Source organism: Letharia columbiana (assembly GCF_014066305.1).
Source record: "Letharia columbiana isolate WasteWater2 chromosome Unknown Sc0000012_s1, whole genome shotgun sequence".
NCBI lineage: Eukaryota > Fungi > Ascomycota > Lecanoromycetes > Lecanorales > Parmeliaceae > Letharia > Letharia columbiana.
The window spans coordinates 1-136,151 of NW_023501051.1; the positions used below are offsets into that span (position 1 = coordinate 1).

Sequence of the window (136,151 nt, forward strand, 5' to 3'; positions counted from 1 at the left end):
ATAACTTAATATTTAATTTCTCGTAATTATAAGAGAGTTATATTATAAGTATATAGTTTATCTTAATTTATAATTAATATCTATATATATATATTTAAAATTTACTAGATCTCTATTAATCTACTTTTAAATAGATTTTTAAACTTCTTTTTTAATACTTTAAAACGCTATATAAGACGGGAATTACGATATATCTTATATAATAGTTCTAATATCTAATATTATAATATTATAAAGCTTTAATTTTAAAGAGATTTAATAAAGAAATAAAGAAATAGTAATTATAAATATATTTTACTATAAAGTAATTATTTAATATTATATTTTTAAGCGAAGAAGAAATCGTAGAATAATATATTCTAATTAATTTAAATACTCTTAAATCGAATTAAGTCGTAATCTTTAATTCTTAAATTAATATTAAATAAGTTTCTTTTTAAGATATTATATTTATAAAATCGCTATAGAGTATTAGATAATAATAGTAAGATCGAATAATAACGCGATATATCTTCGAAAGATCTTTATAAATAAAGTAATAAGAATAGCGTACTCGATAGATCTTATATAAAATAATCGTTAAATAATAAGAGTTTAAGTAATCGATTTTTAAATATAAAAAAATAAGACTTTAAAGAACTTTCTAAAGACTTTAAATAAATTTAAATTATTAAAAATATAATATTCGATATTCGAGGTTTTATTAATCGTCTATTAATATTATAAATAGAGTATCTTCTATTATTTAAAATAAATATATATAAGTCTTCTATAAGCCTTTTAATAAGTCTTTCTTTTTAATAGATCTTTCTATAAGCCTTTCTATAAACCTTTTTATAAATCTTTCTATGTTTTTATTTTCTATAAGTCTTTTTATAAGTCTTTATAATCTATAATAGATATATATATATAAGTCTCGCTATATTAATTAATTATCAAGTAATTAATTTAGAAGGCTAAGAAAAGAACTTATTAATTTATAGTCTTACTATAGTAAAAAGTTATATTTCTCTTTCTTTCTCTTTATTAATAACTTTATTAATAACTTTATTAAAAACTTTAAAATCTTTTAAAGAGATATCTAAAAAGAAATATCTAAAGATTATATTTAATAAATATAATTAAATTTATTTTTAATTTATAAGAATAGCTTAAATTCTTAATAAAAGAAGTTTATTATTAAATTAATTATATTATATTATAAAGTTACTTCTTCTACTCTTAATTAACGTATTATTAATACTCGTTCTTATTAAAAAGTAGTTAAAGATTAATAATAATTAAATTTTATAAAAAAGAAAGCTCTAAAAATATAGATTTTATAAGTAATAGAGTAAAGCTAATTTTTTAGAGTTAATCTTATTTATTATATAACTAGTAAAATACTAGTAATAAAGAGAGATAAAGAAGAATTAAATATAAATTAAATAGTTAATTTTATAAATTATTATTTAGATCTATAGAGTCGATTTAATTAGTTTTTAAATAAAGAATATATTATAACTTATAATATAAGAAAGCTACTACGATAGTTTTAGTTTATTAAATTAGTGATTTAGAAGTATAATATTTAAGTGAAAGATATATATAATATAAATAAGAAAGAGTCTACTCTTAATATTATTAATAAAGTATAAGTTATATATTTTAAGTATAATATATAAAAGTATAATATATATATATATATGACTTAGAATAAAAGTAGAGAGTAAGTTACTTTTATCGAATATATATTCGCGAATAAAAGACTTCTTTCTTTATTTATTATTTTTAAAAATAAGATTTAGATAAAGACTTAATTTAATATCTTAGAGAAAAAGAAATTAGTTATTATATTAAGTGAAAATAATTAGATAAATAACGTATTAAACTTAAAGTAATTTATTAGATATACTCTATTTAATTCTTTTCATGTAATTAGCTTTTAACTTATTTTTTATAGATATTTTAAACTATAAATTCGAAAAATATTTAAAAAAAAATATCGTCTTCTTATTTATAACGAGTATATATTTTATATTAGTATTAAAGTTATATAATTTTATATTAATAACGATATTATTCTATTATATCTATCTATTTATATTATATATATTCTTTAGCCATTAGATATCGAGTTTTTTCAGCCTTTAACGACTACGTATTATAGATATTTAATAAAGAATATTATATTTAAGAATAGCTACTTAATAAATAAATTAAACTTTATTCGATTTATTTAAATAGTAAGAATAAATATTATAAAGAAAATAATTATTAGATATATATAATAAGAGAGTAAGCTATTTTTAATTTAACTATAAATTATTCTCGATAAATTAAAATTTAAGATATTAGACTTAAGATCTATTACGTCTTTATCTTTAGAGATAATAATTATAATATTTAATAATAACTCTCTATCTATACTCTTTATTCTATCGAATATAAATTAAGTTAATTAGCTAGTTTAATAAATTAAGACTAGAAATATTAATTTAATATTATTAGAAAAGCTGAAAAAAGTATATAATTTAGCGCTAGTAAATAATATATTACTTTAAATTATTAATAATAATCTTATTAAGATAGAATAATAAAAAAAGAATAAAATTAAATATAAATATACGTATTAAGATAAAGAATAAATTATAAATCTTAAATTTATTTAGAAATAATTAGATAATTTAATTAATAAGAAATTTAAAAAGTAATTTTAAAGTATATATTATCTCGAATTAGCTATTTTTAAAAATACGAAAAGAAATAGAAGTTTTATTAAGAAAAAGGCTACTATATCTTTTATAATTATATCTTCTATATTAGACTTATTAATATTATTAAATCTCGCTCTATTATAATAATAATAGTAAGATAAATAAAAAACTACTTCGCTATAATAATCGCTGTACCCTTGAACTCCTTTGGAAAGGATATAGCGGGGCTACCACTCCCGGTACCTTGACTCGCAGGTGCTGTTCCTGACGGGCTCGCGGGAGCTGTGCCATTGTTTACAGAGAACGGGACGCTGCTGCCTTGCTGCCCGCTCTGCTGTCCACTCTGCCCACTCTGTTGTTCATTCTGCCCGTTCTGTTGCCCGCTCTGCTGTCCCTTCTGCTCTGCACTCTGTTGTCCGTTCTGCTGCCCGTTCTGTTGCCCGTTCTGCTGTCCGCTCTGCTGTCCGCTCTGCTGTCCACTCTGCTGTCCGTTCTGTTGCCCGTTCTGCTGTCCGTTCTGCTGCCCGCTCTGTTGTCCATGCTGGTTAGTTTTCCCCGGTTGAGCAGAGTGACTTGGATTTTCTGGGGCGGGAATGAGCTCCATAGTCACGACAGGAATGTGCGCCCCGGCAACACCGCTTGCGAGAGCTTGAGCAACAGCCTTTGACGCTGATCCGGCCGCCTCTGCTTCGGATGGGCTACCTTGTGCGTTCGACTGCTCGGACGATGACGGCTGCGGTACTCCTGCCTTGTTCCCGGATCCTGGAGACGATGCGCCGCTCTCACTGTTGGAATTACCTTGAGACGCAGCATTCGATATGCCAGGAGATCCCGCGCTTGGAGACGATGTGCCACTTTCCCCGTTAGAATTGCTTTGAGATCCGGCCTTCGGTGCACCAGTGGATCCCCCGCTTGAAGAGCCAATGCTGCCTTCGTTCGAGCTTTTGGATTCGCCTGAAGAAGAACTTGAACCTGCGTGTGGTGAGTTGTTGGATTCATCGGCTCCGGAACTAGAAGGTGTGTTTTCCGCTCCCGGAGAACCAGGGGTTCCGAAGTATGAGGTACTAACAAGGAAGTTAGCCGCTGCGCTGTCGGATCCTTTAGGAGGAACGCGCCCGGGAGGAGGGCTAGCTCCGGTGGGGACGGAATAGCCAATGGTCTTCTGTGTAAGTGTGCATGGGCAGTCAGCAATGGTGAGAGTCTCATTCTAAACATCGTCAGTAGATATCTAAGGAGGGGGAGCTATAAAAGACATACGACAGTAGCAGTGTAGACCCTGCCACTCGACGAGAGAGAGAAGGTGGTCGCCTCGGAACAAGTGGTTGTAAGAGTGCTCACAATCTTTGTGATTGTGTAGGTTGTTGGGCTTGGCAGAGATCCACTACTTTGGTCTGCGGGTACGACGCTAGGACTAGACTGTGGTACGCCGCTAGGCGAAAGCGATGCCGAACTTGACGGGACTGGAACTGGTACAGTTATGCCAACTTCGCCTGGGGAACCAGGTGTGCTGGAAGAGAAATCAGGTACCGAGGCAGACTTTGTCTCCTCAGAGCAGCGAGGGCAAGTAGTAATCGTGCTCGTGATCAAGCTGGTCTCCACAATGATGGAAGTCGTGCCGCTCTGGACCTCAGTGATGGTCACTGGGCAGCTTGTTACAGTGGTGTAAGTGGTCAAGCTGGTGTACTCTGTGGACTCTGGCACTGGGGGTATAGTAGTCCCAGGTAAAATCGGAGTCGGCGTTGACAACGTGACAACCGATGTAGATGCAAAGGATCCGGTCTTAAAAGTAGTGTTTTGATAGAGACCGCTGCTTGGAGAACCACTGGACGGGAGTCCGCTACTGTTCACTTCGGTCATCGACACAACGGCTTCACCTGATGAAGTTGTAATGGAGCTTCCACTTGATACGGCTGGCAGTGAGATGCCACTAGTCGAAATTCGTGCCGAGGTCTCCCCAGGGGAAATTGAGATAGAACTGTTGACGGCCGAAGAGCTTGAGCGAGGGACGCTGACGGATGACGCAACGTGAGTAGGCGAAATAACTGCCGAAGAGGTTGCAACGTGCACTGAAGCTGTGGTGGGGGTAGTAGATACAGCATGGGTTGTTGATACGACGTGAGTGGAAGATATAGCACGAGAAGAGTGCACGGTCGCCGAAGAAGTCACAGGTGCCGAGACCGTACATCCGGTGTTCTCCAGGTAGCCCTTGAGCACATCCTAAATCCGGAGTCAGCATTGTTACTCCGAGTCAAACCATGAGCGACAAGCTAATTCTGAGGAGCGTCGGGGCAAGCTGTCAGAAGGAGTGGCATTTGCTGCGATCCAGAGCCCCATGCCATCTAACAACTAAAAGCGGCAATGACTAAACGAAGCACATTATAGAAATTTCGTAGAGCTCTTAGTCCCCCAGAATTTGTCAAGTTGAGATCGAATGCCTTGGTCGTGCATAGTGTCACAAACACCAGGCAGTAGAGTTGCTACTTCTTCGACTACTTGCCTGGCTTTGGAGCCCCAGACTTGACTTGTTGCTCTAGCAGCTGGTCTCAAAATTCAAAACAAAACGGTCTATTGAAATGGAAGGAATTACATCGGAGAACTTACCGCATAAGATTGACCGTGGATCTGATTATTCTGGGAGAAAGTTGCCTCGTAGATCATGACACCACCAAACTCATGCTCGTACTCGCACTGCAACGCCTTGATGATTTCATTGGCTTCTTCAGGCTGGAGGTACATTTTCGGGTCATAGACGACGCTGGTATTTGGCGCCGCCGGAAGACCAAGGTAGACCTTGGTGTTCGGATTGAATGAGTGACCCTGCACGAAACCTACCCAGCTACTGAATGAAATGTTTGTGTTTGTGCCTCCATAGGAATGGTCGAAGTATGCTCGAGCCGAGCATTGCGGTGTGTTGTAGAATTGGACAAAGAGAAAGTCAAACGGTGAGGTTTTTATCGCATCAGCCAGGTGGGCGTCCGGAACTATGCACTCTGGATACAGAATTCGAATTTAGCGCTGCTTGTTCGAGAGGGACTTTCGACTCTTGAAATAGGTCTTGAGGGTAAAAACTCTCAGGGCATTTTTCCAGACTCAACGTTCATTCGGAAGAAGGGAATCGGAATATAAAATTACGTACGAGGGGCTGCGGAAACATAATATGTCTTTGACTTGTCGGTGTCGTAGAGAGTCCGTAGGGTATCAACCATCGTGCCATAACCCCGATCCAGATCCCCTGCATCCTCTCCGGAGACAAGAACGCTTTCTATGTCAAAGTCGAAGCCGTCAACAACAGCATTGCCGAAAGGTCGCGGAGTTGTCTTGGAACTGTTCTCTGGCCCAAATGCCTCCCACAAGAAAGTAGCAAATCCGGCCGCAGTTACATCACTGTCGAGATGTTGGTTGTTCGGAATGGCACCACCTAGGGACAAAAGAACCTTTTTGCCTATACTTTGACAGTAGGTAATATTGGAGCCTACGCCAGGGCAATGGCTGAGAAGGAGCGAAGAAGAGCCGTTGATATTGTCGTACGTCTCGGATCCACACTGATTGCCAAAATTGGTCCCAGGATATCCACCGCTCTGATCAGGAAAGACATTTACGAAACCGATCTGGATTATGTCGATTTTGTCGTCGTCACAAAAGACTTCGAGTGGTTCCTGATTTGGCCCTTGACCCTTTTGAGATGGTTGTCAGCAACCATCATGCCGTTCTGCAGGTCCTGGACCCACCCAGTAGACTGCCATGTTCGTGTTCGCAGACGCGTCAAATGTAGCAAGCGCAGATGGAAGAAGAGCAGCGGCCGCGGCCATGACGGCTAGAGGGTTGATACTTAACATTGTGATTGTAATTACTGGTATGAGAAGAATGTATTAAAATATATTAACGAAGATACCAACTGTCTAAAGAGTGTGTATTATGGCAAATGTCAAAGACAGGACGCAAACAAAGGTTTGCTGGTAAAAGAATGACAGACGTTGTCGAAGGAAAACGGTGAGGCGATGAAGAGAAGGAGGGAGAGCGCAGGTGGGACGCATAATAATGATTAATCAAAACGTGACAGTCCCGGAGTCCGTAAGCCAAAGCGGTTTCGGTGGTAGGGGTTTCCATGGTCGATGTTGATTGGCCTCCTGTTTCTAAGCTACCAAAAGAGATGGTGCCAAGGGATTTAAAGAGATTGACAGCCAAGTCAAATCCCTGGACTTCCCCAGACCATGCGACGAAAAAGTGTACCATTATTGCGGCGGGTACTTGGACCGTGAAGATCACAAGGTTTATGGGTACCTGTAGCCTGCAGCTTCTGAATCGTTCCGGGGAATGATGCTCAGCGGATATGGATGTAAGATGATTCTTCTTCTTCTTCCTCTTCCTCTTCCTTTTCTTGATGAGAGAAATATCTTCTGTTACGATGTGTGCGTGTGTCTGTGTGGACCCTTGAATCTGAGAAGGATCAAAATTTCCCCTGAGAGCTCGGCCGTCAAACTTCATGCAATTTGCCACTTCTGGATGAATACGAGGAAATATCAATACGAACAGTTTTATTGGATTAAGGGGCAGATTTAGCTTAGAGTATGACCCAGAGAAGTAAGGCGGAGATCTTGGTCATTAGCGTCGATGTTAATCTTGCATCCTCGCGGCCACGCCTGTTTCCTTTTTGAGAAGTAAGGTATCGGCCCAGTAGCTACTTTCGCGCATAACAAACGCCTTCATCTGTTCTCATCACTTTTTCACTCACACACAACATGGTAGAGCTAGAATGCTGTCTGAATGACGCCGAAACGATGGTCATGAAACGGCAGAATCCGGCGTTCAGCTCCTGCCATTCTACGGCGGCACCGATACGAACACTGACGCCTAGGCATGTTTCTCCTCAATCTGGCCCCCCTTTCACATTCTCCGACTTCATACTCGCCTCTCTCATTTGCTTGAACAGACTCAAGTCCAATGGCAATCTGTCCCCCAACCACGTCGCTCGTTGGGTATGATCTCTCTACAATACTCCCGTCAACAATAGCCCAATAGTAGTGGTCCAGAAGTCCGTGAAGACGAGGCACCAACCTCATCGTCGTCGGTGTTTGGATGCACAAGCGCACTCAAAGGTCCTCGGTTGATCACCAGCCAAGATACAAACGCACCGAATTGAGCCGGTGTCACGACGTCGACCTCGAACATGCCGACCGGATGAGGACCAAGTGGTCGGTCCCAGACGCGGTAGATGCGGAGTTCTGGGAATTCATGGCGGATGCGGGTCCACAGCTCGTGGGCGAAGGTGGTTTGGGCTTTGTTTTCCTGTGGCCATTAAGATTGGGGAGAAATAGGACAAGTGGGGCTGAGTAGTCTTCGAGTGGACAGCGAGCGTAGTTGTGGCATGGAAAAGGGATGGAAACGTTTCTGTACCTGGAAGAAGTAGATATGTACATCAAAGCCTGCCGGCAACAATCAATATTCTCCTCTGGGAACCAGTATTTCTCGTCAAACAAACCACGCCCGATAGGGTTGACAAACTCCTCATAGGCTTTACTCAGGTCGTTCGTCTTTGGATTGACAAAGCTTTTATTGTCATCATTCTTCTCGCTTGTGATTGGTCAGCCTTGTCGATCCTTCGGAAAGCGACTTACTCAGATAGTGGAGGCAGATGCTCATAGCCTTTGAGCGGCGACGGGTAGACGTACTCGGAAGAGGCTGTCATAATTAAGTCTGTGACTCGTTTCGTGCTCACTTATTTTAACTAGTCTTTTGAGAAATCAATAGCTTTGATCGGCGTCTTTTGTCTATGTAGGCGGGGAGAAAGATCGCGCCATCGGAAAGCTCGCCTCATTCACTTCCGAGTCTTTGTCATTATGTTGACTAATAATGCTCCTCCGCATAGCAGCAGAGCGGCGGCTATTTGTCGCCATGGAAATGGTCACGTGACAAGATACTGCGTGCGATGCATTCTTTCGTAGGCTACCATTGCTTGGCTCGTACCTAGCCATCCCTGGTCGTTTTCGATAGAGACGTACCAAAGAGGCCACGGAAGCACAAGATTCAAGGTGTTTGAATTACTGCAGACTGTAAATCAAGACCTGATCTCATCTTCCATCTCGGCTGCAGGCAAATTGTCAACAAAAGTCGCACTTTCGAGTGTTGGCCTCTTCTGAGTTGTAAACTTTAATGGGTATCAGGCCAATATAATTTTGCCACCAATAGCTGAGGAGGGTCCAAACGAAGCCTTTTCTGGACCATGACTCTCGTCCTTAGTGCTGAGGTCGACAAATTCACCGGATTCCTACCGCTGCAAGGGCCACTTTTCCTGACATTCTACGATCCCTCTCACCTTTGCTACAACCGTGGCCTACGCCAGCCTGTCAACCGTGTCAGTCTTGATATTTTCCACCGTAGCGATTGCCCACGCCATCTTTACCTGTCTCCGATTAAGCTTTCGATGATATTGACCTTTCTTTCTGGTCATGACACCAATGGTTCATGTCATCAGGCCTACAAGCCGCCCACAGCTTTGCAAGGTTTTTGATATAGTCCTTACGAGATTGCGCGCTCCTCCTCGGAGATCCATTACTGGTACACGTACATCCCTTGGGTAAAATCCGATACAGATCTGAACTTGAAATCCCGAGGAAAAGCTGCCCGTCGGGTCCGAAATGGTTAGCAACGTATGACGCAAGCTCTCATGGGAGGCGTCCAAACGGTTGCTGGAGGTCCCGTTTCAGCTTGGCTGATGGATGATTGAGAGATTCCCTTGAGTTTGGGCTGGGAGTCACTTCGTTCTCATTAGGCGGAAAGTGGCTTGGTGTTGATGAAGGTAAAGAAATTAAGAACCAATGAAACTGAAGCAGCAGACATGAAGATGAATTTTGGGGAAATATGAGTTGGCATGAGCAAAAGCTTAGCAACGAGAGAGAATGCCACCCTCCTTTTCCTGGCTTGGCAGGTGGTAGTCTAGAGTATGAGGTGATTATAGGCGAAGTGCAGCATGCAAAGTCGACGTCATTTGATAAGGAAACAATCTTTCCGGGCTGTCCGGATCTAGGACAATTAATTACTGAACACCGATCTATATGCTGTCAATCCGTAGGCTTTCTACCTTTCACTGGAGGGTCACGTCCATCCAGTCCGACGAATTATTGGTAGTCTATACAAACCGCTTCCGACCAATTGATGCCACAAGACAATGCATGCCCAGACGCCATCGCTTATACAACAGCAACCTGCGAAACGCCGTTTAGCCAGCAATGAGAACCCATAGTAGAAAAAAGATCTATTATAGCGGTTAGCACTGTCACTCGTAATGGAAGCATTGAAAGCATGGAAGTCTACCATAAGAATGCCGAACATCTTGGCCACAAGCCACCTGTTACCAGAAACCCTCGACCAATATTTCATGAGCTCGCGTTGCGCGCCCTGGACGTTATCGACCACATCTTCTGTGTTGGCGTCTATCCGCTGTATCTGTTCGCTGTAAAAACATCAGCATCCTCCTCAAACTTGTATAGAAGATACACCAACCCTTGCTCAGATACCATAGCCGCAAGTTGCCCGAAAACACCCCCTAATTCATTGATAGTGCGCTCAATCATGTCTATTGCTTCACCTCGCATATTTATGTACGTATTTTGCGGTTGTGCTTCTTCCATCATCAAGAGTTGTTGGTCCGATTGCGCACCTGTTTGCATCAGCGCTGAGGACGAGCCAGGATCAAGATTCAGTATGTCGTGATTCGAATTTTGGTAGCCCGGCTGTGGCGTCCTGGATTTTGTAGGAGTATTGTATAGGGGAGATGCAGATTGCTCCGGATTGAGCGGTGGTTGAGAATGTGCTGAAACGGAAGAGACAAAGTTTTCTGTGCGCGATCGAGAGGCCTGGAGGTTCTTCGTGCGGACTTCTAGGACCTCCTTGAAGTTGACTCCTACGCCGGCAAGCTTGCCTTGCAGCAGTACAACGACCTAGTTCGAAGTAAACACCCTGGTCACTCTATATGCATGGGAGTACAGACGTTCTTGTTATGCTCTCCCTCTTGTTCTGCGCCATTTCTTGAAGTTTGAGTTTGTTGTGACTTCGACAGTGATTGTAAGGAGGATATTTGCGAATTGAGTGACGAGAGATCTTGCTTAATGACATAGGTGAGCTCGTTGATTTCAACAGGCCTGTCGTCGAACAGCGTTTTCCGTTTCGCCACTGCATCTCAAGAGTCAGTACAGATTCATATGTATGGTAGATTGATCAAAGCGCCCTGAACTGAGTCGCTCAAGGTCCTTGATTCGGGGAGTAATATGAATATGTCACGTACATTCAGCCAGCCTGCCCAGCTTCTCCATTGTTCCCGTGATACCACGCCCTATCTCCGCAGCTCTTCTGGCAAATTCTGACCGCGCGCCTCTTCTTGCCCCTTTGATATCGCCATTGGGAGACCCATTGGCTGCTCTCCTTTGTGACTCAGTAAGTAGCGATTGTCTCTGAGCGCCAATCTTTGTCGAAGACTGGCGCTTTTGCGCCTGGGCTAGAACAGCTCTGAATTCGGCTGTTCGGTCTTGTATAGAAGTTGTGGTCATCTTTGAGTGAGACACTCACGCCGCAGCTGAGTTTGTGTTCTAAACTATCTCAAATCTGGCTGATTGATATCCAGGTAGACTTGGACAAAAGACGCAGTACCTGAAAGCTATTGAGGGAGGCGGGGCGGAGGGGAGGGGTGTGCTGATGAGGAACAGATCTAACGCCAGTAAAGAATGCTGGACAGGAAGAGAGTTGGGGGTGTTCTCGTTGCTTCGGTGTTTGTCAGGGCCTAGTGGTCTTGTATAAGTAGACATAAGCTCCATATTCAGCCTTTGTACAGATTGAACGTTGTCAAGTAAGGAGCCACTCTCGGTGGATTGTCGGCCCGTAGCGCCATTGAGGGACCCTAGAAACCTGGCTGCTGTCAAAAGTTCGCTGCGCCCCATAATGCCATGCGTTCCTCGTGTGAAAAAATTATTAGATCCAGATCTTGAGAAAATATAAGCGGCCATTGCACTGTTTACGAGAGAGGGGAGTGATTCTCTCCTTGCTTTCACCTCCGTTAGCTATCAGCAAATGATCACGGAAGCGGCAGTCGCCAAACCACGCCCAGAAACAGATGCGACAATTGAGACCGTGAATTAGCTCACTGCGGTCATCTTCTCCATGAATACAGCGGTCTAATTTCAGAGCAGGAGTCGAGGCTTTCATGTAAGCCCAGCGCTGGTATGCGGTGTTCTCAAATACAAGACTTTTCATTGGTCCAACCCAGCCATTGCTGTAAGTGGCCACCCGCAACCTTTTCATATGCAAAGCACACCCCTAACGATGACTTTTCGCGGTCTAGGAGATCGGCAACAATGTCACAACAAGTTCCAGTCGATGGGCACCCCAAAAGCTTCAATACTAACGTCAATCGTGCCAAGACGAAGAAATGGATGGAGGCCAAATCATATTCCTATGACGGTGACGATTGGGGTGATGTCGATGACTACGACGAATATGGAGGCTACGATGAGCCAGAGCCAGAGCCGGTGCCAGAAGCAAAACCTACAGGGCTCCGACAGCGAGGCCAGTCAGCGAGTCAGATGCCCCAAGACCCCTACTCAGCCCGTCAAGATCCCTACCAAGCACCAGTCGACACCAGAATATATGGGAATAAGGGTGGACCGCCAAGCCGGCAACAGCAGCAGCAGTATGGCAGCCGCAGTGTCACAAATCCCCAACCTCAAGCTCCCGCGATGCGGAGGATGAATTCTTTCGACCCCGAAGACGAAAGGCGGGCCTTTTCAGCTGGCGGACCGCCGCAAAGCATGGGAAACGCTAGCTCGGGAACTCCGCCCTCCTCTCAGCATAATCAAGGCCAGAACATAGCAGCGCATGACTTCCAATCGGGTCAAAACTACCCCAATCAACGTCTCCAAGGGCAGCCTAGCCCCGCTCGGCCTTCTGTGCATACGCCGAGTCGTCCAAGCATAGATGAGCCGGCAAAATATGGAGGCCAGCCCCAACAGCAAGCTGGAAGTTATCAAGGCATACATCCTGATCAGCAACGACAATCGAATACGGGCGGTAGAACGCAGTCCATGGCGAGCACCAACTCAGCACTAGATTTTCATAACAGACGTGATTTCTCTCCCTCAGCCATGCCACCACCCCTGCAAACTCGTGGGTCGCCTTCGCCACATTCAAGATCTTCTCCTAGTCATCCACCGCGCAAGAGTAGTCTGAGCCAGGAGGCTGCGCCTTCTTTACCCTTTGGTGCACCAGCTCCACCAACGACTGGAACAGAAGATACAGAGGACGGTTTACCACATGCAGATGAACGTGCTGCCAGTGGTGCTGCAAAGGCATTGCCTTTTGTTCGGCCTGCAGATATATACAGGCGCATGCAAGAGGAGAAGGAGAAGGAACGTCAACCGCAAGACTCAGCAAGACCTAGCATGGTTGCTATCATGGGCAAAACAAACGAGCGTCCAGGCCTTGGGAATTCACAGGACAGCGAGGTCAGCCAGCGATTAAAGCCAACTTTGGATCCGGTTACAGAGCGGCGAAGCGAGTACAGCTTAGAGGGAGTGAACATAAACGAGCAATTGAAGCCTGAAGAGCGACGTCCTACGACATCGAAGAAGTTCGAGTTGCCAAATCGCAAATCAAATCCTGGTTCCCAAGGTGCCGGTAGTTCACTTCAGCCTATGCTTCCTGATGTCAGTCGGGTCTCCGGATTTGGCGAATCTTTCTTCGGTTCAACAAGTGGCTCTCATGAGCCGTCGCAAGAGCTCTTCGTGAACTCTGCAGGAGCCACCACTTCCGCGCCGGCCCAGCAAGAACAGACTAAAGCAACACCAGAGAAGGATTTGAGAAACCAGCCATCTCTGGGATTTACTTCTGCTGTACATGAAGCTTTTGATAGAGCCGAAGATCAGGTACCGCCTACTCCGAGTTCTGCGGCAGGCTCTACAGTTGGACGTAGTACTAGCGGGGGTACCAGTGCCGTGAGCCCAATCATAAGCAGAGGCCCAAGTACGGCTGCGGAGAATTGGAACCCCAGGCTTCCAGGGATTGACGACGTGACCACTCCAACAACAGTCGATACACCCGAAGGAAGCAGTTCAAGGCCAATGTCTTCGGGTTCGCTAGGCACCCCGAAACAGATTACAAGGAAACCGTCGCCGTCACCAGCAACGATGCCGCAGTCGACGGACTTACCCTCACTGTCATTCGTTCCAGGTCATCGAAGAGATCTAAGCACTCCGAGTCCAGACAACAGCCCTGCGAGAACACCAGCGCTTGAAGTCAATCGGCAATTACGACAACCGCAAGAAGTCGAGCTTGCTGCGGCGACTCCGACTGACCCAAGCTTCAGTACCAATAATAGCTCAAACGTGTCTGAGGTTGCTGAACAGGACTCAATTCCAACACGCCCAACCGAAATAGCGTCAAGAGGCAGATCCGACATTTATGTGGACACTCAACCTATGGCCAAGAACTTTTCCGGAAAACTTGATCAACCTATTCCGTATCCTCAGAACTACCTCCGGACTCGTACAGACTCGGGAAGCAGCAGTAGAGTTCGTGATCTGGCAGACAAATTTGAAAGCGGCAGTCGACCTGGATCCGCACACTCAGCTACACCGCGTAGCAGTGTGTTTGGAAACACCATACCGAAAGACGATCTTGTTCCTTCTCGTCCACTAGCTGATCGTATGGAGAGCTTCCGACCTCATCTACCTGGTGGATGGGAGTCGTCCGCTTCAATTGCCCCAGCAGCGGCGCTCAGACGGCCGGAACCTACCATAAACCGTACCCGGCCTAATTCAGTTGCACCCACTGGTGAACCCAGAGAGGATGTCGTCTCGTCTGCGGAGCAAGCTCCTTCGTCCATGTCACAGATCAAGGACGCATCTGAGGAAGCCTTCACAGCTGTGACAGCAGCCGGAACTGCACTGGTCGGTGCCTTTGCCGCAGCTGTCGGAATGGATCAACATAACGGGCCTGTAGCTTCGACTGCCGAAACTTTGTCAGACGAGCAATCAGACGAAAGAACGTCCAAAGATTCTGGAGCAGCCCCTCACAGACATGACGTTCCTTTGAACACGGTGGTCAACCCAGAGGCTACAAAATCATACTTGTCAGATCCTATGAACGACGAAGCGTCGACTGCGGCACCCACTCCCCTCCTTAAGGATACCCCTCTTCATCACACCAAAGATTCCGAGACCTCAAGTTACTTCTCACCTCCCGAAAATCGAGAGCACCCCGGTTGGGCAAGTCGGAGCGAAGGAATCGCGCCAGCAAACCGCCCATCGATGTTGCCATCACTCAGCACTGGTACAGGGGGTCCTCAGTACGAGTCTGACAGGTTACGCAGAGAGATCGTTAGAGAATTGAGCCCCATGATTGCTAGCGAGCCGACGACTGCGCAGTCGGATTACTCAAATTACGAAGATGCTTCAAGATTATCCACACATCAAAGCTTGCCACGTCCTGGTCATGAGAGCGGAGTCCTTCCAAGAGAATATGAAAGCTATTGGAATGACGCTAACAGCGACGATGATACAAGTCACTTTAGCGGCGAGCCGGACCGACTGGAAGATGCCACGACTGCGCGCCGCGAGCAGGGCGCCGCAGTCGTTGGTGAGCCTTTGCGTCCACGTCACGTCGAACCAGACACTTTCGCTGGTGAACCCCTGCATCCCAATCGACTACAACAGGATACACCCCCTGGTCCTATCAACATGGACGAAGGCTCTCGAGACAGTCCTCAGGTGCTGCAACATCGGTTCTCATGGGAGCAACCACTGCTATCTCCACAGCCCATTCCTGCAGATCCAGATACGATCCACGAAGCTCCAAATGCCCCTGTGTCTGACTTCCCAAGATCTGCAGATTCGGATACAGTCATTCAAGCTCCAGATGCTCCAGTGTCTGATTTCTTAAGGTCTACGGTATATCCTGAGGGTCAATCTTTCCAACCCCGAGATCGTCCTGGAACTTCCCAGTTGTCCACAATGCCCAACCTCGCAGATGCGCTTGAAAATGACAATTCGAGACTACTTGACCGAGAAGCATCATTTCCCGAGAGTCGAAATGATTCAGGTCAACATGATGAGACAGCAGGGTCTGAGAAAGAGTTGCCGGACTATAACCCTAGCTTAGAGGTGGCGCCGTCATCGTTAGAGAAGGAAGACGCAGGGCAAAAGGACTCTGGCTACGATGATGGCACGAACTACATGGGCCAACAAAGCCCAATGTTGCAAAGTGAACAGAGGCAAGACTTAGAGCCGCCTTTACTCGAGCCTTCGTTACCCGAGCCTCCTGCACACGAGTTTTCTCGGACCTTTGGTGCACAAGACGATGAGCTCCCACCTTTGCCACCTCCCAATGCCCAACCAAAGATGGCAGCTTTCCGGGAAATACTTGCTTTGAAGTCCGCTTCTGATCGCATCCGAGCGTACGATGAAACTCGAGAACAGTTCGCCAACCTGAATACTGGCCTTGCGCAATGGCTTGCTATCACAGCAAATGATCTTCCCGAGCATGCAGATTTACTGACAAATTCTGCACGTCGTCCTGCTTTCCAGGGTCACAAGCCCTCTCCCTCAAGGTCAAAGCTCGGCGGGCTACTGCAAAGTGGAGGTCATTCTAATCAGATATATGCAAACAGTTCACAGCCAGCGCCAGAAGGTGCTGCAACCGGCGGTGCTCTAGGCAATGCTTCTCCATATGGACATTCGCCCTCCGCGGGGTCGAGTGGTAAAATATCTAGTCAGCAAGTTCAGGCCAAAGGCAAAGATTTATTGCACACAGCAGGCGTTTTCGGAGGAAAGGCAAATGTTGCTGCGAAAGGGTTGTTCTCCAAGGGCAAGAGCAAGCTCAGGGGCAACAGTGGTGCGGAAAAGGTATAACCTTTCCCTTTTCATGTGGTCCATACTTTGATTCTTGCCCATTCAATGTTTTTACACCCAGTGCCTTAGCAAGGGGGAGGGTCAACATTTAGCACATGTATTTGTATCAGCAACAATGGATGTCAGAATCTCGGTCGAGTACCGATCGATCGCCGTTCACTAAGATTTCTCCTTCTTCTATGTGACTGACGTCTGCTCCCCCAAATGCAGTGATTGATACTTGTGTTGTGTCAGGCTACTCTCGCTCCACCCCAACCCTATAGCCCTGAGCCCCGAGGAATGCAGCAACAGCAAAGGATTATCGAAGCAAGGCCTACCGTTCAAAGTGCTAGCAGAGCCGCAACCCCGTCCAACGTTCAACCCCTACAGGACCTGCGTGCCGGTTTTGAGGTAATTACACCCCATCCCACCGTTCTACCACAGCAAGACAACCCCGCCATTGCCAGCGAAAACCCCAAATCAGCCGCTGAGGAACCCCCATACCAGCACGTCAATCCGAATGAAGCAGTTATTCAAACACTATCTCTAGAATCTCAGCTATTGCATCCATCTTCTGGGCAGAAATCGCCTCGAGATATGCCTTCTCTTGAAAGTTTTACACAGAGTCAGGAGGGCGATGATGAACGTAGCGAAGAGTCCGCTCCTACAGACCAGGAACACCCTCCAAGAGCTTCTAGTCTATACCTTAAAGGAATTACCAGTCAGAGGCAAAGTCGACCTCCGCAAATCCCAGCGACAATCGGAGATAATGCTCCAAGTCTTCACAAAGAAACGCCAGTGGTAAATTCACACATTGGGTCTCCTAAAGATGTCCAGACCCCTCGGTCCGCTACCAGCAGCAATAAGACACCCACCCAAGCGACGTTCACCGATGCTGGTCAACCTGCTATACCGGCTGGGTTTCCAGTCACATTTGACGGAACCAGCATCCAGCATCATAGAGACGCGGGATCATCTCCTAGATCCTCTTCCCATCCACAGTCCGGCTTCTCTGCCCAGACTTCGAGCAACGATCGTTGGGGCCAAGAGATTGAAGCCGCTCCAAGATTCTCACAGGATTCCGAAGGCACGTTTTATACAGCAGATAGCGGAGATGGCCTTCCAGAGACTCCATTGCCGACACTGCCGAATCCTCAAAACCAATCGGCTGGCCTCGATGCATACTCGCCGGTTCCTGAAGGGGAAAAAATGCCACACCAGTCAGAAACATCCCAGAGGCAGCTTTTACATTCACCCACGGACGTCCAAAATGGCAGACCGGTATCTCTGACACGTGATTCCGTGAATCCTCAAGTGCCAATACAAGACTACTCGTGGAGAGGCCCGAGTATCGACAGTGATATGGGTCGCATAAACTTTGACCATCCACCATCACCTTTGACGCCAAGGCAGCCGGACAACCATGGTGCTCTAGAGCAGAGAGGTCGGACTGGTCCAGTTCACTACGGCACTGATCATGATTTTGACCGACCAAGCGATACGGAACGATCCCGGAGCCGCTCACCATCGTTCCCCAGACAGCTACAAGACATACGACGATCACAAGATTCCCGTCCATCCCTAGATCCTAATATCCTAGAGCACCCCGCCTTCCGGGCAGTTGCCGAGGGTAATGGTATGCCTGCGCAATATTACCGTGCGCAGCTCACGCGTGATGACAACTTTACTCCACGTCAACAGACAGCAGAACACATGGTTGTGGGTGGTGGACCAACTGTAGGGAGACGTTCGGAAAGTAAATCACGGTCTAGGCGCGGCTCAAGAAGTTCTGCGTTCTTCAAAGCCTTCACCACCCCATCGAAATCAGATCACCCCCCTTTGCCAAACGCGGCGGATAGTCAAGCTAGCTCGTCGCCCAGAAATTCTCCTGCCATGGGAGACAGGAGGAGCAAAAGACTCAGCATCTTCCGCTCTCGTAGCGGGGATATAGGAGGTGGAAGTGGAGATAGCCGTAGCAAGGAAAAGATGGCACCTCGGGATGCTTCACCTCGAGATTCTTTTACACAAGTGGCACAACAAGTCGGTCCAACGACACCAAGGCCCACTGAAGAAGACACTTCTTCAAAGGGTGTGTCGAGCAGACGGGCCAAGAAGCTACAAAGGGCGTCGACATCGGCAAAGCCAGAACCAGACAGTGGGAAGAAGAGGAGGTTCTCGGTGATTGGGGCAAGTACTCTGAGTTCCATTGTGCAAGCAAGTTACTAACGAGTATCAGACGCTTTTTGGAGGTCGAAAACGACGGAGCTCCACTCTGCAGTCTCGGGGTCCCCCTCACCAACCTTTCCAGCAGTCTCCTCCAAATCAGACGCAACAGCGCGACCCATACAACGTAGTCCAGCCACAAAGGCTCGAACAATATGACTACGGACCGCCTCGGGATGAGTACATTCAGCCAACTCATGAAGGTTACTATGCCCCCAGTCGCCAGGATGGAGGATCGCCTCAAGCCGCTGGTGCATATCGTTCGCCTAATTCTGGGTCGCCACAAACCCGGCAATCATACTCCAGAGCTTCAGACGCCCCAGCTTATGTACAAGACTCAGCATTAAGAGTCCGCCAGTTAATGTCACCAGTCGAACAGCCCCAAAATGCAGCAGTGCCACGAACCTCTGCAACTTTCCCTCAACGCAGCACTCAGAATTCATCTTCTAGTGTGCCCAGGTCATCAACTTCTAACCAAACAATTACCGGCGAAGCTTTTCCTCGACGTCCTGAGCACCAAACCAAGACGTCAGGCAGTTCTTGGACACGCCTCTCAACTCACGCCCGATCCAAGAGCCGCCAAGAGCAAGCACGGCCGCCATCAAATGGGGCGCTGTCGTCTCCGCCTCCTAAAGCTTATGCACCTGCCCCCCCATCCAACAGCCCTGCGACCGGTCGACGGTCATTCCAGGGACCTGTGCGCTCCGAGTCTCCACCTCCGCCGCCTCCGCCACCTAAAGACGATTGGCATCACCCTCGTCCTCGCGTATCCTCGGGACGAACCAATCAATACACCCACCACTCGCCATCTCCTTCTCAGTCCTCCCTTCGTCTCGTCTCAACCCAACAACGCCAATCACTCCCCCCTCTACAAACGAATGTCCGCAATAATAACTCTCGCAATAGCGCGATCGGGTCTGGCAGAACGCTAACGCCCGAGGAAAAGCGCAAGTCACGGCAGCTGGAGATTGAGCGGAGCAGTATTCCGCCGCAGAGTCCTGCCAGGAATGTACCCCGCCACGTGCAGCAGGTGGAGTTTGAGGATGAAGAACCGGTGATGTCGGCGACGAGTTTTCCGGGACAGATGTGGCAGCCGAGTTATGCGCATTGGGATGAATGATGGGATTGGTTCTTTTGCGCGATACTTGACTTCGTGGGGACATGTAATGTGGATATCAAGAATGTGTGGGTGCAATGCCGGTCTTGCTTTTCTTGTATTCATGTAGGTACCAGCGCGCGGAGATACCATTGTGAAGCTTGGGCAAATTGCTTGGTTGGTCTAGATCATCATCTTAATACACTTGATAGATCTACTAGTACTACGGTTCATCGACAGCTCTCTCATGCTGGCTGACTTCTCCATCCACGGTCCCTACATCCCCCGCAACCCCCGTCCGTGGTCTCTTTGCGATCAAAGGAATTCCGACGAATAGATACGGAAGATAGCGAGAGCGTATCTCGAGCAGTTGATACATTGAGGCCACCCTTTGTAGAGTATACAGCAAGCTGAGGGGTATCATAATTATCAAATCAACCATCCTAAACTGAAGCGCAACACAGTAATCCTCCTTGTGGGTTCGTGCTAGATACCCTCCTTGCTTACTTGCGCTTCCACGTCCTGCTCACTCGTTCTCAGGAAATCTTTCCAATCCTCTTCCTCGCCACATCCATCTTCCCCTGCACCCTCGTCACATCCTCATCCAACAGCCCCAACATCTCATTCTGCACCGCCAATTCCTCCTGTATCTGCACCCCCAACTCCTTCTGCCGCGCCACCGCCCGGGCCAACACCGTCACATCGTCATCCTGATCCTGCATCATCTGTTTCTGCAGCTGCAGCACACCCTGATTATCGAGCGCGCGCGTCTTATCACTCTCCTTACCCAGCACGCGGCCGGAGGCCGGTTTCGAAGGACCGAGCAGGGCCGTGCTGTCGGACTTATCCGCGACGGTCTTGTCGACGGCGGACTTGGCCACCATGGCCGAGAGCAGGTTCTCGAGGCCTTCCTTTTCGCGCTTGGCGCTCGAGAGGAGGTCGCGGCGCCGGCGGAGCTCGCCTTCGCCGAGTCTGGCGGCGCCCCACGAGGAGGCGGAGGAGAGGTTTGCGAGACCGGTGTCGAGGGTTTGGATCATGGTGCCCGCTCTGACGAGGAATTTCTTGGCTTGGGCGGAGGCTTCGTGCTGGGCTTGCGCGGTGGAGGCTTGGTCCCGCCGCGTGAGATGGAGCCGGGCGTCGTGTAGTTGGGCTTTCAGGTCCCGGTGGTGATCGAGCCATACGACAGGGTCTGTTATGGGTTGGCTGCCGCCGGGTCCGTTTAGGGCGCTGTGGAGCGTCGATGTGCTTGAGCGCGAGGAAGTATTGCTGGGCAGGTTCAGGAATATCCGCCATGCACTGGTGTTCCGCCACCTTTCATCATCCGACTCGTTTATAGTCGTAAGGTATATTTCGAGCCCTTTGCGGCGCTCTTCTGTGAGTTCTGGGGAGGAGGTCGTGCGGGTGAACCATGATTTTGAGGGCAGCGGAGCTGGTGGGGCGGCACCTCCTTGGGATGTCAGACCGCTGTGGAGGGTGGTGAAGTCTGAGTAGCGTTTTTGGAGAGTGAAGGAGCGGAGGGGAAGGCGGAGAGTGATGTTGTAGAGGGTGTAGGGTTTGGGGGTGGAGGAGGTTTGAGTGGTGGGGATGGAGATTTCGACCTGCTTGGTCATGATTTATCGCTATCGTAAATGCATTGGGAGAAACTTCGTCTTTCTACTGAACAACTATACAAGTTTTTGAAAGGTATGAGCATTGTATTGAGAAATGCGCATCGCTTGACGGCTGGAAATACGGGGCCAACGGTAGCCCAGAACTCCGGAAGCGAAGCCTGAGAAAGTCGGCTCTAAGCTGCCTTTGAGCTGCCACTATTGCTCGTCGATTCTTCACTATACCCTTGACAAGGCTAGTCGTCGACCCTAGGCCATTATTCCGTTGAGTGGCATTTGTCCCGAACCTTTTCTGCACACGAAGTTCTGGTCTCTCCTCTAGAACGTCTCCTGATCATCCACCACTCCGCCCTCTGCCTCTGCGGGTATCTCAAATCCTTCCTGTAGCAGAACATGTAAGTTAGCGCTGCTTGGTCTAAGAGAAGAAAGCACGAATGCCCAAAGCGTACTTCTGTTGAATACAAAATTGCCTGAATATGCTTGACCAATCCATCCTCAGCCTTCTCAATCTCAGGATCCTGGTCGACAGCCTGCTGTAACAGCAACTCGATATCCCTTAGTTTACTAAAATAGAAGTCCCGTTCCCTCTCCAGCCCCTCGACCGTCTGCTTGAGCTGAGTGTTTTCCGCTGATACAGCCGCGGATACACCTCCCGTTGGCTGTCTTGCTCCTCGCGCCGCTGAGGTTGTTGATGTTGTTGGGGTGGTACCACGTCGAGCAGCGCTGGTGGCGCTGACGCCAGCACCAGAAGTGCGAGAAGAGACGGGTGTTGGGGCAGCAGCTGCGGGAGCGCCTCCAGCTCCTTTCCGTCGGGCAAGAGCATCGTAGTCGCCACCTGGATAGTACTGATCCCAGTAGCGCTTTGACCATTGAAGGAACTCAAGGTTATCTTGCATCTTGCATTTGACCAGGGACTCGACAGGAACGGGGCGCTCGATTTGGTGCTTCGTAAAGGCATCTTGTGACAAGAGTGTAAGCTGAGCTGAGCTGGCGTAAGATATCGTTGGTGGTACGTACTTTGGAGGATTTTGAAATTTTGTAGATAGGCATATTCAGTGTTGACATTGAATTTGACTCTGCTCATGGGTAGATCCTCTGAAGACCTCATTGTGAGCGCGGAAGTAAGCTGCGCTGGGAAGATAGGGCATGCGTACGGAAGATACTGTCATAAATCTGACAGAGAGCTGCGCTGTGATGTAAAAGTCGAGTCAGTGGCTGCCTTTCTCCGCCCAGTCCGTCCACATGTTTGGGTGCCGTACCCTGTCCCGCATTGCTCGACTTTGGTGACATTTAGCTGCAGGAGGTTGTTCAGCCATGCCAGTAGCTCTTGTCTGCAAGGAACCCTCCGTCAGTGACGTCTTGTAACCCGGGAAAGCCTTGCACTCATAGATCGCACCTTGATTCCCCCATCTTGGGCGGTCCGTTGTTGAACGAACCACACGATGTGCGATTGATGGATAGTTAAGGATGGAGGACGATCTCAGGGAGAGAGAATGGGATTGCACTGAAAAGGGGACTCGTGGTGTTCAAGGCGGTTAATTTCGAGGTGTGTTTACTTGAGCAGCGTCACCAAATAGTCGATCACGGAGCACGAACCAATCAACGCGCTAGTTTGGCGAAATCTTGGCAGCCTTGATTGGTTAAGACTTGAGCATATTCCGCAAATCTCCAGTTGACAAATGGCTCGAATCATTGCAATGTATAAGGTACTACCTGATCACGTTGATGACTCTATATACACGAAGTCTCGCCTGAAATTCTGGCAACCTCGCGAGCGAAATCCCACTCATTAGCAGATGCCACCCACACCATCTCTTGCTCAATGGATATGAGGAAATATGTACAATAACCATGGCAGTCAAGACGCACAATCACAAATCAGTCGTTGTTAAATCGCCAGTTTTCCATGAAATTAAGGTGGCATTAGGCCTCCAACGATTCGATGCCAGGAAGCCGATATCCAAAATCCATTATCACAGCCCGGCTATCTTGACTGGTAGCAATAATGCGCCTGTAGTCTGCTTTGGCGCTCAGTATCCAACTCGATGTCCATTTGGTAAAGTTGACGATCATTTCACCACTCCGCATGTCATAGGCTTTCACGCTGGTATCGTAGCTGCCACTGACGACCCTACCACTGGCGCTGTCGAGATGCAAAGACCGAACCAAGCCCTCGTGACCCTTCATTTCGCGAACCAGCTCGCCAGTGCTTGTGTCGAATTGGTAAATGACCTGATCGTTTCCACCAGCTAGGATGGTTCGAGAATCGGGACTGAACTCCACGCAAGCCATACCTCTGTCTTTGCTGGGAAACTCCTTGATACAGAGACCGGACGTTAGGTTCCACAGCTTTGCGATGCCATCACCGCTTGCAGATACTACAAGGTTGCCTCTCAATTGCACTGCGTTCACTGGCCCCCGATGCCCACTCAATTTCTTCATAAGTTCACCAGTGCTGCGATCCCACAAACAGACAGTCGCATCTTTCGAGCATGATACGATGTGCTTTTCGTCAAAGCAAACATCGAGAACGCCGGCTGTATGCTCTCTGAGCCGTCGCATGGGCCGATAACCGGCTTTGATGTCCCAAATGATCAAGGTGCAGTCGGATGATCCGGTGATCATGATTTTATCATCGTATTGCAAGCACAGGATTGATCCGTTGTGGTACATGAAGAGCCAAGGAGCGGTGCGCTCAGGTTCAACAATGGATTGAGACGAGAAGACCTTCGCGAACGGTCTTTGGCCTCGATCTGCCACATCTGCTGGGAGTGGAGGTACTGCGGATCCAGCACCTCTGCTAGGCACTCCTAGTACCTTGATGCACTCATAGGTACGAGCATCCCAGATCCGAATTGTCCTGTCCCTGGAACCTGTAAGAATCTTATCCTCGTCGAATTGGACGCAGTAGACACTGTCAGTATGGCCTTCGAGATAGATAGCAGCCGCGTATCCGTCGTTCCAGCGCTGCTGTAGTGCCTTTCGAGCTCGCCACATGCTTTTCCACTCTTGGCAAGAAAACACTTTGCCAAGGCCTGGGCCTCGGCCATTACCTGCCATAGTCGTATTCCTTTGGGATATGTCCTGGAATTCTGAATGAAAAACATCCTTCCAAACATGGCGAGAGCTAGCTGACTGGTGCCAATCGTGCGAGACCAGCTCTGCATTTAGTAACGAGCTAGCATCCAAATAAGAAAGTATATGTCCAACGAGTTCCTGTGGAAGAGCAGATAGAGGATCTGCCCAGATGTTAGCGAAGTAGGGTTGTGATGGCCTCGGGTCTCCATACCTTGACGAACGACCGGAATATCAAAGTCGAATTCGGCCATTGTCTCTCCGCCATCCCGAACCTCGATTCCCACTCCACTCTCTGAGTCTCTTGTAAGGTGCGGTTCTGCCAGTGTGATGTTTCGCATGGAGTCCAGGATCTCATTCTGCGCGGCTGCTGCTGCTCGTGCCGCTGCTCCGCTGGCGAGGTTTAACGACGGTTTCGATGGTTCCAGTTCGATAGCACAGCCTGGCATTGCTGGCAAAGCAGTGAAGTCACCGTCCTCGAAAACCAACGATCCATCATATGGAGGCGGTGATGTCATTGACGAAGATGGTGTAGAAGGGCGATGCTTCAGGCTCGTACTCATGCAGCGTCGAAGCCAGCCTGACGTTTTGGACTGAGCAAGCGCTTCTTTCTCCACGATATAATTGGGGCCTGGTCTCGAGAAATTGTGTATGTTATGGCTTGGCTCTCCATACGCCGTTTTGCCGAAAGAGAGGAAGCTCTTCGTGCGCTGCGATGGAGTCCTCTTGGGCTGTGATCGTAATTCGTCGTTGGCATCGCCAACCCCGGAAAAGCTTTTGCGCGGTTTCCCATGCGACGCCGTTGAGGACCTCAATGTATCTTCTGACAGCTCTAGTCTGTGTCCGCTGTGTTCTCCGTATGTCAAAGGTGTAGAAGGTGTTGGTAGAAGCGCTGAAGGCGTGCCGGGGGGCGGTTTTGATGGTGCGAGGAATCCCTCGTATTCCAAGAAGAGCTCGTGGGCGCCCGCTGTAGGCTTCTCTTTTCTTGGTTTCTTGTCTGAAGAAGTCGCTCCTCTTCTTCTGGAGAACATTTTCCTGGCCTTGACTGATCTGTTCTGCTGCTAACCGAACCCTTTGTTTACGCCCCCGTAATCATGTTTCAATAACTGCGACGATGGTCAGACAATCTTCGCAATTGCATTGCTGGCTCTGGTAGCCGATGTATGCGTCCGGACTTACTCTGTATCAATACGGATGTTGCTCTGAGTCTGACTTTGGGCGCTATGTGTAAGACTGTAGCGAACGACTCCGGAAGTCCAGGGCAATTAAAATAGCCAATGTTCCAGCGAAAAGATAGAGTATCGCTCGGCGATTGAGAATTTATATACCGAACTGCGACTTTGTTGAGAGGGTAACATGGTCGTTAATCATTATGCAAGATCGAGAGGGACGCTCAAGCGCAGGGCTGCGGCGCATTGTATTATTGTCTAGGTACTATCTATTGGTGTAGACCGTAGAGTACGGGAAATTTTGATCGACGGCTAGATCCGTGGCCAAGATTTCATGCATGACCGAGGACCTGCGCCTCCACATCATCATCATCTTCTGCAGAGTGCAGACTGCAAATGCGCAAGTTAGATTACCTTTTATTATTGTTACAGTGACACCGAGGAAGACCAATGTCCACTGTTGACTATATCTTCCAAGATACACTATGACCGCCCCTAGACCCCAAGTAGCCAGAGTCTACAAATGACTCTTACCCTTTTACAGTGTATTACCTTACGCGACTAGCTTTATACATGCCGCTTCACCTTTCAAAGGTGATTATGATGGTGAGTGTAGTGACTCAGGGTGAGCACAGCTCACCCTTAAGCGCTGGAGTGCATTTAAAAAAATCACTCATGGTAGGACATATGTTCATCTTTAAAGCTCCTCAACTGAGATTTCTACGACTTACGAACCTCAACTGACTAATAAATTGTACAAGCCATCATCCCAAGCTCTCCGAGAATGTCAAGCTCGTTCAAAAAGAAAGAGTATCCGACTAATTACAAGGAGTCATCTGATTCTGACACGGATTCTGGGGATGATTTGGTCTTCCAGTCCAAAGGGCCGGCCATAAATTATCAACCCAAACAGGAGCGGGTCTTGAAAATATGGAAAGAGTAAATAATACCCGAATCTACCCAAATTTGTCCGCTGCTTCAACAACCGTATTGATAATGAATAGCTTCATGGGCATACGGGGGGTATCTGAAGAGGAAAGCCTTCGACGTTACCGGCACCTTCCCACAAAGCGAGCATTGGGCGAGTCCATAGACTTATGGTCGAACGGAAGCGAAAGAGTACGATTACACAATCGGTACATACTATCAAAGGTTACTACAGATCGCTCGTTCCGGCATACGAGAAAATTACACGTACACACTTCGATAAAGAACGAAGACAAAATCCACTCAAGGTATGTGCATTAAGCCGTGTGTGGCAGGGCCAGGCCGTCGACTAACAATACCGAATTCCGTATAGCACATCGTCCAAGAACTCCCTCGAAAGTTTGGATCGTCAACAGGCAAGAAGAGAAAATACGACCTGACAGTCACCGACCTAGACATTCCGACTCGAACTCTCTGGCGTAATAATGAGTACCATGTGAAGCATGACCGGATGCGAGCTCAACTCACATGGTTTCTCTTGCTGCACGCGTACACCGGTGCTCGGGCTAGCACTTTCATCGAAGGATACTTCCACAAGGGCACTGGGAAGTCTTTAACAAACAAGGTCAGTGATACGGGATAGCTTACTGATCTACGGCTGACAGTGCGAATAGGACGTCCGATTGCACGTCTATTGGCGAGCGAACGGAACTCCTGGATGGATGCTTGAGCTCACTGAGCGGTATACCAAAGCGAAACCCGATCCTATGGAGAACAGGTTAGTGAAAGCTGCGTTATTTGAGCTTCGCTGTTACCAATGCACGTAGTATGCGTGTAATTATGAAGGACAAAGAGGGCTTCCTTCGTGATCCGGTCTTCTTTTTCCTAGCTCTCGCTTTCGTAGACGAGGCTCTTCTGGGTATCGACTCTGTGGACCAATTCTGGATGATTCGACCTTCAGGCAACAGAAAGCAATTCGATTTCCAATGGAATCCCACGGTCCTGGATACCCCTGTCTTTCAATTGACAGATTCTACAGGGGGAATTTCACAAGCGTGGAATGACACCTCAATGTATTATTTACTTAGGGGGTTGATCCGGATCGCCAGATATGAAGCGAAATCTATTACCGTTCATAGCATCCGTCGTGGCTTTGCCAGCTGCATAGACAGCAGGGTGTGATCCTTTGCAAATCTGATCTTCTTCTCTTTACTTTACTGATAAATCAATAAAAGAACATATCACTATTGCGGAGCATACGCAAGCGCTCAGTTACTTGGCAGATGATAGGTTCGGGCAAGATTACATCTCAACAATATCCGCTATCGACGGTCAGGCTATGTTCTTGGGGGATATTCCTGACGTAGAGCAGATCAATTGTCCGAGTAGTGCTCGTCGTTACCGAAATGTCAATCTGCCTCAAAACCTACCGGCCAAAGAGGCCGCTGCTTATGAGCAAAGTCAAAAAATGAGGAGCGTTCGTAACAGGCTAGAAAGCCGCTTGCCAGGAGACCAGAAAGAATATCAGAAGACTATAAAAGAGCGAAAGATTCTGAGGAGGCAAGCTCTCAAAAATTACCAGAATCAGTGGCTTCGAGATGAGTATCAGTGAACAGTATCAACCGGAGGATTGGACTGTGCAAAACAGATCAGCGCCCAGAAGAATTTCGATTTCCTACAGCGCTTTATGCCCGAACGCGTTCGCTTAGCTGGAATGATAGGAATATTGATTCCGTCCTTTGATGAGAGAAGAAAACATGCTCTCCAGGACCTAATCGCTATCTGCAGTCAACCCGATTAGCAGGTCTTATATCGTCCGAACGAAACAACAGTGGAAGGACAGTGTCCAGTCTTGGATTGCAGAAAGCAAATCTTAACGTATGTTCTCGCGTCATATCCTTTGTAAGAGGCTATATCTAAAGCTGATTCTACTAAAAGTATGCCCCCCATCGGACGAAGCTCTCACATCCACTCATGCAGGACGCGGGAGGTGTCAGGATTGGCCCAGTTCTGTTACCGATGCTCGGAGTGGTTCCAGAGTTCCGATGATTGGCAGCAACACTGTGCATGGCGTCTCTCCAACCTTGATATAAGATGTGAGACATAAAAATATCGCTACATGCTTGTGCTACCAGGCTTTTGTCCGTTTTGCATCGGATTCAGCCAACTCTCACCCGCGGCAAGACTTCATCAGTTTGTGTGGCCTACGAAATTATAGAAGCATGTTAGCAAACATCTACAAACGACTTTATGGCCAATACCTTGTCCATATTCGCTTTGCAGACTCGAGATCGGAGACAAGGAGAGCTTCGATCACCACATGGTTGACACGCATGACAAGTACTCTTTACCGCCGTAACAGTTGAAGCGGAAGCACGAAGAAGGAGATACAGATGACAAGAAGAAGAAGATCAAGCCAGATGTTGGCGAAAAGAAACCCTATCGCCCAAGGCGAACAGTCGGTCCCCGCGACGTTCCCTGCCCTTCAAATGTTTTCCGGATCTATGACATTGGTATGAATTTAGATGCTGCTTTCGCCAACGCCATGAATGCCTTCAATGTTGAGTCAGAAGCATCTCCACTCCCAGCAATAGCTTTGGAGTCAACTATCGAAGGGATCTTAGAGACCGAAACACAGGGACCCTCAGCACCATCATCGAACTTGACCGGACAATCGCAAACGACGACCATCTCTGAATGGGGTGTGGACCTTCCCATGTCTGAACATTCACAGGACAATACGTTTGAAGGCACAGGGGGAGTCGATGATTATGACGTCTTTGATGATTTTCTTTGCGCCGGGGAGACCGAGGACCATGATTTTTTTGATGGATTTCTTTGCACAGGAGAGCCTGAAGGTCCCAACATGTTTGACCAGCCTCTGTTCTATAGAGGGCAGCTCGAGCTGGCTCGTGGTACGGATTCATGGTTTGGCAATCTCAACAAATTTCCGGGTGGAGTCTGCGGTGAAGGGTTGACAATCCAAGTAGAGACTTGCAAAGTGAAGGTGTGAAATTGCTGAAAATAGATCGACATTTTCTATGCGCCCGGTGATAATGGGGTAGAGTGGGTGAAGGGGTGAAAACCCAAATATGGACTAGTGCGAGGAGTGAAGGGGTGAAATACTGACAATAGATCGACATTTTCTATGTGCCAGTGCAGGGGCCAAGGTCTGCCTTCTATAAGATCACTGATCTATGAGATGAAAGTGCTCCGTTCAATCCGTCACGCGTTAAGTATAGAGAAGTCATCTTGCGAAGGACAAATCAGCGTACACATAAATTTCGACTAAAGCCAAGGTGAGTAGGTCATTTTCTGTCATCTGTGGCTGCGACTAAACCTTTTCACTGAGTAATCGAAGATGTGCCTCGTTTTCATCACAGTGCGGCCAAAGCATTTATCCACCAAGGCGTTCCGAAGGGAAATGCGAGCCTGACTGCGTCAGCGACTCAGCTTCTGCGTCGCATCCGCAAATCAAGCTTCCTACGGGTCTCGAGCATCGACAGAGTATCAGCAACCTCGACTTAACAGCCCGGATGTCGAGTCAGATGAACCCAGAAGCGATAGAGAGATAGTATCTTGCGATCATGGGTTTGAAATTACGGGTAGTTCAAGCGCTTCTACTTGGTCTCAAATTGAGGCTTTGATTACGAGACAGAGTGCATCTGATAGCTCTCAAGACAACATGGGCCCACCACCACTTGTGTCAGTGTATGAGAGTTGGCTGTCCTCGAAGCAGGCACGCTTGTCTGAGCGCTCTGACTCAAAGCTGCTTGCAAGGGACAAACTCTCAGATAAGTCAAACATGTATTATACAACTGTTGAGCAGCCGATACTTCGAAAGCCCCCATTACAGTGAGCAAAGCATAAATAAAACAATAACAGACGTCAGACGAATTAATGATCCATTGGTATGGCAGTCTAGTGCGTTACGATTTCTCATGTGCCTTTCTCCTGCCCCCTTAATAAATGTATCTGTCTTATCACCTTTTTGGGTTGGGTGCCCAAAAGAGAAGTACGGGCATGTAGAAAGCATCAAGGCATTTGGAGCGCGTCGGATTATAACACAGGAGTAGGCTCCGGAGTAGACCTCAGGGCATTTGAGCGCGTGCGATCATAACAGGAGTAGGCTCACAACAAGGAGTAGGCTCAAAGCAGGAGTAGGCTCATGAAGCACGTAAGGTCAGAAGAAGAGTAGGGGCATGTTATGAGTAGGCTCATAGAGTGCGTGGGATGATGAGAAGAAGTGGGGGTATGTTAAGAGTAGGCTCCTAGAAAGCATCAGACACATCAGGAGTGTGAGAGTATACTAGGAGTAGACTTGTAGAATGATTGAAGCCTAGAAAAGGAGCTTTGGTGACCTTCACCTCCGCCACCACTCCGCTCTTTGAGCTCGGCAATGGTTGAATAATGAAGGTTAACGCGCGCACGTACACCTTAAAAGCTGTCTCTTTGCCATGACATATTAAAATCCTATTCTGATGGGATTTACTATCAGTTTCCCTCCACCATGTCTAGGTACAGGTCCCTTTTGACCGTTGGCGCTCCTTCTCCAACACTTCTACCTCCGGGCTGAAGCTTGGTTGCGGCCAAGATCGGTGACTTATAACGAAATTGCAGGAGGTCTTGCTGTCGTCGTTACTCGTAGGGACCGCCTCTGTGCCAAGGAGACAGCTTTCCTGAGGTAGATACTTTTAATTTGACCATATGCCTTGAAACCGTAGACGAGGTGTATATAATAGGCTGTTCAAGACTAAAAACGAACCAAAGATTCTTTTATATACTATCATCTACCACAAGAAGGTTGAGAAAATTGGATAAAAAGAAGCAATAACTTTAGAGAACTTCTGCCATCCCACTCCAGGTTGACTAAGCAAGTCTCACATTTTGGTCAACACACCTGTGGGTTACACAATAAATCACACTTCGTCGTTCAGTGTAATTTAGCAAAATCCCAAGTCAGCATTGAAAGAACAGAAAGAGCAAAAACATGCGCCCACTAGGAATCGAACCTAGAATCTCTAAGAATGGATTAGTCATTAGAATTTTTCTCTTGATTTGCAATTGACTTACCGTGATTACTAGTCACGCGCCTTACCATTTGGCCATGAGCGCATGTAAATTTTTGACTTATTTTACTATCTATAATAATTTTTAGCACGGAATTAGCGAATTTCTACAAGCCCTAAATGTGCTAGTACTACTTCTATTCTCTTCCTTAACCTTATAATCAAGCGAGAATGGGTTTCGAAGCCGCCAGCTTGCCTTTTCTTCGCATTGGTGGTATTTTGCCTATTTGTTCAATGAAAATTGTATGAAACGTCATTTCATACACCCTCTCTTAGTCCACTACTCACTATAGGCATGGTAGTTCGCTATGGGTCATTGTTATTGGGGCCAGCGACGTTAATAGGCTTTGGCATTGCGCAAGAGCTCAGCTTCTCGCGGTTATAACATCATATTGTACGGCTGCAATCCTTCAAGGCTGTTAAAGTGCCAAGCACAGCTTGAGAAGGCGTTTCCCTGTCGAAAAGGATCAAAACTTCACCCGGCGTAAACTTCACCGCGGACGTGACCTAGGTATCTAATGCAGTAATTACCAAGTTCGCTGAAAGCTTTGAGGAATAAGAGCTTCTCCGAACACTGAAAATTTGTAAATATCGCCAAGGCCGATAACTACTTAATTGACTTAAGACCCTTATCTTGCTAAGTGTCTAAAGCGCTACCCAGCTGAATGGTCATCTTCACTCACCGACTCTCCCCAGAATGTCCCTGCAATCAAGTTCCCAGTGCTCCCGAAGTTCGTATCCACAGCCCCTATAAACAATTTCAATGAATTTGAAAATCTCAATAGCCATACACCAATTCGATAATTGACGACTTTTCCGACGAGCTTTCTAACAATCGACTTGACATGTAAGCGCTATCACGGCAGTTGATTTTGGTGGCGACTGTCCAGAGGATGATTTCTGTTCTGGCAATAAGGAAGCTTCATACTCGCTGGTTACTTGAGACAACTTGATCTCGGGCTTCAAAGGAGCAGTAGCTCGTGCTGTTGTCAACGCCATGACGAGTATCTTGACAGGATAATATGGCGTTGGTCGTAGTCAAACGATCCGTATAGCCATCTCAGTCCTCTCGATTTCCTATCATAAGTCAGGTGTACATGTCTATAGGGCTCCCTCGGCCGGGGGCTGCGCCTAGAAACCTATTCGATCTCTTCTCTATCTCTTCAAGCCGGTAGCCATCAAGTTGATCTACGAGCGTGTTCATGCGCTTGACTTCCTGTCCTCCCTTGTAATCTAGCCAAAAGGACTCTACACCTTTCGACGTCAGGGCTGTCATATTGACTCCTAGCCGTGCCCCAGCGGAGTCATTCGAGGCCGCAGCTGCATATTTTTCAGGGTGCGGACCTTTTGGTTCTAGAAAGCCTTGGAGAACGACCTTGTTGTCGAGGATCCGGGCGTAGATTACTGCTGGGACTCGGGAGACAAATTGCATGCAGAAGACACGTCCACCTGACCTCTTCGTAGAGTGATCTTTAAGCTTGCATTGATAGCCTTGAAGAAACTTTTGCCGACAGTTGTCTGTCCGGCTTCTATTAGCCAGGATCTGAAATTGCCCGAGAACAAGACGGTGATGCTCCCGATGTTTGGCGGCTGATGAAACACGCAGAGCATTAAACCTTGATAAGGTACCAAGGTTGGTGTAGAAAGTCCTGGATCTGTCAAGACGCTTAGGCAAATCGGATACCGCCCCACCCGAAGATTCGGATAAGTTGCCGGGACAATGCGCTTAGATTGACAGTGGGACTGGGTCACAATCACATCTGAGCATAGCTCGGGGCTCAGCTTGAGGCTATCGAGCCTAATAGAGCCCTTAAAAACCATTTCCCAGGGTTACCCTTATGGCTTTCAACTATAGGGCTGTCTTCCGAGAATAGGGTTAGGGCTTCTGATAGCGTGTCTTGGCATGTTCAGGCCCTTTAGCAAACGCGCCATTTAGCACTGATTGTTAGCCGTCTTGGATAATTCATACTCCTAAAACTACCACCAAAGGACAAACAACGCCTACATAGCCAATCCTGATATCGTAAATATTCCGTGGCTCACATTTTCAACAACCACTTGCCTCGATGTCGGCATCGACGCATGGTGTAATGCGAAGTGTCTACAAGTACTTTTTCCTCTACATCGAACCCCTCTCCACCATCCTCGGCGCCTACTACTCTTCCTTGCAACAGCAAACCTATCTTGACCTCACTCATGCGACTTCAAGCCCCCAAAACGGCATACCCGTCTCAACCCAAATTGTTCTCATGCAATTGTCGAACCTGTATCTCTGTTTTGCCATTAATGAAGCTCTCGTCCTACGCGCATCATCCGATTTGAAGGTCTGGCGGACTCTACTTTTCTGCTTGCTTGTCGCAGACTTCGGTCATCTCTACAGCGTCCATGCTGTGGGATGGCACATCTACTGGAACGTGCTCCGGTGGAACGCCATTGACTGGGGCAACGTCGCTTTCGTGTATGTTGGAGCTACGATGCGCATCTGTTTTCTGTCCGGCTTGGGGGTGGGTCCTTCGGGTAGGCAGGCGGTCAGACGCAGCACTCGGAGAAAAAGACCATCGTCCAGAATTACAGGCTAGGCTTTGATGGCTCAGCACTATTTATCTCTTGACGAAGGGATTGACCGCGGAATAGACTGATATTGGCTTGATAGCCCAAACGCCAAGTCTACCTGGGTCTCAAGGCTGGAAATTGAGTCAAGACAGTTCGAAGAAGTTTGCCTCACACTAGTGGGCCTTGAGCCGTCGGAATTGTATCTCTGAACTGTTTTCCCTGGGATTCTTTCACTTCCTCAAGCATGTCTTCGTCTACCATCAAATTCTCACTCTTGTCAGCCTCGAAGGGCCAGCATTGCTCTCATATTGCTCGCTCTACATCAACCCTGTTTGACCGAAACCCTCAATTCCGCCCAATTGTTGTATCTGTCACCGCTTTTCCCTGAAATTTGAAGGAAACATGTCTGAGCTGGTGACGACTCCCAAGGACAGAGAACTTACAGGCTCACTGCACCCTGAAGAGCAACAGCGAAGATGAAATCAAAAGACGCTGATAAGGACATCCAGCAGGTCAAAAGCAGCTTGAGCCTATGATCACACGATCTAGAGCTGCCCACCCCAGTGAGGCTCCAATTCACGGGATACGGATTACTGCTCGCTTGCCATGTTCGCGGGCTTGGAGACAACGCGGATGGCATCAGAACTCAAGTGATCAGCACGAAATGTGTACCCTACCAGGTCTGAGAGATGGTATTTTCTGTAGTACATTAAAAATTGGTCCCGGTGCATGTACTGTGACCAGGCTTGGGAAGCACGAATTTCGGAAGATGTCGTAGGGTTTGACCTTATGGCTCTGGGGCAATTCGAAACCGAGCAATAGACAATATGGTGGTACTCTGGACGTGCGTCTTCGCCTGCTTGATACTCCATGCTCAAGCAGCTGCAAATTGAACGTTTTGTAATCAGCGCAGATCAGTTGACGGATAGATCTCTGGACCCAGGTAGCGACATCAAAACACACCTTTACACCCATCTAATCCGCTCACCAAGAAGCATGCGCGAACTTCAAGAAATTCCAATCAACTCCATCACCTCAAATCCCAAACCCCATCCTCCCCCACCAAAATCTCCACCCCCCTCTCCTCATCCAGACTCCTCCTTCCCGCTTCCAAAATTGCAGTCGTAGCAATCGTGTTCTTCAGCGTCGGTAGCCCCCTCCTATCTAGCTCATCAAGCGTCACTCTCCCCTCCTTGAACGCGGTCACCGCATCAACGAATTTCTCAAAGCTTATATAGCCATATCCCGTCTGCCCATTGAAATACCCTTCTTCGTCAGGTGCATACTTCATGTAGAAGGGGTTATACCACATTAACTGGCCCTGGGAGTCGTCAGCGACGTCGTAGCCGCGTTTGGCTTGGTCGACGCGGATTTCGCCGTTGGATGCTAGGTCTGCGAAGGTGAGCAACCACGAAGATGGCAGAGGGATTTCCTGGCTTACAATGGAAATACTGATTTGAATGGACTCCGGCCTTCTGCGGAGCAGTCCAACTCGCCGTATATACCCCCGTCGCTCTCCTTCCCGGCTCATCGCGCTTCACCCATTCTACAAGCAGCGAAATCGTGTCCTCTGTCCCAGGCACGCAGCCCAGGTTTTCAGCCGTACCCTTTGAACCGCTAGCTGTCACCTTGACTGGCTTGTAATCCGGCACCATCGACTCGCATACATCCACATGATGCGAGTTCAGGTAGTAAGAAATATCACTTTCCTTACCAGCCCACGCTTTAAAAGTGTCTAGCTGGAATTTGGGTTGGCTCATGTAGCTGTAAAAGTAGTTGAAATTGCCCAAGGTCTTTGCTCGTGCTCTGGCGTCTGCGTAGGCCGGGTCGAAACGCTTGTGGTGTTCGACGAAGACGAAAACGTTGTGCTTTCGGGCTTCGCGGAGGAGCTGTTGGTGCTCGGATAGAAGCTTGACGGCTGGTTTGGTGATCAAGACGTGGATGCCCCGCTCTATTGCATACAGAGCGATCGGGTAGTGGGTAGTGTCGGGGGTGAAGATGGTGATGGCATCCCCCGGGGAGAGAGCGTCGATGGCCGTTTTGTAGGAGTCTGTGTCACGAGCTGTAGTGTCTGAGGGGAAGGAATCGAAGGAGACGTCTAGGTTGTTGTAGACAGCGGCGATGTTCTTTTGGAGATGTTCGCGAATCGCAGGATACTTTTTCCCCGACGTTCCTACCATACTCAACTTGCCCACCTTACCTCTCCTCCGCAGATCGAACAGAGTGAGTCCCACAACACCGACCTTCTTGTCAGAGCCTGACATGCCGCCGCCCACGAAACCCGTCGTGTATTCGCCGGTACCAACCTGATTCTAGCTTCAGTATTCGAAGGTGAGGTATGAGAGAATCAAGCTTACCATGAGAACGTTAAGGGGAGCCATGATGACAAAATATGAGAGGAAAACGATATTGCAATTAGTAGCACTGCTTTTCAACCAGAGCAAAGAGTTTTGATGGTTTCATAAAAGCTTCCCAATTTACTTTACAGAGGACGATAAAACACAGAAACTCAGGGAACCACACACTCATCTGTAGAAAGATACGTCATATACTTATTACACCCATTACTTTCTATTATAAATACTCGGCAAACTATCAATTCTTCCTCGCTCAGGGATATTCTCCCGGCACGCTTGGAACTTAGCCGGGGCGGACTCACTTCCGCTTAAACATCCCCACACTTAGCACCAAGTCCCTAACATCATGTCTGTGCGTTTCGGACAACCGCAGATCCCTTGGTCTGCCATGATTATCGTCACGACATCCTTGAGACGGGCAACGGACGTTGAGATGCCGGAGATAAGACGTCCCCGCGAATGTTGGATGTGCAGCTTAGCCTGAGGTCAATGGCGACAAGCGGGATGATGCCATCGGCGGGGACCCCACATACGTGTGGAATGGACTGATATAAGTCTTATATGCCCCAGCTGTTCCCCTCTCAACAGTGTGTCATTGACAGCCCGCTCCAATCTCGATCTCATCGACCCACGAAATGGCCACAAAGTCGCGCACGCCCCTCCGTCCGGGTATATACTGTCCCACCCTCACCTTCTTCGACCCTACAACTGAAGATCTCGACCTCCCAACCATAGCCAAGCACTCCGTTCGGCTCGCCCGCGCTGGTCTCGTTGGCCTCGTAACCCTCGGCTCGAATGGAGAAGCAGTCCACCTTTCTCGATCCGAAAAGGCCGCCGTGACTCGCACGACGAGGCAAGCACTCGACGAAGCTGGCTACAGAGACGTCCCCGTGATTTGCGGAGCGGCGGAGCAATCCGTTCGCGGTACTTTAGAATTGTGCAGAGAGGGCGCAGAGGCAGGGGCGGATTACGTACTGCTTGTGCCCCCCAGCTACTATCGGGCTGCAATGAATGAAGGGCAACTGGAAGAATATTATAACGCGGTTGCAGACGAGAGTCCGGTGCCGGTCCTACTTTACAACTATCCTGGTGCAGTGGCAGGGATTGATATGGACTCCGATTTCATTATTCGCGTCGCACAGCATTCGAACATCGTTGGGACGAAGTTTACGTGCGGGAACACGGGCAAATTGACGAGAGTCGCAAGTGCGACGGATGCGTGTACGCCCAAGAAGAAGGGGAGTGGCTTCATGGCTTTCGGAGGTATGGCTGATTTCACCGTGCAAACGTGGGTCAGTGGCGGCAGTGGCATTGTTAGTGGAGCAGCGAACGTGATGCCCAAGATAGTGGTTGAGGCATGGAATCTTTGGACGGAGGGTAAGACGGAGGACGCGATGAAGTTGCAAGAAGTTGTCAGTAGAGGAGATTGGTTATTAGGGAAGCCAGGGGTACCGGGGACGAAGGCAGCGCTGCAGAGGTTCTTTGGGTATGGGGGTTATGCGAGGAAGCCTTTGCGGAGGGTCGGTGATGCAGAGGTGGACAGTCTGGCGGAGAAGATGAAGGAGGTGATGGATATTGAAAATACGCTTTGAATGCAGCAGAAGATAGTATTGTATGTTGTGATTGAATGTCATACTGGCGGAATTTCCCATGAGAGCATGTACAACGATGGGGCGTACACTAAGGAGCAGCCATTTACCCCGTCCCGGTACGGGTATTTTCGGTGAGCAGCCGCCGCAACATGGTAGTACCTCCACTGCTTAGCAACGCAGTCCTATGAAAAGCAAACAACCGAGTCCGACCAAAGATTTTTGAGCGACGAGTTTTGAGAGACGAATTTTGAGAGACGAGAGACGAGAGACGACGCAGAAGATGTTGGAGCACCGGAATCGGTTATTGCCGGATTCTGGAGAAACCTAAAGGCACAGCCACAGGCCTGTGGCGCCACAGCCATCTTCAGGAATGTCATGGAAAGCGCAACTCATCGAGCCGGACAAGGGACTCTCGGAAAGGAGCTTCGAATCCATAATGCCAAGCGACTGCGGTCACAAATCGATGCCGATAGCGGCCTTTGATCAGCCTTTGATCAGGCGGCGGTGGCAGATATGGTGGCTCAGGAAGCATGATTACGTTTTCTCCGGAAAGGCAAGGGATGTCATCGGTCGTCAGGTGTTCGGTCTCTGTCTCTAGTAATCTTCGCTCTGGTGCCGCGCAAGAGATGTGTTGGTAGAAGAGCAGAGGTCTGGTAGAAATGCTGTGCCTTCCCCACCGAGAGAAGCGCACTGCCAAATGATCTCCAAGTCTTGCCACTTCTCTTGGACATTGCTGCATGGCATCCGAAGATTGGACCCTCTGATTGTAGAAAGGTCTCATACAAAAAGCACTTCGATTCATTATTTGCAAAGAAAAAGCACTTATGCAGGTTAGAAGGATGATTGGGCCTCGGTGAAAATGATAGGTCTTCTAGACTTGTTACTGCAGGTGACAGGGATTTTATATTAGCGCTGTTCTTAGTATGGGCGGTTGTACCGTTTCAAATGTTTCCAACCGGCTGCAGTGATGATTGATGAAGCTCTTGTCCAGAGCCCCTTTCCAGCTTGACCAAGAGACATTCGGCGCGTAAAGTTCTGCTGTTTGAGCCTATGGTAACTGTGAGCAAGGCTATGGTCATTTCGGACTCTTGGACTGACAAAAATTCTGCGCATTGCGGGGTGCCGATCCTTTAGAGGCAATTGCAATTGCACAGCCTACTTCTTGGCGACCGGATGGCGGACCAGGCCAATGACCACTTCCTATATCCCCTTTGCTCGGGCACTGCATCTACAAGGCATTCGCCCCACTCCGCATGGACTTATCTTCCTTCATCAGCTTCCTTCAGCTTTTGCGGCCGTTGCACAGCACCCTCTCCCTTTCAGCTACATAGACGAGTCCACAGACACAGTTCTCATTTTATGCTTCTACAAAGTACAACATGACTTCTAATAGATTACTTGTCCCTCCCATCTTTACACATACTACAGTTAGTTGTTCTGGCAATCCATCCAGCGACCGCACTGACATGTCGCAGCCCTTACACCATGACAGTCCTACAACTAGTGCTGACCGGGAGGACTCTACGACGGAGATATCGTTGTCCCTCCAAGTACCTCCATCGCCATCACGTTCCTTGGGTGGTAGCACGTTACGATCAAGAGCAGACTCATTCAATTCCGAAGCGGAGACCGCAAGGTCGAGAGCGACTTCTGTTAATTCAACAACAGAGACCGCAAGGTCGAGAAAGAACTCTGACGTTCAGACAATACGGTCAAGATTTGAAGGGGACGACTTAAGCCCAGAAGAAGCCTTGAGACCTGATAAGACCGACGAGAAAGATTTGGAAGTGGCTGATAACCCATTCGCTTTTTCAACACGTCAACTGAACAAACTTCTCAGCCCAAAGTCACTCGCTGCATACAGAGCATTGGGAGGTCTCAGAGGTCTAGAGCGAGGGCTACGGACAGATACGGTAGCTGGCTTGAGCGTAGATGAGACGTCAATATCAGGAAAAATCAATCTTGAGGAGGCGACTCGGGGTGCAAGGACGAAAAAGCCCCCGGACGCGGGGACATTAATTGCGCAGGATGTTATGGTGACGGATCATGAAGTCAAAGGCCAATACCATGACCGGATACGAATTTTCAAGGATAACCGACTACCAACAAAGAAATCTCTGAGTATATGGAACTTGTTTTGGAACGCCTTCAACGACCGAGTGCTCATTATCCTGACCATTGCAGCGGTCATTTCACTGGCCCTCGGTATTTACGAAGCCGTTGGTCAAACGCCAGCTCCTGGGCAGGGTCCATCGTTGGACTGGGTCGAAGGTTTGGCGATCGAAGTCGCGGTTGTAATAGTGGTGCTTGTGACTGGCTTGAACGACTACAGAAGAGAAAAACAGTTTGTGGCACTCAACGAGAAAAAGGAGGACCGGCAGGTGAAAGCTATTCGGTCTGGTAAATCGGTACTGATTTCGGTTTTTGACGTAATGGTTGGCGATGTCCTCCATCTGGAATCAGGCGACTCCATCCCAGCAGACGGCATTTTGATTAATGGTCATGGCATCAGATGCGACGAGTCTTCAGCTACGGGAGAATCAGACGCAATGAGGAAGACTGGGGGACAGGAAGTCTGGAACCGCATCGAAGAAGGAACTGCCACATCGAAGCTGGATCCATTTGTCATCTCCGGCAGCAAAGTTCTTGAAGGTGTTGGAACGTACCTGGTCACCTCGGTCGGTGTCAACAGCAGTTTTGGTAAAGTCATGATCGGGTCGCAGACCGGGGACGAAGAAACCCCGTTACAAATTAAACTTGCGAAGATGGCCAATTGGATTGGATACCTAGGGACCGCAGCAGCTGGACTTCTTTTTTTCATTCTGCTCATTCGGTTTCTTGCCGGACTTTCTGGGGATACTAATACTCCTGCTATGAAAGGCTCGAAATTCTTAGATATACTCATCGTTGCTATCACGATCATCGTCGTGGCGGTTCCAGAGGGCCTTCCTGTGGCGGTCACGCTTGCCTTGTCATTCGCTACCAAAAAGATGCTCCAGGAGAAAAATCTGGTACGCCATCTGCGGGCTTGCGAGACCATGGGCAATGCTACAACGATCTGCTCAGACAAGACAGGTACGCTCACACAGAACAAGATGACAGTGGTCGCTGGTATCATGGGTTCAAAAGTCGAGTTCGCCAGAGAAGTAAATCTTGGGGACGCAGAACGCAATGTCATTCCATTTCCCGCCGCGTTCAAGCGACTGTCGTCGATTGTAAGAACACTCATTCTGCAGTCATGTGCCATCAACTCTACCGCTTTTGAGGGAGAGGAGGACGGAAAGAGTACTTTCATTGGCTCCAAGACAGAGACTGCACTACTCATAATGGCTAAAGAGCAACTCGGAATGGGACCAGTGGCTGAAGAGCGAAACGGCGTTGAGGTTGTGCAGCTCATACCTTTCGACTCGGATCGCAAGTGCATGGGCGTGGTGATTCGACTTGTGTCGGGCACTTACCGCCTACTGGTTAAAGGCGCTGCTGAGATACTTCTGGAAAAAGCGACCTCAGAACTGGTCGATACAGCGGGAGAAGCTCTTCATCAATGCACTCTCACAGACTCTTCCAGAGCCCAAGTGTCTGCGAGCATAGATGAATTCGCTAGGAAATCACTACGGACCATTGCTTTGCTCTACAAGGATTTCCAACAGTGGCCGCCACTTGGTGCCCGTACCTTGGATGAGGACAGAAAAGTCGCTCTGTTCGAAGACGTATTCTGCGATATGACACTCCTTGCTATCGTTGGCATCCAGGATCCTTTGAGAGACGGTGTCGCAAAGGCAGTGAAGCAATGCCAAGACGCTGGAGTCAAGGTTCGAATGGTTACTGGAGACAACGTAATGACAGCCAGCGCAATTGCTCTGGAGTGCGGTATCAAAACACCTGACGGGCTAGTCCTGGAGGGACCTAGATTTCGCCAGATGTCTGACGAGCAGATGGACGAAGCCATACCCCGGCTTGAAGTCCTTGCCCGTTCTTCTCCGGAGGACAAACGCCTCCTGGTCGCGCGTCTCAAGGAGCTCGGGGAGACTGTAGCTGTCACTGGCGATGGCACGAACGACGGACCAGCTTTGAAGACTGCAGATGTCGGCTTTTCCATGGGTATAGCCGGCACAGAGGTTGCCAAAGAAGCCAGTGCCATCATTCTTATGGATGACAACTTTTCCAGCATCATCAAAGCCATCATGTGGGGGCGTTCAGTCAACGACGCGGTTGCTAAATTCTTACAATTCCAGATTACCGTCAACATCACAGCTGTGGTCCTGGCCTTCGTCTCCGCTGTGTCATCCCCAGACATGCACTCCGTCCTCTCCGCCGTTCAGCTCTTGTGGGTGAACCTTATTATGGATACGTTCGCCGCTCTTGCTCTCGCAACGGATGCCCCAACGGAGAAAATCCTGAACCGCAAACCCACCCCCAAGTCTGCGGCGCTGATTACGACTAATATGTGGAAGATGATCATTGGCCAAGCGATATATCAATTACTCGTTACGTTCGTTCTCTATTTCGCCGGCTCTTCGATTCTGGGATACTCGAAGAGTGACACTCTCCTCCAGACCGAGCTGGACACAATAGTGTTCAACACTTTTGTCTGGATGCAGATTTTTAATGAATTCAACAACCGCCGCCTCGACAACAAGCTGAATATCTTCGAAGGCGTTCACCGTAACGCTTTCTTTATCATTATTAATATTATCATGGTCGCTGGTCAGATTATGATTATCTTCGTTGGTGGCGCGGCTTTTCAGATCAAGAGGATAGACGGCACGCAGTGGGTTATCTGCATTCTATGTGCGCTGCCATGCCTTTTGTGGGCCATAGTCCTACGGTACATACCCGACCGGTATGCCGCAGCAGTATTCTGCTTTGTCAACAAGGTCTGGCTTGCGCTTGCGAGCCCGCTCCTCAAGGGCTTAAATGTTTTTTTCAGACCTGTCGCTCAAGCCTGGCGAGTCACGAAACGCTTCATGCAACGGACAACATCAAAAGTCGTACGCAAAACGGGGGCCACAGACGACACCGCATGTCCAGACGAGGAATCTGGGCTCGGGATCAACATGGGAAAGTTCTCGTCACCAACCTCTCCCGTGACGCCGTCGGAGCTGCCGCTGCAACCTCCACCTATCACACTTACGACCGCATGAGTGAGGCCCGCTCTCGGATGACATGAATGTATGAAATGGAAGGATCAGAACGCTGTAAATAGCTTCATAGCGTTGGCGCTGGAGGGTGGTATATTATGAAGCATCATCATCTCGTTTGAGCCTTCGAAGCATTGGGTATATATATATAGATTGATAGATGCCTAGTGCTAGTGCTAGTGCTAGTGCAGCTCATCACTAACTCAGGCCTGTGAATAAGAAAAAACCATATCAGATACATCGGTATAACAAGCACTCTTCAACGTTCACGAACACTCCATGGTCTCTTAGATGTAATCCCCGTGAGTGTCATGTGATACCCGGACCTGTTCAGCTTTCACATCCACACGCAAGGGACAACTTCTCCAGCAGCCATGGAAGCACGGTTCACCGTCAAACGCGAACTTCGCCGCACCCGTCCCGCCATATCAGGCATTTCCATCCTAGAGTAACCACGGTGACCTAAGCACCTCGTCACACTCATCATCCAACAACAGAGAGAGAAAAAAAAAAAAAGGCCCACTGACCCACCCAGTACCAGTACCCCACCACGATCTTCCCACCCCCGAGCCCAACCCACCCACAGCAAAAACCCCCCCCTTCTCCCATCCCATCCATTCCATCCCATCCCATCCCATCCCATCCCATCCCATCCCCTCCCGCCCCGCCCAACAGCAAAACCCCCAAACTCCAAAACCCGTATCCCTCCCTTCCCCCGGCCCCAAACACACCACACCCACACCAAATTGAATCAATCACAGCAGAGGCACCATGCCGTCCAGGCCGCCGCACGCCAACCACTCACAAGGCCCGGCCGGGGAATCGGAACGGATGTCCCGGTCCGGGGTGACTGAGGAAGGAAGGAAGGAAGGAAGGAAGGAAGGAAGGAAGGAAGGAAGGAAGGAAGGAAGGAAGGAAGGAAGGAGGGAGGAAGGAAGGAAGGAAGGAAGGAAGGAAGGAAGCAAGCGATGTACCGACCGATCGATCGATCGTCCGTTCGTTTCGTTTCGTTCCGGGCCCACGTGGAGCGAGCGGGGAGGGGGAGGGGTGTGGCGCTGCGCTGCTGTCTTTCTTTCTTCGCATCGGATGCCTTTTTTTGTCAGTGGCCGAGGGAGTGGAAGGGGAGGGTGTGGGAGGGGGGTTGGTGGTCGGGGTTTGGGGGAGGTGAGGTATGGTATGGTATGGTATGGTAGTTTCGTCTGAGGGGAGGCCGGGTTTTGGGGGGGGGGATCTGTTCGATGGTAGGGGTTAGCTTGTCGAGGAGATTTGCTGTCTGGCTGAGGCGAGGGAGGGGGGGGGGGGGGTTTCGTAGTTGGTTGATTAATGCAGAGAGAAGAGAGAGAGAGAGAGAGAGAGAGGCCAAACGGGTTTATTTAGGACCGGTCTTTCGCCAGCCGCACCGTAGTTGGAGGGGGGGGGACTATGGTCATCATTGCGAATGTGCTTGCTGATCGGTGGGATGAGGTGGAGTGGATGGTGACGGAACGGCGGTGTTTGGAGCTCTCGGGTTGGAAAAGGACGGGGCATGGTGGGCGATATGTGTGTTTTTGCGACGTACAAAGAGGAGAGGGGAGGAGTGATTGCCGTGATGGCGTGGTCAGGATAAAAGAGAGGGGGGTGGGGATAGGTCCATGTCTCTGTTCTTCGAGAAAAGGGTGATGAAGATCAATGATTGCAAGCCGGCAAGGTGGGACATACACTGAGGTCGCAGAAACTCCTTATCTAGCGCGGTAGAAGGAAGAAGGACAACAGAAAACTGCATGAATTTGTCTCGTTCCAATCTTGAACTAGGAAAGAGTATACCGCAATGGGGAATGAGAGATCTCGGATGTTACACTTGGTACAGACAGAATAGAAAAGCGGACAAGTGCCATCGTGATATTCCACACTTACTCCACGACTCCTCCAAACACTCCAATGCATCCCTTCTGCGTGGTCGTCTTCCAGCAAGCCAAGTCATTTAACAAGCGCATCCCTCCTTCGCCCCCTCCGCTCTCTGGTTCAGATTGACTCTCTCCGAGCCCAGAGCTGTTTGTCCCGTGCCAGCACCCGTAGCTCCAGGGCCTTTCGCACCTTTCATCTGCGTCTCCGGAATCGCGTTCGCAATAGCCGTAAATACCTCTTGAACATTCACCCCTGTCTTCGCACTCGTCTCAAAGAACAGTAGTCCCTCTTCCTCCGCATATTCCCTCCCTTCCTTCGTACTAATCTTCCTCGCATCGCCACTCTCCTCGGCCACCTCTTCGCCCACGGCGTCAGCTCCATCACCAGAAGTCGCTTCCCGCGAGGCCGCGGCGTCCTCGTTGGTAAGGTCCAGCTTGTTACCCACTAAGGCGATCACGATGCCGGGGCTCGCCTGCCGCTGTAGTTCGGCGACCCAGTGTTTCGCTTTCACGAGAGAGGTGGGTTTAGTGAGATCGTATACAACCAGGGCGGATTGGGCGTTGCGGTAGTACATGGGAGCGAGCGAGGCGAAGCGCTCTTGTCCGGCTGTGTCCCATATTTCGAACTTTATGGTGCGGTGGGGGAGATGGGATTTTTGGGTTAGAAAGGCAGCTTGAGATGGGAGCGTCAGCTTGGCTGATCAAAGGCAAGTGCGGGGCTTTATTGAAATCGAGTGGATTGTAGGGTGTGACATGGAAGAAGCAGTCTCAGGAGGAGAGCCCGAGGCCAGATGCCAGTGCCACAGGACATATGGATGTACCACGTACCACCGATGGTAGGCTCCTTGTTTTCTTGGAAATCATTATTGACAAAGCGGAGGACGAGGGATGACTGTAAAGCGCAGCAGGTCCATTAGCCGGTATCCACCTCGGTTCTGCCGTAGTATAAAAGCAGGCGAGGATAAGGCAAACAGAAGACTCATACCTTCCCAACGGCCGCCTCGCCCAGCAGCACAAGCTTGACACTGCTGCTAGGCTTCGGTGGCGCAGAGGCCGAGTCTGCCATGACTGTAGGAGATGTATGCAGGTACACGAATGGGAGGGCGTAGTGGCCGGTTTTGCCAGCACGAGGAGACGGAGTTGTCCGCGGCTGAGAAATCAAGAGAGAGCCGGACTTAGCGCAGGATGGTTTCACACCTATTAGGGATGTGGCAGATGTGACAGTCGAGCAGAAGGAGTGAGCACTACTATCCTACTAGAATAGTGTCGAGAAGGCTGAGTAAAAATTCTCTTTTCTTTTTTTTCTTCTCTTTTCACACCGGTGTCGCGGAATCGCGTGGGAATGACCGATTGGTGGGGATTGACTGGTTGGACTTGCTTTTGTAGGAATGAGATTTGTCGATGCCTGCTGTACTCGTAGTTCTCGTACTCTCCTACCCCCGTGAAGATGACGATGCGTGCCAAACCTGGTTTAGCGCCACTCCACGAATCCTACGGATTTAATGGTTTAGATAAATCTGTCTATCGATCGGTACTTGATTCTGTGAATTGCCTTGGGAGATCTGGAGCTCTGGGGTAGAGGGGATAGTGGGGCCAATCAACTACATAATGAGGATTTTTTTCCCATGTATGATATCTCACTCTCGCATCGACAAAACACAGAAAGGTTTGTATCGTGAAAATTTAGAGTAATGGCATGAGCGAGAGAAATCTATGAGTGCAGCGCCGAACCTAATGTACAGTCATCGCCAGTTCCTTGGTACCAGACCGCCATGCCCCCGCCTGTCTCGCTGCAGCGTAGACAATGCCCCGAAACCCTCAAGCGATGCCAACCTCAAGCTGTTCCTTCCACCGAACAAGGGAGAAAAAAAAAGAAACGCTATGTTGAAAATGATACAGTGTTTTCCCCCTGAATGCAGTGACTGTGAAGTCGAATGATCTATGTGTGGTATCTCCCTAATTCCATGCTCTTTCTATAAGCGAACTCCGGGAAATGACTTTTTGGATAGCGAATGTACTGATGATGCAAGGGAATTCGTGGCTGTGGTAAGGGTCGAGAAAAGTGCCCGAAGTTCGCTCAATCGCTGGGTATCGCTAGAACGATTGGTGGTGGTACAACGCTCGAGTAAGGGCGAATGTCGCTGGTGATGATGGTACAATTTATGGTGCGAAATGCGGACGCTGGAAACCGGAATAAAAGGAGGAAACGAGTGGTAGTGGCTGAGAATCGAAGAAACCGATGGCTGATTGCGGATGGTGCGGATGAATGATGAGCCTGTGCGGTACGTACGTTAGCAGGGTTCGTGCAGGGCTAGGCAGTAAGGGTGACGGTGGCCTAAGTAGTACGTACCTCGCTGGGGATCCATTCCTTCCACTTCCAAGGTCCAATGAGGTACACTGCCAGGCTGCTTGCGAAAAGACGGCAGGTTGCAGAGATTGTTGTCGAGTGGGCGAAATGACAGCAGTGTATCCTCACGACCTTGGAAGGCCATACTATGACTTATCGAGGTTTTGGTGGTGGCTTTGGCTTTGGCACGCCGGTGGTATCGTATGCGCCTCGTCCCATATTCATTGGTGCGTCGATTGCTCTGAAGATCATGAAAGCGTTCTGAGTGTCTTTGCGGTATGAGCGTTAGCTGTGGTTGTTGGTCTGAAGAAATGAAACAAGGCATGGGGGAATTGTATTATATAGGGAATCTAGACATAGACGGCGCCGGTTGCTGACCTGACTCACAAATAGACTGGGCTGTGTCCGTTCCTGCAACTACTCGTAATGAGAGCTGAGTCGACACTGTTTACAATCGTTTACGATGTAACTGTGCATGCAGGTAAGATCCGTCTCCGATTCCGAAAGATGCCTTTTCTTTGTCAAGCTCAGGATTGTGGTGGTGTGATAGTGTCCGCCGTTTAGATTGTGGAGAAATGAGGGTATGGACTCCTCTGGGAATGGAAGCCAGCTTGAGTAATCTTGTGGTTTGTCAGGTTGTACTTTTGAATTTTCTGTTCTCGCAATGGTGAGACGGAGCTTGGGTGGTGTAGGAGGTCCGGGCGGTGTTATATCAATTGGCAGCAAGAGAAAGACTTATGCAAGGTGAAAGAGAGTGGGAGGAGTCAAAAATGACAGGAAGAGTTTGTGAGCGGATATGTAATTTGTGTAATGCCGGCACCCCTTGAAGCAAGCGAGACCTTGATGCCCAATGTGATGGATATTGGACAGAGTTCAGATGCCTCTTTGAGACATGAATGAGAGTAAAGGGCAACTTTTGCGTCCGGTTGGTTTGTGGTTGTCTACAATCCAAGTACCAATTGGAGGAAGGAGATGCAAGATGACGCAGAGATTGGATTGGCTGTACTTTGAACTTGAATCGAATTAGCGACTTGACACCTAGGTAACATTTATTCTTTCTACAGGGGTCTGCGGCCGGTTTCAAGATGCCAACGGCACGAAGGGCACGAAGGGCACGAAACTAGTTAAACGGGCTCCAAGGACCTAGCGATTGGGTATTTTGGTATTTTGGTTTTTTTGAATTTTCTTTTACGAGCTATGGCTGATGCCTACGAAATAATCATCTTCTCAGCTTTGGGCGCAGAAAGTGTGATTTTTTTTTCGATTTTTTTTCCCTTTTTTCCCTTTTTTCCCTCGGGTCGCAAATGATCCCTGCCTTAGGGCTCGTTCCTGCATCAGTAGGAAAGTTGGTAAGCCACTAAATGAAGGGACTAGATGACGGAAGCGTTCCCGGTAGGTTGGCTGAAAGTCTATCTGTCACACACCCTTTCCCTGGTGCCACTGCCCCCCCCCCGAGATAATGAGGTATCGAAAACTAAATTAGCTCAGGTATCTTGTGACACTACTCCGTAAAGTAGGTATGCTGCCTGAATAATGCTGACTGACACTACGATTAAAAATTGTCAGATTCGACCAGAAACATAATTGAGTCATAGCAGAGTCATAATAGGTACATGAGCCATGAAATGTCCCTTCTGTGCTGACACCATCTCCGCAAAGAACAGAAACCATACTGACCTTAGCTACTGGGCCCGAGGCCTGGGCGCCGCGCCATGTGCGTCGAGAGACGAAAATAACAATTCCCGCATAATCATCCATCGATGTGAGCCGACCGCAAAGCAATACGAAGTGATACACTGTGTGACACATTCTTTTTCTACCGCTTTCTATTTCCTTTCACTACTCTCTATAGGTACATCAAAGCAATGAGTATTATTAATTCCAAAATCCTTTTCCGAGGTGTGTGCGCAACGCGGCTCGGATGGAATCAATGACCCTCTCGGCTTCTCCCCCAAGATTGCACTCATCAGCAATCCGTTATCTATCAGCCCATACATCCTAGGCTGTGGCTGTATCGTCCGTAGTCCGTACCGACCTCTTGGGTAAACGATCATGTATCTAGAAGGCCGCTAGAACAAGGATGCGTCTTCGGGAACGGCTTGGTTGCATTTTGCCATGTGGTGGAACCGCTGGTCTCCAAATAAACGAAAGCCACAAGCTATGCTGACCACTTGACTACTGTGCCCGTAGGCTGATGGCATCTTGGCTTTCAACGTGTGGGCCATTCCTCCATCATCTACCTTCTTCTTCATTCTCTCCATTTCTGTAACCCCGTGCGCTATCATCCTTTTGCTGGATACGCCCGGAAGAGGCTCATCGTTGCGGCTACGAGAATGCGCAACCCAAGCGTTCACTAATCCGCTTTACGCGTCCTCTTTCACTCTCAAGTCTGCTTTGCGCACCCAAGCCACGCACGAAGGAGTCCGAAGAGAAAATGAAATGACAGGATGATCCCTGGTTCTTCGCTGCCTCCATGTGGCTTTCCGGGCGGATGGCTGTCGAGAAAGGAGAACTGCCGTCTTGGCATCAGACTTCCCCGAGGCGCCGGCGTTTTTGATACATCAGATCTCAATCTTAACCCTGTCTCGGACGTTGAGGACCGTTTAAAGACTTCTGCTCTGACCTATCGCACCCCACAAATCCGTGAATGGACCGGTATCACAATTCCGAAGTGTCTGTGTACCGAAGATGTTTGTGCAGCAAGTTCTACCCGGAAATGGTCAGCACATGAAACAGGGCGTTGCAATCTGCAAGGCTCAATTACCGTCGACCCTGCAGACAGAGTACAGTCTGTGCCGCCCGTTCATTATGCAAAGTCTAGTTGTCTACTGCGCAGGGTCGGCTGCTGCGACGTCGCGGCGTAAGATGTGCCAGACTGCCAGACTGCCAATCAGGCGTTGCGGAAGGTTCCCGGCACCCAACCGTCACACACATGGCAGCCACGTGTGCATAATGCATAAGCAGTAGACTGATCTACAGAACCTCAGATCTTTAAGGGGAAAAAAATCCCCCTCCCCTCGTTACCTAAATCTGCATCCTTCCGCTGACTGATTGGAGTTTTGCTGACTGACTCATGGGGAGCCCCGAGCAAGGCTGGAGTCTTGCTATCTAATCGCTTCCAACTGTCAGCATTGTGCCATGGGATGACTCATTCATCATTATTCTTCTTAAACCAAATAGCTTTTGTACAGCCTCATTGAAGATTGCGAAAGCCGTAAACATCAGTGGCCCAATCGCGGGAAGTGAAAGCACAAGATCAGAGATGAATCCTCTGATCTTGAGCTTTCACTTCTTTTTTTCTTAGAAGAGGCTTTTGGAATCCACGATAGTCGTACAGAGTACGGAGGGCTCGTTACATTTTTAATCTCTCTCACTGGGACTGTACAGTAACCGAGACTCCTGCATGCTCATCCACGGACATCAAGATAGGAATTCATTTCATTGCGCTAGAGGCTGATGGATGTGCTGCAGGTTGATCTAAGCCATGACCATGAGTCTTTTTGGTACTGTATATCTAAGCCATGACCTTGAGCATTTCTAATGTGTGATGAGGATTGAAGATGAAACAAGCCTCTTGATTTGTAGGGATAGAGGGTTGACAATCGTCGCTGGTTCTTCCATGCTTAGCAATACAGGATCAAGGAGTTTCTTACATTGACAGCATCAAGTTGAATAATAAGCGTCGCAGGAATTCTCGGCTTGAGCTCGCGTTCCTCTCTATTATGCAGTTATTTGGGCAAAAAGGCAAAGAGGCAGAAAGGCTTTTAGCCACGGAGATACCGCCGCCTTGGCAAAAGCTTCATGATGCAATGAGGAATCATCGGATTATGGTGTGAATGCCTATGAATAATGGAGCTTCACGACGTCCCTGGCCCTCACAAGTAGCTCCAATATGAAACCTGCATCTTTGAGACCATTCCTCCCGAGACCCGCTATACGCCGGCGGCGAATTTCTTCCAGCCGGCATTATGCAAGGCAAGCACCAGGAGCGCCAATCCTCCAAGTCTTCAACGACAATACCAAGCACCTACAACGAGAACGAGCGGCAGCGGATGTAGAAAGCAGCCGGAAAGTCGACTATCTTCGAGATGAAGTGGCTTCCAGACTCTGCGAGCGATTACTTGTAATTATCCTTCCCCAACGTTCCACAAGAGGTACGAACTTACAGCTATTGCTAGGATATCAAACGCCATTTCCCCAGCGTTCTTGATCTCGGCGCCAATGCCTGTAACATAGGCCACGCTCTCACTGTTCCTGTCCCAGATTCTCCACCCCTCTCCACCAGGCTGTCACATCTCACGTCCGCGGACTCGTCGCCGACCCTCCTCCACCGGGACGCTTCCCTCCCATTTAACTCGCTCCTCCCATCTCACACACGCACCACACTCGGCCCACCAGACCAGCCTCTCCCCTTCAAGCCTCGATCGTTCAATGCCGTCCTCTCCTCCCTCTCCCTCCATTGGGTCAATGATCTACCCGGCATGCTCTCCCAAATAAACCGCGTCCTAAAACCAGACTCCCCTTTCCTGGCCGCCATGTTGGGCGGTGACTCCCTCTTCGAACTTCGCACCTCTCTCCAACTCGCCGACCTCGCACTCCGCGGCGGTGTCTCCACTCACGTCTCCCCCCTCGCTGACGTCCGTGACATCGGCGGCTTACTTACAAAGGCCGGGTTCAAAATGCTAACGGTCGACGTTGACGACATCATCGTCGACTATCCGAACATTTTCGCCTTGATGACGGATCTGCAGGCGATGGGAGAGAGCAATGCGGCGCTGACTAGGGAGCCGGGAGGACTGAGGAGAGACGTGATGGCGGCGGCAGAGGCAATTTACCGAGCGCTGCATGCGGAGGGAGGGGAGACGGTGCCGGCGACTTTCAGGATTATCTACATGATTGGGTGGACAGAGGGGGAGAACCAGCCGAAGCCGTTGGAGAGGGGGACAGGGCAGCTTAATATCAAGGAGATCTTGGAGGCGCCTGGAGAGAAGAAGTCGTAGTCAGAGGCTTGGTGCATACAGCTACGTTGTACAGTCGTAAGCTACTACCGTTGCCGCTGAGACCGTGAGAGCACTGGCACTGTGGTTTTTCACAAGCGCAGGCAGCTTCGGGCGGGTTGAAACTCCCCATAGAGTAATCTGGAGGATTTGAATCCTTCTGGTATCTTCACACTGTCCTCCGATCCGTCATGACCCGTACGATTGACCCTGCTCCCGCGATCTCCACTAATTTTTCATGCCAGCTAAGCAGCACGCTCATCGCTTGTCCACCTCCCTCTCCTCCCCCCCTTGATTGTATTTGTGAAAACCCACCAGTTGCTTGGGGTGTTATAGATGACCGGCCAGAGCTAGGCTGTGAGGTGTGCGCCATTCCCTTGTATCTAAGGGGCGGAGGTATACGTCAGCGGAAGGATTAAAAACGATCGGGGCGTCGGAGAGAGGACGGCATACAAGTACTTCATGAGAACATCCAGAGTTTCAGGACCACCTTCTGAGCCGTATATCCTGCTGAGCATGGGCGACATGTCGGATTGTTTGATCGATTGCAGCGTTTCCACTACCGTTGCTAGATGTACATCCTGTCCGACTAATCAGCAATGTGCTCCAATTTTAAATGCACTCTCTCGTATCCCTGATTTCTGTTCTCCTCCACTACACCTGATTTCCTCAAATTGGGGGGGGGGGGGGGGGGGGGGTTGCTCACCTTCGCCTGCGCGTCCCCTCCGTACGGCGCATTCTCCAAAGCCCCCCTTAATGCACCCTCCGAATCTCCCCCTCGTAACAGTTGCTTGATTTGGCTTGACAATGTTTGCACCTCTGAAGCTGAGACTGAAGGAATGGAGGGCAAGAGGGAGGATATGTCGAAGTTTGCGGGGGACTCGGGGTCGAAGAGGTCAACGTTTATGGTGCGCCAGTTCATTGTTGCCATGATAGCTAGGGAGGAGGGTGGAGGGGCTGCTTGAAGGGATCCTGAGCTACGGCTGTAGACTTTGGAGAGAACGGCGAGAACGGCGAGAGTGGGCCGTAGGCAAGCGCAGATGGTTTGGCAGCGGAAATGCTCCGCTCGGCTTCATATCACTTTGCGATGTTTACATTTGGTTGTCCAAAGCAGTGCCTATGCTAGCCATTCTATAACGATGAATTTCCCATACACATACATCAGCTGCCCCTGCAACGATGTCTCTACACCCGTTAATGCACGTATACAAATTCAAGATGATGAAGAGGAGCAAGAACGGATGTTCGACCCCAGGTCGCCGCGAGCGGGCTTCTCCCTCTACCCCCTTGAGCATCTTCTATACTGTGAAGATTGCCAGCAGATAAGATGTCCACGCTGCACCATAGAGGAGATAGTGTGTTGGTACTGCCCAAGCTGCCTCTTCGAGATGCCACTGAGCGTGGTAAAGAGCGAAGGACCTAGGTAGGTAAGCCGTGACTGTCTCCACCTGTATTGACGGCATAGAGAGCTGATTGAATTGCAGATGTTCAAGAAATTGCTTTGATTGCCCCATCTGCACATCTCCATTGGCTACCAGTTTCATTAATCCAGATCCAGAGGAAAGAGCGGTCAGCGAACCCTGGATCCTGAGCTGCGGGTACTGCAATTGGTCGACCCTTGACATTGGCTGGCGGTTCGAAAGCAACAAGAACATGCACCAACAGATGGCCAAGCTCAAGGTTGGAGGACGGCCCAGGTCTACTCGCGTAATGCCTACGGACTTCGCCAAATCTGTGGGATCCGGACCTCCATCCGAGACTGAGTCAACGTCTTTGTCTGCGCTGGACAACGATCCTGACGCCGCGTTCGCTGCAGTTAGATCTTTCTACTCCTCTCAGCTGTCAGCTTCCAATCCTTCGGACCCACTTCTCACTCCCTCCGGAGGTTACAATTATAGCTCTCCGAGCAGTCTTGCACGTATCATGAGCCTCTATACTGGCCGCTCCTTTGGCAAGAAGGATACGGGAAAATCCACCCTCATGCGAGAAACTGCCGAAATTCCAGAAGGACTCAGGATTGTGTATCCTACTTCTGATGACGAAGCTGTGAAAAAGCTACGTACCGAAGGCTGGACAGGAATTGCGAGCGTAGCTCAACAAGCCGAACAGCGTCATGTGTCTCGGTTCGTCGATGACCTACGTCCAATGGGCCCCCTCCTCCGCACGAAACGCAGCAAACGCTGTCGGGCTTGCCGGCACTTGCTCGTGAGGCCAGAACAGAAGGTCCAAAGTACACGCTTCAGGATCAGGCTTGTAGCCTTGAATTACATTCCAACCATATCACTTAAGCCATTACAGCCATCACCTTCTGCCGAGCTACCGCTGATTGATCTCAAAGCGTTGACGCCACTGCGACCAAGCCAATTTCTGGTCACTCTCAAGAACCCTCTCTTTGACGCTGTCAAAGTCACCCTTGCAACACCTGTACAAACTCCTGGGAAATATAGCCACAAAGTGACCGTTCTCTGCCCAGAGTTTGACATTGGCTCCAACGTAGACCAGTGGGATGAGGCTCTCGGTGATGGTAAGAGCCGAAGATCCAGTAAGCTCTTTAGCATTTCGAAAGTTGAGTATGCGGGAGGTGAGGGTGGAAGGATAGCCGAGGCTGGTAAGGTCTGGGAGAAAGGGAGGAACTGGACAAGTGTTGTGGTCGAGGTCGCTTGTGCAGCTATTGCGGAGAGTGAGGAATTGGAAGACGATGTAGATGTGCTCGAAATACCCATGTTTGTGAGAATGGAATGGGAGGCTGATTTGGAACGGGAAGGGAAAGATGAGGCAAAGGGCGAGAAGAAGGAGAAGAGAGAACTAGCTTACTGGACTGTTCTTGGTGTTGGGAGGGTAGGGAAGCTCGACGCAGCATCATCCTAGCGGAGCCAGACGTGGCTTGAGATACCCGAAAGGAGGGATTTTTACACATTGCAAGATTCTGATCCATTTTCACCTAGTGCACCTTCTGCTGGAGTTTGTTCTGCCATGCCAGTCTCTTTACCGAAAGCTGAAGTATAGCGAGCTTCCACACCTGTCTCCTCGGCCACAATTCCCTAGTACTCAGCAGGCCCTCCCAACGGGAACTCAAACCCGACCCCCTTCCCCGTCAACTTCCGATACACCTCCGCATACGTATCAAGCCTGTAATCCACCCCACCCCTCTCCTTCTCATCCAACACCACCTTCAACACCTTACTCCCGTCCTCCCTCGTCCGAGTCCGCTTCCCCACAATCTCGACCGGGTACACCACATCGCTCAGGATGGCATCGTGCACGGCGGTCAAGGTACGGCTGTGGGGGCGTTTTTGGGTCTGCGAGGTGCGCGAGCGGTTGGACCGTTTCGGGCGGGGGAGGATGCGGCGCGAGGCGAGGAAGAGGACGTGGCGGTCGGAAAACTTCTTTTCGAGTTCGCGTGTGAGACTGGAAAGGAGGAAGGGGGGGGGGTCAGTGGTGGTTGGTAAGGGGGGGTTTGGGGCAGTGGGGATGAGGGGATGGAAAGAGGTACCGTTGCTGGACTTTGTGGAAGCCGGGGAGGAGGGGCACGGGGACGAAGATGACGATGGCTTTCTTGCCGTGGCCCACTTCGAGCTGCGGGTTGAGGAGAGGTTTCGTTAGCTTGCGGCCTTGCCGGTTCAGATGGGTTGTACGGTCAAGGTACGACTCCAGATTCACAGCTCAGATAGATGGGGCGAGCTCAGCATTCGGAGAGATACTGCTGTATCAGGCAGAGATCGTGTTTGAAAGAAATGCTTACCTCACGAGCAGAAACGAACTGCAGAGGCCTCAGCGCGGTCTTCATGTCCGGAATATTTGACTCCAGGTCATAAAGGGCGTTTGCGATGCTGGTCTCGAGCTCAGAAGGCGTTTGCCTCGAAGGACTCGTTGATGCGATCTTATTGAGGGCAGCCATAATTGCGGTCGTGGAATTGTAGCTGTCCTTGGATCGAGGTTCAAGTTGAGTTCCTGATTTTGTGTGGGAGTTTATGATCGCCGTAGGGCTGAGTAGCCGAGTGGACCGCCAAGGAATCATTCTTTGAAGTTCATGACTTTACGCTGTTGCTGATTTCCTCGTCTCTCTCTGAGCTAGGTATTGCGTTATGAGCTATCCAATAGTTGACACAGACGATGGTCAAACGCAAGAAAGGGATCCATACGTGTAATGGGAAGGATGGAGAATGACAAGTGTGATACATGGGAAATTGGAAGGGCGCCATCAGCAGCAATCTACTTTTAACAATTCGAGATGTTCAGCAAGAGTAGGGGTCATTTACTACATGTCAAGCTCCCAGGGTTTGAGCCAAAGTCTCAACCCAAACATCTCAGGACTGAAGGCCACGTTGGATTTCCAACATAGACATGGGTTGGCATGGCAATGAAACGCAATGCCCATCCAAAAAAGCCCGTTTTTCGATTTGTGGGTGACTGTTAAAGACAGCAAACCGAGAAAGAGATGGAGCGAGAGCCACAATCCATTGGCTCAGCAGAGGGGATGTCATTCCAGCTCAAAGACTAGAGCCGGGATACAAAGCCTTGTCAGTAAAACCCAGAGCGTCCTTTGAGATTTCTTGGTCCTGACCATTGTTGATGTCTACCGGGCCAGATGAGTCGTCGTTACTCAACCCGAACCAGTCTCTTCATGTCTTTAATCAGGCTTTCTCCTTGCATTGGTGTCTAGCTGCTGGAGAGTGCCTTGAAACCTGCGTGGCATCCTGTAGGACCTTCGCCATGGTATTGTACCCTTGGATTTGCCCATTTGAACTTGCCACTCCGTAATCATTTGCCGGCTCCGCAGGGCACAGAAATCACCGTGATAGCGCCTAGCCTTATATAGTCATAGTCTGTCCATAAATGGAGCATCCTCAATCTGCGTTGCCAAACTCTGCCCACGCGAGTGCTTTTGCCAATAGATCATCTTCATCCTCTTCTTTGTGCTGCTGCGACATCTGGGTGAATAATCGATGCATTTTGGCGACTTCAGGTACAATGAGTGATTCAATCTCCTGCTCTAAATCCCCGTTCATCCATTCTTGTTCTGGCATATCTCCATTGTTCACCGCATCGATGGTGGGTCTAACTCCGGAGACGCTTTTGACCCTTCTATGGACGGGCACTCTGATCCACCGCTCTTCTTTTCCGGGAGCAACAAAGACCACCTCAAATTTCCTCGTCGACAAGAGATTGCCAATGACGAGATGATGGGAGTACTTCTCCAGCGCTTGTTGAGCTTTGGACACCAGCAAAGACGGATCAGTCTCAAGCTTGAAACTGATGATCATGCCCTCGGGTGCCCAGCCGTCGACCAGGCTCTTCAAGAATTTAGGGACTGGATCCAAGTTAATCATGAGCTGTTTCCCTTGGGAGGTATCTGCATTGCCGGATGACCCTGGTTCTGCCGCTCCACCAGCTCTGTTTGTCTCCGACGACTGAATTTTGTGCTCGGAAAGCCGGTCTCTTGGTAGGAAGAAATCTGAGACTGCTGCGGCCAAGTAAAAGAGCGCCTTCGGACCCAGAGGTCTCATCGACATCGAAATCTTTCTGAGCTCCCATAGATACTCTGTCACTGTCGTAAAGGAGATCAGCAGCAGAGTGTTGTTCCGCCTCGCTGCGTTGTATTCACGCAAGACGCCTAGCATCTTTTTCTGATATTCTGGATTCACTACGACCTCGCTGTTCTCCCCCTCTACCATATAGTCTAGGAAACAATTCGTAGAATGGCTATAATGCCTCGAATATGGCAGTAGAGAGAATTGCCGGTGAAGGAAAATAACAGCATAGCCAGCTTCTAGGAAACACTCTGCGGATGTGGCCCCACGGGTACCAGCGGAGAAGTTGTCAATGAATCTCACGGTCTGATTCTCAAGAGGCACCGTTGTTCCGCCCGAGGTCACCAGCACCACAGCCCTGTTGGATTGGAGGTGGTGAGAGATGAACGCTTTTGCAAGCTTGCCGTGAAAGTCAAGAGTCTCTGGGGGTGGGTTTTGGTCGAAGTAATCCTTCTCTGGAGGTGGCAGGAAGGACGATACGGCGTCTAGAGCTCCCATCGTGTAAGATTCTGGGGGGGGTGGAAGCAATGTTGCACTACAGAAGGCAGAATGGACAAGCTCAACGCTCAATCTCCGCAAGACTTGTCAACTAGGGCCATCCAACATCATCTAGAGCGAGATTCGGGCATATAAGGAAGGGGTATATGTTGGAAGAATTCAGTGGACAAACTACATGTTTGTGTTCTACGGACTTGGCGGCAAATCGCGTCCATAAGAAAAACCTTCCAAGGTCTGAGCGTTTAAGCAGGACACTGGCACACTGGGAGAGATAGAAGAATAGGTAGCAGGAGATTTCGACTGATTGGCTAACCATATAGAGTATAGCTTGCTTTGGCTTGGAGGGGTACCTCTTCTCCGGAGCCTGCTTCCGAGGGTTCATAGAAATTCTACATCCTCTTCTAAATAAGTACCTAGGTACTCGAACGTTACCCTAATTTGAAGTAATCTTACCCATGACCTCTTTCTTGTTTCTGAAATCTTGACCAAACGAAGCGCTTCGGTATTCGGGTTGAAATTGCAGAGGTGGAGTAGACAGGGCAGAGACGGACTGCCTTGTGCCGGACAGGTGATGCAATTCCAATGAAGCTTCAGCAGCCAAGCGAGTCAGGAGTCAGGGTACTAGTACTTGTCGACATCTCCGAATGCCGTACTACAGTACTAGTATTCATCGGAGGTTCGCCCGGTCAGGGTCTTGGTGGCACCAGGAGAAAAGGAGAAAGGTGTGGCGGTTAGTTTAGTTTAGCGTTCCGTTCAGCCATCACATCCATGATCCATCGTGCCATCTCATCAGCGATCTCTCTGCTCAGATTCGACATTAATATTGGCTATGGCTACCTGGCTGCGCAATAATTAATGAGTAGTTGACTTTATTAATAATTAGAATAATGTACTCCAAGAACTCTAGAAGCAAGCCGGTCGTCGTACTTGCATAATTCCGCCAGGAGTCGCAAACCCGTTGCTGTGTCCGAATGTTTACCACAATCTCTACCTTACCTAGGCATCGCATGTCATTGAATCGAAGAAAGTCTCGCTGCGGCGCTAGCATGGACTGCAAACATGTCCGTCGTGCTCCTGCCTTTAGGCGATCTCATTCCCTCGTCTTTCTCCTCCCTTTCGTCCCCGCCTCCCACATCCCACCTTCACCTGGCTAGACTGAAGAGAAAGCGTCGCTGCACCATCGACATAGTGGCGATCATCTTTTATTCCGACACCAGAATCAGAGTAGGTAGCAATTCAAACATTTCCATGCCCAGGGTTCAATGGCAAAAGTCTGCTTGGTCATCGTGTCATCGCATTCGTGGCACGTCAACTTTTCCTCCTTCACCACTCTACATCTGCCACCTATCCTTCTCAGCTAGAGTCTTTGCAGTGCCGTGCTGATATTAACCCTCCTAAGATCACAGGACAACAGGACACTGCACACATCTCCCAATTATCGCCCGAGCCCGCCATGAATTGCGCCAAATTATCTCCATCTTCGTCACTACTCCCCCAGAGCCCGTCACGCTCCATACGCCGCCATACACAACATCACGATTAACAGAGGAAATTTTTGGTTGGATGTTTGGAAAGCGCTGTTACATTGCTGCTTGAATTATCGAAGAACGTCTCTACACTTTCCGCGAGGGGCCGCCCAAAGAATGGTCACCCGAGAAAAGATGAAGCAGGCAGGTTCCAAGCAGGCCGGCAAGCCGCCAGCCTCGGTATCCCTCACCAACACAACAGGCCAGCAACCAGAGCCGTCTCAACCACAGCCTTCGCCTTACACACCGACCGCTGCCCTCCCCATCGCTGCTCCATCCCACCAGGGCAGTGCGCAATCACAGAATCCGCCCAAGGTAGCCATACCTCGCCTACGTCGCAATAGCGAAGAAATGTGTCTCTCCAAAGGATCTGCATCAGCGGACAAAAATCGTGTCGCTCACGCATGTGAGCCATGCAGGCAAAGGAAGACAAAGTGCAGTGGAGAACGTCCGGTTTGCCAGCACTGCGAAGACTTCAAGCTCACGTGCATGTATGCGGATGGCAAACGCGATAAAACCAAAAAGTGAGTACTTGTTGAAAAGAAGTGTTTCCTGGCTGACATCTGTGACCATAGACAACTTGGTAGTCTGGTCGGCAGGGTCGAAGAGTACGAGCACCTTCTCGAAGAGCTCAGCTTGCGTGCTGGATTTGCAGACCAAGCCTTGATCCGAAGAACCTTGGACAGAGTAAAATGCTTAGACTGCACGATAGGCACTCCGGCTGACCCCTCCAGGAGCTATCTCCGGAGGACGATGATGAATCAGCAACCCCACATAGCAAAAAGTCAGGTGTGCACCGAGAGCTGGCCGGGGAGTTCAAAGCCAACGCTCGAGCTGGTTCTACCGAATCCTTAGATTGCATTGACGAAGACTACAACCGAAACCCCGCCGCCCGTGCCACAGGATACCATGGCAAGAACTCGGAAGTGACTTGGATGCAACGGCTCAAGCGACAGACCAGACAAGATTCTGAGGAGCAGGAGGACGACGATGAAGGCTCATTGCCCAGTGGACAGTCATCGCCAGCTCTTCATAACGAGATTTTCGGTTCAGATCTTACTCCGATTAGTGAATCAACCTACCATTGCGATGACTTGACCTTGACTCCTCCTCATCACGTTGACCCGTTCGAAATGCCATCACAGGCAACGGCGAACATGCTGTTTCAAAGCTATCTGGAAACCGTTCATCCTGCGTTCCCAATTATTGGAAAGAGTACTTTCATCAGCCAGTACCAAGCATTCCAACTCAGTGAGGATCAATCAAAAATCAACCAGAATTGGCTGGCCATCCTAAATCTGATTTTCGCCATCGGTGCTAAATACTCCCATCTCATCCAAGCCGAGTGGAATGGCGACGAAACAGATCACCTGGTCTACTTCACTCGTGCTCGGATACTCGGCTTCAATTCGGAGGCCATACTAGGCCACGCTGAGTTGCAGAAAGTACAGATTACGGGTCTCATGTCTTTTTATCTGATGGCCTTGAACCAGATTAATAGGTAAGTCGTAGCCTCAACTTAATGAGACGATTTCCGTCTGACACCACCTATAGGTCCTGGTCAACTAGTGGCATCGCTATCAGGCACGCTGCCACCCTAGGCCTCAACCTACGAAACGATAGCAAGGATGTTCCGGAAACCTCAAAAGAGATCCGATACCGTGTTTGGTGGGCGGTGTGCAGTCTTGAACGTATACTGGCCGTCATGACCGGACGTCCCACATCTTTCTCGGAGACCGACTGTACTGCACCGGCGCCGCTCCCTCTCGAAGAAGATTCCTTCGTAGGAAATAATGCGCCCAGTCCCCAGGATATCGCACTGCTCCGGCGCATGTCTAGTGAAGAATCGCGACAGACTGATGGCACAACGACCCCGCCGTCCTCAATTAGCTACTCGTTAAAGTCCAAAAATTCTCCAGCTGATTCAATGTCACCATTATCGCTGCCATCGTCGCAAGAGCGGAAGCAAGCAATACCTACCACCAACGCACTTTACTTCGGATACCACACGAAGTTGAGCACCTTTAGCAACGATGTCCTGAACCGCCTTTACCGTGCTGATGCCATGTCAAAGTCCTGGGCTGATGTCCAAAACACTATTGCGTCCCTGAACTCGAAAATCGAGGACTGGCGTGGCAAACTGCCCAATGTATTTGATTTCACCAAAAAGCAACGAGACCAACAATTTGTTCGTGAGCGAATGAGCCTCGGTTTCTTTTATTACAGCATCTTGGCAATCATCAACCGGCCGTGTCTGTGTCGGGTCGACCGAAAGATCCCCAATCAATCAGACAAAGCTAAAGATTTCAACCGCGAGACTGCTATTAAAAGCGTACACGCGGCGCGAGATATGTTGGAGATGTTGCCCCAAGAGCCGAATCCAGTTGGTCTATATACAGTCGCTCCTTGGTGGTGTCTAGTGCATTATCTCATGCAGGCCGCCACTATTTTGATGCTTGAACTCTCCTTTCGTTCGGATCATATGCCCAACGAGGTTGACGAGATTTTCGACTCGGCAAAGAAGGCAACAGATTGGCTACGGGGTTTGTCAGAGAATGAAGCGGCGAGGCGGGCTTGGTCCCTGTGCGATGACATGTTGCGCAAAGTTGCCTCGAAGGTTGGAAGAAGCCCGGCTGAAGCTTCAACCTACGGAGGTGTCTCAGATCACCAAGGAAATGCAGCGGATCAGATGCAGGGTATGCAATGCACCCATTCCACACAGGGACCGGCTTCATCGAGCATGTTCCTTCCGCAACATGGCTACGCGAGCTCAGCACCGTTCCACCAGCCAATTTTCTCGGCTTACGATCAAGTCCTCTCCTATTGCCAGGTACCAACGACCTCGGCTTCCGGGCCTTTTAATGACATGTTCCCCACTGGGACTGACATGGAAGCCATACAGTACGACGGTTACGATCATACGGGGTACTCCTACGAGCAGAACCACCAACGATGGTTCCCCAACGGCTGCGGCGGCGGTGATGGTGCTTGCAGTGGCTCGATGCTCCACACATTTTCTTCTTGATGAGATCACGGCGTTACGGCCTTCGCTGTCTCGGTTTGTACCTACGATACGATCGCGTGCATTTGTTAGAGATACCATTTCCTTACACTTCAATTGTCCAGTTGTCGAAAGTGACGACGAGGCTGAGATACAATTTGTAGAACAGACGAGTGCGCGAGACACTAGCTTCAACGTTTTTGCGCTCGATATGTGCTACTGCTCTGGGCTCCTGTCTACTCAAGCATTCAAAAATGTACCAGTGCTATCGTCTTTCTCGACCCCCTGCAAGGGACATCTAACCGAGCCTTGCATATGTGCATCTGCCTTCAGCGTGACTCCTCAGCGTGTATCTCCGTATTCCCTCTCCCTCCTCGTTCTTCACGGAATGGTCGTAGCAAAGGGCTTCTTTCTGTTTTCCGCCCTCCTGCTAACCCAACCAGCAGCAGCAGCGCCTCAAGCTCATGACCATGGCTGCCCTGATGTTGACGAGCAGCAGCTTGAGCGTCGAATCGTCGTTTCGTCGACGAGCAGTCATGCCTCCCCAACCACTAGCTCCCCATTCATTATCCCGATCCTGACAATGATGACCATCAGAGCGGCCCCCATCCGTGTTTCGAAGCAGATGCAATACGTGACGTCCTACAGCCCTATCCCGTGACTGATCTTGATAGGTCTTGCCCCAAAAACCCCCGGTGACAAAAGGTTCTCGTTCCGCCGAAAATGGCTTGCTTGGATGGTATGTTTATCGTGATGAATCTAATCAAAGAGGCTGTTCTTGCAAAGCCTTCCAGGCTGCGGTGCGGACCATGCAACGCAGTGAAATCATCGGGAACACAATGACCTGGAGCAGTCGAACAGGTGCAGGGATCAATTCAGTCATCCAGGTCGTGAGAAATCTGGGAGACGAGCGAAAGATTGACCGACGACAGGATTGCCACAGCCAGATCCCATGTGCAAGACAAGCCGAAGTCTTCAAGGGCCCGATGTAGGCCAACGGGAACCCCACCATCATCTTGGCTTTCCCCTCTCATTCGTACCCTGCGGCTCCACCACCGCATACCCCTCCTCCCTCGCCCGCTCCTCCTCCTCAGGTCCTCGAGCACTCCACCTCCTCTCCTCCGCCGTCTTCCCCCCCGTCAACGAAGCAACCCACTTCTCAAACTCCTCCTCATCCTCCCCCCTCCTTCCCCTCCCCCCCCATTTCCCATCTCCCCCCCTCCCACCCCCAACCCGCCTCCCGATATCCTCCACGCTCCCGATATCAAACGCCCACAGCAACCCCCCTCCCACCATGGTGAAAAAACTCGCAACATTGACCGTGGCAATCCCGAGCGCTTGGCAGGCTTCCAACCTGCCGTTGATCTTCAAAGACGGCTGTTGGTTGGAGGGGTGGTAGAAGCGGGGGATGATGGATCGTCGGCGGAGGTGGAGGGAGCGACGGGTCAGGAGCGAGGAGAGGGTGAGGAGGGCGGCGCCGGTCAGGAAGATGTTGAGTTGGTTGCGCGTGCGGGTGGAGGAGGGGGGTCGTGGGGTTTCTGGGCTGGACATTGGCGGTAGGGATGGGCGCTGGAGGAGTGCCGTGAGAGTTGTCGTGAGTCGCAATGGAGGCGTCAAGGTGTGTATGTATGTATGTATGTATGTATGCGTCGCGGTCAGTGGTCGAGGAGTGGAAATGTGACGGTGGAAAACCAGCCCTACGCCGAGGAAATTGACGTGGAGAATGGTTTCCTCAACAAGCTGCGGTGGTGAGAGAGTAATCCCTTCCACTGATGTCCCAATTGCTATGGCATCTACGCCTCTGGTGTTTTACTTGAGCAGGCAATTGCGATAACTACAAAGCCCTCAATCGTTGGCGTTGTGAGCTCCCGTGGTTGTATTTCCCCTGCAGGCGCGTTCAGACCGAGCTGCCGGACCAACCGGTCTAGGGTCGTTGTTTTTCCGCCAGATCACCTTTGACGACAACGATGTGATGTCTGGGTTTCTGGAAGGCACGGCTGCTAGCGGCGGTTCCTCGTTCAGTTTGATATCAAGCACAATTGAAGATATACGCAAGATGGGCTCAAATTGACTCACTGGCTCTTGTAATCCTTAATATATCTTGGTTTAGGACTCTTCTATTAATAGATATTTCCAGCTCGCGTGGCGCAAGTTAGTTTTCCCTGAACCCTTTGCTCGGCCAATTAAGTTACTCATCGTTCAACAGTGGTAGCGCATCAGACTTCTATCTTGACATCTGGAGGCTGCGGGTTCGAGCCCCGCCGTGAGTGCAACTTTTTTGCATTCTGTTGCCCCTAAGCAGGATCAATGGGGTGGGTCCTTTTTTCTTAAGGAAAGGTGATGGATTCTTTCTTATATAAGACGGGGGGTTTTTGTGTTTCTCTTTCCCTCGGCTTCATCGAGCATAGTTGCAGCCCCCTCTACACTCTCTGAATACCCATCATAGTACATTGTAAGTATGCGAAATTGTGAAACGCACTGTCGAACCAAGGTTCCCAGCCTCCTCCAAGTCACGTACTGGATGAACTACCTGTATTGTATGAAGTATAAAACATGGCCCATGGGGGGTCCCTGAGACAGAATGATTCATTCATCCTACTCGTCACTCAACCTGAAGTTGGATAGATTGTGACTTGATAGATTGAAAGAAAGTAAACGCTTTCCTCTAAAACATGCCGTTACTGTACAGAGAACTCGAAAAGACAGCAGGTGCGATTGCCGGGGAAGCCTTTCGCTAGCGGTATAGCATAAAGCAACGTGCTTGACTTTAAAGGGTACATTTTGCTGTTCGAGGGTAGGCTTTTATAGTGGATAGTAGTCGGTAGAGACTGGACTTGGCATCTTCTTGGAAGCCTGTCGTATCCTCTCCTTTGCTTCAAAGCGTCTCTGCGAGCTTTTGAATATTGTGGACTATTTCATCTTACCCGTGGGAATCTCAAACAAGACTGCGGGCTTATCATCCAACAAAGGCTGGTCCACTCTGAAATACTCTTTGCGATAATGTCTCGCCCACCACGAGAGTGGCGAAATTTTCGTCTGCGGTGTTAGGAGATTCTCGATATTGTCGAATTTCTCAAATTTGTCTTCGTAATGAGGTAGCCACAAATGATCAGATGGACCGGCACGAGGTCTAACTCCCAGTTAGTCACCCCTCGAAGGATTCATGGTCCTGTGTATCTTTCGCCCAATCGCATTGTCCCAATTCATTAGGGTGATCTCTTCGTCTTCAGTAAAAGACTCTGCACCCTTTTGGTCGATCAAAATCTATTTTCCGTAGACAACCTTTTTGCTCCCGAGCTCTGGACTCTTGCTGTGCTTTGATTTGTATCGGAAGTCGCCTTTCAAGGCCACCTTTAAATGATTACTTCTATTATTCGATTTTTCGTTACAGCTGTATGTCTTAGACCCAGAGGGTCGATATGTTTCTTGTTGATTGCCCATATTTGGGTCCAATCTTGATTGATGATGTCCTGGGAAGGTCCTTGCTTCATGAGAAAGTCTGGAGTGCACTCATAGTCATACCTCGCCTCCGCATACCCTGAAGTGTGGGCATTCTGAGGCCGTTCTGGCCCTAGACAACCCCACTATCGACGATTTTGCTGAGCTCTCGTTTTGATAGGACATTCGCATGGAATGCGTTCGCGCAAGGTCAAAGGTCTCAACTTCTCGAAGGCCGAGTGCTTTCTGAAACCAAACGTATTGCAGCTTCCGATCACGATACTGGTTCGTTCGAAGAGCGTGAGTCACACCCTCGATGGAGTCCAAGATAAGGGCACAGAAATCGTAGGCCGGATAGGCCCTCCAAGTACTGCCAGTCCTATGATGAGGCTGAATATTACAGCGATAGATAATAGGGTCTCGTAGGACTTTGTTAATATTATCAATGGAGATTCTCGCGCGGATGCACCATCGGGTATTCCTCTTTAGATCCTGCCCTCATTTCCTCGAATCGAGCAAGGCTCTCTATCGCACTTGGTCCACGACGCTTGCTCTCGATTCCGTTCCTTCTTTCATTACTCATAACCTTTTTTTCGGTATCGTCGGCATAGACTTTCCCTTTGCGCAATAGTTGAATGCAATACTCGTACATTTGCGGGGAGATGTCGCTTGAGTGCGATATTCTATTGGGATAGATCTACATCATCTATAAATCATCAACAATAGAATCCTCGAACTCCTGTAATTCTTCTGATGGGTTGGTGACATCGAAAGGGCAGATCAGATTCCAATTGCCTTTCCCACGCGCGAGGAAATCAACCAGCAAGGCGGCTTTTGCATGACCAACGCGGAGGAAGCCCGACGGCTCTGGTGGTAACCGAGTCACTACTCCGCCTTTCACATGACTGAGACGGATGTTATAATTACTACCCTCTGGAGTTGCTAGGGAGCGCTTCCGGTGTGCTAAAGCATCGAAATCTGCCACGGCAGTGACGATCCATCGATTGGTCGATTCCACAAATTTGAACCACGGACAAATGTTTTTCTTGCTTCGCTTGATCATGGAACATGCGGCCTAATTCCCACGTAGCGCACTCCAAATGATAGTATCAGCGGCTGACAGTAAGTAACCAACAACATATGAGCGCAGAGTGAAATGGGCATCTAGCTCTCAATATGCACTCTTCAACGGTCTGATGTCAGGCGTAATCAAATCGGCTTCAACGTTGGCAGCACCCAAGCTGACCCACTCATTGACCTAAGATGTGTCAGTCAATACCGCATCAGGTCGATGAAAACGCTTTCGAGAGATGACCTTCTCCTCCGATGAACGAAAGAGAGATATGCCGAGCTCCCGCTTTGGGTTCAAGAGATATGCGACTATCATTCCTGCAGCGCCGGGTCTCAACGAGCGAGAATATTCGGAACATTCGGATCTTGTGGATCCTCAGCATCGGCAGACCTGCTCGGCCAAGCTCCTTCCCCAGGCTCAGCGGCATCCGCTCAGTATCGTGGACCGTCATTCCCTAACATCACCATGAGATGGTATCCGCGCACAAATGCTGACCCTGCATAGCCACGAATATGTATGGAGTAGGAGAGATTGGTTCGCAGATTCCATACGAAGCTGTCATTCAGATCGATTCGTATCAACCTAGATACCTATCACTCTGCAAAAAGGCCTTGACCTTCGGCCTCGCCTCCACTGCATCCACCAGCTCCGCCAACCTAGGGTAATCCTTCAGCCCCTTTCTCCCCTCCTGTGTCAAACTCTCATCATGGCAGATCTGGTAGAGCACCAGATCCGCATATGTGATGTTTTTCCCAATGATATACGGCCCCGATGTGGATAGCTGATGCGTCTTCAGATGCGTCTCCAAAGCTTTCAGGAATCTCGGTCGAGCGGTCTTTTGATGCTCGGGATAGGTCTCTTCCATGTTGTCCGCAAAGAAAGCTTGGATGAAGAGGGAGCGCCCTAATCTTATTAAGAGATTTTCCTTGTAACAGACTGAAGGTCACGTACAGTCGATGACGATATCGCACATAGCATCAGCCCAGTACTTTTCTTCTTCGGTCTCCCCATCATAGTGCCCCAGCTGTCTAGCAAAATGCCTCAGGATGGCATAGCTCTGCGTCAGGATTCTCCCATTCAACTCAACGACGGGGATGTTGGTCGTCGGGTTCATCTCCATAATGCGAGTCTTCTTGTAATCAGGGTATTCCTCAAAGCTGTAGCGCGTGTCATCGTAGGCGATGCCGGCATCTTCCCACATGAGGCGAATAACCTGCCCCCGGCCTCGGGACTGAAAATCGAAGTAATGGATTCTTGGGACGCCGCCGATGGCTTTGTTACCGGCGGTTTCGGTGCCGCAGCGCTTTGTGGTAGGCATTTTGAGCGTGTGGAAAATTTGTATGTAGGAGAATAACAGGCGCTGTAAAGTCAAAGACACATTGGTTGGACAAAAGGGAGAGCGTGGATTATATGCAGTCAATTGTCTAGTGTTTTCCTTTTGCACACCACCCGCAAAGACCTCAGCCGGCTATGATGTCGTCGAGGCATAGCTGTGATGTCAGAAGGAGCCATCTCCACGGCCACGGTCAAGCAGAAAGTTAAAAGGCAAAGTGGTGGAAGTTGAAGGGGAAAGCTTGAGCGAGAAAGTAGGAATTGCTTACGTAACCGCAGATCTGCACTCCACCCGGCGGTCTAGATTTTGGAGATGAAGAAGGCAAAAAGGCGAAACGACACACTATCAAGACGAGAAGGACGTGGATAGGCTGGGCACGACCCGAATGTATTCCGCAAATAGTGTTTGTGGCTCTGGCAGAAAAGATGTAACCGGACTCATGGCTACCTACTTTATCTATTCACACTTCACACTATCTAGCAGAACCTATCCAACCTCTAACATAACAGAAGGTGCTTTTGATCTGAATCAAACATCCATCTCGAAAGTGTGCAATTGCCAGCTACCCAATCAGCAGTCCAGAGGACACAGGAAGATATCGGGCCTAAGTCGCGAGGATGCTCTTTCCTCCGTCCACGGTCATTCTCTGTCTGACACGCACCTTGATGTACTGAGTCCCCAGCTTCTGCATCCTTGGACTCCCATTGCCGTCCTGATCATCCACCCCTAGCATGGCTGAAGGTGAAAAGACCAAGGCTTGACCGACACCGAGTTCCACAATCTGCGTGAGAATGTCCTGTCGTTTGGACGCCTCGCCTTCGCTGGACACGGCGGCAAGATGGGATTTGAGCGCCACAAGCCACGCTGGGGAGGTAAAGCGGTGCACTATTGTCATCGAAGTTAGATCCAGAAGGCTGGGGGATATCGTTGGCTCTTGGGTCGCGATGATGACTCGTGTGGCTAAATGGCGCTGTTGGCGGATCACCGATAGGAGACTCTCGGTGAAGACTGAGCTCGAATCCGTCCCAGTCATGAACTAGAACCGGTCAGTGCCATGTATCTCGCTCGGCGTACAGAAAATCCCTTACTTTGTGAGCCTCGTCGAGCGCCACAATCCGTCCAGCTTCTTGTCTGTCTTCCAGGAAGAGGGCAAGGCAAATGTTGAACATAGCACATGCCGCGCTCTCATCGACGAACGGACAACTCAGGTCGACAATAGTCAGGCTCCCAGGTTGGAAAGACCAGATGCCTGCTTTCGCAATCTTCGCCCTCTGTCGTGCATCATCCTTGTTCTGCCATTCAAGTCTCTGGGCGTTTCCTTTCTTTGTGTTCGCATAATCAGGTCTGACCTCTGATATTGAGCCGCTTCCTGATACTCCTGGCTGGAGCATGAAACTCTCCAAGAGCTGAAGACGTGTGTATAGCATCGCTCGTTGGCCGTCGTTGAAATTCTCCAGTTGGAGTCTGTCTCTGAACTCCTGGTAGTTCAGACCTGCGGTGTGCTGATCATTTATGGCCATCGACCTAAGAATTCTGCATACGCTCTGTCCAAGTGTCAGTACGACGTTGGTGGCACCTCACTGACATGGCTCTATCCCATCACTCACCTCCATGTATAGGGCAACCTTTCCTTCTTTCTCGTCAATAGCCATCAGCTTCATCATACGCTCGACGTTTAGGTGCTTCTCTTCGAGCAGCAATGGCGCCACCACCGGCTTGGGTGCATTCGAAGGTAACCTCGGCATGTTTTCATAGGCCCTCCGCATACGATGGAGGTTGCTTGGCGATACCAGGACCGTCACCGGGATGCCTGTGGAGCCGAGGTATGCCGCTTCGCAGATTTGGCTTGCCGAGAATCCCGTGAACTTATCGTAGTGAAAGACCATCCCAGCCAGTGGGCATGGGAGTTTTCCCAGCCTAGAAGGCTTCAGAGCGGCCTCTAGCATGCATGATAAGGTATGACTCTTCCCACTCCCTTGAGAACCGCAGATGAAGGCAGACCATGGAGCATTCATATTGACGAACAGCCGGCTGTCGCCCCTCCTCGTCGTGGAGGACTGAGAGTTGGGGTTGAGCGTAACGCCGGAAATGCCCAAGTCTGGAGTCAGGAGGTCATGCGTGTTCTGTTGACCCTGGCCGCCGAATGTGTCCAGAACTTTGGCGAGGAAGCTATACTGGGGCAGCACGTCCGGTTGTGTCTCGTTGACACCTGCCAACACATCCGCTGAGAAGAGGGGCGTTGTCCGGATTTCTTCCCGATGGACATTGAAGTGTCGGTCAGCTGCGTCTGAAGAGTCGGTAGACGACACCAGACTCTCGTGATAATAGCGATCAGAGTCCCAGGCTTCAGCCATTTTCGCTTTGGTCGGATTTGGAACTGCAAAGGTGAATTCTAAAGAGAATTAGAACCTGAGGACTGCAAGATATATGCTTCTCCAAACAAAGGAAAGTGTTCGCAAATAACATTAGGCTTCTTGCATGAAAGGACAGTGAAACATGAGAAGTTCAGAAGGGCTCCTTGAAAGTTCCAGACGCATTAAACATATCCAGCGATCACATACCGTTATTTCCTCTAAGATTCGTCGATTTCATACTATCAACAACAATCTCTACCTCGTCCCCTTCAGAAGAGCCAGACTCCTCGGAGTCAGAAGATTCCAGCGTTGAGGCACCGCTCTCTGCCATAGCAGCCGCGAGGGTTGAGCACCCGGAATGTTGACAGATACGAGGTGAGAACGCGTGTGTACACGCCATTTGAGAGAGCACTGATATGCTATTTGGATCGCACGGAAGGTCGAGGTTCCTTGGAAAGAGTGGACTTTGGACATTCAGTTGTGCGCAAGTGACTGTCACTCTCTTTAAGCGAGGGTTTGGACTACGCTAAGGTTCGGTGTTTGTAATGTGTTGAAAGATGGGGGACTTTTTGCCAGTATTGGCTGCATGTCACAGGCGGGTCTAAAAAGATGGAAACTAGCAATCATAGCCGTTGCATTGCATCTATTGCTGTCTTTGTTCCATACAGGTTCTCAGCAAAATCTGGACTTCCAGATGAGAACCTTGACAACCCATGTTCGTCCTTTCTGCCAGATCTCTAGCACAGAGATGGGACCAAGCTCAAAGTCAATGCCAACCGGCTAGAATTTAAGGCCTCTTCCCCTCGAACATCTCCTGTTTAGATCTATTCGTGTTCGTTGAGAAGCAAAGGGGGAGTTGTCTCGCTCGTCTCCTGCTTCTGATCCGCCTCGTCTGCGTTTGTTGGATGGTAGTGAACCACGAGTCGCCGTCGAGCCAAGACTCTCTGTCGTTATCTTCGTGGACTCGCCGATGCTGTGACAATCAGAACTCGTCCGCCCACCTCCACAACCAGTCGCCGTGGCCCTTGTCTTCACAGCTCCGCAAAACCATTCTGACCACTCCCGATGGCTAGATCCATTGATTCGTCTTTGTTCAGGGTAAGTATCCAATGGATTAGCTTGCCATGCAGCTACTGCATGGATGTCATCTGCCGTCAAACAACCTCTCTCCTGTACTCCTCTGAAAGCCGCCAACAATGTCTCGCGTTGGGGAATATCCCTCTTCAAGAAGTCCAAGTAAGTGGTATTTCGTTTTTGAAGAAGCCCGATTTCCGCCCTTGGCTTGGCTTGCTCGCCTTGAGATTCAGCTAGATGTCTATTGAGTTGCTGTATGACATATTTGAATGGTTGGCGCTCTTGGCTAAGTTTGGCAGTAGTGTCCTTGGTCTCCTCGAAAAGGTCGCGTGGTTTCTCTCGCGTTGAAGCGAAATTCTCTCTCATTCCAATGGCAGGAGCATAGCCCATCTTCTGGAGATCTTCCTCCAGATCCATCAGAACTTGGGAATTGTGAAGCTCTCGTTTGAGCGACCGATCGTCCCCATGTTTTGCAGAATGCGAAGCCTTTGAGGGGATCTAGCCCTCGAAAGACGCGAGAGCCATTGCGAAGTCTCTTGAACTCCACTCATAGTTCGACCATCTGGCTCTCAAGGGCCATCAAGTAACATTGCAAGGCCTCTTCGCTGGCTCGTAGTCCTCGGAACTCATCCTCTCGTTTGTCCTTCCTGTAGGTCCTTGAGGCCTCGTTCGTACTGCTTAGGCGCCTGCTTCAAGATATCCAGCCTGGCATGGGTGGGCTTATCAGTAGGAATGGTAATAGACCTGGATGACTCGGTGTGCCATCTTTTGGGAGCGGGCATAGAGCTCGAGGACGGAAAGGCCCAATGTCAGCATGCTTTAAGGGCATTGAGTCCGTTGGCGTTGGCATCTTGAAGAATGAGTGACCAAACAACTGTTGAAATATGTTGAGGGGAAGCAGTTTTATCAGAATGAACATGTATGACTGATCAACGTTCCTCGAGGAGAGATGTAGAGATCCGGTCCCGAGACATTGGGCAGGAAGGAGCTCCCATCCCGAGACCCGGGAGGTCAACCAGCTCCTCTTTTGACACCGATGGCAGCAAGAGCGCCCATTACCACTTCAGAACCTGGGCGACATGGGTCCCAAGCTCCCTTGGAGTTCGTATATCCGCTTTATGTAGGAGGTCCGCTGCGTCAAAATCATTAGACACATTCACATGTTCTTTTCAAAAAGCTACTGACGATGGTTTCGACCGTAGCTCGATCCACGCTCTTAAGAGTCGTCCTCATCACCTGTCCTAACAGCGCGCATGAACTGCCGTAAGCCCGGATGGCATCAGCATAGTTTCCACGGTCGTCGAAGAAGACGGCGTTTTCAGCTTTGTGGAGGGCTTCTGATAGTATCTCTTTCCTAGAGTCGTAAATGAGAGAAGCCATGGTGATTCCAATAGCTTTTCAAAAGTTTGGAGAAGGAAATGACACGATATACAAGATACGAAGAATACGAGAAGGTGGAGGAAGCTTTTATAAGTAGGACGCTGAGCTGCTGGAGGCTCAAAATAGCTTAAACCTTTCTCTGGGCCGCAGAGGGGAAAGAATACGTGTTGGACAGTCAGCGGCTGTTCGGGCCTTGGAAAATATAACGAATGCAAGTAATAGGGAGAGTTTCTGAATCAGGCACGGTTGTCTCAACCTCTGGTGGCATAGTCTGACCGCATTGGGGGCTTCATGCACAGCAACGGGACGCCTGGTAGCGCCACAGACAACCTCGGGCTTCATCACGGCACCTTGCCTTGACTGCGGCGGCGCTTGTTGCTCTTGCTTTGCTTCTGACTCTGAGAAAGCTATGCAATCCAAAACAACGTTCAGAAGCAAGAAACAGGGATTTTCTGACGTGGTGGCTCAGTCATATCGCAGGGATCACGATGACAACCTTAGGCCTCCCGTCGTACCCTTGCTATGAGGATCCATACCCGAGGACAGCTCGAACCAATCACATCCCTGCTTCTCAACGCTCTTTTCAACCTCACTACTCTTATGAGAGGGTATCTACCATACTATCACACTATGGCTCTCACACCCCCCTCCACCCCACCCTCTCCTTCCTCACCCACCATCAACAACAACTTCTCGGACATCTTCTCCGACTCGTCCCCCACCTCTCCCACCACAGCCGATCCTTCAGATATCCCGCGCCTCCGTAGCACGCACTCCACAGCCGGCTACCGGGCCGGAATCTCCGCTTCCAAACAGCGGTCCCTGCAGCCCGGTTTCGACGAAGGATACTCCCTCGGCGCAGTCTTCGGGCTGCGTGTGGGTTACATACTTGGGGCGTTAGAGGGATTATGTGCTGCCCATTCGCAGGAGAGTGTGGACAGGAAGGGACTCGGGCAGTTGGTGAAGGAGGCGAGAGAGCATCTGGCCATTGAGAAGATTTTTGGGAGGGAGTGGTGGGGCGAGGATGGGATCTGGAGGTATCAGGTCCAGGGAAAGGAAGAGGAGGTTACGTTTCGGGAGGTGGTTGATGCGCATCCGCTTGTGAGGAGCTGGGTAGAGAGAGTAGACCAGGAGATAAAGATCGCAGGGGTAAAGGTGGGAAGGTTCGAGGGAAGGGAGTGGGAAGAGGGAAGAGTGGGCAAGGAGGCAGGGTTGGGGTGAGTTCATCGATGATGCGGGCACTGGGCCCAAGTATCGCCCCTTGCTTCATTGCTGGAGTCGCCCGGAAGAGGATCTGCTCGATAGAGCCGAGAGGTAGATACCGAAAACTATCCATTTGAACAAAATTCGAGAGGCTAAGCGTCGCCATCAACGCCTAAACAAAACTATGGAAAGTCGTCAAGTACAACAGCATCTATGTGTGCAAATCCATCAAAGAAAGCCTCCACTATGGAATCGACCCGAATTACATCAAATTTTTGGTCCAAAGAAAAAACTCGTCCAAACATTGAGATTTTAGAGACCAACTGAACAATCGCAGAAGTCCATGCCGGCTGTATGTGCCATCAAGACCTAGAGAACAAATTGCCCCAGGACAACCTGGGTTTCGACCTTGAGTGTAGCCTGCCTAGGGAATTGAAGAGCCGAGCGTTCGATGGTATCTTCTCGCCGTCATCATCCTCGTCCGTGCTGTAATCAGAAAAATGAGAATGCTCCTCTTCCATTGTCGCCGCCTCTTGCTCGTCCATCGTTTCTTTTCCTCTCGCGTGCTCTTCTAAAGGTTGCAGACTTGTACAGTATTTGTTGAAAGAGCAAGTCTCGCTTCTCGAGAGGCACTTCCGGCAGCTGGGTATCACACCATCACGTTCTGCCTTGCGTTCTCTACAGTAAGCATAAGCGAAGTCGCAGTCGCGCGATTTTGGCCTCGTTGTAAACTTGGGCATGCTGACAATGTCCGGTCCTGGAAGCGAGCTGCATGAGCCTGGCCAAGACTTCGTCTTGCTTTGCTCGTACACCAGCGGTAGTCCTGCTATGTCCGGAATGGCGCTTGAGCCAATCGGTGTTAGCGAAGAAATTTGGCTGCCGGTGACAGTGGGTCGAGGTCCTAAGGAATCGCTACTTTGTGAAGGGGAACGTAACCTGCTTGGCGCGTCTGCCATAGCAGTCCTTGAAGATCGTAGATTGAAAAGACTGAAGGTGGGTGACTTTGGAGAGGGAGGCTGGGTAGCCAACTGCGGACAGGTTGCTATTTTGCGCTGATAGTGGACGCCGATGGCTGTGGAATGGGGAGCGACTTCTCTGTCGCCTGGAAGGTCATTCACAAGAGTATTAGTGCCGCTGCTTCTTGACGAGGGACAGCTCGAGTTCGTCACTGTTGTATCATCATCGTCAGATGCCGATGAGATCTGTTGCAGTGGAGTCATTCTGTGCATCTGTTCATCGGAAGTCTCGAGCTTCATCCTGGAAACGCTATCACTCATAAGGGCGTGAGAGTACCAGCCTGGGGGTTTTCTGTGCTCTGTTGGTGACAGCCTTGCCCGGTGTGCCTCGATCTTTCGGTCGACGAGAAGCAGAGCGCAAGAGGCGGATGGACAAGCTTCGTTAAGTTCGGCACAGGTCAATGGAGTGAGCTTAGTAGGTGATGGTGGTGGAGCACGGGGTACGTGTTCGCTATAACAGGTACGCCGCTCAATCAAGTCATTGCCTTGATCTGTAACAAGAACGCAAGGTTCTCGCCGAGGGAATGATTGGCTCCTGGCTCCGAGGTACAATGGGACCGGGCATTGCCTGGAGTCGCAGACAGGTGAAAGACCGGTTTCCATAAGTGGGAAGATGAAGCAAGATTCATTCGAGGTCTTGTTTTAAAAAGCAATGGGAATAATGGCAATCCAGCACTTCTGAAGGATCGCGACCTTGATCCCTCCACAACTGATACCAGCGCGGTAAAAGCATTCCAAAGTTCCCCGCAAAACCACCCCATGGGGACGTGATGTGTTTACATAAAGCAAGGGGGCTAAGCCACCCAGACGGAAAATACCGAGCTGTGAAATTTTGTCACTAAGGTAGACTTTGATCATGTCTTATATCGAGATAACGCCGCTCTCGTCAAGAAACATCTGAAAGAAAAGCGTAAGAGTAGCAGCACAGAAACCCGAACACCAAGGCAGATGCGAGGCTTGGAGATTGGTTTATAGCGTTGAACGGGGATAATACCAGAATCCTCCGGCGGCGAAGGAAGGGGGAATAGTCCTAACTTTGACCGATTTTGGCTAAAGTCCTAAGAGTATCACGAAAGATATGGAAACGATTGGGAAATAGGCCTAATGCTGATGATTAGAGCTCCGTGAATTCCGCAAAGAAAGGGGGTCAGCGGTGCTCGACCCGTTTGGCAGAACTCGGATTGGGCTTTTGGAGCAGATTCCATCATATTCGGATGCTTGACTATATCAGAAAACGTCGTGAATAGCATATCGAATCTACGGGGATGCTAATAGCTCTATGCAACCCCAGAAGGCAATTGACAGGGACTGGTGGGGAGGTGTATTAGAATCTGTCTCGAGTATCAATGATTGAGCTGCGTATCGAGGTAGACAATAACGATTGTGATTTATTGTCTAATGGATGTTGTAACTCCGTAGAATTGATTGAGTCTTTCACGTTCAATGGAAAAATATGCGCGCCGTGATGTTACGTTCAATATTACCGAGTGGACCAGCTCAGCCTTAAATCTAGAACCCCTCGAACCGAGAAAAGCAAGCCATCGGCCGTGTCAGGGTCTTACCTACATAACGATTAGCGCTGTGCGCTGGCATTCGTACCAAAAAGTGGATCTGGGAAGTGTGCGCCATCATGACCTGTTTTCTCCAAAACTCTGGAGATCAAACACTTCATTGTGGCCAATTGAATGGTCCGAGAAGCTCGCAGCAACTCGTGCTTCTCCGGCGCAAACACCGCCAAGAGTATGCAGCTCGATTTTTCCGGCTGCGCTGAGCTTCCGAGACCTTCGAGCTTCCGAGATTGAGTGAGCCATTGCGGTCACTGAAGGCCTCTATTGTTGCTTCAAACACTCGGAGGTGGTTGTCTGAGATTCTATTGACTTTTCACATAGCATCGCCCTGTCTCCGAACGTCAGGAGGCGCTGGTGGGGTGGTGGTCGACAAGGGTATGAGCAGCTTACCGTACATTCAAGACTCTTCGGGAAGATACAAAACAAACGAAGCCCTGGAGTTCTTCCTCTTGTCTATGCGAAACAATCTCCCACGGGCGACTGCAGCTTCAGTCCGGGTCAGTGGTAGGCTTCCCCATGATTTGGATTACCTCGAGCGTTGCGCTCGCTTGTCTCCCAGCCCCCCCAGCCATCTCAACAACACGCCCAAATCTCCGTCGCCCTTCATTATCTTCGATCTACTAACCAACTGCAGTGTTCGCACCATCAGACCATTGTCTCTAAATTCCTAGACATCTCGTGCGATCCTATTGTGCGCATGCTGCCGAAGTTCGTCCCTACCAGCAAAAATTAAGCTCTTCAAGATAAATACACAACTTGTCTTCGAATTCTGTTGCACCTACACCTCGATTGGCTGCACTGCCTCGACCGAATCTACTCACGACTGACGAGGCCTACGAAATTCACGAATCCACCAACCCATCATCGCAACGCCAGCAGCGTCAGCAACCACTGTCTCAACAACCTCAATCACGGCCCTCGAGCTCATCAGGAAGCGCTCATACTCTCAGAAGAACTCCACGATTTGAGACGCGCAGTCGGACCCCGATCGTCGGCGGGCGAGAAGATCAAAGTTCAACAGCACGATTTGCTAAACCTACAGCACCACTGTACTCCCGTGATAGGCCCTACAGCCAAAGCCTCGGGGGCTCGAATACTCCTGCTTCTTCCACACAAAGCCTTCTCTCTTCTTACTGGCCCAAGAGAACCACCCGAGTCTCGAAACATACAGCGAACGCCATACGCTACGCCCTCGAAGCCGTCCGCGCAGATCCCGAAGGTTCGCACCCCTTGATCGAGGGTGACAAACGCCCACGGTGGATATCTAAACCGTTCACACCTGACAACGTTGAGTTGAACGCTTCAATGTCCGATTCGGCTCCTGGGGTGAGCAATGGGCGCTCACAGAATGGTGGCTCTCGCGCTGCTGTACCCGTGCCTTTTGCCGGTGGTGATCGTGTTCGTACACCGACGGACATCATGAGAGAGCGTAGAGATCGAGAAGCCAGGAAGAAAGCTGAGAGTGACCGACGGCAAAAAGAACAAGACGAGGAGGAACAGCGACGAATCCAAACGGAGCAACAGTTGGAACAAGATAGAGTGGCTGCCGCTGCTGGCGTTGCCCAAAGTGGTGAGGGGACAAACTATCGGAGATCAGGAGGAGCAGTCAGGAGATCTACCGTTGAACCCACACCACAAGATACAAGCGAGAGAAGGTCGGGAGACCGAGGAAGCGGTGGCAGTACCAGGGCAAACATACCTTCAACAACCCAGCCCGCAGTCTATGCGCCTAGTAACGGTCGCGCCGAAAAGCCATCCGCAATTGTCCCAGACGATGGCGCAGGCGTGAGTAGTGTTCCCCAGCCTAGGACAAGACCTCGTGGAGCAACACTCTCGACGGGACAGCCAAGACCTGTTGAAGCCAAACCCAGACAAACGCCTCGTGCCGTCTCTGCGGCAGCTGCAGTGGCCAGTGGTCAGAAAGAATACAAGAACGCATCGATTAATGCGACTGCAGGGACTTCCCAGCTACGATTGGACCGTGGAACAGTGCCACCTGGCCAGTCCCAACCTGCACAGGATTCGACTAGCGGCTCTCAGCAACGGAGCACCACGTCCTCATTTCCTCACGCCTTCGAAAGATGGGAAACGTTATCTTCGCACTGGGAAGGTCTGACTTCCTTCTGGATTCATCGACTAGAACAAAACAAAGATGATCTAGATCGAGAGCCTTTAAATCAACAAATGGCGCGTCAAGTGACTGACCTATCTGCTGCTGGAGCTAATCTATTCCACGCCGTCGTCGAACTACAGCGACTTCGAGCTTCTTCGGAGCGCAAATTTCAGCGGTGGTTCTTTGAGACCAGGGCCGAGCAAGAACGTTTTCGAGAAAATCAAAGCAAATTCGAGCAGCGGATACAAGAAGAGCGTTCCGCTGCCACCAACGCCCATGCTGATCTTTCGAGGATACAGAAGGAAAGAGATGCAGCCATATCCCAGAGAAAGACTGCAGAGATTCTTGTCAGAGAAAAGAATCGTGAACTATCGATCGCCAAGGAAGAAGCCCGGCGAGCATGGGAGGAGCTTGGCCGTAGAGAGCAAGAAGAGCGAGATCGCACCCTGTCACTGAAGAAAGGGCAGGCCACTTCGGTAGGTGGCGTTCACGTAGTGCCAATGGTGCAGGGAGGGAGCAGTAATAGGCCACCTACGAGAGAGGGTCCTGTCGCTGGTTCTATTCCGTCGCGATCGGCACAGGTTGAAAGTCCAACGGATGATGAGCCGGGCTATACGACCTATGATCCAGCCAGATCCGAGACAGACACTGACCCGTTCACCGAGGGCGGCCGTGTCAACCTTCCCCAGGGTGTCCGTCCTGAGGCTGATCGTCCATTACAAGCAAACGCGACGTCCCAGCCTTTCCAACAGACCTCGAACACGTCAGCTGCTGCTGTTCAAGCAGCCCGAACAGCAACATCGTCAGGCCCACAACAGCCTAACTCTCAGACAAGAACAATGCCTGCTTCGTCTGCGCCAAGTGGCGGTACCTATCTCAATTACAGGCCTGAAGGATCTGCTCCCGTCACGACACAGGCTGGGAGCTCGTCTTTCTATCAACACGAGGGAACCTCGCTCCATGGTCCCGACTTCACTTCTCTCCAAGACCAGCCCCGTGTCAGTGAAGGCGATGAACGTTCTTACGTCCCATCTGTGGGTGATACGCTTAGTGAAGAGGACTATGATCTTGATGAGAACGGTGAAATACAACGAGACTCTCACGGTCGTCCAATCCACGCGCGTCGTGGCCCCGGCTCCGAAGACAGCGATGAATACGATGTCCAGGAGCAGCTCGATCGTGAGCGCATGTACGGTCGAAGCTATGGCTCTGGGATTGCTGGCGTTGAATATGGTTCTGGTCCCCCTGCCGCTCCAGGCCGCCAAGAATCGAGTGCGCCAGATTATTCCGGAAGTGGGTTCGGCGCAGGATGGGAGGCTCTGCCGCGACATCATCATCCTACGCGACTCAGCGATGTTCTAGAGGAGGACGAGAGAAGCCGTGCAACACCAAGCAGGGCTAGCCAAAACAGCAGAGGCATGCGCTGATGGACTATGTCGTTTTGGCTGCTTCTCTACCTGCATACACTAATGTTCGAAGGGCGTTGAGTGGTCGCATTGGTAGCACCTAAGCGGAGGCGCTACTTCAGGTGATCATCTTGAGCGATTTTATGCGTTCACTTCTTGAGAAATACGTTTGACGGCATGTCACAAGGGTTGAATATACCTTTGTCTGTACAAAAAATGTAGTGCATCATAAGCCAGCTAGAATAAACAAGACTTTCCCCTTCAGCCTTGTACACAACCATACGGAGTACTCATGAGTCTGTTTCTCAGACGAGGTTTAAACTCGTAATGATGTATGTAAGTCATGGTATGCTCGATATGAAAAGAAACCCGCGCTAGCCTGAATGGGATGTCATCTCTAAATTGTCTCCAAAAACCCGTAAATCTTCGACAATGCAGGTCTCTACAATGTCCTCCCTGTGCCCAAGGGCATTTCATCTCTCAAACTCGACTGTAATAGACACTGCTCGCCATACAACATCCTCTGTTGCCCGCTGCCTTCGAGAGCCTGGTCCGTGGCCACCAATCCCAAGTCCCGGTAATAAACAATCTTTCAGATTACGATCTCGTCCATTTAGCACCGCTCCACGCCGCGCTGCAATCAAAACCATCCAGCAAGCTAAAGCTCGTGCACGATCCGGCGTAAGCCTTACCAAATGCCCATTGGCAGGCCCCAGATGCTGATTCAATCTACAACAGCCCTTCTCCGCCTGGGGAGCTGTCGCCTTCCTTGCTGCCGGCGTCGCAATAACTTTTTATTTCAGAAATGAAAAGGCACGATTGGAACGGCAAAGGGTGGCTGAAGCTGCAAAAGGGGTAGGGAGACCGAAAGTTGGGGGAAAATTTGCATTACTGGATCAGGAGGGAAAGACATTCACAGATGAGGATATGAAGGGGGGTTATAGTTTGGTGAGTGTCTCTAACCGCCTCTACGGGAGGACTCGTCTGATCGATGTTTATCTTTAGGTCTACTTCGGCTTCTCCCACTGCCCAGATATTTGCCCTGAAGAGCTTGACAAAATGGCCAACATGATCGATCTGGTTGCCTCTACCACGCAAAACCGCATCGGGGCCAACTCCTTCGTCGATCCATCGTCACGCAAAGCTCCTCTTCTACCGCTCTTTATTACTTGTGACCCGGCCCGAGACACGCCTGCTGTTTTGAAGCATTATCTGGCGGAATTCCATCCAGGTCTTGTAGGCTTGACGGGGACATGGGAACAAGTCAAGGATGTGTGTAAGAAATATAGGGTGTATTTCAGTACGCCAGAGGGTGTGAAACCGGGGATGGATTACTTGGTAGATCATAGTATATATTTCTATTTAATGGGTAAGACCGGTTTCTCACATGATCGTTGTGTAGCTAATGGAAGGACAGACCCAGAAGGCGATTTCGTTGAAGCTATAGGTCGACAGCATAGCGCGGAGCGCGCTGCTAAGATCATTGTTGAGCATATGAAGGATTGGAAAGGAGGTGTAAAGCGATAGCATGAAAACTAAAGCGTTAGGATTCTCGAAAGTTGTGAAAGTCCCGTTGAATCTCATCTCACAATACTCTTTGCCCACAACACTTGTTCATTCCGTGTGCTACAACCCCGAGGCTCAGACACATATCCATGGTCAACAAACAAGATTCTGATGAACCGCACGATATCATCATGCCACCGAAGAAGGCACAGTGGGGTTTGACCAGTTCAACCGTAAAAGCAGAGGACATCAACCCGCAGTCTTGTGCTGGTTTCAGGCGCAAATGGACACCAACGGAGTTTTGCAACCTGCCATTGTCCGAGCGAACAGCCATTCTTTCGAGATTGCTTACCAGCTCCGATTCGCTTTTCATCGTAGAAGTGGACGGCGGATACAATTTTGCCACGGAATACAACCCCATTCACGGGGCAATGCCCTTGCTCTATGACATCTGCACCAACAAGCAGATCGCTCGAGAGGCCTGTGAAGTGTTCTATCAGGTAGATACAGTCCCATCAGATGTGTCAATGGACGGGACTCTTACTTCCTCTTTCTCAGAACAATACGTTCATTCTGTCCTCTCGTTGGCTTCCTCACATGGTCCTAGATCAGACAAACACGTGGATAATGCGTGAGACAATCCAACCACACCTCCTGTTCCGCAGCGTCCACATCCTTCTCGATCACTACGAACCTCAAACGCCGAATAAAACCCCACTCGAACTTGCCAGCCTCCTGTCTTGCACGAAGTTGGACCGCCTCGACATTGAGATTTGTACCCCAGAAATCCTCGCAAATGACCCTGAAGGTATAAAGAAACGATCAGTCAAGGAGGCAATGGCCGGTACGTTCTATCTTCCCCATTCATGTCCCATGGGCCGCCAGACATGTCTCAAGAGTTGTCTGCTCCTAAGACATGTCTCGCGACTCAGAATTCCTCGCGAAATAGTAATGCTGACACCGAAATTATCAAGTCGGAGTTGTGATTCGCCAATTGATGGAGAAGTTCGGAGTGGCATTGAAAGTGTGGATTGGAGGCCCAGGTTTCGCTACCCAGGAAAAGGAAGACATTACCTGGATGTGGGACAGGCCGAGTGGGGAGTTGGCCAGGGTCGTGTTAAATGGAAGGGGGACTGAGAGTCAAATGATCATGCATTTGATGTGGACGATCTGGTCGAAGAGATGAGAAGGATGGTAGCGGCGAGGATGGTGATTATGGGGGAAGTGATGTCTCAATATGATGGTTGCAAAGGCTTGATAGAGACGAAATTTGATAGTATCGAGGGCAGAGAACCAAGCGTCAACTGCATCTACTAAGGTAGGATACACGCCTCAAGAAGCCTGAGAAAAAAGGATTGAAAGTCATCCTACGATATACTATGATATGATACTGGCCTCTCGATTATCACAAAGGAGGCCAAACTTCCAAGATATGTTGACAATAATGTAAGTAGTGGTGTAGCAGTTTCCAAAAAGGCTTAGCCTGTTTGTGCTCTGATATCATCCCGCTGCCGGTCTGACCACCTCGACCACCAGCCGCCAGCCACCAGAGCGGGCATCAATCCTTCCAACAATGCAATCTTCGCCTTCATTGGACACTGTGAGGACGTAAGCTGCGGGGTCCCCGACCGCCTTTGTAGAGCGGGCGGACTGATAGTTTCCCTCACTACCTTCCCTATCAGTAGTTGCTGCCTTGCGGCTCTCTGATATGTATCTAGGAAAGGGTCTGTTCCTTGAGCGTTCATACCCATCATAAGCTTACGAGTCTCTGAATACCAAGCTGTATTCTTGCTTTGACGCTACTTTCATCTGTCCTTTCGAAGCATCATGGGCCGCCAAGCTATTTTCCTCTCAGACGAGAAGCCTGAGGACGTTGAAGGTTACCCAGATTACTCGAAGAATGACGATAAGCTGAGACCCTCTGCAAAGTACTTTTCCGTAGGATCTGAGACCGAAGCATCCGCGTCTCCAATCAGAGTGTTTGTGAAATGGGCTCTTATATGCACTCTCATTGTTCTGGCAATGACCTTTACCTTGGAGCTTTTTGAACCCCAAAGCAGCAAGGCACGTCGTTCTCTTAGAAAGACTGTGTATGTGGATCACTAACAGACGATGCAGAGTCCTGCATTCCAGCATAGCTATTATGGCGAAATACCCAAGACTTGTCCGGGCACCAAACATAGGAAGACCTTGAGCTTCGACTTCAACAAGCCGACCGAATTGGCGTTCGCGCAGGAATCTCACGATCCCAAACGCCATGGCCCTGACTTCGGTTTCGTACGTACAGTCGGCAAAGTAGAAGTCCTCAAACAGGATTCACTCTCGAATGTCAGAATCGCTCTTGATATCAGGAGCTCCGATCCTCAGCTTACGAGCTCCGAGTCGTTGAGCGTTGTAAAGTCAGGCTCGGCTCTGACGGTCAAGACCCCAAGGAGGACGCCGAGAGAGTCATCGTCAGCCGGTGGAGCTGAATTGCCATGCATCTACGTAGCTGCAACTGTATCGATACCTCCAGGGACGACTCTTGAGAATCTTGGAATCAAGACCGAGACCCTGTCAGTTACATTTTTTCCCGGGCTAGACTACGCCATCACAAATCGTACCGAGATCAATGCACACTCCGCTTCCTTGTCACTTGCAACAGACGAACCTCCATCTATCGTTATCAATTCCCGAGAGACAAGGATACATCTGAACTCCGGCTCAGTCACTGGTTCATACCCTCTCTATGACACCTTGGACATCTCGACCACATCAGGCTCCATCGATATTGACGTCGAACCCAAAGATGCCGAGGAAGGCAATGTTCAACCTGCTGTTCTTCGCCTCTCCTCCCAGAGTGGCTCCATCCGCGCCTTGACATCCACAGTTTCGGTACCCGCTCGAGACTACCAAATGACAGTCAAATCGCTCAGCGGTAGTATCGACGCTACACTTCTGCACGGATCACGAACCTCATTGCGGTCAAACAACGGACGCATCAACGCAGATCTATATCCCTACGGCCACAATGACTCCCGTACAGATATCAACACGCATTCCCAAAGCGGCAGTACCGATATCACTGTCCACTCATCCCTCTCCCATCCAATCGATCCGATTAGGAAGCTCTACTCTGAACATCATGGCTTGTCGGGCAGTTTGAATCTATGGTATCCAGCACAGTGGCAAGGGACGGTTAAGGGCAGTACTTTGAGTGGGGGTATCGATCTAGATTGGGATGGACTAAAAGTGGTTAAGGATGAGAAGAGGGGCTGGGTTAAGAGGACGATCGAGGCTGTCAGAGGAGAAGGGGAGAGTCAATTGATTTTCTCTGGCAGATCGGGGAGGGTGAACTTGGGTGGAGATAGTGGCGGAGGTGTATTTGCTGGGAGGAAGGTTTGAGGTGGTCTATGGAAAAGGCCCGCCTCAGCAGGTATTGGGGAGGATGAGACTCGGATACAAGCCAGGAGCTCTTCTATGAGAAAGGATGATGACGGCATGATAAGACAAGGGTGATGACTGGAGATGCTGGAGCATCTGTCTTGGGTGAATAAAGGGGGTGATTTTGATCATTTTGTAAGAAGCAGCCGTCGGAGTCATGTGTCTTCCATCAACACCTTTTGGCCATCTCCAATAGAAATCAAGCAAATATTGAATGAATCCATTCGAGATGAGATTGGCTACCGCATAAACAAAGTGACATTTTGGAAGCTTCTGGAAGCGGAGAAGCGAGCCTTGTCCACGTATGAGGCCAAGCAAGCTCAGAGCTCCAACCATCTTGATCCTTGAATTTCATTCTTTTTTTCCCCCAACTGTTTTAGGCAATAGTTGAAGAAATCTACCAAAGCACAATTGGCCCCCACCATCTTGATCTTTGGTGCTGTACCCTAGAGAAGTTGTACTACTGTCTGGTGCTGTTGTAGATTGAGCTTAACTGCAGGGATCGCCTGGGCACGAAAACCTTCCCTCCACTACCTTACTTTGCACCTACCCGGCGCCATTAACACTTATGGGCCTTTTCACTAAATCCTCACCCAAGAAGAAGACCGAGCCTGACACCAAGGAAAATAAGACGTCATCTTCCTCTTCTTCACCACGACCACGACCACGACCACGAAAGTCTCCCTCAAAATCTCCAGCAAAGTCCTCGGCACCATCACCCACAAAGTCTATCCGGGGCCAGGAGCAACCATACCGAAAAGGTTCCTGGTCACGAAGCACACACCGCACACAATATTCCGCCGACACACATCCTTTGAATCTGCCGCCTGACGAGCGGGAGCGCCGTCGCTCGGCAATGTCTTCAGATGGCGAGCAGGATGAGGACAGGTACCAAATGGATGTCGATTCCGAGACCTCGGGAACATATCAGCATACCAACGGACTGTCGGATCACGACCAAATGAATGGCGATGGCAGTCCTATTCCTCCACCACACAAGACACCGTCACCGCCGCCAAAGCCAGCATACGATCCTGAGGCGTGCAAGGCTACAGGAAATAAGTATTTCAAAGCGAAGGACTACACAAGGGCTGTCCAAGAGTACACGAAAGGTGAAGACCGCCGCCCGGTTCTTAGGATCCACCTCGCTTCATGTATGGGGTTGGCTAATACCTATTGCACCCTCTAGCCCTCGCTGTTGAACCTCGATCGGTCACTTACCTCTCCAACCGAGCCGCTGCTTACATGTCCGCAAACCGATTCGAGGAAGCACTAGAAGACTCAAAGACCGCCGATGAAGTAGAAACACGGAATCCAAAAGTCCTTCACCGATTAGCCCGAATATACACCAGCCTTGGTCGGCCATCGGAAGCCATCGATGTTCTCGACCGTATAGCCTCCTTCCAAACAGTAACACAACAGGACCGGTCACCAGCACAGTCGATGCAGACCGACATAAAGCGAGCAGAAGATGCTGTACGAGAAGGAACTACTGGCTCTATGGCAATACACGCACTGAATCAAGCTGAGCGAGGATTGGGAGTTGGTGTCGCGAAGCCAAGAAAATGGCAATTGCTGCGAGGAGAAGCTTATCTGAAGATGGGCAACCCCAATGCACTGGGTGAGGCGCAAAATGTGGCAATGTCATTACTACGCAAGAACAACCAGGATCCAGAGGCTTTGGTATTGAGGGGAAGAGCTCTGTACAGTCAAGGGGAGAACGAGAAGGCTTTGCAACATTTCCGACAAGCCCTGAGCTGCGATCCTGACTTCAAGGATGGCGTGAAGTACCTCCGAATGGTGCAGAAGCTGGATCGGATGAAGGAAGAGGGCAATACAGCTTTCAAGGGAGGCAGATTCAAGCAAGCTGTCGGTCTGTACAGCCAGGCTCTGGAGATCGACCCGAACAACAAGGGCACAAACTCTAAGATTCTGCAAAACAGAGCCATGGCAACGATAAAGGTATTTTCTATACCTTCTCTTTCATATAGCTACAACGTCTAATACCCATTACAGCTCAAAAACTACAAATCCGCCATCTCAGACTGCACCCGCGCCCTCACTCTCGACCCCTCCTACACCAAAGCCCGCAAAACCAAAGCTCGCGCCCTCGGCGAATCCGGCGACTGGCAAACCGCCGTCAACGAATACAAAGCCATTGCTGAATCTTACCCTGAGGAGCCTGGTATTGCAAAGGAAATCCGCAACGCAGAGCTCGAGCTCAAGAAAGCGAAACGCAAGGACTACTATAAGATCCTTGGAGTGGAGAAGGATGCCACTGACAATGAGATCAAGAAGGCGTATAGAAAGTTGGCGATTGTGCATCACCCCGATAAAAACCCCGACGATGAGAGTGCAGCGGAGAGATTCAAGGATATCGGAGAAGCGTACGAGACATTGAGTGATCCTGAAAAACGCGGGCGATATGACAGTGGTGAAGACCTCATCGACCCTAGCGAGATGTTTGCACAACAGGGTGGTGGCTTCCCGATGCAAGGGGGCCCAGGTATGAATATCAGTCCGGAGATGCTGTTCAATATGATGGGTGGTGCAGGAGGTGGTGGCGGTGGGTTTTCGTTCCAAACTGGGGGCATGGGAGGAGGCAGTCCGTTTGGGGCGGCTGGCGGTGGAGGTGGGAGGTCGAGGCAGAGGGGTGGCTTTTCCGGGGGGATGCCGGGTGGCTTTGGATTCTGAGACTGAGGGAGCCGAAGTGTGTGAGCAGAGAGAAGGAAGATGATCGAGTGTCCGCCGTACATTCTGTTTGGAAAGGGGAACCGATTCACTGTCTAGAGGGGGCGGCATTCAATCGGAACCACAGCATGCCGAATCAGGCATACAGGAGGGGCATCTCCGAACTACGAATCGATATCATACGCTTTATCATAGAAGGGGTTGAGATCACAGATCTTTCTTACGCAAGGAACAACACGTTGTACAATGCTCTGTCCCTCTACGCCAATAACAGTGCCCACAAGTCTTCTATTCAACGAGATGACGAGCATCAGATCCGTTCCGGTTTCTCAATAGGGGTCGTGGGCCTTCCGAAACAGAATTGAGAAATCTAGTATGTGATCTTCGACTGGGTTTTGTCAAGGAGTGGAAGCTTGCACACGGTATTCAACAAGAGATACATATTAGCTTCCATCATGTACACAAAGCACCAATGCTAACTGAACAAGATCCACTCAACTCGTCGTCTCCCCATCCACCAGCTTCTCCCCTGCTAGGACCGTCGCCTCCTTGCCCTTCACCCCCGAACCTTTCTCCCTCCTCAGACTCCCGCTCCTACTCCTCCCTCCTTCCTCCGTCTCCTTCTTGGCCTCCTTCAGAAGTTCTTTCCCCTCGTCCATCTTCCCCAGTCGCAGCACTAGTCCTGTATTCTCCCTCTGCAGCGCCCCGACCTGTTCCCTCAGTATATCTCTCTCCTTACTCACGACCTCGAGCGCCTGCTTCATCTCATCTTTCTCCCTGGTTAGTCGCCTTTTCTCGTCCTTGTCCTCCTCCTTTCTTTTTCGCTCTTCCGCTTTGGTTGCCTCCTTTTGGCGCTTCGCTTCCAGCTTTGCGACTTCCTTCTTGTACTTTTCTTCTTGCTTCGCAACCTCCTTTGCGTGTTTTTCTTCGGCTCTTTTGATTCGTTCTTCCTCTTTTGAGGTGAGATCCTCTTTGTCTTTCAGCTCCTTCTCTCGAGCTTTCGCAAGGGTTTCATCTAGTTTCTTTTTGCGCTCGTTGAGCTTCGCGAGTTCCTTTTCGTGCGGTGACATTGCGGCAATGTCTTTGGAGTTGGATGATTTGGTCTGCGAAGTGGCTGACTTGGCAGATAGCGTGTCGTCGAAGTGGTCTTCTGCGCTCGCAAACGACGCAACGCTGGAGGCGGAGCTGACGGTGCGGCTGAGGGTAGCACTTATGCCATTAGGAATACCTGTTACCTCATCGATAGATTGCATAGACTGCGTATGCTGATGACTGGGAAGGCGGTCGATGACAGCTTGAGGGGCATAGCTCTCAAGGCCGGCATATGCAGCATTGGCCACTGTAGCTACCAGTCCTCCTTGCTGGGCCGGATCAGCGGGTGCTGTTGCCATCTCAACGCTCGTCCGCTGAGGGACTGCTTTCGAAGGCGCTTCGGCCCCATCAGCCTCGCCGTCCAAGCCAGCCAAATGACCATTGGTGTCGTAGGCTTCTAGCCCCTCGCGCGTCTTGCTCTGGACATGCTCCAAGTCGCCGTTTTCCAAGGCTTCCACTTCGTCCTGTGGATGTTCTTTTTTACATGCCCAATCGAGGAATTTGCTCGCATCAGCGACAATGCTTCCGGGCGTCCCTCGCTCGACCATGAATCGCGGCACGCTCCCTCCCGGGTCACTCCTCGTAATCATGATCCATTCTACCGGGTTCAACTCAGCGTCGTCATGGGCGTCAGGATCATCCATCGCTTCTCCCTTCGCACTAGCCCCCCTGGAGCCGGCGAAGGAAATTGTCTTGCCTCTTTTCCGACCCTCCTTAGCCACCTCGTCTGCTGCAGCTGGCGTTAGCTCACCGTCTCCGTCCAACAACTCTTCCCCGGACTCCTTAAGTTTGCGCTCCGCATTGCGTAGAAGGAGCTCTTTCTCAAGAGGCGGAGAATGTTCTCGTGGTCGAGTGACTTCGAGCAGATCTGTAGTAGACAATGCCTTCTTTGACTTTCTAGGTATCTCGCGTATGAACTCGACTGATTCGTACTGCCCTCTTATGAAACCGTCCCTTGGTGGGCAATCCGGATGTCTGCACGGCTTGGAGATGACCATGAAGTGCCTAGGGGTATCGGTATATCGTTGAGTTCTTGATTTAGCGCCATCAGATGCCGAAGAAGAAGGTCGCGAAGCTAAAGACTGGGTTTCGCTTAAAGCAGAAGAGGACGTGAGGAGCAATGTGACGAAATCCCGCGGTGTCGTAGGTCCTGGAAATTGTGCAGATAAATGGTACACTGCCATCTTGTCAACAACAATCCCATCCCACAAGAACCAAAGACTTACCCTCAATTGTCCCTACCCCCTCAATGCGCCTCCGCTCCACCCTTCTCTCCCCACCAATTCCCCGTATGTTACCTTCCCCAGGCCCTCCTTGCACCTCCAACGTCTCCGGAAACTCTCTCTGCAAACCCAGCTTCCACTTCTTAAAGCCCAGCCCCTCATGTACGCTCCTCCTGGCAAACCACGCCCCGTTCCCGTCCTTGCCACCCAGCTTGTAGACCGCCATACCCAGCGGATTGTCCTTGGCATTTAATTTGATCGGCTTGCCCCATTCTTTCTGTAAGCTGATATGTGAGGGATCGAGCGGTTCTGAGCGAGCGGAGGAAGAAGAGATCTCGGAGACATTTGAGGCTATGGATGCGCTGGTGGAGGAGCGGGGTCTGGTGGAGACGAGTGGATCATTTGGAGGTGGGAGGGGGACCGAGTCGATTATTGTTTGGGCTTCAGTGAAGGCATTTTGTAGGTAGGATATGGTTTCTGATTCCGCTGCTGGAACGGAGGAGAATGGAGTCGGACTGAGGGACTGGAGAGCGCTGTGAAGGGCGGCCATGGTGGGGAAAGTATGCTGGATTGAAAGAAGGATGAATCTCTAAAATATCTGAGCAAATGGGAAAGAAGAATTTTCTTTTTTCGATGCAGCTTATGGTAAGCGTAATGATCTTAGTAAGACGGCAAGCAGAAGCGATGTATCCTCGAGTTGCAGGTAAATGGCTGGAGGAGTATGGTAGGATCAAGTGAAGGGAGTGAATAGGTACCTAGGAACATGTTGGCTATTTACAGAGCATCAAAAAGTCATTGAATCGTGGCAATGTGGTATATATATCATGCTCGTTTGTCAAGGTGGGCAGCTTTTTAACAGGAGTTTCGGAATTCGGGTCAATTCTTCCCTTTCGCGCTTCAACACAAGTCCGACTTGGCATACCTGTCATCTCTGTTGAGTGAGTGAGTGAGTGAGCGAGAATTTATATCAAGTGTCATGAACGAGCAAGGGTAGTCTCGGTAAGAATGTCTGTATTTCACATTTTTATTACATTTATATGTAAAGAGCGCAGCTCATGTCCAGCACCCGGTTCCTCCCAATCAATGGTCGGCTTCCCAGAACCCAGTTCCAAGCGTAGGAGATGACCCTACAATCCACGTTGCTGCCAGCTTCCACAGTCCCGAGTTTGGGTACGACCACAAAGAAGACCACAGACCCTCCCTCGAGTTCCGCCACAGGCTTCCCTCGATGCGCTATCCACCGAGACTCGGTCCGATATCCGCCGGCAACAACGCAGCCACCCCGGCATACCAGTATGCTCCCCTCTCCTATTAGGTATTGTCGTCGTCTGCCTACCAGCCAGCTAGCACACAGTGCCAGAGTAGACAAGACGCCAGGTAATGCGAACCGACTCTCAGGATCTTACCACCTTTGAGCTGGGCGCTCCCTGTGAGACGACATGATGAAAGAAAAAGACAGAAAAGGCCGGACATTTGTCTACTCATTCCGTTGCCGTGAGGCCGCCGATCTTGTATAAATGCAGGATTTTGAACCTCCCAAAGAGTCGATCGAGAGAAGTGAAGGGGGTGGTCCGGACCAGCCGATGCCAATGCAGGGAAACCAAGAAGAACAGCAACGCTCGCTAGAATGACGCAGCAAACAACACAAAAGCAAAGAAGTGGGTATTCGGCTCTAGTCCATGTCGATGATTCTGATGATGACGCCTGTAAGCTTGTGGCGCGGGTTCGTCTCGTGGACTCGTGAAAGAAGTCTGATCCGCTCAAAGTCCTGTTGAGGCCCAAGCTGTAGCCGCTAATGCTGTGAAGAGATGCCCAATGTATCCAACGTGACTTTCACATGGCATATGGTATCGGCGCGAAGCTCTGGTAGTTGTCCCATCCAAAGCCACCGAAGCCACCCCAGCTCATACTCGTGCCACACTGTTGTGATTGCATAAGCGTGCTAGGTAAAGGTAGCTCCTGAGACATTGGCGCCGACGAAACCGGAAGGCTGTAGTACTGTGGTGGACTTGGGCTTTCCGCAGTGTATGGATCGCTGCTGTATGACGTCGTCGGCGAATTCATAGCTGGGACATCACCAAAGTACAGGTTGGGATCCAGGTCCATGCTTGTCCAAGTGCCCGTCCCGTACCCAGAATCCGCTGATGTGTACACAGTACTTGACGAAGCGTACTTCCACGACTCTGGTGCAGCAGAGTAATGCGAGGGCAAACTTGGCTGCCACCAGTCCTCGGCACCTGTTGAGCTTGGAAGGACTGGAGTTGGACGGACGGTTTCGACGGGTCGCGGCGGTGGTGGTAGAAGTGGGAGGAACATGCCCATGATCGCGGTCTTGACCTCTTCACTCCTTCCGCAAAGCAACTCGCCAGCACCATCCTCTTCCAATCCTTCTAGGGCCATGGCACTCGTACGGTAGACATACTTGTTGGCGGCTTGAACGAAGTCCTCTTGCAATTTCTTGAGCTGGACCTCCTTCTCCGACCAGTTGTAAGTATGGTCTGAAGTGTCTTTGGAGTGAACCTCCTTGTGGAACTCTACCAACGACTCTATCGTCTCTGGCGTGAGCTTGAAAGCGACTTCGTTCTGTGAGACCATGTCGACATGGACGATATAAGCTTCGATGGAGACCATCCTGTAATTGAAGACGGCTTCTATCAAAGGATTATCGTCATGCACGAGTTCTGAGTCTGGTGCCTTTGGAAGCAGGAGCGAGCAGAGAGTCCATATCGCCGAAGGGGATGAGAGAGTCTCAGTGAGGCATCGAAAGTGCTGTGGTACACTGTTGAGCGGCCTCTTGATCTTATTTATCCTCTTGAGAGTAGCGGTCAACCATGGATCTACCTTGGTGTTGAGTACTATATTAGGAGCGGAACGGGTTGCGAAAGCAGCAGCGGAGGCGGGTAGTAGTTGAGCAGGCATTGTGTTGTGAAGGGTTATGTTGATGATATGCGACAGGATGTAGAGCGGTGGGATTTGTGGGAAGTATGAAGGAAATGGTCACAAGAAAAAGAATAAATTAAGTGGCGGTCCCAAGACGAGGGAAATAATGTGCACGCCTGAGGTAAAGAGGTAGAAGAAATATGGAAGGAAGAAAAAAGAGTCGGTGGTGGATGTGGTGGCACCGAAGGAGAATGAGGAGTAAGGGCACGATATTCTGCGGGGGTCGCATCATATTATAACGAACGGAATGATTTGACTGGGCAAGCGCAGTCGGTTTCCCGCAAGACCAGAGCGATTTAGCATCATGCAAGTTCCAGTTGGGATTCAGCAGTGTTATGCAGCTTGTTATGGAAGTAAACCCAAAACACGCATACAGTTGCGTGAGATGCGCGCTGATTCTTGCACTTGTGCCATCCTCGGCAAAAAGGCCGCGCCAGGCTGGACCTCCACAGCCCCCAAGGCTTGCCGTCAGGGTGGATCCGTCATGCAACTAGAAACCAAAGACTTTTTTCCATGCTAAGAATGTAAGTTGCTAAGAAAATAACAGTACGGTAACTTGAGAATTCTTTTTGCTTCCGCTGGGAATTCGAAGCAAGCAGCCTTGCAGTGGTTCGCGAGTATGAAAATTGTATAAAAGATCATGACCATCATCAAATCGCTGTGAAGGCGAGGGCGGTAACCCGGAAAAAGAAAGTCACACGTACTCGTACATAGACTTTCGCCAAACCATTTGAATTGAAATAGAACACATCAGTCATCCTCGAGTCTTCCACACCCTGCGGCGGCGGTAGGTACCTAAGAGTAGCAGCGAGTGCGGGCGACACCGTGGTACCTAGGTGGCGGCGTGCAGAAGTGTGTTATGTAGATTCAGAGCTATTGATGCATCTGCGTTACTGCTTGCCTCGGTACGAAACAAATGAAAGAATGCCTCCTGATCACCCGGGGGGGTCATGGCGGCGGCAGCAGCATGTTGCCCCTTGGTGCGGGGGGGACTGCCGCGTTGGACAATATCAATCTCCTTTCAGCTCCACGTATAGAGTACGAACGGCCTTTTTGCTTCTTTGAGAAGGGCGAGCAGCAATCAAAGCAACGATGGCAGCATTCCGCGAGATCACGAGCCACGCGAGGAAACGGGGTACTGGTAGTTGGAGAGGGAGATGCCTGGAGGACCAGTCGATGGCCTGGTGCGCGATAGATGCGTGATAGCTGAAAGGTTCATGTGATGGTGTGGGTGTGCTTTGGCCGCTTCTTGGACGAGATTCGTTGAGTGGGAGTGAACTTGCGGTAGGAACATGAGCTTGATGTTGAAAACCCCTGCAGCGTGGTGTGATTGGCCGCGTGGCCTCGGACTAACTTTCTGTGCAGTCAGTGTTATTCACTCATTCTACTACCTACTCTACAAAACAATAGATCTAATCAATAACGATACCCTCGAATCTCACACTCACCACTCTCACAGATGGCGACCGTTTCCAAGGCTCATGACGACTTCCGGGATGCTGCCATGTGGCTGATCAGTGGTGGCTGTGCGCTGGGAAGATCGTTCACTAGCGCCGGTTCTAATTGTAGATTTTCGGAGGTCGCGAAAGCGCAGTGCAGACCGTGCAGTCGTACTGGTGCAGATGCGGACGAAACGATATCCTGGTTGAAGCGCCGGGACTCACCAAGTTCAGTCATGAGACAGAAACATTAATAATCGGCACCGGAAGGACCGCCACCTTTGCAACAGCGTATCGATGATAATTATCCTACATTTTTCAATATCGAATCTATGTGTCGATCTTCACAAACCCACACTAGGTATCGATAACCGCCGGGCTTTTGCCACGCGATATCAGTATCGCATTTTGTCATTCAAAGACACGACCCTGATAGCGGTGGGGGGAAATCGAGGGTTCCCGCTTCTCCGCGCTTAGCTACGGCGAAGCAATCAGTCAACCAGACTTCTTTTTTCTTCAACCTTCATAAAGTAGGTGCTCGCGAGCGCCGAGAAGTGCCTTCCGTCAATCTGAAACGGCTGAGAACGTTTCAGATATCCGGTGATGCAAATGCTTCTTGGAGTCATAGTTGCATAATGCACTAAGGAATGCCCGCGGTTCTTCAATTCACGTGTACGTCGAGCTTAGAGCGTGTTCGAAAACGCGTATGGCGTGTTCGTGTCGATGAAAATCACGAGTCTGGCACCAACAGCACGAGGACAGCGATGGAAACTCGAAGGAGCTTGAGATTGACAGAGGAATGATCTAGGAGGACGTGAAGTCCGCGAAAGTTGAGTAGAGGGGTTAACTGTCTGTTTCTAGAAACTAGCCCGAGATCTCAGTCCGTGCTCCCTCTACCGCGCCATGTCGTTCTGCCCGCAATTTTCATATATTCGTTTGGTCTGAGACCAGATGAGCTCAACGTTTTCCTTTTCTAATTCAATAAATATAAGGAATGAGCCTCCAGGGGACCTTCTCCCTATATACCTCCCAATCCTTTCCGTACTTCCTCATGCACTTCTCTTCGTCCCTCATCTCGCGATGTACAAGGAGAATAGCAAAATACACAACATAGAAGTATGTGATGGCCATGCCCCAACCTCTTGCCTCGCCTTGTACGACTGGAGAGCGCGTTGGTGTACCTCCGAATATGGACCCATCAGCTGGATGATCACTCAATGAAGAGCTCTGCTGCACCATATACCCAGCAATCCCCGTTGGCAAGCAGTATGACCATGCCATGATCCAATCGCCGAGATAGTTAATGTGTCTTGTTATACCCCACCAGCCAGAGATTAGGAGCTTGCTTCCAGATTTTGTCTCTATGTATTTCAGGTGTGCGACCTTGGGATCCTTAGGATTGGTCCGGAATCGGTTCTTCTCGTTGTTTGCGCCACGGAAAATATAGTAACCAAAGCCTTGGACTGCGAATAAACCAGCGAGACCTGCGTATCCGAGATGGACAGGAAACACTGCGAGGTAGCGCGCTTGCAACGAATAGATGAATGGTAGCCACGCAAGATCTCCAAAGGCCAGCATAAAGCCGAAGCCGTCAGTGGTTATGTCCATAGTTGTCAAGATGGCCGGTTCCATGTATAGGGCGTCGAAGACGTATAATGCCTGGAAAAATGTGATGAAGATGATGCTGTCACTGACATAGCCATAGACTTTGTACTGGTGCGCACAGAAAGCCAGATTGAGTAACACCCAACCCAACATGCCCGGTCGAAGCTCGCAGAAAGCTTTGATGTCGATAGTGCCGAACACAGGTAGAGTCACACGAGGGTTGAGTTCGCGGCCGATGAACCAGTCGTAGACGAGATTCCCAGAGTGTCCACCAGGTGCCAGTTCTCTCTGTTCTTTGTTGCCTGCTTTCACCGAGAAGCTTCGGGCGTACACGAAACATGCGAGCGAGAAGGCGACGCCCAGGTTCACAGTGATGAGTTGCGTGTAGTTGTCCCAAATGAAAGTCCACAAAGGGAAGTCTGGTCCTTGTACGAAGGTCCCCAAAGCAGCAGCGCCAATCACAGTCACAGCAGAGCTGAACGCTGTTGCAAAATTAGCGAGGTCCTGCACAGCCAGACTGGCTTCATCTACCATTGAATTTGTACTTTAGCCTTCCACCAGATGAAAGCTCCACACCCTCGGTCAGTACACCAGGAAGAGCAGCCTGGAGCACCAGGCTCAAGAAGTAGTAGCCTAATACCCATACTGTGACCTTGGTGCTGATCAATCCTTGGAAGCCCGGCCAACCAGTTTCTTCCTTCAACTTGGCTACCGTGAGGCTCCAAGGGTGTAGAGCAGAGGGTACAGGACAGCCGGAGATGTCATTGCAGAGGAACGTTGCTAGGTAGCAGACAAGTGGTAGCCCGAGAGATGTCGCAAATGCCCCGAGACTGAGTATCCATTAGTTTTGTTAAAGACTTCCGCTGCTTTCGCGGAAAGCTTACGGTCCGCCAAACTCATAGCCATGAGAGGGTTCCGATGGAAGCACCGATTTCCGCTCACTCTTTGACATTGCTGCAGGAAATTTGAGCTTTTTCCAATTTCAGGTATTTGTCAAATTGAAGGGTACAGTGGTTTTCTACCTTGAAAAGGTGAAAGAATCAGTCAAGCTAGGATGTAAACAGCTTCAGGTTATAACCTCACCCGAAGTTGCAAGTTGCAATATCCCTATGATAGGACGTTCTAGTACGGAGTAGCTCATTTTGCATTAAATTTGTGCGCAAATCATACAGGGCTGACATGCTATCTAGTTTATGCAGGGTTTATGAATCCCTGTCACCCTCGGTCCTGAAAGAACCAGATCAGCAACTGCCTGAATACGATTCTACGGTTATACTCGACGACATCCTTCCAAAGAAACCGATGCAACTATAGTACAAGAAACTGAATAAAGTGCGTGTTACGATCCTGACCTGACTGACGTATTCTTCGCTCGAGGTCGCAATGCGCCCCAAGCTCCCCGCCGCCCTCCTCCCACTCCTCCTCAGCTCTACAACCCTCGCAGCAGACCTGAAAGAGACGAAACCATGTACCGTCTACAACCCCTCCAATGGGAATACCTACGACCTCAACACTATCACAGTCCAACCCTTGATAGATCACAAGAAAGCGCACAAAGATGACCGGATAGAAAGCTGGCATGCCCGAGGTTACGACTATGATACCAACTTCACCATGAATTTCTGCGCGCCAGTCATTGAGGCTATGGAGGATGTTGTAGGGGTAGAAGAGCCACTTTGGAAGAACGTTAGTGCGTTCTACACAGTTGGGAAGAAGACATATTCGATGGGGTATGTTCTCTAAGCAATCCCCGAGCAGTCTGGGACACTTCTAACAGATGCACCAAACAGGCAAGCATCGACAGAGCCATTTTTCCGTGGCCGCAAACTCGTCCTGAATTACACTGACGGCTCACCCTGCGAGTCAAACTCTGACCGCCTTCTCCCACGCAAGCTGAACGTCCCAGACGACGACGACGATGATGATGATGAAGATGATTGGGACGATGACCGCAAAGGTCACAAGGGCTCTAAAACCAAAGAACCAGTCCGACGGAAGTCAACGCTAATCTCGTTCACCTGCGATCGAGATTCGCTTGCGCCAAAAGTGCATCTCTCGTTCATAGGCTCCGACCCAGACGAGTGCACGTTCTTCTTTGAAGCGCGCTCAATGGCTGCTTGTGGAGGTGTCAGTGAAGCGCAACAAACGCTGGGCCCGGGTGGTGTATTCGGGGTTATTGCCTTAATTGCGGCGGCCGTTTATCTCCTAGGTGGTATCGCTTACCAGCGCACGGTCATGCATCAGAGGGGTTGGCGGCAGTTGCCCAATTACACTCTATGGGCTGGAATGTTTGGTTTCATTTCCGTGAGCCCAACCCAAGCAAGACGCTCCGTGTGAGTCTTGTCTCTGACACAATCGACAGGACATTTTCGTCATCCTAACCTCCTCCTGCGCACGCTTCATCCCCCGCCGCCGAGGCTACAACCAGCTGCCCACAAGCAGTCGTGGTCGAGACGCCGAAGCGAATGGCTTGATGGATCAGTACGACGATGACCTTTAAGATTTCCCTTCGTCTCATCAAGGTCCGGTTTTAAAGCTAGGGTCACGTTCATTGAAAGCGATGGCGCGAAAATATGATGGGTTGGAGACCAAGGTAGTTTTTTTTAGAGCATCGATCAGGGGCTACTGGGAGTTTTAGAGGCATCTCACATAGATAGGGATCCTAGCAGTCTGGATTATCGGTTTATAGAAACATTCCTTTGCCTCATGCTTAAAATCTTTCGCATCACTGAAATCTCTGGTTTCTTCCTCGGTTTTCAGTCGTCTGATATACTCCATGTCCTTCCCCTACTCCCGTGGCATCTCCAATACCCATCGACACACAATGCTCACACCTCCTAGACACCCTTCGCAGGACCACATGCTCCCTAGGCATCACCATTACCAACAGTGTAAAAGCAAATCGCTTCATTGACGACGTTTCATGTATGAGTTCTCGGCGCAGTCGCATACAAAGGTCAGTGACGAAGAACGCTGTTGGTCATCATCCGACACGGCTGCATTGGCCAACTGGAGTGCTCCGTCGAAATTGGGCCAACGCCGGAGAAGGGGATGAAAGAGATGGCACCGTGCGTCGGGATGAGGGCCCGAGTAACATGGACATTGTTTTCGTACATTCTCGTCATGTCATTCCGACGTGGTGGAAAAGTTGTCCTTCGTGTCGCGTCTTGTTGCCTGACCTCGACTCTTTAAACCCCCTTTCATGGTCATACTCCTCTGCCTTCCATGTCCAAGCATCTCAGAAGCTGCTGCTGCTGCTGCTGCTTCTTCTTCCAGACTTCAAGGACCATGTGCATCGTTTACTACGCCCAGCAACCCGTCTGTGACTGCGTCTACGTCTCCGGCACCGTCGTGCTCTGCTCCCTCTTCACCGGCCTTGCCGAGAACAGGAACAGGACCACTTTCAGCCCCAAGCTCCTCACGGGGCACTGCCAAGACTTGGATCTTTTCTTCAACGGTGTCGACTACATGAGCGTCGATATGAAGCATTATGACATAGTGCCGAATGGGCTCGATTGTCCCGAACTCGAAACTTGTGAGGCGACGGGGGAGACTGGGCGATGCCCGCTCTGCGATAGCCGAGGGGTGTTGAAGTTTCTCAAGGCGAAGGGGATTGAGTACACATCTGTCCGTGTCAAAGCCGCGCACGATCTGCGGGACAAAACAGCAGAGGGGGTGGCCGAGGGCGCGGGGGAGAAGGCAGCGGGCAAGTCTGTGGAAAGGTCTGTAGGCGAATCGGCGGACAGACCGGTAGGTAGCTCGAGGGAAAAGGGAGGAGTCGTGGACAAGGCAAATCGCGCACGGAAGATGGTGGAAAGGGGAAGAAAAGCGCTAGAGGGCAAGAGAGCAAGAACTGGTTTGGCTGATTCAACGTTAGCATCAATGGGGTGGGATTGACACAGGCTGAGAAACAGGAAACCAAGAAGCTTTGGTGACATCCAGATCTCGCTAGCATCCCAGGTGAAAATCTTACGGCAAGTGATAGATGTATGAAATAGAATTGAGGCATTATCCGCAACGAGTGGAGGCTTGACGCTGTAGAAAGAACGTCATCCTTCGTTTTGTTCCGAAGAACGTGAGAGTATACAGGTGAGGCGTAGAGTCGATTCGGGTATCGAGGCTTAGAACAAGAAGCATGTTCGCCTTTTTTCCGAATGGAGAAGATTCATTTCAGGAGCTGAGGGTTGATCCCGCCGCAGCTGCAAAATCTTCTGGCAGCTTGCCTGACGTTTCTCGAGTTATCTGACTTTCAATCGGCTTTTGGTTTCTGGAACCAGAGACGAGATAATGTTTGCCTAACTCGGAGCACGGTGGCGCAAGCAAAATCTTTCACAGCCTGCGTAAGTCATCGTTCACGCCAGAATTATTCTTTGGCAACGGCATCGGTGCCGTATAGCTTCGTGGAATGGAGCCGATAAAGCGCTGTGTCCACCCGTGAGGTCCCCATTGCCCAACGTTTGAACAGCAAATTCGCAAGCTGAACTCTAGGCATCACCATAATCGATAGCACAGTGGCTTCTTCTCGAACGAGAACAGTCTCTTTCACGAATCCACTAGATCTGGTCAAGGAGTGTACGTATTTTGGCTTCGAGACAGTCTGCTCTTCAGACAGACTCGACTTAATTGCAGGAACAGTAAGAGAATGTAGCAACATTCGTGCATAGAAGGAGAAATTCTGAATGAAATTGACGAAAGTCCTACGATTTAGGGGCGGTACAAAAAGTGACCCTGTTAACAAAAAAATTATTGGAAACTTCGTCTCAATCTGCAAGGGAGTTGTTTTTGATGCGTTTTTTTCCCTTTTGATTCAATATCCTTTGATAGGAAGAGCCGATTGATTCTGGTCTCTACCCACAAAAGTATGCTTAAACTAAAAGCAAGAGAGCTTTCTCCTCTTGGGATTTGGAGATTTGGAGGTTCCCTCCATGCATGACATTTGCTACATTCTCTTACTGATGTTTAGATAAAGAGGGACCATAAGAGACTTGAACAGAAATATGAACGGCCTATAGTCAGTCCAAATCAAGTAATTTTACCAGGAGAGGGATTCACTCCAAGCTTTGAGAGCCTTCTCCAGTAGATCTAGAGTAGAGCTTTTCGAAGTTTCATAGAGAGCCTTGCGCGGTAATTTGCCCCTGCCAGGACGTGACTGAAGCGGTTAATCCATAAAAATTTGCTGGACGGACGCTTGTATCTTGACTCCGACTCCGCATACCTGGTAGTAAGAAGCTCCACAGTGGATGGTAACAATCGTGCCACGATGTCCGGTGGAATAAGGCAAATTTATTTTTATTTATTTTACCCAAACACCCCTAAGCCTTGCCCTATTAGCCCACTAAACGAATTAAAAAAACCTAACAAACCCTTAAAACAAAAAAAAAAAAAAAAAAAAAAAAAGAAAATAAAAAAAAAAAAAAAATAAAACTTTAAATTATTAAAAAAAAAAAAAAAAAAAAAAAATATTTTAAAAAAACAAAACCCCCCTTTATTTTTTTTTTTTTTTTTTAATTATATAATAAAAAAAAATTTTTATTATTAATTATTAAAAAAATTATATTATAAAATAAAAAATATATTAATTATAAAAAACCCCAAAAAAAAGAGGAAAAAAATATTTTTTATTAAATAAAAATAAAAAAAAAATTTTTTTTTTTTTTTTTTTTTTTCTTTAAATTTTTATTTTTTTTTTTTAATAAAAAAATAAAAATAATAAAAAAAAAAATAAAATTATCTACTTCGCTTTACACTTATATTCTTTATTCTCTATATTCGATATTTATTAATTATAAAGAAAGACCTTAAGACCTATTTTCTTAATTTTTATTTACGTTATCAGCGATATTTTAGCGCGCTTAACTCTCGAATATAGAAGTTATATTTATTTCGACGATATTAATTAAATTCTTCTAAGAATATCGCCTTACTTCTTATTAGTCTATTTAATAGTCTATTATTTTATCATATAGTCTTTAATAGCTATCTTAATCGTCGATATTATTCTTATCTATATTAGTATATATAAGTAAAGGCCCATAAATTAAATTTATGGAGTTGGATTTTTCTAAGTCAAATCGAACTCTAATTACTTACTATGCGTTTTTGATCTATATATAAATATATATATATGAAGAGAGGCGCGCTAAGGTCTAATTAGAAAGATATATCGAGTATAAAGAATTAATTCGTAATAATTACCTATAAAAAATAGAGAAAGGCTATATTCTTATAATAAGAAGTATTAAAATATTAAAAAGAAATGAAGATAATATACTAATTAGTAGTATAAATTTCATATTATCTTCTATCGTAATAAAATCTTTCGAATAATAAAATAGCTATTAGAGTAAGATATTGAACGATTTTAATTCGTTCAAATATATATTATTTCGAAGTAATGATTTAATGTGAAATCGTGGAGAGTATATAAGATAGAATCTTGAAGAGCTAAGCCGTATTTTTGACGATAGTAGTCTTATTACCGCTTGATTTCTTTATAATATTCTTTACATTTATCTATTATAGTTTCTTTTCTTATTTTTTAATATAGTAGAAATAATAGATTAAGTTATAGTAATATTCTTCGCTTATTAAGTAATAATTTAATATAAAATCGTAGAGAGTATATAATATAGAATTTTAAAGAGTTAAGCTATATTTTTAATATTAAAGGTCTTATTACCACTTAGTTTCTTCGTAATATTCTCCGTATTTATCTATTATAGTTTCTTCTTTTACTTCTTAATATAATAAGAATAATAGATTAAGTTATAATAGTATTCTTCGCTTATTAAGTAATAATTTAATATAAAATCGTAGAGAGTATATAATATAGAATCTTAAAGAGCTAAGCCGTATTCTTAATGCTAAGAGTCTTATTACCGCTTAATTTCTTCGTAATATTCTTTATATTTATCTATTATAATTTCTTCTCTTACTTCTTTTTTTATAAAGTATTAAATTAAGTAATTAGCTAAATAATTAGCTAAGTAGCTAGCTAAGTAATTAATTAAATAAATAATTAATATAATATAAAATCTTAAAGAGCTAAGTTATATTCTTAATGATAGTAATCTTATTACCGCTTAATTTCTCCGTAGTATTCTTCGCATTTATCTATTATAGTTTCTTTTTTTTACTTCTTAATATAATAAAGATAATAGATTAAGTTATAATCGTATTCTTCGCTTATTAAATAATAATTTAATATAAAATTATAGAGAGTATATAACGTCTAAACGCGTTTAATATAATTATAATATTTAAATATTAGTTTAACTTATCTATCGCTAGCTTAAAAGAAGTATATAAAAGAGAATATATTCGTTTAGACTCTTTTTAAGAATTTTTTAATACGTTTATAAGTAGTAATAGATAGCTATTAAACTCGCTTACGATCTTAATTACTAGTAGTAATAAATTCGTTAAGAGATAATCTAAGAGTATTAATAAGGGACTCTAATTAAGCGAGAGATATTAAAGATAATTATATTTATATTAGTGAAATTAATAGAATTAATAGAATTAGTAGAATTAATAGAATTAATAAAATAATAAAAGAATAATAAATATGTAAGGGCGTAGTTCACTAGCGGTTAGCTAGCGGGCATAGGCTACAAAAGACGTAGTGTCGTTATGAAGTTTAATAGTATATTTGATAGTAGAACTAATCTCTAAGAAATACTAAAACTTCGGGGTATACGAAGTAGATTTATATCCGTTAAGCCCCTAGGTAAACGGGGCACGTTATTGAAATTAGACCCTAAAAGGGACTCTAACGTAGAATATACGATGTTGGCGCCTTGACGTAAGTAGCGCCAAGGCCTATAACGTATTAGGTCTAATAATTACCTTTTCTTCTAGGCCTTAATTTCTAGGCGTCTAAGTAAAAATAGAACGTTTATTAAAAAATCTTTAAATTCTAGTAAGAAAATAAGAAAAAAGAGTTAATTCGTTAAAATTATAATATCGTTTCGATAACGCGATAGAACTAATCCTTATACGTCGTAGGCGCGTTATTAATGTATTATATAATAACATTAATACTATCTTCGAGAATAATATCGCTATTATAATATTAATTAATAGTAATTTATAGTAAGTCGATATACTTAGTATTAATATTCTCGTAGCGCTAGTTAATAGCCCCTATAGCGAATAATATTAGATTTAGAAATTTATAATAAAATCTTAAAAATCTAATAGATAAAGAAGGGAGAAGAGTTTTTTTATAGACAACGTCGTTTCTATAGTATATTATGTTCATAGCGAAGCAACGTAGTAACAACCTTTATTATAAGAATTTAAAGGAAATGATTAATAGAGCGACGCGTTCGCGATAACGTTCTTAATTATTAATTAATAATAATAGTAGAAATAATAATAGTAGCTAGGCGACGCGGCCCTATAGATAATAGCGAAATATTATCGCGTCGCTATTATCTACGTTACTAAGTGCTATCTATTAATATTAGCGCTATAATAAAGAATATAAAAACCCCTTTCGAATTATTTATTTTTATTCTTTATAACTCCTAACGCTTCTCTTATAAGTACTTACTTTAGCGCTATAACGTCGATATTAATATTAATATAAGTATAATATATCTTATTATATTAGTAGTCTACTTCTCTTTATTGTAAGTATCTTATTATTATTAATTACGTCGATACGTAGACTAATAATTTTATAGTATTCTTTTTTAATAATAATAATAACTTTAATAGTAAGTGTATAGTCGCCTCGTAAGCGCGATTACTAACCCTTAACTGTTTTTATCACTATCGCTTCATATACGCATCTACTAATAAGTTCTAGTGTCTAGTTTACTATATAGAACTTGCTTTTATCGAGGCGACGATTTATGTGTTTAAGGTGAGTCTCCCTTTACGATAACTGTAAGGTCGAAAGGCGCGGTATTAGCCGCTATATTAAAATCTCTCTATATCTTTAGGCGTAGATAAGGAAATTAATACAACGCTATCGCCGCGCTAAATGATTTTGAAAGCTGTCTCGCCGACGAGCTAAGCTCGATAAGGAGATTACTTAGTAGCGTAAGTTATAGAAGTATACGATAGCGACGACTTCGGCCGCCTTTATTATGATTGTAGATCTCTAAGGCTAGCTCGTAGCGGTATATAAGCGTATAGAGGAATTGGAGGGAATAAACGAGTTGCTGAAGGAGGAGCTCGAGAGCCTTCGTTAGTATACGGTGGATGTCGACGGGTATTAATACGAAGACTATGCTTTAATTACCTCCTCGTTAGAGAATTGGGTTAATGAACTTAACTCGGAATCTAACGCTGAGATGGCGGAGGATATTTGAGTGGCGATCTTTTTTTTAATAGTAGCGCTGGTGTGGGGCCTCTAGGTAGTTCTTTAATAGCTGTCTTAGATAAAAATACGCCTATATTAACAGCACGTGCCCTAGTGCGATAAACTCTCTCTATAGCAGAGCTTAGTAGATAGTCAAATAATGTAATTATTTTATTAATTTATATCTTAATAGTAGTAAGTATAGAGAAGTACGCGCGTAATATAAGTATTATCTAGAAATATATTTAATCTAGTCAATAGTTATATCTTATTTCATCGCCTCCGCTTACTCGCCATTAATTTATATAATTAATCGAGCTCTTTAATAATAAGAGACTCATCGTTTATTATTTAGTGCTTTCGCTTATTACTCGTTTACTTATAGGCTTAGATTAACTCGCTAGTACTAGTTAATTCGTTATCTAATAGTTATTAATTATACTCTTCACCTTAACTAGTTCATTTAACTTTATATTAAACGCCTTTCTTATACTTAATCTTATTAATAATTTCTTCAACCTTTTAAAACTTATCGTTATTAATAAGATCGAGGGTCTATATAAAGACTTTCGCTGCGTTATCGTAATCGCGAAAGTAATAAGATTTAAATAACGATATATGAAAGGTATTATAAATTCTATACGTCGAGGGTAGAAGTAGGCGGTACGCCTACGCCCCTACTTTATCTGTGATTCGAAATAATTCTACGAATTTATAAGATAACTTCTTATTTAGGCGTTTCTGCTTTAAGTTCTTAGTCGCTAATATTATTAAATCGCCTACCTTATAGCTTTAAGGCTGGTATATTTTATTATAATACTTGAATTGAGCCGTAACCGCGCTACGAAGGCGCTCTGCTATCTTATCCCTTAATGCTTATAACTTCTTTACCCTATTATTTATAGCGGGTACCTCCCCCTTAACGAAGTCGTCCTCGATTTTCTAACGGATTTTAGAATGATATTTATATATTAGAAAGAACGGTATCGTTTCGATAGAGGAATACTAACTGTTTATATAAGCGAACTCTGCTATTAATAGTTATTTCGTCTAAATATTTTGCTTATCGTTAGTAAACACGTATAAGAAGTATTTTAGCACCTGATTTTATCGCTTAGTCTACTCGTCGATTTGCGAGTGAAAGGCGGTGCTTAGATGTCGCTTAATTTTGAAATGAAAGTAAATGGCGGACTAGAAGCTATTAGTAAATATAGAGCCTTTATTATTAATAATATCGTTTAGTATATTATAGCGACATACTATTTTAAAATAAAATACTTCCGCTAGTTAAGCGGTATCGATTATGGTAGATATAGGAATATACCTTATTATTTTTATAAATCGATTCACTATAACTAGAATAGTATCGTAGATGATATTCTTATACTTACTTACTAGTAAGCCGGTAATGAAGTCTATAGAAATTTCCTTCTATAGCTTAATAGCGACGGGAAGCGAGCTTAATTCGCTATATGAGCGATGCCGCGGAGCTTTAATCCGTTAATAAACGTTATATATCTTGATATAGTCGGTGACTTGCTTTAGGCTTTTATTTTAATAATATTTGCGGGTAAGTAGTTTATGCGTTTTCGCAGCGCTAAAGTATTCTAATAATGAATTATTATGATATTTGCTAATGAGCTCTTCTCTTAAGGTCTCATTTCTAAGAATATAAAGGCGATTGTTATGTCTTAATAGTCTCTTAAAGTCTAAGATCTATACTTAACTACGTATGCGACGTTTAATCGCGAGTTTATTAATATTAGTTCGAAAAGAGCTTATCTAATTATTATAGGCTTATAGGTCTCGAATTAATATTTTTATTAATCTTTAGAGTGCGTTATAAGTAGTCTCTTATACGACCTTAGGCTCTCTTCTAGAAATAACTATCTAAATATCGATAATACGAAATATAGGCGCTATCGCCGCTATAACCTCCTTGTCTCTTTATAACTACTCGCCGCTAGTTTAAAGTATAAGTTTATTCTATAATATCGATAATAGTTTAGTATTTAACGGCGAAGTTCTCTTATAGTTAGAGCGCTACGATGGCGGGTCGATAGGGTTTAATTTATCTATTTAATGAAAAATCTTAAAGTTATAAGTAGCTAACTTTAGCGTCTAACGAGCTTATCTAGAGTTTAGTTTCTTCTACTTTATAAAGTCTTTAAGATTATTATAATTCGTTAAAACTTTAATATAAAATATATTACCTTCTAGATAGTAACGCTATTACTTTATAGACGCTATAATAGCGAGTAGCTCTTAATTATAGATCTTATAGTTTTACTTCGTAGAAATTATTTTTCTAGATTAGAATACTATTAATTATTAGTAGTTATTCTTATTTAATTATAAAAGTATAGCTCTTATATTAAAGTTAAAAGCGTCGATTTTAAGATATAGCTTTAAATTTAAATTATAGTAGCGTAGAAATAACGCGGTTATAAAAATGCTTCGGAGTTATTAAAACGCCAGTTTAGCGCTATCTATTCACTCTAGCGATTTAGGTTTTTTATTATTTTTGTTTCCTTTAAGTAAGTTAGTAAGTAGCGTTATTATACTAAAATAGCTATAGATAAATTATCGATAGAAATTAGTAAAGTTTAAAAAGACTTATATATCTCGATAACTTTTTAATTTTAGTTACTTCTTAATAATAGTAACACGTTTCTAGTTTATTATAATACCTTCGATAGATATAATAAATTCTAGAAACTTAACCTATTTAATATAGAATTAATACTTCTTTAGACTGGTGTATAGTTGAAACTGGCGTAGACGCTTAAGTACTTACTTGATATATCGCTAATGCTTCGCTGGGTTAGCACTATAAATTAGAATATTATTTAAATATACTACGTATATTATATTTATTAGACTTATAAAAATTCTATTAATATACGCTTAAAAAGTTATTAATATATTAGCGAGCTTAAAAGATATAATTAAATATTTGAAGTAGTCGTAGTGACTGCGGAACGCTGTTTTCTACTCGTTATCTTCTTTAATTCGAATTTGATAATAGGTATTCTTAAGGTCCAGCTTTGTAAAGACTTTGATCTCGTATAAGCGGTTTAGAGTCTCTATGATTAGGGGTAGCGGGTGTCGATTTTTGATAGTTATCGCGTTTAGGCCTCGATAATCAACGCAAAGACGGAGCCCTCTATTCTTTTTGGGAATGAAAAGGATCGGTGCTTCGGCTGAGGAAGTCGAGTGGCGGATCTAGCTTTTCTGAAGGGAGTCCTTTAGATAACGCCGTAGTTCCGCTAACTCCGTTTAAGATAGATTGTATAAGGGGCCATATAGTGGCTTCTTATCGCTCTCGATCTTAATAATATAATCTCCCTACTTGAGCGCAGGTAAGATCTCTACTTTTTCGTTGGAAAAAACGTCGTTAAACTCTAGCAACTTCTGAGGGAGTTTCAGGCTACGCTCGTTTTCCGGTTCGCTTCGCGCTACCGCGGCGTATATAATTGCGAATATATTTGGCTCCTATTCGATAGTTCGGGTAAATTTAGCCGATTCTTCAATCTGCAATTTGCCAGCGTTAATTTTAAATCGTTACTACTTCGCCGCTGGGTCTAGTAGTACTTGTAATTGACTTAGCCCGAGTATACTTAATACGATATTAGAGCCTTTTTGGTTAATGGCATAGAAGAGTGTGTTATACTTTTTACTCTAATCTTAGCTGTTTACTAATTAGTAGTCTAGCTAATACGCGCTATAGCAATATATACTTTAGTTACTTAGCGCTTTCGATTATAGTAAAATAGCGTTATAAGATTCTAAGTTCTATTAAACCACGAACTTTTGCGAAATTAAATTAATATACACTTTAGTGTCGAGTAGAGTAACGAGTTACCTCTATTTACCCTAAAGCTTTATTTATTCCTTCGTAAGGATAGAAGGAATTACCTCTATTGATCGTCGTTCTTACCTCGCTTCTAAGGCGGTTATGAGATCTAATCTTTTTTTATCGATACTGCGTCGATATAGGCTATAGGCGGTTTATCGAGGTCTAAACACTTAGATATCTAATAACTCTATTTATTATAATGAAAATAACTATTCTTCTTGTGATTAGAGTTAAAGAATTCGGCTTTACGCTTTACGTTATTGTCTTAGGTGCGCGCTACGTAAGCGCCGTTATTTGAAGCTAATTTAGACTTCGAAATTTGATTCTTTAGGGGCTTATCCTTAGCGAACTCCCTCGAAGACTTCGAATAGAAACCGCCGTTGGAGCGTACGCGTTCTAAAATCTTTTTCTGCATAATAGCCTAGGCAAGAATTTTTTTCGTTATTTCGATATACTATTAGTATTTAGAATCTTGTTCTTAAGCTTTAATCTAAGCTTAGTTAAGAAGAAATTAGCTCGATATTTCTTAGAAAATGGGGTTATATAGGCCTTTAGCTCCTTTAGATAGGTCTTGAAAATAGATATCTTCTAATCGAAGCGTTGTTTAGTCTCCTTCTACTTTTCGTAGACGAGGAGATAGCGGTTTACTAGATTCGCCACTAAATCAAGTAGAAACTACTTAAAGAATTTGAAAGTTATACTCCTTAGGCTATGGATTTAATAGTATTTATACTATTAGATATTAAAGTCGCCTTCTAAGAATTATATATAATAGATAATTCTTAATTAATTGATAGTGAAATACTTAGAACTTATAAGAAACTTAATTTCGACTTCGCGGAACTAGCGTAGGTACTCTCTCTTACTAATACTCTTATAAGAACGTATTCTTTTAGAGCGAAGTATTTTCGCCTTAATTAATATATTCGCTAAAGGCGCGATAGTAATCGGTGTAGATAGGCTCTCGCTAGCCGTAGACGGTGAGCTAGCGTTACGAAGCTCGCAATTGCGGATCTTTAACGTAGCTAATTCTTATTCTTGTTTCAAGTAATAATTTTCGGCTCTAGCGATTGCAAGACGTTCTTCTATAGTAAGGTCTTCTACTAGTAAGAAATTCTCGAACTTATTATCGACGCTATAACGGCTCTCGATATTATCTTCGTTTTCTATTATATAATTTAGAGATAAACTCGATATTATAATAATAATAAGCTTTTTTCTTTAAAAGGTAGAGAGATTAGAATTATAAGGGCGTAGTTTACTGGTAATTAGCTAGTGGATATAGGCTATAAAAGATATAGTGTTATTATAAAGTTTAATAGTATATTTAATAGTAGAACTAATCTCTAAGGAATACTAAAACTTCGAGGTATACGAAGTAGATTTATATCCGTTAAGCCCCTAGGTAAACGGGGCACGTTATTGAAACTAAACTCTGAAAGGAACTCTGATATAGAATATATAATGTCGGCGCCTTGGCGTAAGTAGCGTTAAGGCTTATAACGTATCAGACCTAACAAAATAGATAAAAGAATTATTATTCGATTTCGGATACGTCTAGTATAACTATTATAACTATTATATTTAAATATTTATTTAATTTATTAATAGTAAATTAAACTTCATTATTTTTATAGCGTTAGAAAGCATATTTTAATCTCTATAATTTACTAAATTATAAAAAAAAAAATATTTTAAAAACAAATTTTTTTTAAAAAAAAAAATTTTTTTTATATAGATTTTTATAGATTTTTAATAATTACGAACGCTAATTTATTTACTCGCGATATCTAATTAAAAAGCGTAGATCTAACAAATTAATAATTAACTATATATATAAATTTAAGATTTTCTAATTTAGCTCTATTTTATTCTATTATATTAGTATAAGTAAAGGCCTATAAATTAAATTTATAAAGTTAAATTTTTTCTAAGTTAAATCGAACTCTAATCGCTTACTATACGTTTTTAATCTATATATAGATATATATATACGAAGAGAGGCGCGCTAAGGCCTAATTAGAAAGGTATATCGAGTATAAAGAATTAATTCGTAATAATTACTTATAAAAAATAGAGAAAGACTATATTCTTATAGTAAGAAGTATCGAAATATCGGAAAGAAATAAAGATAATATATTAATTAGTGGTATAAATCTCATATTATCTTCTATCGTAGTAAAATCTTTCGAATAATAAAATAGCTATTAGAGTAAGATATCGAATAATTTTAATTTATTTAAATATATATCGTTTCGAAGTAATAATTTAATATAAAATCGTAGAGAGTATATAAGGTGAAATCTTAAAGAGCTAAGCCGTATTCTTAATAATAATAATCTTATTACCGCTTAGTTTCTCTATAGTATTCTTTATATTTATCTATTATAATTTCTTCTCTTACTTCTTAATATAGTAGAGATAATAAACTAAATTATAGTAGTATTCTCCGCTTACTAAGTAATAATTTAATATAAAATCGTAAAGAGTATATAATATGGGATTTTGAAGAGCTAAGTCATATTTTTAATATTAAAGATCTTATTACTACTTAATTTCTCCGTAATATTCTCCGCATTTATCTATTATAATTTCTTCTCTTATTTTTTAATATAATAGAAATAATAGATTAAGTTATAATAGTATTCTTCACTTATTAAGTAATAATTTAATATAAAATCGTAGAGAGTATATAACGTGGAATCTTAAAGAGCTAAGCCGTATTTTTAATATTAAGAGTCTTATTATCGCTTAATTTCTTTATAGTATTCTTTTATATTTATTTATTATAGTTTCTTCTTTTACTTCTTTTTTTATAGAGTATTAGATTAAGTAGCTAACTAAGTAACTAGCTAAGTAACTAGTTAAGTAACTAACTAAGTAAATAATTAATATAACGTAAAATCTTAAAGAGTTAAGCTATATTCTTAACGATAATAGTCTTATTATCGCTTAATTTCTTCGTAGTATTCTTCGTATTTATCTATTATAGTTTCTTCTCTTACTTCTTAATATAATAGAAATAATAAATTAAATTATAATTATATTTTTCGCTTATTAAGTAATAATTTAATATAGAATTATAAAGAGTATATAATATTCGAACGCGTTTAGTATAATTATAATATTTAAATATTAATTTAACTTATCTATCGCTAATTTAAAAGAAGTATATAAAGAAAAATATATTTATTTAAGCTCTTTTTAAGAGTTTTTTAATACGTTTATAAATAGTAGTAGATAGCTATTAAGCTCGCTTATAGTCTTAATTATTAGTAATAACGAATTTATCGAGAGATAGTCTAAGAGTGTTAATAAGAAGCTTTAATTAGACGAGAGATATCGAAGATAATTATATTTATATTAATGAAATTAATAGAATTAATAGAATTAATAGAATTAATAGAATTAGTAGAATAATAAAAGAATAATAAATAGATAAAAGAATTATTATTCGATTTCGAATACGTCTAGTATAACTATTATAACTATTATATTTAAATATTTATTTAATTTACTAATAGTAGACTAAACTTCGTTATTTTTATAGCGTTAGAAAGCGTATACTAAGCTTTATAATTTACGAAATTATAAAGTAATAGTATTTATAGAGAGCTAATTATTTCAGAGGGAAAGACTTCTATATATAGATTTTTATAGATTTTTAATAGTTATAAACGTTAATTTATTTATCCGCGGTATCTAATTAAAAAGCGTAGACCTAATAAATTTATAATTAACTATATATATAAATTTAAGATTTTCTAACTTAATTCTATCTTATTCTATTATATATATTAATTAATATATATAAAAGAATAAGGTAGGGCTAAACTAGAAAACCTTGAATTTGTATATACAGCCAATCATTAATTCGTTAGGTCTACGCTTTTTGGTTAGACACCGCGGGTAAACAAATTAGCGTCCGCAATTATTAAAAAAATAGGTGTATATTATTGACATATAGAAAAACTTTTTTATTTTCTATTAACTTTTTGAGATTTTAAATTTTAAATTTTGGAGTGCAGTCTGCGCTTTCCGAATTTTTAAGAATTTTGAAATTTCGTCTTATAATTATTAAAGCGCAAGGAATTCAAATATCGCTCACCAAAGTCCGCTCACCAAAATCCGCTCGACAGCCCTAATCAAAAAACAGGTGTACATTATTTGATTTTAGAATAACTTTTTTGTTTTCTATTAAAATTTTAGAATTTTTGGTTTAAACTATAGAGTATAATGTGAACTTTTAGATAAATTAAGAATTACTAAATTTAGTCTTATAGATATTTAAAGGTAAGGAATTTAGATATCGCTTATCAAATATCGCTTACCAAAATTTAGACGACAGCCCCGATCAAAAAAAAATGATTATAAATTTAATTTATAGGCCTTTACTCGTATATACTGATAGAATAAGGTAGGGCTGAACTAGAAAACCTTGAATTTATATGTGCAGCCAATTATTAATTCGTTAGGTCTACGCTTTTTAGTTAGACACCGCGGGTAAACAAATTAGCGTCCGTAACTATCAAAAAAATAGGTGTACATTATTAACATATAGAAAAACTTTTTTGTTTTCTATTAACTTTTTGAGATTTTAAATTTTTAATTTTGGAGCGCAGTCTGCGCTTTCCGAATTTTTAAGAATTTTGAAATTTAGTCTTATAATTATTAAAGCGCAAGGAATTCAAATATCGTTTATTAGAGTTCGCTCGACAGCCGGACAGCCCTGATCAAAAAAAAAACAGGTACACATTATTTGATTTTAGAATAACTTTTTTGTTTTCTATTAAAATTTTAAAATTTTTTTATTTAAATTTTATTTAAACTATAGAGTATAATGTGGGGTTTTAGATAAAAATAGAATTATTAAATTTAGTCTTATGAATATTTAAAGATAAGGAATTCAGATATCGCTCACTAAAGATCGCTCATCAAAATTTACTCGATAGCCCCGATCAAAAAAAATGGTTATGAATTTAATTCATAGGCCTTTACTCGTAATTAATAATTAAACTATTTCATTAGTATTTATCTTTACTCTTTTATTATAAATTACTCGCTCTCGTTAGCTAGTAACCTTCTTCGCCTTTCTATCCGCTTATTCATTATTATCGATATTAATATATATCGAGATCTAGTATAATTCTATTACTATCTCGAGATATCTTAGCGAATTAATAATCTATACTATCTATATTATATAGATCTATCTTAAGTACTTATCTAAGTCTTTAATAGTTTAAATTAATATTTAATTATTTATATTTACTATAACTCTATTAAATTATAATCTTATTTAATATATAATTACTATAATTAGAGCTTAAAGAATATTATATAACTTCGCTAAGTATATTATATATTAGTCATTTAAGCTTAAATAGATATTAAAAATAAAATTAATATCTAACGATATAGCTAAAGCTCTTATCTTTTTATTAATTCTATTATCGTCTATATATATTATTATATAATCTTTATTAATCGATCTTTTAATTAGTTCTTTAGCGGCTTTCTTAATCTTATAAATTATCGTTTTAAAAGGTTTTTAGTTAAGAGTGACGCTGAAAGAGCGTAGTTTTTTAATCTTATTAGTGTCGTCGTATCGTTCTTTAAATTTATTAATATATCACTCTAGTAAACTTAGTTTTTTATTCTTCTTAAGTTTTCTTTTAGACTTTTATCGCTCGAATTATAACTTAATAATCTCGTCATATATTAAATTAATAGCGATTCGTAAAATAGCTTTTAAGATAATCTTATTTAGCTGTTATTTAACTAATAGAAGATATACTTTTATATTAAGTATTAAAATAAATATAACCTTAAATATTTCAGTTATCTTTCTCTTTATCTAAGATTAAATTCTTTATAACGATAAGAGATAAGTTTTATTATAATTAATAATATTTTTAAACTAGTATTATACTAAGTAGTAATATATTATTTATAAAATAATTACTATCTAATAGAGCTATCTTATACTCTTATAATTATTATTCTATATTAATTTAATAATTCTCGCTAATATATTAATACTTTTAATAGCCTTAGACTAAATCTTCTTATTATAATAACTTTATAGAAGTTTAAAATCGATTTCGATCTTTAAATAGCGAATAAAGCGTCTCGTCTTAATATATTATCTCTCGTTAAATTATAGAAGATAGTTTAAACTAAATCTCTATTTTCTATTAAGATATAGTAGTTAATATTTATTAGAATTAAACTTTAATTTATATCGTAATATCTACTTTATATAAACTTCGTCGTAGATTCTATAAAGAGCGTTATAGTTTTTCTCGATAGAGTCTCTTACTATTAGAAGATCTATATCGTCTATAAAGTTAATAACTATTATTTCTAAGTTAACGCGACTATTATATTTATTAATAAGATTTAAGTTATAGAAGAAATAAAGTATAGGCGATAGCGGTAATTTTTAAGAAATTTCGATTACTATAAGAGTCTTTAATATAAAGTATTCGCTTATTTTTAGTACTATTATTCTATTAGATAAAGATAATTCTACTTAGTTAACTACTCTTATATCGATTTTTTACTTTTAAAGATTATAGAGTAATTAAGAATAAGAGATTTTATTATATATATCTGAAACGTCTAGTAGTAATATTATAACTATTTTATTAGAGTTCTAAGCTTAATATATTCTTTCTAGAAGATAGTAGATATTATATTTATATAATCGCAATCTACGGCCTCTTATATATATAACTAGTAGAAGTCTATATATCTTTATAAGATACGCTATTCTTCTAATAAGAATAAACTTTATTATCTTTTCTATAGTATTAAGTAAAGCTATTAATTAATATTCTTTAGAAATTAAATAATTCTTACTTAACTTTAGAAGAATAATTATTATTAATATTCTAAAGTACTCTAGATAGTAGTCGTTTATTAAGTATATATTAAATATTCTATATAGATAAGAGAGTAACGATTTTAGAATCTTCTTAAGAATTAAGTTGAGGATCGCATTTCCCTTCGAGACTCTCTTTAATAATACTTACATTATAGCCTTTCTTATCTTATTTATAATAATTATACTTATTAGATAAGCTTATAAATATATTATATTAATACTAATATTATCTAACTCCGCCTATATTAATAATAAAAAGAATATTTTTATAAAAAGATCTACCTTTAAATCTAGTTTATTATATTCTTATTTATCTTTATTAAATAGTAAAGAGAGATACGTCTATATTATAAGTTATTTTCTAACTTATTTAATCTTTTCTATATTATTTATAACGACTCGTATATCTCTACTATAAACTCTCTAAACGCCTTTCTAGTAATTCTCTTAATTAGATTATTTTTAAAGTTCTTAGCGACTTTATACTTATCTTATACTTTCTTTAAGAGCGTTATTCTTACTAATCGAAAAGGTATAATATAGTATAAAATATTAACTTATTATATTATACTCTAAGATAATATAAGTTATTAAGATTTATAGAATCTTATACTTAATATAATATGAGATCTTAATAATATATATTACGATATAATATATCTATAATATTATATTATAAAATAGTATATATATAAAATATCTTAATTAAGATTTCTATATTTAGAAGTAGCTATTCTAATTATTATTCTAATTAATAACTACACTAAATTAATAAGATATAAAATTAAATATAATTATATTTTATTACTCTATATATATAAAAGAAAGCGAGCTATATCTACTAATAATAAGAAAAGCTTATCTTTCTTTAATACTAATTACGCGAAATCCGCCGATACTTTATAATTAAAGCCGTCGATAATAATTTTATATATCTATTATATATTTTCGATATCGCTATTTAATATAAAATTATATATATTATAATTATAATCTTTCTATTAAATCGCCGATCTAGGAAAGTTAATATATCTCTTAATATCCTCTCGAAAGTATTATAGCTTAATATAATAAGCTATATTTTTTTAAGCTATCTTCTTATAATATATAAAAAAAAGATTAAATATAGAAAGTATATAAAAGTATATTTAATAATTCTAGAATAGATTAGCGATATCTATAATAATAATTAAAATTAAGAATTAGATATACTTAAATAAGAGATAATTTTATATTATTTATATAATAGCGATAGTAGTAATTAAAATTAAAATATTAATTTAGATAATATAGCTTTTATAGTAAGCTTTTTATTATTATACGCTAGATTAATTATATATAAATAAAGATTTATAATTTTATCTTTTAAACGTAATTACGCTTAATATTTTAAGATTTTTATAATAACTCGATACTTATTAACTAGCGCGTTAATATTATTATATCTAAACTACGATAGCGCTTATTATTAAATTTTATATTATACTCTTAAATAGCTTAAAAGATAAAATCTATTTAATTATTAACGCGTATAATAGAATTATTCTTAATACTTATATCTTATTTAGCTTCGATATTATTTATTTTCTTTTAATTCGAGCTCTTATCTTTATCTATATATATAATAATTTACGCGATAAATAAAACTCTAAACTTCTTTATAATTACGCTCGCGTGCTTTTTTTTATATAATATTATTAAAATATAAATCTATTAAAATAATAATTAGAATTAGAAGTTACTTATCGCTTATTTATTATATCTTATCTAATCTATTTAAAAGCTTATTTTTATTATAATAATAATATATCGATATATTTAACTTTATACTTTTTAATAATTATAATATAATTAATAACTAAGATATTAGCTTTCTTTACTTTTTTAACTAATTTCTTCTTAAATATAAATATATTTATTCGCTATCGCGATTTCTTAATATTTTTATTTTAATTAAATTTATTTTTTATTTTTTATTTTAATTAAGAGTCTAATTACCGCTTAATTAACCTATATTAAAACTCTTTAATATTACTATTATTATTAATATTTAATATTTATTATAATAAATTATTAGACTTAATCTCTTTTATTTTAATTATTATAAAAAGATAAATTAATAAATATATATAAAAGAATTAAAGGGTTTATATGAATATCTACGAATATTAAGCTATTCTTAATTTTAATTAAAGCTTATTTTATTAAAAAGTGTGTTAATTCTAATAAGTATCGATATTAGAAATAAAGAGAATATATATTACGCGCTATTTTAAGTATATTATTATAGAGTTTAATTTAAAAAATAATTATTTTTATAAAGATAATAAGACTTAAAGATAAGAAAGTAAGAATAAAATATATGAAAATTTTAATAAGTTATAATAGTTTAATATTAGTTAAATTAAGTAAAAATAATTACTTACTAACTTACTTTTTTAAATCTTTTATCTTTTAATCTATATAAACTATAATAATAATTATAATTATTATAGAAGTAGTTAAGATTATATTAGATAATAGTACTTAATAAACGTAATTCGCTTAAACTTAAATCTTTAAAATTAAAGAAAAAGCGCTTTATTAATATCTAATTTAAGCTAGATAATTTAAAATAATTTAAAAATTTAATACGCGCGATAGATATCTAAGCTTTCCTTCTCTCTTTCTTCTTTTTTAAAACTTTTTTTTTTATATTAACTCTTTTTATTATTAAACTATCTTCTTTATATATTAGATTTTTATTTAAATAATCTAATATTATTATAATTATACTAAAAGTATAACGTAGTTATTAAATTATATATTTATTTTTTATTTTTTAATAACTTTAAGTTAATACGTAGATAAATCGCGTAAAGAGCTTAATTTATATACGCCTAATCTATTATTAATAGCTTTTTAAAAAAGTTAATATTATTCTAGACTAGATATAGCGTTAAAATAAAGTTTTTATTAAATATTACTATTACTTTAATCGCTATTATTATTATTTTAATAGATATTATCTCTACTTTAATAGATATTATCTTTATTTTAATAGTATTAAAACGTCGATAGAAATTAGATAGTATATTTTTCTAATTATTATTATATTTATTATATATAACTAATATAAGCTATAGCTTAAGCTTTATATAAGATTTATTATTATTAAAAATTAATTAATCTTATAATTTCGAAGCTTCTTTTAATATCTAATTCGTTAAATTATACTTAATTAAAATTTATTAAAGCGCTATTATATTTAAAGATTCGCTTTTAAAATATTATATAAGATAATAAAAGTCTTTTTAATTTATTAGTTTAAGAATAAATCTCTTATTATTACACTTTATAATTAGCTTTAATAATCTCTATTTAAATAGATACTTATCTTTATATAATATATAAAAAGTAAATTATATTATAGAAAAAGAATTTAAATCTCGTAATTATCTTAATTAAGTCGTTTAAATTAAAAATAAAAGCGAATTTATCTTTATATAATTTAATTATTAAATTAATTAATTATTATAGATATAATTATAAGATATAATTATATATTATTAATTATCTAAATAATTATAAAAAGTATAAAAGAAATAAAATTATATAATTAAGTACTTATAAACTTTTCTCTTCTAAATATTTATTTTAATTTAGAGTTTAATCGCTATTTAATTAAAAAAAGATAAGATATAGAAAGTATATAAAAGTAGATTTAATGATTTTAGAATAAATTAACGATATTTATAATAATAATTAGAATTAAGAATTAGATATACTCGAATAAAAGATAGCTTTATATTATTTATATAATAGTAAGAATAATAATTAAGATTAAAGTATTAACTTAGATAGCGTAACTTTTATAATAAACTTTTTATTATTATATATTAAATTAATTACGTATTAATAAAGATTTATAATTTTATCTTTTAAATATAATCGCGTTTAATATTTTAAGATTATTATAATAGCTTAATACTTATTAGCTAACACGTTAATACTTTTATATTTAAATTATAATAAAACTTATTATTAAATTCTATATCGCGCTTTCGAGTAATTTAAAAAATAAAGTCTATTTAATTATTAGCGCGTATAATAGAATTATTTTTAATACTTATACTTTATTTAACTTTAATATTATCTATTTTCTTTTAATTCGAGCTCTTATCTTTATTTATATATATAATAATTTATATAAAAAGCGAAACTCTAGACTTTCTTTAAATTACGCTCGCGTATTTTTTTTATATAATATTATTAAAATGTAAGTCTACTAGAATAATAATTAGAATTAGAAACTACTTATTACTTATCTATTATATTTTATCTAATCTTCTTAAAAGCTTATTTTTATTTTAATTACGATATATTAATATATCTAGCTTTATACTTATTACGAACTATAGCGTAATTAATAATTAAGATATCGACTTTCTTTACTTTCTTAATTAGTTTCTTCTTAAATATAAATATATTTATTTACTATCGCGATTTCTTAATATTTTTATTTTTATTAAGCTTATTCTTTACTTTTTATTTTAATTAAAGATTTAATTATTATCTAATTAATCTATATTAAGACTCTTTAATATTATTATTATTATTAATATTTAATACTTATTATAGTAAATTATTAGACTTAATATCTTCTACTTTAATCGCTATAAAAAGATAAATTAATAGATATATATAAAGGAATTAAAGAGTTTATACGAATATCTATAGATATTAAGCTATACTTAATTTTAATTAATACTTATTTTATTAAAAAGTATATTAATTCTAGCAAGTATCGAAGTTAGAAATAAAGAGTATATATTATATACTATTTTAATTATAAAATTTAAATTAAAAGAATAATTATTTATATAAAGAAAAGAAAATAAAAATAAAATACGCGAAAATTTTAATAAGTTATAATAGTTTTATTTTAATTAAGTTAGATAAGAATAATTATTTATTAACTCGCTCTCTTAGATATCTTATCTTTTAATCTATATAAGTTATAATAATAATTATAAATATTATAAAAATAAATAAGATCGTATTAGATAATAGCGCTTAATAAATATAATTCGCTTAAATTTAAATCTTTAAAATCGAAGAGAAAGTATATTATTTATTAATATTTAAATTAAGCTAGATAATATAAAGTAATCTAAATATTTAATATACGCGATAAATATATAAGCTTTCTCTTCTCTCTAAAACTTTCTTTTTTATATTAATCTTTCTTATTATAAGACTATCTTCTTTATATATTAAATTTTTATTTAAATAATCTAATATTATTATAATAATATCTAAAGTATAATATAGACGTTAAATTATATATTTATTCTTTATCTATTAATAACTTTAGATTAATATATAGATAGATCGCGTAAAGAGCTTAACTTATATATATTTAATTTATTATTAATAGCTTCTTAAAAAAGCTAATATTATTTTAAACTAAGCGCGATAATAATCTATTTAAAAGCGTTATAATAAAGCGTTTATTAGATATCGCCGCTATTTTAATAAATATCGTTATTACTTTAATACATATCGTCTTTACTTTAATAATATTAAAATATTAATAAAAACTAAATAATATATTCTTTTAATTATTATTATTTTTATTATATATAATTAATATAAGCTATAGCTTAAACATTACGCGAGATTTATCGCTATTAAAGTTTAATTAATTTTATAATTTTAAAGCTTTTCTTTTAGCGCGTAGTTTATAAGATTTTATATTATATATATATTATATTATTTAACTATCGTCTTTAAAGTTTCGCTTTTAAAAGATAACTCTATATTCTTATAATAAATAAGATATTAAATAGAATAATTAGTAGAATTTAATTTTTTATTTATTAGCTAATAATAAGTCTTATAATTTAAATATCTAATTACGTTTAAAATTATAATTATAATTATTTTTATAATTATAAGTAATATAAATTAAGACTTTTTATTAATATATAATTTTTTTTAAAAGATTTATATAAGCGTAATTAAAGATTAATATTTTTCTTTTAAGTATTAAACGCTTAGCGAGAAGTATTAGAAGATTTATATCTAAATCTTTAATAACTATATATTAGAATTTACTTATTTTAAATTCTAGATATAAATATTTTTACTCTTAAATAAGATAAAGAATTTATAAATTTAAAACTAAATATTATTAATAGTTATCTACTATTTTCTATTATATTTTAGCTATTTGCGATTATTAATATACTCGCTAATAAGAAAGACGTATTATTACTATACGAATTTGATTATAATATTAATAGTAATTATCGAAATTAAAGTTATTAGATATAGAAATATTCGCTAATAAAAAAGGCGTATTATTATTATACGAATTTGATCGCGATATTAATAATGATTATAGAAACTAAAGTTATTAAATATAAAGATACTCGCTAATAAGAAAGATATATTATTACTATATAAATTTAATCGCGATATTAATAATAATTATAAGAATTAAAGCTATCGAATATAAGAATATTCGCTAATAAAAAAGGCGTACTATTATTATACGAATTTAATCGCGATATTAATAGTAATTATTAAAATTAAAGCTATTAAATATAGAGATACCCGCTAATAAGAAAGGCGTATTATTATTATACGAATTTAATTACGATATTAATAGTAATTATAGAAATTAAAGCTATCGAATATAGAAATATCTATTAATAAGAAAGGCGTATTATTATTATATAAATTTAATTACGATACTAGTAATAACTATAGAAATTAAAACTATTAGACGTAGGGATATAATCTTCGATTTAATATAGATTTTAGAATAAGAAGTCTCTTTTACTAGAGTAGTAGTATTTTTATAAGCGTATATCTATATTTAAATCGATTTAAGAAGTTTTATTTTATAAATATAAAATATATAAAATTACTAGATTAAGTATAATAGTTAAATATTATTAATTAAATATAATAAATAGAATAATAATTAGAATATCTTATCTTTAATTTAGAATAGTTTTTCTTTTATTTATTATATATTTTCTTTTTATAAAAACTACGTCTAGACTTTAATAATATTATATTATTATTTATAAATTTATATCTTATCGTAATTATCTAAGAAGCTATATATCTTTTAATTATAAAGTAATTCTTTTTATATAAAATATATATAATTAAATCGCTAAATATTAATTAGTAATTTTCTTTATTTATAATTATTAAAGAATAAGTTATATTATTAAAATTACTCGCTAATTTTATCTTTATAGCTTCTTAAAGTATATATAATATAGAGATTTAAATTCGAAGCGAATTAATCGATTTTGAAGTTATATAAATTAAGATCTTCTTTATTATTTAAATAAATATAATTTAAAAAATAATTAAATTTATTAACTTCTATAATTCGCGGATTTTCTTTAATATATAAACTTTAAAATTTAATTAGTAATAATATAATTAACGCGTATAATTAATTTACTATTTAATTTAGATATACGTAATTAATATAACTATATATTTTTCTTATTTATAATTATACTTCTTAAACTTTATATATAATCTTCTAATTTTTATCTTCGCGAAGTCTTATCTTTACTTTACTTTAATAATTTAAATAAATCTAAATTAATAGTTAATAAATTATTAAGAATTTTTTAAGCTTCTATAACTATTAAGTTAATAACTTTAATAAATAATAATATTATATATTAATAAATTATACTTAGTATTATAATTAATTATCGTATTAAGAGATATAGCGCTATTAGATATATACTTACTTTATAAAAATAATATTATTAATCTAATTTAACTATAGAATATAGAGAAAATAATTTTATTTTCTTTAGATATAGATAGTATTATAATAAATAAGTATACTATAATATAAATACTATAATAATAAAAAGAATTTTTAAAAAAGAGGATAGATTAGAAAAGAATAATATTAAGTATTTATTATTAAATTAATTAATATTATATAACTAAAATCTTATTAGAATAAAATACTATTTAAAGATAGATTAAATTTAAATATTAATTAGAAAGCTAATTAGAAAAAAAGGTTAACTTCTTTTTTATTAATATATATCGTAGAGCTATATATAAGCGCTTCTTTCTATATTTTAAATATACTTTAAATATTTATAGCTATATATATACGCCTCCTTCTATATTTCATATATATTTTATATATTTCAATATTCTTTATATACGCGATATATCTATTAAAGATAATCTTATTAATCTAATTAATTTTTATTTAATCTTATATTTATTAATTATAAGAAAAGCTCTTTATTTTAATATTATAACTTTATTAATTCGTTATTTTTAAATATCGAGTCGCGTATAGCTTATAATTAATCTACTTACTCTCTTCTCTCCTTCTATTTTAAAAATAAAAGAAGATATTATTTCTTTTTCGCCTTCGCCTATAATAAACTAATTATTATTTTTATAAGATTAAAAATATCGATTTAAAGATAAAATTATTTAATTAAAAGCGAAGAATATAATACTTTAATATTTTAATATTTAAATAAAAGATATTATAATATTACTTAAATAAGAGAAAGCTATATTAATAAAAAAGATTTTAAAATTTAAAAATAATCTTAGCGCGATAGAAGGTTTAATTTTTATATATAGAAGATTTAGATAGTAATTAATTTAGTTAATTAAATTATTAGAGCGTTTAAATTAAATTTTAATTCTATATTAACGCCTAATAAAATTTATTTAATAATTTTAAGATATTAATATATACTCTTATTAATATAGCTAGCGACTAGAATATTAATTAAATAAATATAATTCTTAATTCTAATAATTAAAATAGTATAATAATAAATAAGTATTAATATTAAAGCGAATTAAGTATATATTATATTAAGTAGAGAAGTATTAATAGCTAGACTAATTAGAGTTTTAAATTAATTATATTAAATATTAATTCTATATTAGCGTTATTATATATTTTTAAATATATAGTTATTAATTATAATATTAATTAGAAAGAGTTAATCTCTAATTTAAAATATTAAAAATAATATAGTAATATATTATTAAAGCGATATAAGTTTCTATTATAATAAGAAGATAGAATTTATATATTAAATATTAATTTTATTTTATTTCTAATATTTTATTTATTTATATATCTCTTTTAATTTCTCTTTAAATATCTTAATTTTAAGATATTAATTAAATCTTTATTTAATATAAATTTAACTTTCTTAATTAATAATACTTAGTATAAGATATTAATAAGTATATTTCGATATAAAAATAGTAATAAACCTTACTTTCTTTTTAATATTAATAATAAAAAATAATAAATATAGTGATAAATAAAGATAGTATAGATTATATAGAATTAGTTTAAATTTAATAGCGATTATTAGCTTATTTATTAAGGCTTAGAAATTAGAAAATTTTAGAAGTAAATATAATTTAATAAATATACGCTTATCGATTTCGAGAAGCTATATATTATTTATTATTACTATAATAAGATTCTAATTTATTTATTTATAGATTATAAAATAAGCGATATAATAATATATATTAAGTTTAAGAAATATATTAAGAAATCTAATTTAAGTAATTTATAATAAACGAATCTAATTAATAATTATAAAAATTAGATATATTTCTAAACTAGACGATATAGATTATTAATAAATAAAATAATAAATAGAATATTTAGCTTATTATTTACTCTAGAAAAGATAATATTAAGATTCTCTTATAATACTAGAAAGTCGAAAGCTTATACGCGAAGACTTTTCGAAATAATTTCGTCGCTAAATTATAAATATTAGTATTCTATTTATAATCGCTAATAATTCTAAAATACTACGACTCTTACGCTACCTCGACTCTAATATATAATTAAAATTAATATTAGTATATTAGTATATATAAAAGAATAAGATAGGGCTGAACTAGAAAACCTTAAATTTGTATGTGCAGCCAATTATAAATTCAGGGTCACTACGCTCTTTAGTTAGATTAGCTAAGTCATCGCGGGTAAATAAATTAGCGTCCGCAACCATCAAAATCTCGCCCTCCCGCGCCTCCCTCATCAAATTATAGGTGTACGTTATTCACAATAGTAATAACTTTTTTGTTTTCTATTGAAATTTTGAAACTTGTGTTTTAAATTTTGAAGCGCTATTTGCGCTTTTCGAATTTTTAAGAATTTTAAAAATTTGTCTTATAATCATTAAAGCGCAAGGAATTCAAATATCGCTCACCAAAGTTCGCTCACCAAAGATCGCTCACCTATTTACTCGATAGCCCACCAGGCCCTAATTAAAACAATGACTATGAATTTAATTCATAGGCCTTTACTCGTTTACTATAAAGAATTAATTAATAAAAAAAACTATAGAGTTAGAGATAAGATTACTAAAGAATTTATTAGTCGATAATATTAAAGTCTCTCTAACTCTAGATTATTAATTATTTTATAATTATTAATTATTTATAATAATTCTAATCTTTTTTATTAATGCTAACTAGTAATAATATAAGATTTTTATAGATTTTAAATATATCGAAGATAAATATATTAGCTAGAAATTTATAAGTATTATTAATTTAATTCTCGTAGAATATAAGATTTAATCTTATATACTTAGACTTATAACTAATAACGCTAATAATAATAGTATACTCTTCGATAATTTAATTACTTATCTTTTTATTTTTATAATAAATAACTTACTTAATATTAAAGAATTTAAATTCTCGAATTATTTATAATATATTCTCTATATAGCGTATATTATTTAATTAATTTTAAAAGAACTTCTAGATAATATTAGAATTATTTTAATAAATAAGAAATTTTAAAGAAGCTAAGATAATAAAGAAGATAAGAATTAAGTTTAAATAAATATAATCGATCTATTAATAATTCTAATAAAGATATAATATTTCTTATTATTATTCTAATTATTATATTATTAATTATATTAAGATTTAAAAAATTATTATATATATTAATACTAGCGGTTAGTATAAAGAGATCTTTTTTATATTATAAATTAAACGACTTTAAAATAAAAACGTTTTAATATTAGATAAATATTAATCTTCTAAAAAAAAGTAATATTATTAAAAATACTTTTTTAAACTTTTTTAGAATATTAAGACTCGTTAAAATTTAATTTATTAGATATTAATCCGCGCTCTACTTCTTTATATTAATATTATATACTTTTTAAAGAATAAATTAACTATCTATTTAAGATTAAGTAATAAAAAATAATTATAGATAGAAATTATAGTCTAAGCGTTTAAATAATTTTTAATTAATTTCTAATAGATTTAATATTTAATTTAACTTACTAAATCTTTTTATAAGTTTATAAAATTAATAAGTAGAGAAAAGAAGGCTATAATTTACTACGTCTTTAATATTTATAATTATCTATTTAATTATATAAATAAAAAGCTCGAAAAATTAAGAAGAAAGAGAGTTTCTTAGAAAAAAGAATTTCTTAAAGTTTTTAAGACGGCTCATGAGAAATTAGCTATCTACTATAGTTAAATTTAATTAAATTTAAATTATCTATATAAATAAGCTATACTTCTATATTTAAGTTATAATAATATAAAATTAAAGAGATTAAATTAAAAGGTTAATATTAGAGAGAAATTATAAGCGAAGATCTATTAGAAAGCGCTTAAAGATATATTTAAAAATTATTAAAATATTAATATAAGTAGTTAATTATAAAGAGCTAAGCGAATAAATTAATTAAATAAAAATACGCTTAATTAAGTAATAAAATTCGAGATTAAGAATTTAGATAATAAGAATAAATATAATTAGCTTTAGTAATATAGACGAAATAATAAGTCTTCTAATTATTATTCTAATTATAATCTTATCTCTAATCTTTATAAAGCTTCTTTTAATAATCTAGCGAATCTTTTAATTCTAAAATAATAAAAGAAATTAAAGCTTAAATACGCTATAATTACTCGAATAGCTTATAATATTCTTTATTCTCTCGCGAGAGCTATTACGTATAAGCGATATTTCTTAATAATTAAAAGATATTATAATACTTAAAAGTATTATTTATTAGCGATATTTTATACTTTAATAATAATTCTTTATATAAAATATCGAGAAAATAAATTTAAATAAGCTAAATTTAATTTTAAAGAAGATCTTAATATATTAGATTAGATTAAAAGAGCTAATAATACTTTACGTGAAAATTTAGTTAACGTTTATAATAATTATATTAATAAAGATAATAAGCTTATAAAAAATACTTCGATAAATTTAATATTTATAAATTTATTAAAATATATTACTAATATTTTATAATATATAAAGAAGTAATTAATAGATTTATAATTAAAAAGAATTAGTAATAATAAATCTAATCTTAAAGAAGAGATCTAAGATAACTCGAGAAGCGAATTTATTTATAAATAGTTAATAAGTTTAATTAGATAAAGATAAATTTAAGATATTTAAAAGAATCGCGATAGAGTAGAATAGAAGAGTAGCGAAGGATTTAAGAGAAGAATAAATATAAAGTCTATTAAGTTTATTTAACGCGTTAAAGCGAATATATAAATAAAGATAATTATAGAATTTTATTCTTATAATATTTAAAGATTTAAAATTTAGAATATTCTTTTATATTATAATTTTAAAAAGAAGAATAGAGACGCTTATAGTTCTAATTATTATTCTAATTATTACTATTAATAAAAAGATAAATAGCTATATTAGATTACTCTTTATATTCTCTCTCTCTTAATAAAGAAGAATAAATATATTCTATATATCTTAATCGAATTATTCTATAAATATAGAAATTTTAATTAAGATATTCTATATATATATTATTTTATAGTATAATATTACAAATATATTATACCGTAAGATATTTCGTTAAGATTCCGAACTTATATTAGAAAAATGAAATGATATTCGACTCTACTTATATTATACTCGGGTACGATATAATATTACTTAGTATGGAATATCCTATAGAATATACTATATCTTTTCGATTAGTAGTTATTCTCTAGCTTCTTTTTAGCGATTTATAATATCTTTATACTTCTTTATATTTCGATATAAATCTTAATCTAGATCGTAGCGATAATTTAATAATTAAAATAAACTCTCTATAGCCGCTTAAATAGAGTTAATAATAATCGCTACTTGATAATCGATATCGTTATTAATAAGATTTTTATTATTCTCTAAAGAATTAATTAGATATTCTTTCGATATTATAGCTCTAGCGAGTATCTCTCTTAAGACCTCGATATTTAGTTTATTAAAGTTTTAATATATTATTAATATTAACTCTATTATAGCTAACTTAAGCTTTATAAGAATTAAAAGATAATTAGATTCGCTTTTAAAATCGTTTTCGATATTATAATTAATAATATTTATTATTAATACTAAAGTAGCGAATAATAAGTCTATTATTATTTAATAGTTTTCTTTATATATTATCGTTTTTATTAATAATACTTATTCTATAGCGAATTCTTCCGCTATAAATATTAGTTCTTCTACTCTCTTATCGATATAAGTATTTAATTTCTTCTATATCGTATAGTAAAGATTAAAATCGTCTAGTATAATCTATTCATTTTTTTTAGACTTTATAAGCGTCTTATATAGTTCGTTAAGTTCGTTTATTTATTAATTATCGAGGTTATAGATATTATATATACGTATAATTCTATTATTTTCAAACTTAATATTAAGAGTATAGAGATTTAATAAATAATATAATAAATATTATTATTTTAGTAATATTCTCTTATTAATATAGAAGTATACTTATATATTATTATAATAGAAATAAATTAAGTTAAATCTATTCTTTAGAGAATAATATAATATATTTATATTAGTATTTCTCTAAAGCTTCTAAATTACTACTATATCGATATTATAAATCTTTTTATTATCGAAGAGTTCTATTATAATTATTTTAAATTTTTTTATATTATATTATAGTATTAATAGCTAACTAGAGTATATTACTATTTCTTAATATTATTATTAATATTACTTACTCGCTCCGCTTAGTTTATAAAATTTATATTCTCTTTCTAAGTATTCTTCTTTTTTTTAGTTATTAATAAATTAAATATATCTCTTTTTATTTCTATTAATAGAGATCGTAATTCTCTTATTATCACTCTTTTAACTTAGAGACTATCTATTATCCTCGAGATTATTAATTTCTTTTATCGCTATATTATTTTTATATTATTTAACTTTATCTACTACTTTAAAGAGTAATTTATTTCTAGATAAAGTCTTTATTAGTAATATAAAAGTATATCTTCTTCTACTTAACTAAAGATTTAATATAATAATTCTTTTAAGATTTAGCGCTCTAATTTCTTCTCTATTAACTATTTTATCTCTATCTATTAACTTATCGCGCGTAAATATTAATCTTAAAAAAAATTCCTTATTTCGTCTATAATTAGATATATTTTAAAAGTAATTATTTAATTAATCGCTTATTTAATAGCTAGTCAATATCTTCTTTATTATTATAAATTATAAAAAAGTCTATTATCTCGCTATTCTTATTCTCGCTATCTCTTTCTTCTTTACTATATATATCTTATTTTAAGCCTTATATAATCTCTCGTAAATTAGACATTTACGAGTATTAATCATATATTCTTTATAATAATACTTTTCTAAGCATTTCCCGTATACTAAGTAATTTTTTTTAGAGTATATAGTACGATAGATAACTATATTTCTAATATACGAAGTATTACTTTAATTTATACTACTTATTATAGATATAATAGCTATATAGTTTTAAATCGATAACTAAATCTTCTTTTAATACTTTGCTTGATCGATGATGATGTAATGATGTTATTGATTTTCAGGAACGCGGGCGACATTTGGATAGTAAAGTAAGTACTTTAAAGGAAGGTATGGCTTCCAATCATTCAGCTTTAGCGCATCGCGCAAACACCTCAACTTCTAGGTACTTCAACCTCAAGTTCAACCTCAACTCCATCCTTCGTACCGGCCCTTCAGCATGGTGCCAGCTAAGCCAAGGGTCCTCTACTGGTTCCGGACCGATCTTCGATTACATGATTCCCCAGCTCTGAAAGCTGCCCTTGACCTGAAGCCTGAATGTTTGTATCCTATATGGTGCTGGGATCCGCATTATGTATACCGTGCGAGGGTAGGGCCGAATAGATGGCAGTATCTGTAGGTACCCTTTCTTCAATTCCAATGGCTGTTTTTTTTCATTGATCCTAGGTGCACTCTTCTTTAGACTCGACTGCCAATCCGACCTCTCTGCCTCCATCACCAAGCTCAATCCCAAGTCGAAGCTTTTCGTCCTCCGGGAAGCACCGCAGACGGTGCTAGCGAAGCTGTTCAAGGCGTGGAAGATCTCGCATCTGGTCTTCGAGAAAGATACCGATGCATATGCCCGACAAAGAGACGAAGATGTTATCAAGCAAGCGGAAGAGGCAGGAGTGGAGGTCATTGTCAAGATGGGCAGGACGCTATATGATCCGGACGAGCTGGTGAAGGCGAATGGAGGAAAGCCGACTATGAGTATCACTCAGGTGCAGCATGTACGGGGAGCGTCCTTGAATCTGCGCGAGAAGTATCGTGCTGATACCTTTCAGGCAGCAGAGAAGCTGGACGAAGTCGCAAAACCAGTCCCAACCCCAGAGTCTCTTCCCGACCCCGGCAACGCATCCCTTGATTTCGAGCATACCCCGCCCTCCCCGAAGCCCGACTTCAACGACATCCAGCGCATTGACATGGAAAGTTCCTACACCCATCTTGCCGGACCTGAAGGCGACTTCGGGGTCCCTACCCTTTCCGAACTTGGTCTCAAACCTGCAACAACCCAGCATCGGGGTGGTGAGACCCTTGCCTTACGCGCCCTAGACGAGATAATCTCCAACAAAACCTACACAGCAACGTTTGCCAAACCCGCAACAGCACCCACAGCGTTCGACCCCCAGTCAACAACCCTGCTATCTCCACATCACCACTTTGGCTCCCTCAGCGTACGGCTCTTCTACTGGCGCGTAATGGATGTACTCAAGGAGTATAAAGGCAAGCAAAGCACCATCCCTACGAACTTAATCGGGCAACTGCTCTTCAGAGACATGTATTTCGGGTACGTACATTTGGGAGCTGGTTCTTTCCAATCTGTAGTAAGATTGAGTCACAAGACTTGTCTCGGGTGCAAAAGGATCTTTCTATTTTCGATACCTGTCTTGCAACTCCAATTTCTACCTCGAATAGGCTTTGCTGACTACGAAATCTGCGTAGAGCTCAAACGGCTCTCGGCTATTCCTTTGCTCAAACACACGGCAACAGCCATTGCAGATTCATACCCTGGCATCTCCCTTCCAAAGTCGATCCGTCCAATGGCCTCGTAACCGGTGACCACCATATCGACAGTCCCGAAGCCGAGACGTGGTTCGATCGCTGGAAGTGGGGCAAGACAGGCTTTCCCTGGATCGACGCTCTGATGCGCCAACTCAGGCAAGAAGGTTGGATACACCATCTCGGCCGTCATGCCGTAGCTTGCTTCCTGACCCGTGGTGGCTGCTACATTGACTGGGAGCGTGGCGCCGAAGTCTTTGAAGAATGGCTCATCGATCACGAAGTCTCCTGCAACAGCGGTAATTGGCAATGGCTCTCGTGCACAGCTTTTTATTCGCAATTCTATCGCTGCTATTCGCCAATCGCGTTTCCTAAGAAGACGGATGCGAAGGGCGACTTCGTACGGCACTTTTGCCCTGAGCTCAAGGATTATCCGGAGAAATTCATCTATGAGCCATGGAAAGCGCCTGTAGCGGATCAGAAAAAAGCGGGTTGTTTGATCAAGGGTGACGGCCAGGAGACGGAAGACGGAGGGATGAAAGTCTATCCGAAACCTATGTTTGATTTTAACGCTCGCCGTTCTATCTGCTTAGATGCAATGAAAAGCGCATACCACATTAACCTCTACGGTGATAACCTCAAAGTCAAAGATGGGACATGGCGCGAGCTCTTTCCTGACTCGGCCGAGGGCCCAACGGAGGGGAAGAGCGCAAAGGATGCGATCAATGGTGAGGAGACGGGGAAAAAGACAAGGCCGAAGAGGGGCGAGGAGGCGAGTGGCGACATGGGCGTTGATCAGGATGAGGGCGAGGCAGCGGAGGTTGGTGGGGAGACGAAAGGCGGTGATCAAGAGGGAAAGAGTCCTGGAAAGAGAAAGAGAAAGGGGCAGGGGACGTTGGATGCTCATTTTGGGGGAAAGAGGACGAAGAAGTGAAGGACCTATTGCATCAGAACTGTCGCGGCGTCGGGGGAGAAAATGTTCCGGAGCAGCAGCTTTTGGACAAGCAGGCCAGATTGGTCAGCATATGTATGCATCGCAGGTTCAGCTAGTGTAGTGGACTGTACGATCACACGCGTGCCGCTAGCTCTCAAATCTTCCCAATTACTACATCCCATCAGCGGAGCATCGAGCACGCGACATTTGCCAGTCCATCCCCATTCGACCTCTGTCACGCAGACGACACACCTCCCCACTCCCCTCCCGTCCTTCCCTCCAGGAGACCACCATCCCGGCCCCCTGAACCCCCCCCGCCCGTCGTGATGGAAACAAACGGCGCAGCCGTGCTCCCACCGCCCCGACCCCCGGAAATGCTACGGTGCTACGGGTGCTACGGAAGGCGGCGTCGAGAGGGCAGGGCAGGGAGGGAAAGTCTGCGTCGGTCGCATCGTGGGCTGCTGGGCATGGAGTGAGTAAGTGAGTGAGTGAGTGAGTGAGTGAGTAAGTGAGTGAGTGAGTGAGTGAGTGAGTGAGTGAGTAAGTGAGTAAGGAGGAAAAGAAAAAGGAAGGAAGGAAGAAAAAAAAAAAAAAAAAAAAAAAAAAAAAAAAAAAAGAAAAAAAAAAAAAAAAAAAAAAAAAAGAAAAAAAGGGGAGGGTAGGAAGAGAAAAAAAGAGGGAAGGGGTTGGGGGGAAGACGCTCTAGAAAAAAAAAAAAATGTTTTGAATTCCCGGAAAAAATTTTCTTAAAAAAAATTTTGGGGGGGGTTTTTTGAAGATTTTTTTTTTTTTTTTTTTTTTTTTTTTTTTTTTTTTTTTTTTTTTTTTTTTTTTTTTTTTTTTTTTTTTTTAGGCGGGATATGTATGGGGGGGGTTTGGCGCGGCGGAGGATCTAGCTGGGCGGATGGATTGAGTTGAATTGAATTGAATTGAATTGAATTGAATTGAATGGATGAATGAATGAATGCCGCTCTGACTCTGTCCGGTCTGGTCCGGAGGCTGGGATTTTCGTTCGTTGGGGCTGCGTAGTATTAGCAGTAGGAGGATGTTTCACGAGTGTTGTTGGAACCAAGGGTTGTTGGAACCAAGGCTCCGGAACGTGCGCGACAGGGCCGCAAGTTTGAATCTTGTTTCGTTGATAGGGATGCAACGAGGCGGTGTTCTGTCGACGCCTTGGGAAGGAATTGATTGTGCTGCGTTCTTTGACGAGAATGAAGCTTTTCTCTTTGTGAAAGGATGCTGGAGGCTTTTTGATAGACTGGGCGGTTGGGGTGGAAAGGAGTAGTGGAGAAGACATGGCTGCGGTCAATAAATTCTGGACAGACTCGCAGAGTCAATCTGTGAGAGTCGTCGCGAGGAGCACGAGCGGTTGCGAAGCAGTTAATGGATCATTGGGCATTTTCAAAGGCTATCATACACGTAAGTAATCATCAAGCATGCAGTTCAGACAGTCCTTTCGCTTCATAGGCTAGCTCCTGAGGGCTTCTTCCCCCAGCTGTTGCCTACGGTCCTAATCCTTGAGCGATTAAGAATTCTTGGGTAGCCTTGTAAGCAGCCGTGGCGTTGTAGTGCAGGTTGATAGCATGCCCAGTGTTTGGTTGAATGTAGACTTCGAAAGCCTTCGCTGCAGGGAAAGCCTTGGTCACTCCACCCGGGATTGATCCCCCTGCCAACGCCGGGTCACCAGTCGCCATGCAGTCGCCACCACAGAAGATGAAGTCCTGATCTGTG

General features: G+C 43.7%; 46 protein-coding genes and 2 non-coding genes across 48 annotated transcripts in view; 23 read left to right on the forward strand and 25 right to left on the reverse strand.

The window, feature by feature from the left end:
* Positions 1 to 2,865: 2,865 nt before the first annotated feature.
* On the reverse strand, positions 2,866 to 6,532 carry HO173_004804 (uncharacterized protein; the record flags this gene model as incomplete). Its single annotated transcript, XM_037306724.1, has 5 exons — positions 2,866 to 3,903; positions 3,954 to 4,913; positions 5,298 to 5,686; positions 5,833 to 6,370; positions 6,425 to 6,532. 5 exons carry the CDS (start codon positions 6,530 to 6,532, stop codon positions 2,866 to 2,868), a joined length of 3,033 nt encoding a protein of 1,010 aa, XP_037166259.1.
* A 1,031-nt stretch (positions 6,533 to 7,563) lies between these two features.
* Positions 7,564 to 8,382, reverse strand: HO173_004805 (uncharacterized protein; the record flags this gene model as incomplete). The annotated part of the gene is made up of 5 exons (XM_037306725.1): positions 7,564 to 7,683; positions 7,752 to 7,982; positions 8,091 to 8,119; positions 8,176 to 8,267; positions 8,312 to 8,382. The coding sequence occupies 5 exons, from the start codon at positions 8,380 to 8,382 to the stop codon at positions 7,564 to 7,566; spliced, it is 543 nt and encodes a 180-aa protein (XP_037166260.1).
* A 1,530-nt stretch (positions 8,383 to 9,912) lies between these two features.
* HO173_004806 (uncharacterized protein) lies at positions 9,913 to 11,239 on the reverse strand (the record flags this gene model as incomplete). Its single annotated transcript, XM_037306726.1, has 5 exons — positions 9,913 to 9,948; positions 10,008 to 10,146; positions 10,197 to 10,633; positions 10,684 to 10,865; positions 10,978 to 11,239. The coding sequence occupies 5 exons, from the start codon at positions 11,237 to 11,239 to the stop codon at positions 9,913 to 9,915; spliced, it is 1,056 nt and encodes a 351-aa protein (XP_037166261.1).
* An 801-nt stretch (positions 11,240 to 12,040) lies between these two features.
* Positions 12,041 to 18,793, forward strand: HO173_004807 (uncharacterized protein; the record flags this gene model as incomplete). Its single annotated transcript, XM_037306727.1, has 2 exons — positions 12,041 to 16,582; positions 16,823 to 18,793. The coding sequence occupies 2 exons, from the start codon at positions 12,041 to 12,043 to the stop codon at positions 18,791 to 18,793; spliced, it is 6,513 nt and encodes a 2,170-aa protein (XP_037166262.1).
* A 152-nt stretch (positions 18,794 to 18,945) lies between these two features.
* On the forward strand, positions 18,946 to 19,137 carry HO173_004808 (uncharacterized protein; the record flags this gene model as incomplete). The annotated part of the gene is made up of 1 exon (XM_037306728.1): positions 18,946 to 19,137. The coding sequence occupies one exon, from the start codon at positions 18,946 to 18,948 to the stop codon at positions 19,135 to 19,137; it is 192 nt and encodes a 63-aa protein (XP_037166263.1).
* Positions 19,138 to 19,151: 14 nt separating this feature from the next.
* Positions 19,152 to 19,910, forward strand: HO173_004809 (uncharacterized protein; the record flags this gene model as incomplete). Its single annotated transcript, XM_037306729.1, has 1 exon — positions 19,152 to 19,910. One exon carries the CDS (start codon positions 19,152 to 19,154, stop codon positions 19,908 to 19,910), a length of 759 nt encoding a protein of 252 aa, XP_037166264.1.
* Positions 19,911 to 20,422: 512 nt separating this feature from the next.
* On the reverse strand, positions 20,423 to 21,496 carry HO173_004810 (uncharacterized protein; the record flags this gene model as incomplete). The annotated part of the gene is made up of 1 exon (XM_037306730.1): positions 20,423 to 21,496. One exon carries the CDS (start codon positions 21,494 to 21,496, stop codon positions 20,423 to 20,425), a length of 1,074 nt encoding a protein of 357 aa, XP_037166265.1.
* Positions 21,497 to 21,811: 315 nt separating this feature from the next.
* On the reverse strand, positions 21,812 to 22,903 carry HO173_004811 (uncharacterized protein; the record flags this gene model as incomplete). The annotated part of the gene is made up of 6 exons (XM_037306731.1): positions 21,812 to 21,874; positions 21,943 to 22,451; positions 22,511 to 22,588; positions 22,648 to 22,682; positions 22,753 to 22,824; positions 22,890 to 22,903. The coding sequence occupies 6 exons, from the start codon at positions 22,901 to 22,903 to the stop codon at positions 21,812 to 21,814; spliced, it is 771 nt and encodes a 256-aa protein (XP_037166266.1).
* A 513-nt stretch (positions 22,904 to 23,416) lies between these two features.
* On the reverse strand, positions 23,417 to 25,599 carry HO173_004812 (uncharacterized protein; the record flags this gene model as incomplete). Its single annotated transcript, XM_037306732.1, has 2 exons — positions 23,417 to 24,732; positions 24,783 to 25,599. The coding sequence occupies 2 exons, from the start codon at positions 25,597 to 25,599 to the stop codon at positions 23,417 to 23,419; spliced, it is 2,133 nt and encodes a 710-aa protein (XP_037166267.1).
* A 1,235-nt stretch (positions 25,600 to 26,834) lies between these two features.
* Positions 26,835 to 28,031, forward strand: HO173_004813 (uncharacterized protein; the record flags this gene model as incomplete). Its single annotated transcript, XM_037306733.1, has 5 exons — positions 26,835 to 26,972; positions 27,038 to 27,289; positions 27,339 to 27,442; positions 27,492 to 27,840; positions 27,900 to 28,031. 5 exons carry the CDS (start codon positions 26,835 to 26,837, stop codon positions 28,029 to 28,031), a joined length of 975 nt encoding a protein of 324 aa, XP_037166268.1.
* A 1,178-nt stretch (positions 28,032 to 29,209) lies between these two features.
* HO173_004814 (uncharacterized protein) lies at positions 29,210 to 29,677 on the forward strand (the record flags this gene model as incomplete). Its single annotated transcript, XM_037306734.1, has 1 exon — positions 29,210 to 29,677. One exon carries the CDS (start codon positions 29,210 to 29,212, stop codon positions 29,675 to 29,677), a length of 468 nt encoding a protein of 155 aa, XP_037166269.1.
* Positions 29,678 to 31,655: 1,978 nt separating this feature from the next.
* On the reverse strand, positions 31,656 to 31,779 carry HO173_004815. Its single transcript has one exon. It is a non-coding gene; the product is annotated as a tRNA-Thr (tRNA).
* Positions 31,780 to 32,820: 1,041 nt separating this feature from the next.
* Positions 32,821 to 33,165, reverse strand: HO173_004816 (uncharacterized protein; the record flags this gene model as incomplete). Its single annotated transcript, XM_037306735.1, has 1 exon — positions 32,821 to 33,165. One exon carries the CDS (start codon positions 33,163 to 33,165, stop codon positions 32,821 to 32,823), a length of 345 nt encoding a protein of 114 aa, XP_037166270.1.
* A 634-nt stretch (positions 33,166 to 33,799) lies between these two features.
* HO173_004817 (uncharacterized protein) lies at positions 33,800 to 35,265 on the forward strand (the record flags this gene model as incomplete). The annotated part of the gene is made up of 2 exons (XM_037306736.1): positions 33,800 to 34,237; positions 35,230 to 35,265. 2 exons carry the CDS (start codon positions 33,800 to 33,802, stop codon positions 35,263 to 35,265), a joined length of 474 nt encoding a protein of 157 aa, XP_037166271.1.
* A 51-nt stretch (positions 35,266 to 35,316) lies between these two features.
* Positions 35,317 to 36,667, reverse strand: HO173_004818 (uncharacterized protein; the record flags this gene model as incomplete). Its single annotated transcript, XM_037306737.1, has 3 exons — positions 35,317 to 35,678; positions 35,728 to 36,592; positions 36,644 to 36,667. 3 exons carry the CDS (start codon positions 36,665 to 36,667, stop codon positions 35,317 to 35,319), a joined length of 1,251 nt encoding a protein of 416 aa, XP_037166272.1.
* A 611-nt stretch (positions 36,668 to 37,278) lies between these two features.
* Positions 37,279 to 38,235, forward strand: HO173_004819 (uncharacterized protein; the record flags this gene model as incomplete). Its single annotated transcript, XM_037306738.1, has 1 exon — positions 37,279 to 38,235. One exon carries the CDS (start codon positions 37,279 to 37,281, stop codon positions 38,233 to 38,235), a length of 957 nt encoding a protein of 318 aa, XP_037166273.1.
* Positions 38,236 to 39,614: 1,379 nt separating this feature from the next.
* Positions 39,615 to 43,379, forward strand: HO173_004820 (uncharacterized protein; the record flags this gene model as incomplete). The annotated part of the gene is made up of 2 exons (XM_037306739.1): positions 39,615 to 39,662; positions 39,711 to 43,379. The coding sequence occupies 2 exons, from the start codon at positions 39,615 to 39,617 to the stop codon at positions 43,377 to 43,379; spliced, it is 3,717 nt and encodes a 1,238-aa protein (XP_037166274.1).
* Positions 43,380 to 45,336: 1,957 nt separating this feature from the next.
* On the reverse strand, positions 45,337 to 46,325 carry HO173_004821 (uncharacterized protein; the record flags this gene model as incomplete). The annotated part of the gene is made up of 3 exons (XM_037306740.1): positions 45,337 to 45,932; positions 46,088 to 46,151; positions 46,245 to 46,325. 3 exons carry the CDS (start codon positions 46,323 to 46,325, stop codon positions 45,337 to 45,339), a joined length of 741 nt encoding a protein of 246 aa, XP_037166275.1.
* Positions 46,326 to 51,498: 5,173 nt separating this feature from the next.
* On the forward strand, positions 51,499 to 52,606 carry HO173_004822 (uncharacterized protein; the record flags this gene model as incomplete). The annotated part of the gene is made up of 2 exons (XM_037306741.1): positions 51,499 to 51,729; positions 51,785 to 52,606. The coding sequence occupies 2 exons, from the start codon at positions 51,499 to 51,501 to the stop codon at positions 52,604 to 52,606; spliced, it is 1,053 nt and encodes a 350-aa protein (XP_037166276.1).
* Positions 52,607 to 52,772: 166 nt separating this feature from the next.
* Positions 52,773 to 53,525, reverse strand: HO173_004823 (uncharacterized protein; the record flags this gene model as incomplete). Its single annotated transcript, XM_037306742.1, has 3 exons — positions 52,773 to 52,986; positions 53,057 to 53,184; positions 53,310 to 53,525. 3 exons carry the CDS (start codon positions 53,523 to 53,525, stop codon positions 52,773 to 52,775), a joined length of 558 nt encoding a protein of 185 aa, XP_037166277.1.
* A 217-nt stretch (positions 53,526 to 53,742) lies between these two features.
* On the forward strand, positions 53,743 to 55,471 carry HO173_004824 (uncharacterized protein; the record flags this gene model as incomplete). The annotated part of the gene is made up of 2 exons (XM_037306743.1): positions 53,743 to 54,026; positions 54,088 to 55,471. The coding sequence occupies 2 exons, from the start codon at positions 53,743 to 53,745 to the stop codon at positions 55,469 to 55,471; spliced, it is 1,668 nt and encodes a 555-aa protein (XP_037166278.1).
* Positions 55,472 to 55,644: 173 nt separating this feature from the next.
* HO173_004825 (uncharacterized protein) lies at positions 55,645 to 56,501 on the reverse strand (the record flags this gene model as incomplete). The annotated part of the gene is made up of 3 exons (XM_037306744.1): positions 55,645 to 56,011; positions 56,097 to 56,179; positions 56,346 to 56,501. The coding sequence occupies 3 exons, from the start codon at positions 56,499 to 56,501 to the stop codon at positions 55,645 to 55,647; spliced, it is 606 nt and encodes a 201-aa protein (XP_037166279.1).
* Positions 56,502 to 57,450: 949 nt separating this feature from the next.
* On the reverse strand, positions 57,451 to 58,632 carry HO173_004826 (uncharacterized protein; the record flags this gene model as incomplete). Its single annotated transcript, XM_037306745.1, has 1 exon — positions 57,451 to 58,632. The coding sequence occupies one exon, from the start codon at positions 58,630 to 58,632 to the stop codon at positions 57,451 to 57,453; it is 1,182 nt and encodes a 393-aa protein (XP_037166280.1).
* Positions 58,633 to 59,691: 1,059 nt separating this feature from the next.
* On the forward strand, positions 59,692 to 60,175 carry HO173_004827 (uncharacterized protein; the record flags this gene model as incomplete). The annotated part of the gene is made up of 2 exons (XM_037306746.1): positions 59,692 to 59,856; positions 60,032 to 60,175. The coding sequence occupies 2 exons, from the start codon at positions 59,692 to 59,694 to the stop codon at positions 60,173 to 60,175; spliced, it is 309 nt and encodes a 102-aa protein (XP_037166281.1).
* Positions 60,176 to 60,275: 100 nt separating this feature from the next.
* On the forward strand, positions 60,276 to 63,183 carry HO173_004828 (uncharacterized protein; the record flags this gene model as incomplete). Its single annotated transcript, XM_037306747.1, has 4 exons — positions 60,276 to 60,682; positions 60,734 to 60,845; positions 60,893 to 61,659; positions 61,713 to 63,183. The coding sequence occupies 4 exons, from the start codon at positions 60,276 to 60,278 to the stop codon at positions 63,181 to 63,183; spliced, it is 2,757 nt and encodes a 918-aa protein (XP_037166282.1).
* A 187-nt stretch (positions 63,184 to 63,370) lies between these two features.
* Positions 63,371 to 63,820, forward strand: HO173_004829 (uncharacterized protein; the record flags this gene model as incomplete). The annotated part of the gene is made up of 1 exon (XM_037306748.1): positions 63,371 to 63,820. One exon carries the CDS (start codon positions 63,371 to 63,373, stop codon positions 63,818 to 63,820), a length of 450 nt encoding a protein of 149 aa, XP_037166283.1.
* Positions 63,821 to 65,349: 1,529 nt separating this feature from the next.
* HO173_004830 lies at positions 65,350 to 65,429 on the forward strand. The gene has a single exon. It is a non-coding gene; the product is annotated as a tRNA-Arg (tRNA).
* Positions 65,430 to 67,303: 1,874 nt separating this feature from the next.
* HO173_004831 (uncharacterized protein) lies at positions 67,304 to 67,660 on the reverse strand (the record flags this gene model as incomplete). The annotated part of the gene is made up of 1 exon (XM_037306749.1): positions 67,304 to 67,660. One exon carries the CDS (start codon positions 67,658 to 67,660, stop codon positions 67,304 to 67,306), a length of 357 nt encoding a protein of 118 aa, XP_037166284.1.
* Positions 67,661 to 67,768: 108 nt separating this feature from the next.
* On the reverse strand, positions 67,769 to 67,984 carry HO173_004832 (uncharacterized protein; the record flags this gene model as incomplete). Its single annotated transcript, XM_037306750.1, has 2 exons — positions 67,769 to 67,855; positions 67,913 to 67,984. The coding sequence occupies 2 exons, from the start codon at positions 67,982 to 67,984 to the stop codon at positions 67,769 to 67,771; spliced, it is 159 nt and encodes a 52-aa protein (XP_037166285.1).
* Positions 67,985 to 68,246: 262 nt separating this feature from the next.
* Positions 68,247 to 68,987, reverse strand: HO173_004833 (uncharacterized protein; the record flags this gene model as incomplete). The annotated part of the gene is made up of 2 exons (XM_037306751.1): positions 68,247 to 68,572; positions 68,621 to 68,987. The coding sequence occupies 2 exons, from the start codon at positions 68,985 to 68,987 to the stop codon at positions 68,247 to 68,249; spliced, it is 693 nt and encodes a 230-aa protein (XP_037166286.1).
* A 619-nt stretch (positions 68,988 to 69,606) lies between these two features.
* HO173_004834 (uncharacterized protein) lies at positions 69,607 to 70,429 on the reverse strand (the record flags this gene model as incomplete). The annotated part of the gene is made up of 2 exons (XM_037306752.1): positions 69,607 to 70,038; positions 70,091 to 70,429. The coding sequence occupies 2 exons, from the start codon at positions 70,427 to 70,429 to the stop codon at positions 69,607 to 69,609; spliced, it is 771 nt and encodes a 256-aa protein (XP_037166287.1).
* Positions 70,430 to 70,579: 150 nt separating this feature from the next.
* HO173_004835 (uncharacterized protein) lies at positions 70,580 to 71,356 on the reverse strand (the record flags this gene model as incomplete). The annotated part of the gene is made up of 1 exon (XM_037306753.1): positions 70,580 to 71,356. The coding sequence occupies one exon, from the start codon at positions 71,354 to 71,356 to the stop codon at positions 70,580 to 70,582; it is 777 nt and encodes a 258-aa protein (XP_037166288.1).
* Positions 71,357 to 72,136: 780 nt separating this feature from the next.
* On the reverse strand, positions 72,137 to 72,847 carry HO173_004836 (uncharacterized protein; the record flags this gene model as incomplete). Its single annotated transcript, XM_037306754.1, has 1 exon — positions 72,137 to 72,847. The coding sequence occupies one exon, from the start codon at positions 72,845 to 72,847 to the stop codon at positions 72,137 to 72,139; it is 711 nt and encodes a 236-aa protein (XP_037166289.1).
* Positions 72,848 to 73,493: 646 nt separating this feature from the next.
* Positions 73,494 to 73,810, reverse strand: HO173_004837 (uncharacterized protein; the record flags this gene model as incomplete). The annotated part of the gene is made up of 2 exons (XM_037306755.1): positions 73,494 to 73,562; positions 73,616 to 73,810. The coding sequence occupies 2 exons, from the start codon at positions 73,808 to 73,810 to the stop codon at positions 73,494 to 73,496; spliced, it is 264 nt and encodes an 87-aa protein (XP_037166290.1).
* Positions 73,811 to 74,332: 522 nt separating this feature from the next.
* On the forward strand, positions 74,333 to 75,031 carry HO173_004838 (uncharacterized protein; the record flags this gene model as incomplete). Its single annotated transcript, XM_037306756.1, has 1 exon — positions 74,333 to 75,031. One exon carries the CDS (start codon positions 74,333 to 74,335, stop codon positions 75,029 to 75,031), a length of 699 nt encoding a protein of 232 aa, XP_037166291.1.
* A 344-nt stretch (positions 75,032 to 75,375) lies between these two features.
* Positions 75,376 to 76,632, reverse strand: HO173_004839 (uncharacterized protein; the record flags this gene model as incomplete). The annotated part of the gene is made up of 1 exon (XM_037306757.1): positions 75,376 to 76,632. One exon carries the CDS (start codon positions 76,630 to 76,632, stop codon positions 75,376 to 75,378), a length of 1,257 nt encoding a protein of 418 aa, XP_037166292.1.
* A 2,270-nt stretch (positions 76,633 to 78,902) lies between these two features.
* HO173_004840 (uncharacterized protein) lies at positions 78,903 to 81,137 on the forward strand (the record flags this gene model as incomplete). The annotated part of the gene is made up of 1 exon (XM_037306758.1): positions 78,903 to 81,137. The coding sequence occupies one exon, from the start codon at positions 78,903 to 78,905 to the stop codon at positions 81,135 to 81,137; it is 2,235 nt and encodes a 744-aa protein (XP_037166293.1).
* Positions 81,138 to 81,548: 411 nt separating this feature from the next.
* On the forward strand, positions 81,549 to 82,643 carry HO173_004841 (uncharacterized protein; the record flags this gene model as incomplete). The annotated part of the gene is made up of 4 exons (XM_037306759.1): positions 81,549 to 81,797; positions 81,855 to 82,064; positions 82,122 to 82,485; positions 82,534 to 82,643. 4 exons carry the CDS (start codon positions 81,549 to 81,551, stop codon positions 82,641 to 82,643), a joined length of 933 nt encoding a protein of 310 aa, XP_037166294.1.
* Positions 82,644 to 82,771: 128 nt separating this feature from the next.
* HO173_004842 (uncharacterized protein) lies at positions 82,772 to 83,808 on the forward strand (the record flags this gene model as incomplete). Its single annotated transcript, XM_037306760.1, has 3 exons — positions 82,772 to 83,122; positions 83,181 to 83,466; positions 83,597 to 83,808. 3 exons carry the CDS (start codon positions 82,772 to 82,774, stop codon positions 83,806 to 83,808), a joined length of 849 nt encoding a protein of 282 aa, XP_037166295.1.
* A 641-nt stretch (positions 83,809 to 84,449) lies between these two features.
* On the forward strand, positions 84,450 to 86,006 carry HO173_004843 (uncharacterized protein; the record flags this gene model as incomplete). The annotated part of the gene is made up of 2 exons (XM_037306761.1): positions 84,450 to 84,686; positions 84,741 to 86,006. The coding sequence occupies 2 exons, from the start codon at positions 84,450 to 84,452 to the stop codon at positions 86,004 to 86,006; spliced, it is 1,503 nt and encodes a 500-aa protein (XP_037166296.1).
* Positions 86,007 to 86,613: 607 nt separating this feature from the next.
* On the forward strand, positions 86,614 to 88,739 carry HO173_004844 (uncharacterized protein; the record flags this gene model as incomplete). The annotated part of the gene is made up of 3 exons (XM_037306762.1): positions 86,614 to 87,157; positions 87,235 to 88,007; positions 88,062 to 88,739. 3 exons carry the CDS (start codon positions 86,614 to 86,616, stop codon positions 88,737 to 88,739), a joined length of 1,995 nt encoding a protein of 664 aa, XP_037166297.1.
* Positions 88,740 to 89,230: 491 nt separating this feature from the next.
* On the reverse strand, positions 89,231 to 91,601 carry HO173_004845 (uncharacterized protein; the record flags this gene model as incomplete). Its single annotated transcript, XM_037306763.1, has 2 exons — positions 89,231 to 91,005; positions 91,055 to 91,601. The coding sequence occupies 2 exons, from the start codon at positions 91,599 to 91,601 to the stop codon at positions 89,231 to 89,233; spliced, it is 2,322 nt and encodes a 773-aa protein (XP_037166298.1).
* A 1,283-nt stretch (positions 91,602 to 92,884) lies between these two features.
* HO173_004846 (uncharacterized protein) lies at positions 92,885 to 93,970 on the reverse strand (the record flags this gene model as incomplete). Its single annotated transcript, XM_037306764.1, has 1 exon — positions 92,885 to 93,970. One exon carries the CDS (start codon positions 93,968 to 93,970, stop codon positions 92,885 to 92,887), a length of 1,086 nt encoding a protein of 361 aa, XP_037166299.1.
* Positions 93,971 to 96,408: 2,438 nt separating this feature from the next.
* On the reverse strand, positions 96,409 to 97,987 carry HO173_004847 (uncharacterized protein; the record flags this gene model as incomplete). The annotated part of the gene is made up of 3 exons (XM_037306765.1): positions 96,409 to 97,517; positions 97,567 to 97,865; positions 97,920 to 97,987. The coding sequence occupies 3 exons, from the start codon at positions 97,985 to 97,987 to the stop codon at positions 96,409 to 96,411; spliced, it is 1,476 nt and encodes a 491-aa protein (XP_037166300.1).
* A 431-nt stretch (positions 97,988 to 98,418) lies between these two features.
* On the forward strand, positions 98,419 to 99,535 carry HO173_004848 (uncharacterized protein; the record flags this gene model as incomplete). Its single annotated transcript, XM_037306766.1, has 3 exons — positions 98,419 to 98,765; positions 98,826 to 99,339; positions 99,398 to 99,535. 3 exons carry the CDS (start codon positions 98,419 to 98,421, stop codon positions 99,533 to 99,535), a joined length of 999 nt encoding a protein of 332 aa, XP_037166301.1.
* Positions 99,536 to 100,323: 788 nt separating this feature from the next.
* Positions 100,324 to 100,932, forward strand: HO173_004849 (uncharacterized protein; the record flags this gene model as incomplete). The annotated part of the gene is made up of 1 exon (XM_037306767.1): positions 100,324 to 100,932. One exon carries the CDS (start codon positions 100,324 to 100,326, stop codon positions 100,930 to 100,932), a length of 609 nt encoding a protein of 202 aa, XP_037166302.1.
* Positions 100,933 to 132,167: 31,235 nt separating this feature from the next.
* Positions 132,168 to 134,420, forward strand: HO173_004850 (uncharacterized protein; the record flags this gene model as incomplete). The annotated part of the gene is made up of 4 exons (XM_037306768.1): positions 132,168 to 132,343; positions 132,411 to 132,717; positions 132,772 to 133,274; positions 133,430 to 134,420. 4 exons carry the CDS (start codon positions 132,168 to 132,170, stop codon positions 134,418 to 134,420), a joined length of 1,977 nt encoding a protein of 658 aa, XP_037166303.1.
* A 1,502-nt stretch (positions 134,421 to 135,922) lies between these two features.
* HO173_004851 (uncharacterized protein) overlaps positions 135,923 to 136,151 on the reverse strand; it is a gene marked incomplete at both ends in the record, with an annotated part of 1,366 nt that continues 1,137 nt past the window's right edge. The window contains one exon of the mRNA XM_037306769.1: positions 135,923 to 136,146. Within this exon, the coding sequence (XP_037166304.1) occupies positions 135,923 to 136,146 (224 nt within the window). The remainder of the gene's footprint in view (positions 136,147 to 136,151) is intronic.